Below are 119,645 nucleotides of genomic sequence, written 5' to 3'. Positions count from 1 at the left end.
CAGAGTTCTGCTCTCTCCGGTGTTCCAGTGCGCCAGTAACTACGGTTACAGTAGGGGTTTAACCTGCCACAGTGACTATTGGAGATGTTGGACACTGTTAACAACCCTACTGTATTTTACAAAAGCGTTTCAAAGGGTTACTATGTCGTGATTAGCAAATTAAAGTTGATCAAATTCATGTTGATTCCAATCTTCCTAGGAGTTAGTGTGATCTAATGACAAACTGGGATTGAGGAAATCCCGTAAGGGTTCCTTGTTTCAGAAGTGAGCATAACAGCCTCATGCAGGTGATTGTCCAGTTAGTGTGCCGCTTTTAACATCTGCCTGAGTGCCTAAAAATCCTTTAATTTCAGCTCCCAACAATAACCTGGGCAAGTGAAAACATTATCTTTTTATCTTTGTTTGGCTCACCAGCTCACAAGTCCCTTTAAACCACAGGAGTTTGAGTTCGCTTTCAATGGGGGATAAAAGCCAATGTTGGGGCCTGTACAGCTTCAAGATAAATTTTGCATGTAGAAATGTATTGCAGGTGTTATTTCAATCATGCCATGGTCCTGTTTTCAGTATAAATATGTTAAGGCTTTTGTAAAACTGAACTAAACTTTACCTTGTGTTTTTTGGCTATCAAACTAAAGCAAAGCAGTGAAACTTTATCTACTCTCTTCAGACAGTAACAGGGTCTTTTTGGTTCACACTTTTCACAGAATGTGCCCCCTTCACATCAGAATGTATTCAGAACATTGTACAGATCAACTAGTGGTGTTGGAATGTCACACTAAATGTCAGTCTTTTGGCAGTTAGTTCTACAGTGTAATCACTTCAGACTTCTCTTGCAGTTTTGCCAAACTTTGTTGGCCTGACTCGATGAATACCATGACTGGTTCTCCACAAATAACTGAACAGATCATCGGTGGCTGCTGTTGCATGAATGGAAAGTTGGATGGTATGAATGTGTGGCTGACATTGGTACTTGGGGTCATAGTTCAATCCCATTATGCCACTCAGCAAGAATCAGAACCACCTGTACTATCATCTCACCATCGCTGGATCACAGTGACATCCTGCAGTATTTACAAAGCTATTCTTCTCTAGGCCATTTGGTGTGGAAAGGTGTTTGAGGAGGAGTGGGGATTACAAGTCACATGTTTTCCCCAGTAAAAGAACATCTTATGTGTCCTCCCTGAAGGGGTTTGTAGAAATGTGAGTGAATTAATAAACTAGCACTTGTTTTTAAATGGAAAAGCTTGAAATATATTGCCGGCTTAGCTAAGCTAGCTGAAAATGTGTTGGTATTCAGCCGATATTGTATTTGAATTGAAAAAATGCGACAAGGTGGCATTTCAATGTAATGTGGCTCGAGTGGACTAGAATGATAGTACTGAAAGGTCTTGGAACACACAATACAGGAGGTGAAATCTTCCATCCCTTCACTTCCTGTCATCCAGTCTCTGTGGACTGCTACTAGCTAGTCTTTCCATTGCCTCCTCATCTCTTCAAGTTAAGTCAAAGAGGTTGCTATTAAATGGAACTGCATTTAAAGTCTAGGCTCATGTAGAAATGAAATTCCCTGTCTACTCTAGTCTTTATAGCCATGGCCATAAATAACTGATTGATTTATGAAGCTGGGGGAGAGCCAGGTGAAGTAGTCTCGGCTCGGTCTTGGAGGTCATACCGGTTGAAAATGCTATTTTAATCACACCTGGTCTTGCCTCATTTAGGTTCCGCTAGGTCCAGTTTCTCAGATGGCTGTCTGAAAGTTCCACCTGGGTCAGTGGACTCAGGTCTTTGTAAATCGCTTCTTCAACGGCTCTCTTTTTCGAGCATTTCTTTTTCGTTTTTCCTATTTCTTACACGACTGCACACGATTTCCTTCTTCTTTTCTATCATATCACAGTGTTATTTCAGTTTACTATCATGTATAATAACAGTGGAATTTCTGTGATAGACAGTCAACACAAGGTTAAGGAGGAAATCACTAACTCTTTCAGTATGTGTCGGCAGTGTCATTGCATTTTATGACTTTCCTTTTTAATACGTCTTGGAAATGAAACCTGACAAATAAAACGCTTGAGTTGGCTTTTATTAGATACAGTATGTCAACTACCTGACATACTGTCCCTGTAGATATCTTATTGATCCAATTATAACTTATTTTAATTTCTCAATGGTATTATTGTGTCTGACTTCAAAGTCTAATTTCTCTCCTGGATTCCATGAGTCATATTTAAATATATCTGTTATTATTTGGGAAGTAATATGTGTCGGCCCATCAGTGAAGTCTACTTGAAGATCATTACCGGCTGGAGAGAGATATTGCTCAGGAGAAATATCGGAAAATATCTAAATGAAAGAATAAAGATGAAACCAATCAAACATAGGAGGCCTAGTAATGAATTAAAGAGGTACAATTTAAGTGAGATAGCAAGTATCTGCTTGTCTGCACTGTACAGTGTCACATCAGTATGTCAAAAATAAAATCACATTTGATATCTAGAGATTTCTACATATCCGTCTGTCTCGGTTATTATTATTAAACATCTTGAACTGATTCTGTTTCTCCCTTGTAGTCAGCAGTCTGTCAGGGTCTCAGTGCTCTGTAGTTAACTCAGTCAACACACCAGGCTCTGACAAGCCTCCTGTTCTAATAGGGTGTGGGTGATCACAACTTGAAAAGCTCGTCATTCCTCTTTTCCGAAGAGTAAAGGGATGAAAGTAAGAGACTGCATAGAAATTATGTTTACATCTCCGGGTTTCTGGAGGATTTTTTCGGTAACATTTAGCCAAAATAAATACTTTATAAGATCCTCCACTCTATGGTGTAAAAATGTCCTGGGAACGTAGAGGTGGGGTTCACCTCACCTCACTACTCCAGTGGGAGAGGAAAGCACTCTGTGTGAGGGGGATTTCCAGACTCCAAGAGCTGGTTTCCCAGAAACAGATTTAACCTAGTCCTAAACTCTAATTCTTCATGTTGATGGAGAATCTCCACTGAAAGGGCCTGTGAGTATCAGACTCGGATTATCCAGAGTTTGTAAGACTAACGCCCACTGGATTGATCCCATAGTATCACAGGATAGGGGCTCCTGTAGAATCATGGTCTGAATGGTGTCTTCATCTATTAGACAATGGTGTGTCAGGGTAGTCCCCAATCATATTGGAATGTATGTTGTGGAAATGTTTTGAAATGTGGTGTCTTTGAAGATACATGATCACAAATAAAGAATATTTTAAGAACAAGTTTGTCGCTCTGACTACAAAATAAGAAATGGATGTGCATGTACCGAGATGATCCCTTGTGCTGAATTGTATACAATTACATAGATTGTATGGGGTTATGTATATTCATGTGCTGTAGTGAATGTTTTCCTTTTCTGAAGGAGACAGCCTGCACACACACTGGCTTTCTTTGGCCATGAGACAAGCTGCCCACGCATAATGTTTGCAGCTAAATGTGTGTGAACTATTTACTTCGTTCGACCACACAGATGTATACAGAAAAAGAACATGAACTTCGGTAATGATTATTACTCACAGTTACTCAACTAATTGTTTTGTGATTTATCTTGAGAATCTTTCATTTCATTGCACTTTATTTTATTTTACAAGCTGTATAGCAAAACTGATGCAAAAAGTTGTAATCTTTTTTTCTTGACTCTTAGTGTATCACATGTGGATTCCACTCCAGTCACAATACATTTAGCATTGCCCTCAAACTTAACAGGATAAGAGTGTGGTAAGAACCCCATCTCCCTTCGGGGGGCAGGGAATGTTTTAATTCAGAGGTATAGCTTCTTCTACAGCCAGCCTTCTACTGATTCTTTCCACTCTGACCCACAGTAACCACAGCTGCCAAAACCCACCAGCTTTTTCCCCTGGAGAGAGAGTGTGCAGGCCTGACAATGGTGCAGCTGGGACAGCATGTGCAGCAGGACTTCACAACCTCTCAGGCCATGGACAGTATGGCAGTGTTTGCTGTTGGATGTCTTCCTCCTGCTTGATCTCTGTGCATGGTTGTCGGAAAGTTCTCTAACTGAGTGATGGGTGAATGGCCAGTCAGCACAGATCCACCGGGGGTATGATGTGAGCACCCAGCTACCTGTGTGGTGCTGGGAGAGAGAGAGAGAGAGAGAGAGAAAGAGAGAGAGAGAGAGAGAGAGAGGGAGAGAGAGAGACCACCCACTGATGGCAGGAGCTGAGTGGACACTGCTGTCTGTATGGGTGGCATGCGGTACCTTGAAGAGATGACCTCATGCACAGTCAGACAGCTACAGCCAGGCCATGCCAGGCTAGCACTATGCATCGTGTCTGGTTAGTGCCTGAAAGCCAAGGCCTCAGACTGAAACTTAAAGATCCAGAGGGTTGCTTAACCTCCAAACCTCACCTTATCCAAGGCCAAGAGGTCCGCTTACATGTTGACTGTTTTATTAAACTCGTCTTGGAGAAGTCAACGAACGTTTAAAGACGTGAGACTACACAATTTCCATAATAATTCAGATCTGTCAGACAAGGATAAGTGGTGGTATTAGCTGTCTCCCTGTCTAACTCTCCTGCAGCTTTGAAAGGGCTCACCTCAGATGTGAACCTGTATATCCAGGTTAGGACTCTCCAAAATGTTTACATTAGATTGAATTGCTTCAATTTATGTAATCTGTGCCCTATTCTAGCAGTGGTTTAACTGTGTGATTTATTTTTCTATCAGTTTAACAAGAACACAGTCAAGGATGTCACAAAATCTTTCCAGATATGTATTTCACCGGGAATGTTTTGTTATTCACACCAGTGATGATTTAGCATACTGCCCTTTTGTCCAGCTGAGAACTTTAAAGATTATTTAAAACAATTGGATCTATTAACTTTTGGCTGGGGACTGTGACTGCAAATGTCAACCGATAAGTTATAACTCAGGACTTTTCTGGATGAGCTTTGTGAAATAGGTATGTAGTTTATAGTGGAGAGAGTTGCGCTGAATCCTTCTCGGTCCTCTACTGCACCTTGGAGACAGGACTGGTGCTCTCCCCGTTCCCTGAGAACCTGGCTCCTATGACTGAGGAGAGATTGTCTAACTCTAACCCCAGATGACTACCTACCTTGGAGAAAGAGCTGTTGTGTTGTCATTCTGAACGTGGCATGGTTTAGTATCAGTGGAGGCCATGTTAGAGGAATACCAGAGGGGGGCACACTTTCCCTCCTGTTGAATCAGCTTCCTGTCTGACCTGTCACAGTCTACAATATCCGTCCTATCAAGCCGGTGTTTCTTCAAACAGTCCACTCTGAGCTGCCTGTTGTATTATGGCAAAGTGGTAGTCTTAGTTAAAAAAAAAAAAACATATTTAACGAAATAACAGTTCATTACCACCTCCAGCTTATCAACAGTGTTTTTATCTTTGATGATGAAAGAGCAAAAATAAACTGTCCTTAACTCACCCTGAAAGCTTTAAATACTGAAGTTAGTGTTGGCTGACGAGAGAAGCTGTTGGCAGTCAAGGAAGGTGTGAGTATGAAAATGTCTCTGTGTGTGGCATGTCAGAGCTCATCCAAGAGTTGCTATACAGAGGTAGCTGGAACGACATCCTAGTGCAGATGTGTAGAACATAAACCTCAGTTAATCCGATTTGACAAAACAATACACAGTGGTTTGATCTTGGACTACTGGTCATCCAGACCAGCAAAATAATGTTTTTTTGTTTGCTATCTGGATGGCAACCGTCAGAAACCACCTCGCAGTTTCTGTTAGTCCCAAAATAGATTGTGACAGACTTCTCCTCCAAGCCTTAAATTGTGGACTGATGCTCTGAGATGGGTATAGTACACTGTACTTGTGTATTCAGAATCTAATGTACATCTGAAGGGAATACTGCATAAAGTACTGTACAAACTACATCACAGTGTAGAATACAAATTATTATATTTAATTTTGTTTTATTTGACTTGAAACTGACAATAATGTGAGACCATTTTGACAATTTCCCAGAGACCACTGAGTGATTTCATTGTCCAAGAGGTTAATATTTCAGGTCACCACGGTGCTTCACTCTTTCAGAAGCAGCAGGAACTCCATTTGATTTGGTTGGTTTGTTTGCCAATTTGAATTAGAGGCATTAAACACTATAACTGAGTGAACATAGCACAGTCATCATCTGTGGCCAATTAAATTGACTTGATTTTCCATGCTGGTTCACCTGCTTAGACGACCACTGCTGCCTGGGCTAATGCATCGCTCCACTAAGGCTTTGACTCTGGTCCAGAGAATGAAATGAGGCATTTCAAACATACGTCTTACCTTGAAGTTGTATAAATGAAGTGTGTGTTATGGATGTATTTGGGCAACCAAGGGAAATATGTCAGGCTGTTCACAGTGCACAACCAACTCCCTAGTAATCGTCTTATATACATATATATTTTAATCCATGATGGATGAAATGTTCTTGACCACAATTTCTGTTCCAAGAGTTACATTTAGGGCAGAGATGTGAGCAATATTAATCATGCTGAATGTTACCTCATGGAATGCTGAGGAAATGTCCTCAAACAGGCTCTGGCTTTGGCAGAGGGAACACAAACACTGTGAGAAAATAAATTGCATTTACAGGAGTGAATGCAGCAGGAGTCAGTTTGGACCTGATCAGCAGAAATCCGTTAGTCCTGTATTGTATCTGAACATGACTGTGCCAGAAGGTCAGAACAGCCACTGGGATTCTGCTGGAGCTAAGCGTAATTCTGTATTCCATGTGTCTATTGAACTACCAAGCTTAGTCCGTCTCTGATTCTGCATTCACCTCATCACAGATTTTTCACATTCCTCTGCCATAGATGCACAGTACTACTGGCCAAAACCCCATATTATTCGATTTTTTTGCGAACAGTAACTGGACCAGTCCTTGCTGTATCTCATGTCTGCATCTTTGACTGGTCCAATCACCATTCAAGATGTCTCCATGCTGCCATAGAGAGCAGTTCAAATGTTCACGTCCTCAGGTGGACTTTTGAGGAAAATAGCTGATAATAAGAATGCCTCCCTCCTGGTGAGGTTAAGTCATAGTTTACAACCTTTTGCATTTGTGGCTGCTGGATCCAACCATGGATCTGACACACGGGACTACATGTGATCTCTCTCAGCCTCTCTGTCAGACGCCACGTTCCTGCACTTATGGGTAAGTGTTGCAGTTGGAGAGACCTGAGGCTTTTTATGGTTTGTAGTGGCTGGTGATCTTACCACACCTGTTACTTGACTTTCAATGATCCCCCTTAGACCTGGTGCCCTGTGCTGCCTCACAAAAGTTTCCTCTTTCCTACCTCGTCACCAATCAGATGGCCCAAGGTCAACCAACTGGGCATTTTAGTATTGGTCTTTTTGTCCACAGCCTAATTGTGCTGTTTTGTACATGAAGAAATTGTTTTCCCTCCAGCCTCTCTTTGCCTGCTCCTCACCAAAACAATAGTAATTCAAGTGCTGATTAACTGATGAAAAAGCTGACATTTTATACTGATGTTCTTCATACTAGAACTTGGAAAACCAACGGGGGCCGTTCTGGTGGAGTTCCAGTCCAACATGTGTTTCCAGTCTCTGTTTTTTTCTTCCTTGTTATTTTTTCTATATTTTATATAATGGAAAATGCTCTTGAAAAAGATAAGAGATATCAAGCAGACTGAGACAGCATGAATCAAGTGTCCTCTTGTTCCAGGTGGAAATCTGGGGGCCATCTGCTCCATAAATCCCCCGTACCTGGGTGGAGAAAAGAGGCCTGGAGTGACTTCACCTTCCTGCTGACTCCATCTGCACAGGGAGCTCCTTTTCTCGATAGTTGTTCAAATCAATGCCTTCATACTTCAGAGTCACTGACGTGGATTAGTGTTGTGTGAGTTTTCCAGAAGAACCATTTTGTTGTTCTGCAGCCTGCAGTGTACATTGTGAAGTGTCTGAGTGTGATCTATACAGGTATGCCAAAAATCTGTTTATGTTATGACATAGCTCAAAAACTCCAAACACCTCATTAATGTCTGGCTGCTTTTGAACAGAAAGTCCAGGGACTGTTCATATAATGTTGCCAAGTAATCCAGTAAAGTGACTGAGAAAAGATCTGTAACATACTTCATTTTTGGCTGCCCTTTAGAGACATCACTAGGTTGTCTTTCAGACTACACTTTCAGTTTGTGTGTGTGTGTGTGTGTGTGTATGTGCGTGTAAAGGACACCATTCACCCTACAAAAACCTTCTAACCATCCCAAAAAACTCCTTTTGGTTTTCAGGTCTCCAACATATTGAACCAACCCATCATGCGTTTCACATGTAGGAGTTTAATAAGTGGCCAGATGTGTGCAAATATTTCTTTGTGATTGTGTTTTTATATTCTGCTATCCAGAGACAACCCCCCACTTTGTGTGATTAATCAGGTAGCCAGTCATGTGTGAAAATGTAGATTTTTTTTCAGTACTTCATTTAGTAAACATTTAAGTAAATTCCCCTGTGTAATATCGCATTTACTCATTAAGCTAAGCGCTCTCAGACTACTACAATAACAAAGAATTCCCCTGAGGTACAGAATTGCCATAGCGAAACCCCAATGGATCCTAGCATGTTCCGAATGTATGAATGCAATAAGATCTCTATTTTTGTTATCGTTCCCCTATTTTCGTGAAGTGAGCATTGGGCTGAAACAATGCCAGATTGAACACATCCATCAGCAGAAGTATCAGAGCAGGAATGTGTTTGGCTAACTCTGATTGACCTGTGGAGTGCGGAGCCTTGCTATGCACGACAGCTCTTTGTGCTTCTAAGTATTATAGGGCTGAAGATGTATTTGAAAGGACTCCAGCCAATGTTGATGAATGACCAGCAAAACATACATCAAATGAGAGAGCCCTTGTGTTCTTGTACAGAACTTCTTACCACACCAACGGTTCAACTCCCGGGGCTGAAGTTCTGCTTATTTTGTCTGTGCCAACTGTCCTTAAGGACGTTATTAATGATGAGACTCTTGCTTAAAGAGGAGTTCAATATGAAAATACTACAAGGCTGTCTTTCTCTCCCTCTCCATGGAATACACTAACAACTCCCAACTCAACTTCACACAAGGCAATAACAGTGTCCTTGTGTCTGGGTCACCTGCTGCAGCTGGTAAACCTGGGGTGCCAGCAGTCTCTCGTGGCCAGGATCCGTGGCCGTCAGTTTGAAACAGTACAGCTCATCAGTCTACACATTCTGCCACATGGAGTCAATGCACATGCCAGTGTGCATCCATCTATAGCCCTGTACTTGTGTTTGACTTTGAGTTGTGCTCTTTAAGTGGTGTGTCTAGGACTGGCCTTCGAACAGCAGTTCCTGACAGCAGTACTTACATTTACATTTACATGTATTCATTTAGCAGACGCTTTTATCCAAAGTGACTTCCAAGAGAGAGCTTTACAAAAGTACATTGGTCAATGATCATAAACAACGAACTTGGAGGAACCCAACCCATTTGTTTTTCTGATGCAATATTAGTCTTCATGTCCAAAAGACTTAGAATAAGTCTCCCAGTAATGTGCATGCAGCTGCACACAACTCATTTTTCCCCTCAGTTGTCATCAAGGTGAGAACTTTGCCAAGCTAGTCTGGTCTGACGGATACCTACAGTATGTGTTTAATGGGCCAATGTTTATGATTACAGGTCTGCTGTGCAAACAGCACAGCTGGGAAGGTGTCTGTGTTATATCAGGATGAGCTGCTTGAAAACTAGAGGCACCTTTCTTTTTTCTCTCTTTCTCTCTTTCTCTCTTTCTCTCTTTCTCTCTTTCTCTTTCTCTCTTTCTCTCTCTTCTCTCTTTCTCTCTTTCTATCTTTCTCTCTCTCTTTCTCTCTCTCTCTCTCTCTCTATCGCTCTCTCTCACACCCACACACACCCCGAAAGGATGGAACTATCACTGATCTCTGTACGAATCTAAATTAATGAATGTAATAGAGCTGCTACAATGCCACAACATGTATAGAAATTGTATATTTTTTTAATGTGTGTGATTAATGTGGAGTAATTATGTGGTTACTTGAGATGGATTTAATGCAGTTGCACACACACACACTCACACGATCACAATTAACTAACATCCTTTGATTTTTTGGTCTGAACTGAAAATAAACTAACAAGAGGGAAACTTAGTTATATAAAATAATCAGTGCTATGGATTTGAGCATTACATCATTTAGCTCACTGCCCTTCTTCTTTGAAAACATCATCGGAAAACAGTTTGACACCTTGTTTCCAATATTTCCACCTTATAAAAAAGCCCTGGTGACCAGGCCTAGTTGGAGGTCACCTGGAGGTCACCTGGAGGTCACCTGGCCATTCCTGGTTTATTAAGGCTACATGCATGCATCAGGCAGATAGCAGTAGGCATGTACACCACTGTAATACAGTACATGCTTTCAGATCTTTGACTGTGTGGTGCCTGTCTTCTTCTCACTGCCTCTCCTTCTCACTGCCTCTTCTTCTCACTGCCTCTCCGTCTCACTGCCTCTCCTTCTCACTGCCTCTTTTTCTCACTGCCTCTCCTTCTCACTGCCTCTCCATCTCACTGCCTCTCCTTCTCACTGCCTCTCCATCTCACTGCCTCTCCTTCTCACTGCCTCTCCTTCTCACTGCCTCTCCATCTCACTGCCTCTGCTTCTGACTGCCTCTCCTTTTGTTTTCTTTTGTATCTGCTTACTCTACTCGTCCTCATTCCCTGCACAACATAGCCTGATGTGCTGTAACTACAATCATTTTGCCCTATTTACAGTGTCCGTGGCCTAAATGCTGGCTCAAAGTTTTTCATCACTGCAAGAATTTAAACGTTTTTAGTTCACGAAAGAGTTTCAACAAGCAGCATTATTTGCGTTTGTATTTTGGTTTGTGTGAGTGTGTGTCAGTTAGTGGGTAAATGAGTGAGTTTGTGACAGCAAGACTATGCAGTTGGACTGAATGTACTGAATTTGTTGTAGCTGTATAAATAGAAATAACATTTTAACAGTGGGTTAAGATTTAATTGAAATCAGCTAAATTTTGGGATTGAATGTGTCATGAAAACACAGGTATGGAATATGAGAGGGAAGTCTCTTACTTTAAAGCTTTCTAAATCTTTACTGAACAAAATTGCATTCATTGGTAAGTACCTCCTCTATTTTTTTCCCAGGCCCTACTCAAACTGAACATTGACGTGGTGAAAATCAAGTAAGGAAACTAAATGTCATGTTCTCAAACAACAGTGACACTCAGATGGAGTCATTCAGCCACCAGGACCTGCATTGCAGGCAGCTTCTCAGCTTCAGCACCCTGTCTCAGAGACCACTGTCCCCCACACACATTTGGATTCAATTTACAGAAAGGTTCTGTGTTGTTAGACAATTATATTGAATTCTATGTTCATTTTTGTTCATGGTGGTCATGTTGTCATGGAAAGAGTTAGGAGCTCTCTGGGATCCCATATCTGGGGATTTCTGGGGCAAAGTCGTGGTGGGCTTCATCCCAGCTGCAGCTGACAGGACCAGGGCTGCAGAAGAGGAGACACCAGCTCCTCCCCCAACCCCCTCATCCCCCGGGGCTGCTCCGCTAGACCCACACCCTCTCTCCTGTGGAGGATGGATGGGGGGGCTGGGTCAGTGGGATAGACAACCACATAGATGTATCGTTACCTCCTCTGTGTTCAGGTCGAATGAGATCAGGAGGAGAACACTACTGCTTTGTCTGTCTGGGGTGTCAGACAGTTTGGGAAAGGAGAAATTTGAAGTTGAAGGGAGTGTAGGATTATACCAATACCTATATAGAGTTTTGTACGCGCCAAGACAAAATACAGGGAGGTTGACTGTGTGTGTTGTTTTGGATGAATAATCTTCAGTCTGAATATTACACCATATGTTTGAGGCCCTGGGGGCTTTAGATGTCACATTATTATGGGAGCTTCTTTCTTCAGGGATAGGAACCTGTTAAAGAGACGAGCCGTTGTCTGACAAAGGAGAAAACATATGACATTTTGGTTCCCAAAAGATTGAATTTGAATGCTTCAAAACTTATCATGTTCCATAAAGTACACTGATTGTAAGTCCATGTAAAATATATACCCTATCTACTGTATATATAGGGAGAATACATTTACATTTAGTCATTTAGCAGACGCTCTTATCCAGAGCGACTTACAGTAAGTACAGGGACATTCCCCCGAGGCAAGTAGGGTGAAGTGCCTTGCCCAAGGACACAACGTCATTTGGCACGGCCGGGAATCGAACTGGCAACCTTCAGATTACGAGCCCGATCCCCTAACCCCTCAGCCACCTGATTCCCAGAATAGGCCTACCTTATTATTTTGACGACAGGTATCAAAATATGTGACTTCTTGTTTCCAGATGGAGATGTTGACCGAACCGGTGACATCTTTTGTTTATACATTACAAGGACAAATGAGTCACCTGAGATGGTTTGGTTGGTATGTCAGACATTTTCAGCCATGTAACAGGGAGGTCACATAATGTGAACTTCTGTTGAACTTTATCTAACAGCAGGGAGTTTCTTCTTGTCATGTTTTTAGTTCATAAACACTTGGAACCAGGGAACTGGTTTATTCAAGCCTGCTGGGAGTAAAATAGATCCTCCCCCCCCCCCAGTGCATTAATGGTCATCATATATCCTGTGAGCCTCTTGGAGGAGGGGTGGGGGGGCGAGGTGAGCTCTACAGCATGAAGTACACTAAGATCCAGGGAGACTTGATGCATCCACCAGGACTTTCTCTATCACGTATGTTCCCGCTCAGTGTTTTCACATCAAATAATCACGATACCAGGAAAGTTGAGTCACATCACTTACATGGCCGTGATTGTGGGCTAAGGCTAGCAGCCGAGGGTTACGAGTTAGGGGTTATGGTTGTTAGAAAACATGTTGAAGGTGGAGACCACCATATTCACAGCTTTGAGGTCCGTTTGTGTCTGTCCTTATAGAGCAAATTGCTCTGTACTGATTTTTAGTCTGTGATGCTTTAGCTTTGTGATCATTGTGATAGCATGGGAAATGTTTAGGTAAAGGTTCCTCTATGCAAAAGCTCCTACCAGAAAGACATCACGTTGAACAAGATATATTTCCACGGACCACCTACAGAAGTACGCACACCTGCTATATAGATTTCTGTTGTGTATTTTCCTCAGTTCTCTTCATATATCTTGTTTTAAGTGTGTCCTATGAGTCCTATGAGCACGATGGTAACACGGCATCCAGCTATCCTCTAGCAGTCTAAATTGGGCAGTAAATCAGAATGAGGAGCACCCAGAGTGCAGGCTGAGATGCAGCAGCCTGTGTCCTTACTGGCAAACAGCCCAAGTCCCCTCTCACAGTCCTCTGGCCTGTCTTTAGAATGATCAAGGACAGACAACACTTACATTGCACACACACACACAAAAGTGTTGGATCTGAGTCTGAGGTGGGGTGAGGCTGAGTCCAAGGTTGAGTCACAGTAATTATTCCACACATCAGACCTCTCCAGCGAGGACATCAGCTTATCATTGTCTCCTCTGGATTCCATTGCCATAGCCCCCCCCCCCCCCCCCCCCCCCCCCACAGGGACAGACATGCTCTTCTGCCTGTATTATAATTACATATAATGATAGATCCCATTGTAATTGCTTAATTACACACCGTTCCTCCATCCGAGAGACAGAGGAGACATTTGCTGCCTTCAGTTTAAATGTCATCAGGATGTAGTATCTGTGAGACCAGGCTTTTACCTTGGTTGATGTTAATGGAAAATCACCAGGACTCCAGGTGGGCTCTCATGCACAAAATGAATTCTAATGTCCATATAATTAGACACAAGATGGATGACCTGGACACAACACAATAACCATGAGAGGACATCATCATCATTTCCTATTTATCTCTAATGAGCCTTACTTGATGTGCTGAACTATCTGTAATACTGACACACACATATCATTGAAACAGGATTTTGGTGCAGGATAGCTATCTGTTTAATAATTAAAGCTATGCATTTAACTCATGAGAAACTTGCATTTGAAAAGGCAAGGTAAGAAAAAAGACAAGTGAACTAATTAAAACATTCAGATTGAAGATTCTGTATGTGACACATAAACAAACGGGCTAATTGGTTCAGAGAGTCCGGAAGCCAACACATTTACATTTAGTCATTTAGCAGACACTCTTATCCAGAGCGACTTATACATAACAGACGCATATCAGGGTTTCCTCAAGTGGTACCCGCTACACCGTACACCCTGTCTCTGGGTTGAGGACCCAACACCAAACCATTGAGACTCTTTTGTGGGAATCAGAATGTTCTCTATGCTTCTAAGAAATTTGGACCAGCACCCCGTTTAAAACATTCCAACAAGCTAGCGACGTCATCAAAGCTATTTGTCATTGGAGAAGCCTTCATTATGTCTGTTGGCACACACACACACACACACACACACACAAGGACAGGTGTGAGGTGAAGAAGCCTACTGTAGATCTCACTGGCAGTAACCTGAAAACCCCAACATGTGGTTTATCCTGGTCAGGGGCCAGAATCTGCACCTGTTTGCCTCATTGAAGCAATGAGGAACGATGTTGTAGTCTTTCAAAATGAAACGTATCTGGAGCTTTAAAAACCAAAATAAGCAAAGTCTGGCCTGAAAACAGACATATATATGATGTTCTACTTCTTCTGCCAAATGTGAATAAAGTTTACAGTGCATTACCTCCCACATGTGGTTTAGGACAGGTTCTGGGTGGAGATCATTACAATTCTTTCACCTCGTCAAATATTTATATGTACATTTTTTAAGAAAACTACAAAAACATTAGTTTGGGAAATTAAGGAACTTGGGGAATTAAGGAAGGTTTGAATTTTACATAAGTGGGAAGAGGACTGGTTAAGATGACAGCAACCATGCAGCTACTTCATCGCAGAAGTAGAGAGATGGAAACAGGGAAAAGAGAAGTCTAGGTGTCAGACAGTGGAGATTTGCTCCAGATGATGTTAGTGGGGATAGTGCAGATATATGGCTGAACAGGGGTTTTGTAATGGTAGTGTGAGGGAGGAGAGAACTGGGATCTGAGAGCTTCCTCCTAGCCAGACCTCTGGTCTGATCCACTGACTGGACCCAGGTTCATTACCTGTTCCAAACAAACAGACAGAGAGCAGGAGGGACAGAGAGAAACTGCTGGCAACGATTGGAACCTAATAAAAAAGCATGGTTCCTTTTTTCACGAGCACAGCGCTGGCTGTAATGTGCAGAGCATCTCCTGCCTGGTCTCTGGATGCTCGTGGCCCAGAGTGTTTATGTGTCAGTGTGGAAAACAGCTCCTTCCTGACACCCACCAACACACATGTTCACACTCAGAGCCATCCAGGCTTACCTTCACATGATCATTCCAGTTAATGACAGGGAATCAGTGTGTCCTGTGGGAGGTGCACTTTCACCAGGGAGGAGACCTCAGAACTGGGCAGCCCTGACCGCAGACTAGCCCACAGGCAGGGTGGGGAGAGTGGGGGCACAGGACTGACTCTCACTGCCCGAGACAGGTAGGGAAGTAAAGACGGTAGGAAGGCACACATGCAAGTAGGGAAATCGGTGTTCAGGCAAGCAGAAAGGCAGCCAGATGGAAAAAACGAACTGACATGTAGTCAGAAAGTCAGCCAGGGAAGATAAGAGGCAAATGGACTTGACTGGCAGGATTCAGGCTGAACTTTATGTGTGTGGGTGGGGTGGTTGGACTAAGGATCAGTCAGATTTCCACTTCTGAGAAACTTGCCACATAAATAAAACAGCCTTGATTAGATGAAACACTTCAAGATGTCCACATGTTCTATCCAGGCACAGAAGGGCTACTTGGGGCATTTTGTCTTCACATCCTGTAGTTTTGTCCCGGTGTTAGTGTGCGTGCTTGCGTGTTTGTGTGCAGTGTGTGCAAATGTACATTCATCTCCTCTACACCCACGTACCTGTAGCCTAGAGACCTGTAGCATACCCTCATACTGCCACAGGAATAGAGTGCCACTACACAGAAAACCAACACTGCCACATCCTTATCTTACAGTCAACAGGAAGACCACAGGATGTTGTGAAAGATACCTCGGAAGTTTGCAAGCCCCTGAAACACAGCCCTATTAGGAAACAATGCTTTCACTGACTTCAGCTGCATCTCCTGACATTGAGCAGCTACTGGAAACCTCACCTTGAACATGCAGGAAGAACATGTCTCTGTTGGCTGCCAGAGTTGTTGAAGGTCTCAGACATGTCTAACCTTCTAAAGGTTTTTTTCCCTCTAAACATTTCTTAACTTCTAAAGTTTCCATGATGGAAGCCAAATTGTGACAGGGATCTGGACTTCATTCTGGTTGCAAAATGTTGAGTTATAGACCAAAACAAATTTGGTTTAAAGAGTTGATTCTACAGTGCACACTCAGCCTGTAGGAAGGCCCATGAGGCTGATCCAGCCATGCTTCAGTACCACAACTTTCTCATCTGGTCTCTGCTTCCCTCCGAATATAAATACTGTAAGTTCATGCCCATGTATGACACAAAAAATAGGAAAATGGTATATTGGTATGTGTATATGTATATATCATAAAAGAAACTTCTCCGGAATAATTTATATACTGCTACAGGTCAGTCATTTCTCCAGATGGGGCTGTTGCACACACACACACACTCACAAAAACACACGCACACAGTCGCAAAAACACACACACATACAAGCATACACGATCGTCTTCGGAAACAATGTATTCCAGTACGTTCATGGGTATTTGTCAGTGTTTCTCTCAAGGAGATGCTGCAGTATCTAACTGTTGGTCATAGAAGGGTTTGAACTTTCTCCTTCACCTTTATCGCTCTTAGCGGTTACCGTGGTTTATGTACATGTCGGTATGAGTCTCACAGGGAAATAAGCTGTCTGCTTAATAATGATACTTCATAATGATACTTAACTGATGACCTATTGATGAATGTAACTGGGCCCTTGGGTATGTCTCGCCAGTACCTTGTAATTACTCTGTCATGTCTGCCCTACCGTCTGTTAAAGTGCACATCTCAGGAGAACCATATATATCAGCGGCTGAGAATGGAATCAATCGGCTGCTTGCAGTAGGTGTGCTTGAAGTGTGTCTATGAATAACACATTCACACAGCATTTTTACCTGAGTGAACAGACTGTCTCAGATTAGGTCTATTAGGTTGTGTATTGTCAGGGTTTTCTTTTTGTATTTGTTAAACTTCGTTTGTGTACTTGTAAATGGCATTAGCTGTTGGTTAATGCTTTTTTGTTTCTTGTGGCTCAATTTTTCCAATATAAATATTTTCTGTGCAAATGTTTGATGCTTATCCTGTTTTGCTGCTGTCTTTAACATGAAATCCCCCTAAGGAACAGTACTATAGATCTTATCAAAGGTTCATAACATTATAGGGCTTTGGGAGGTCTCAACAACAATCCATCAGTACCTGTCAAGTTAAATCAGCCCTGTCTGATGGTAAAACTCTTGTGGTGTACTTGAAACATTAAATTCAGTGTCATAATATGTTATGGAAAGTATTATATGCAGTCTTGGTTGTGGTATTGTGGTCTTGTTCAACTCAAGCTTTGTTTAATTCCATTCCTTGTGGCTGGTGACCTCAACAACACCATTCTCCAGTGGGAGAGATTCTGTCAGCTTGTTCCCGATGCTCTAAATTTACACTTGTCAGAGAAGGTTTGGAATTTGGAACTCTCAAAGGCCTTGCAGTACTTAACAGTCAAATGTCATGAAATAAGCTGCTATATAAGCCATATAAACTCAAGTAAATGCCATATAAGCTCTGTATATGTCACTACAGAGAAACATGCTCTACAACAACTAAATAACAATGACTTTTGAAAGCCTTTGAAAACCCTTCTATGGAGAAAGTTTTAAGGATAGCAAAACATGTTACAGACGTGTCCCAGTGTGTTGACATGGGTTGTCATAGAAACCCGTCTAACCAATAAGCCATCATCTAAGGGTTATGGCCAGAAACTGATCTGAGGTTTCACCTCATCCATCACTCCTAGTAAGTCAGACTAATAAACACAGGGGTCACCTTAGGCCCTTTCCAGACCATCAATCCTGACAGTAACTAGACCCCCCTTATACTCCCCACCCAACGTGTCACTTCCTCGACAGACTCTCTCCCGCGCACTAAGCCTTGTTCACAGCACTCTGCGGCAGATTACAGTGCATGTACTGCTGCCACAGAGGATCCAGTGCGGAGTAAAATGCTGGGAGGTATTACGGGCTCATGAGGCTTATGTCCATGTCAATCCTGTCTTGGATTCATAGCAGCACGTGGATGCAGTGCCTCCATGCCTCTCCTTTCGTTACAGCTGGGCAGAGAATGCTGCAGTGAAGGGAGAGGAGAGCAGAGAGAGGGGGCAGACAGGAAGGAAGGGAACGGCAGCCCGCAGGAGATATTTATTCATTTTTTATCTTGACTGCACCGCCTTGACAACCACCCCTACTACCATTCTACCCCCCCCCCCCCCCACCCAATACAGGATTAAGAGTCTCGAGAGCTTGGGTACAGTCGTGCAATTTTCCTTGCTCACTACGTGTGTGTGTGTTTGTTAACCTATGCAACAGTGTGTATCTTTGTCATTCGTGCGAGAGAAAAAAGAAGCCAACTTGGGAGCCATTAGTATGCAAGGGCTCGCTCCAGTGTATTAGCATTCAGTAGCTACAGTGCCTCTCCACTGTTCCCATTCCGCGATAAATCTATTAGCATGTTTTCAGCAGCGGGTCAGTCCCTCTCGGGAGTCATCAATGCTTCACACAACGGCAAGAACCTGCAAACCCACGTATCCCATCAGTTTTAACATCCGTCAGACATTCAAAGTGACCTGTTTTAAAGAGAGCAGTGCTTCATACATGATGAAGGAGGGCAGACTTGAAGGATTTTACATTTCGACTGTAACAGTCACCCCAAAAATAATTCCCTGTCCCATGATTTAATCCGATATCAGGAAGAGTGAGAGGAGATGAGGATACAAGGTCGGAGACAGGAGGAGATGTGAGAGAAGTTTAAAGCATGACTCTCCTTTGAAATCCTTGGAAGTCACATCAGCCAGAATCCTCATCAACTATGTTCAGCCTTATTACCCATCCCTAGCCCACATCATTCCCCAGGCTGGCACACAGCTTGCTTTAATCACTGGGGTGGAGCTGAGAAGTTGGCATCTGCGACATTATGTGTGGGAACAAATGTACTTTGATTTAAGTTTTAATGTTATTTCATCCGCTTCAGTTGTGCTATTACTTTCAAATGATTTGTATTTACAATCTATCACACTCTCTCATAACCAATTCCTCTCAAATATTCATAATTCTCTTCTGTCCTACCGTAAGAGATATAAGCCATCACTTCAAGCCTGCCCGGCAGCCTGCTTTAAAACGAACCACAACACTCTCAGCCAATCATAGGAGCTCATTGACCAATGTAAACAAAGTGGAGAGAGGCTGAGATAATGAACCAACACACCGTTGCCTCTTACATGACTCTGGTGATGCAAACTACCCTATTATCAGGAGTCAGGTGGCTGAGCGGTTAGGGAGTCGGGCTAGTAATCTGAAGGTTACCGGTTCGATTCCCGGCTCTGCCAAATGACGTTGTGTCCTTGGACAAGGCACTTCACCCTACTTGCCTCGGGGGAATGTCCCTGTACTTACTGTAAGTCGCTCTGGATAAGAGCGTCTGCTAAATGACTAAATGTAAATGTATTATCTTCACAGAAGACAACATGGGATAACTGACAAGATATTCAACCATAAGGGTAAAACTAGAAACATCTTCTCACAACATCTGAGAAGAGCCAAGTTGTGTGAAATGGTGTGATGCCCTCAGATAAGGTTTTAAAGGATTACAGTAGAAGCTTTCCAGAGATTGTGCTTATTGTGGGATTGGATGTCGGTCTCCAGTGTGGGATGTGGAGACAGACGTTAGCAAGGACAAAGGTTTACCCTGATTGTCTTGAGCAAGGAGGTTGATTCAACCATGGAGAAACTATACAGTGGTGTAATTTGATTACGTACACAAGTAAGAGCTGAGCTCTCCTAGTTGTGCAAATGCTGGGTGAGGAACAGACGTGTGTTGGAGATGGACCTAGGCCATTGTGACTGTACTGGGGGGTGGGGCTATGTGATTATTGCTTGGGGAACAGGACTGTGTGGCTGTTTGGTTGTGCTGGGAGTAGACAGGGCTGTGTGGAGGGACAGGGTGGTGTGGTTGTGTGGGGGGTGAGGGTGGGGCGACATAGTGGTGTGGCTGGCCTAAAGGAGCACAAGGAGCAAGGCCAGGTTATCCAGACATTTGCGGAAAGTGTGCCTCCACTCTAACCCCCAGACAACTTGCTGTTATCCCCTTTCCTCGGCTTGGTTGAGAGGGAAAATTGCATTTTGAGCAAGCCACAGCATTCCTCTGGGCATGCCTATGTCTACATAGCATAAACAGATGGGAGGTCTTGGCTGGGCTGGAGAAGAGACTAATGCTACCCTTGGTTCAGTAGCTCTAAACTGCTGTTGAGTTATGTGAACTGTGAGAGATTGTACATTTCCTCACCAATCCAAAGTGATACTTTGCAGAATCAGCCATTTCAAGGCATCCTGCATGTTAGTCACAAACCTGGGGAAGAGGGTCCCTTATCTTCTAAAACAGATCAATTTTCTTAATGTCTGTACAGTGCGACGTAGAAAACAATCTCCGGTTTATCAGGTGTATGTATGCGTGGCTCAGCTCTCCTTGTGCTTCACCTCTCCCTGTCTCCTCTCTCCACCTCCTCTCTGTCCCCCGCGTCTCTCTGTGCTGTGGATAATCGTGGTGCTTCATCTTGTCTGCCTACAACCTTGACCTTTCCCGACGTGTTGCAAATGTGTGCAGGTGCAGTTTACTGAAGCAAAAAGATGACTGATTCTAGGAGCTGTACGAACCCGAAAACCAGTGGCCCAGCCTGCAGGATGGAGGCTGACTGTGGTGGATATGGGCCAAACAGACCCCCCCCCACACACACACACACATACACTCACACACTTTACAATATAAGTGCACATACTTTAATGGTCAGGAGGCTGTCAGTTCTGTGAAGATATGACAGTCAGTGCTGCATGCGTGGGTCCAGGAGAGGAAATATTAAAGTTATTTAACCGTGACTCATACAATCCAGCTTCCTCTGATTCTACCCAGGGAATAAAAGCAGAATTCATCCCAGAACTGCTCATAAAACAGAAGCCACCGCTCTTGCCCAGTCAGAGATCAAGACAGACCTATTCCCTTCAGAGCTGTGAAAAAACAACAGTGTACCTAAACCCCTGGAGGCCTTTCCAGTTCACAGGCCCACTGCGAACGTTAGAAACAGAGATGTTGGACTGATTCAACCATCTTGGAATGACTCGTGGTCATCGGAAGAGTATGAAGTTAATTAATTTCCCTTATCAAAACTGACGAGAGAGCTGCCATCTGGAGACAGGGATGTCTATGAGAAGTCCTTATTAGGACCGATGCTCATTGAAGTGAGGACAACTGACAGTTCAGTCATTATGCTTTTGAAATTGGATTGTCTTTCTCGATGCATCATCATCACACTGGTGTGGGTGAGATGAGGTGCGTGTGCCTGTACTGTACGTGTGCACGATCAATTTAGTATTAACCAATGAAGACTTATCTATAACCAACTGCTGTTAATGGCAGTATTCCTGCTTGCAGCTTCAAATTAAGGCACATCATTGCGCTCTCAATCTATCGATCCATCTATCCATCACCTGCTCGACCCCACTGCATCACACCAGCAGCCTTGATTCAGAGCCTGGTAGTCAGAGTCTGATTCACTGCCACCTACTCACTGCTGAGCCAGCCACTAAGTCTGAGGGGGATGCTGTGAGCAGTGGCTATAGCTAATGATCTGATGTTGTGCCTTATGGCCGCCCAATATGGGGCTCAGAATCTGGAGCAGTCGTGTTTGGAGCACAGCTTGCTGAGCATACGGGGACGTCTGATAGACACTGGGGAAGAGGAACACGATACATACAAGCAGGACTGGGGACACATCCCCCCCCAATATTCAAATCTGTTCAAAATGTCTCCCCCAATATATTGATATCAAAATATAAATACAAATATAAATACAAATATAAATGTGCTACGCTACGAACGGCAACCACGCACACTGTCCGAAATAATCATTAAAAATGTAATTGGTCCCCCCCAATGTTGACTCCATGGTTACGGCCTTGCATACAACAGAGGAAAAGCCTAAGAACAGTTCCTGTCATATCAACAAGAAGTAACACTTTTTGGGGCCCAGGAGTTCGGAATTTGACCCCCTGTAAAATCTCTCTTCTCACATAAAGGTTAAGGGTAGACAACATGTGGTGAAAAAGGTCTATCGAGAACAAACCTTGACAACCTAAATATAGTGTTTGCTGAGGGATATTGATTTTCCCTCTAAGCCCCATGCTATGGTGTTTCAACACTTTTAAACCTGAGATGGAAATATAGAGATATGGAATGATAGAGAGAGAGAGACAGAGAGAGAGAGAGAGAGAGAGAGAGAGAGAGAGAGAGAGGAATGAGTGGGAGTTGTACTAAAAATGTTCCATATGGCACTCGAATTCTGTTCAACTGTGATTTAATGACATTCCAATTTGTTTGATGCCTCCGACGCGAGGAAGAGCCCTCTACTGGACACATCAACGGTCCCCTAGAAGTCTTGTGATAGTCAGTCACACTTCAACCCCCCCCCCCCCCCCCAGGTGTAACACATTTAAATAAATGTGTTAAACCTACACTTCATAGCCTGTATAGCCTATATCTGAATAACTACTCTGCATGTGTCAAACTTACTTTAAACTGTAAATCTCTATTATTCAATTTTTGTTAAATGAGGATCATCAGAAATATTTGTATATGACACTGAATGAATACAAGGCAAAGTATACACATTTCTGTAGTGCAGACGGATTTGTGAGAAACCCCAATGCAATGAATAATTTGCGGCGAGTATCTCAGTTCAGTCAGGAGCATTTAAACGGCTTTGACAGAACTGCTCATTTTTATACGCTCTGATAGACTCGTGTCCGTGTAGCTTGGCCAGCCCCCCATCTCTTGAACGAAAGGTGTGCATTGAGCGCGCTGAGTTTAGCATCCTTCATTGTGCGGTCCACAAGGAGGAGGGGCACTGCGCCTGCGCATAGGGTCGCTTACCACACGCGGGTCAATCTCTACGTTTATCCAGCGACCGCTGCTATGCATCAGACGAACAGTTCCGCTAGAAAGGCGTGCGAATGCAGTCAGAGATGGTGGCGTTTTTGCTACTATTCATGTTGCATCAAAACTGTCTCCCTCTAGCTCAAAATGGGTTAGGAGGACGGTGTCTGGACTAGGCAATTCACTTTCAACACTTCGAGGATGGGGAACTGGAATTTCTGTTTTCGCAAAAAACATACTGACAAAGACGGAGATAGAGAATAGAGATCGAGTTTGATTTTCTCTACTGTTCTTTCTTAGAGTTTTTATTTCCTTGCTTTCTGTTTTTGAGAAATGATTGCAGAATTGGTTTGCAGCGCCGTGGCTTTGGTCCTCTACATCAACACCTTGGGTGCCGATTTCTGCTACGATGACAGGTAGGCTAGATCTAATGAATGAAGCACGCACTCCGACATCACAGACACCGCGTCGCCATGTCTGACCTGGTCACACTATCAATACAGTCATATGGAATCCTCGTCGTCATGTCTGGTCTAATCCAGAGAGTATTTCTATAACGGCGTGCTCACAAATCTGTTGGCAACGAGATGTGATCCTATGGCTCTCGTGCTTAGAGATCGCAATGCCAAGGCACAGTCAGTAAACAACATCATGCATGAAGTTTAAATCCTGAGTGCGGTGCAACAGTCCCGCACTGTTGATTAGGCTACATAGGAACGTGGTCGGCTCACTACAGCTAACTAGCAACAGAATGAAATAGCAGTCCCTTTTACAAATTTGTTTACTGTTTCCACAACGCCAACACATTGTGTTGTGTAAACACTGAATACATTGTGCCCACCTTAAAAATGTAAGTTAAAAGTTGTTTCATCATTTGGCTTCTCTAGATTTATTGTAACCTTGCTTTGCTACACAAAATGTAACCTTTGTTTTTTTGTTGTTTAAATAACTACAACTATTTCACCCCAGAATAATATGAAAGAAAATGTAGCAGAAGTCTAGAGGTCTCCATTTGTTGTATGCCTATCAGCAGTCAATACGGGAAACTATTGAGCTGCAAAGACCTATATGCTCTAAGTAATAGCCTAGACTGAGTAGTGTAGATAAAAATATACATTAGTTGTCTTATCTAAGTTAGGCTGTGGATACATACTTAAAGTGGAGAATTATTAACATAACTTTCAATGTTTTGTAGTCTATTGTCTAATATCACCTGAGAATTTTAATATATTGGTATTTTGGTAAGTCAATGGTTTAGTACTATAGTTTACTTCCTGCACCTTCCTGCCACAGTAAATTCTGTGTTTGTGTAACATACATGGCGAATAAACCGAATTCTGATTCTGATTTCTACTGCAGTACTGTATTACTTGCTGTTAACCTTTAGATTTAAGACGGTTAAGTGGCTGTTGTATCCAAATGCATCCTGGTTCCAGCTCACTCATATCAAGTTATTTAAAGAGAACCAACGTGACTCCTGTCAAATATTTAAAGAGAATACATTTCCTCCCCAGACACAAATGAAGTCACGCTGTTCTTAGTACTGTCGCGACCATAAAAGCCTAGGGGATGTTGTTTAGCCTGTGTATGTTAAAAAAAACATCAGCAAGAGGGGTTGTGGAATCTTTCTTTTCCCTCTTAAGTGTTCCCTATAATCTAAATCACCATACGTTGATACAACAGAAGACGTCCTCCTGTCTCGTTGCTCTACTTCACTGTGGCAGGGAGAATGCCGTGGACTGTGTGCTCAGGTCTGATCATCCCTCATGTTTATGGAGGTGTTGGAACTCCATAAAGCTGTCAGGGAGTGGCCGCAGTATGAAGAGGATAGAGAGAGTAGTGCTGACTGGTTGGATGGGTGGTTGGATGGATGACACGCTGGATGGCTGACAGGCAGGCTGACTTAGCGAGGGGTTATGCTGCAGACTGGGTGGCTGCTGCTCCAAGACTGTGATGTGGCAGGGGGCAGACAAGCCTCAAAGGCTTCCATCCTCTCTCTCTTGTCCTCTCTGTCTTGTCCTCTCTCTCTTGTCCTCTCTCTCTTGTCCTCTCTCTCTTGTCCTCTCTGTCTTGATTTTCATGCCTTTATGTTTGTCTTTTTTTCTGTCTCACTTGTCTTCTTTGTCTCGCTGTTTTCCCACTCTCTCAACACAGCCATTTTATTTAACTAGAGAATATTCCAACTAAGCAAAAAAAGATCTTACCAGACAACTTGTGTAGTAGCTGACTTTGACATTAGCGTGATAAAAACATCGTCATGTTACGCTATCGTACAGTTTTAGTATTGTTTATTTTAGACCCGCAGTTAGCAGATGTCAGCACTTTCCTCTTGGACTTTCCACTATTCACGGTGTGTGTGTGTGTGTGTGTATGTTTGTGAATGTCTGGCATGAGAATATTCTTGGTTAGATGCATCGTTCAGCTTATATAGTTGTCGGCCCTCAGGAGTGTCCAGGTCAGTATTCACTGTTTGGCTTTTCAGTTCGACCATATAGTGTAATCGTAGTGGAATAAACAAGGATGACATTATTTCAAATTTGTAGCTTGTGGTGTTTAGACTTGAAATGCTTTCTAAAATACACGATTTCAGAACATGTTTTGTTTTTCCCAGTACAATAACCCCCCCCCCCAAAAAAAAAAAAAAAAGTCTGTTCCCAAAATACTTTTTCAGTTGTGGTGCGTAGGGCCCTGTCAGATGAGATATGTCCCTGGCGTGTGATCAGCTGTAGTGGAGTCCATCTGGGACTGCTCATCATGATCAGACACAGCCTTGACACCCACATGGCAAAATGACGGTAGTACGTCACAAAGGTCATTTGTGTCTGGTTAACAACCTTCGGAACTGCGGAGGCGTAGGAGAGAAGAAAGGAGCTGCTGGAAGGAGAGAGAACAGATAAATGTCAAAGCAGAATTATCACCCAATCTTTGGGACTCTATAAACATGCCCAGACTCTAATTTAGAGTCTGCTGTGATGACCTGGCTAATTCTTTGGTTGTATGGTGACTGTGGTCAGGTTAGAGCCACCTGTATTGTATAGTCAGCACTGTTGGTTTTGTAAGGATGTTTGTTGCCTAAAGTTATAACAAACCTGGTAAAATGATCACTTATATTAGGTAGACAAGGAGTGACATTCCATGATAATTAACTTGTGAGGATACTTGTAGGGTATTAATCTGTCATCACATTGTTTTGCTCACATCACACAACATGCCCACATGTTTGGAAAACGTGGAGTAAAAGGTTGATGTTTCCTTGTGGATGTTTTGACGAATGGTCTGAATGGATTATTTCTCCTCAGGAATGAACAGACGTATCAAACTATAATTAATCTCAATGTTTGATGACACAATTTTCTAAGTAGCTTTAACCAGCGCTAACACCCTTAGCCTCATAACGTGTCTGTGTGTGCGCGTCTTTGAATTCGCTTGCAGCAAATGCATGTAATGGCAATCAATGTAATTATAGTGTCCAGATCTGTAGAATTTGTAATGGTTCTGGTCAGACAGATCATCAAAATAACTTAAGCTGGCTTGACCTGCTGTTCAGTGGCGATTCCTCTCCTGTTGTGCTCTAAGCTAGGCTGGCGTTGTGGTGATGTCAAGAGTCTAGAGCCCAAGGGCGTCACCCCAGTAGTCTGAGCATCTCCCCCATCTCTCCCTGTAATTACCACCCTTCAGTTGGACTCACTGCGCGGCAGCCACCCCCCCCCCCCGCTCTCTCGCTCTCTCTCTATTTGGTCTCACTCTCTGTGTCCCTCTCTCTCCCGTCTTTTTCCAGATGCTATTTGTGGGGCTCTGAGGGTTTGCTGGCCTTAGTAGTGTTAGGTTTTGAGGTGGGCTCTCGTGGGGGAGTGTTGTGTTATGTTGAGTGGGACCAGGACAGAGATGGAGACGTCAGGGTTCCAGATGACATGACACTGAAGTTATGAAGCGATCTCGGAGATCCTCCATGACATGAAACAGAGGGGGGAGAGAGAGAGACAGAGTGAGAGACAGAGAGTGAGAGACAAAGAGAGAGACAGAGTGAGAGACAGAGTGAGAGACAGAGAGAAGACAGAGAGAAGACAGAGAGATGGAAGACTGTATCCATAAATTGCACTGTATGATATAAACAATGTTTTTTTCTTTTTATATATATTTTTTTAAACCTTCATGATTCCCAACACTGGCCAGAAAAGTACATCTCCTGGTTTGACTCATCTCAGATTCAATCTCCTGTATTTATCAATGCAGTCTGATGATATCCTATATTATTTCCTGTTCATATACAAGGATACTGTGTGGTAAGGGAACTGGTCTTATATTGTATCTAGATCCAGGCCAGATCTATCTATAGCTTAGAGAGTTCAGCTTGGATCCAGCCGCAGATACTTGCCTTCACATCTCTACATAATTCTCTTTCCCAGAAGATATGGAAGTAGTTTAAATTGTATGTTATTTTCACCCTCACCACAAAGGCAAGATAACGGAGACTCTCATAGGCATATTTGTTTCTAAAAATACTATTAATGAGAGGTTGTGCAACGCTTTCCCTCCCTGCAAACCCTCCCAAATTACTCGAAGCATTTTAGTGGAGAATCAGTTCAGATTTAGGGGCATGAGAAATGCTTGACGAGATGTGAAGATCATTTTTCTCACTGTCAACAACCCCAAGTATCATTTTCTCTCGCCTCGGTGATTGATTTTAGGTATAATAAAAATAAAAATAAAAGATTTCCTACTTATCTTTATGTCCTCTGCTTAGGGAAGGAAGATGACCTCAGATAAGTGCACACTTAAAAATTAAGTATATCAATTTGGAACATGAAACTGTGTTGTGTCGGTGCTCTGTTGCAACACAGTATCGTCACTCTGGCTTGTGAGTGATGGGGCAGGGAGAAGGTTTACAATGTCTAGCACCGAGCTGTCTAACCAGCCTCTGGAGAGAGCTCTTCTCTTGCCCTTCTACTCTGGGTCACTGGTTTTCACTTTGACTTTCAACACTTTAGAATTAGCTCCCCAGGGAGTGAGAGAGTGTGTGTGTGTGTGTATGTGAACAGTGAGCTACTGTACAACTGTTTGTTCTGCGTGACAGGCAGCTGTGTCCCTGTTGAGGTGAGCTTCCACCTCCATCTGTAGCCTTCCTACCTCTCTACCTGTGGTCCCTCCCTCCCGTCCAGTCATCTGAGATGGCCTTGTCCCTATCACTCAGGGGCTGTGGAGAAGCTAAAGGCAAATCTCCTACAGACTCTGATTGCTGATGCTGACTAGAATGAGCCATTAAAGAGATTGGATAGTGCAGAGCCAACTCTGTCGAGGGGAGTGAGGTTGATGACCTGCTGTATGTGACTGACTGGATGATTGCCATGGGAGTTTGTGGGGTTGTGTGGGACAGACAGACAGGCAGGCAGGCAGGCAGGCAGACAGGCAGACAGATGCAGGCAGGCAGGCAGGCAGACAGACAGACAGGCAGACAGATGCAGGCAGGCAGGCAGGCAGACAGACAGGCAGACAGACAGATGCAGGCAGGCAGGCCGGCCGGCAGGGAGGCCAATCCCCCGCCCTCTTTGCAAGGAGAGGAGGAGTGTGTGGTCAAATGTAGTTGGAGGGTTTACTGCTCTGGGCCTGTGGTGGGCAGCTCGCGGTAGAGATTAACTCAAGCACGCAGCTCCACAGTTTAATCTGTACCCAGTTTGCCATTTCACAATCTCCGTGCAGCCTATTTAATTAAAGTCTAACAGATTATCTCACAGAATGTATCATGTGCTTTGACACACACACTCACACACACACACACACACACACACACACACACAGTCTTAATCACCTTAGACACTAATAATTGAAGATTGAATCATCAGGCCCTTGGAAATCCTGCGCATGGCCAGTATTGCATAGCAAAACCCCTCAACACTCCAACACAGTAATGTGGCATAAGCAGTTAAGCTGACTTGAAGACTTGAGAGGCTGGTCTGGGTTTTAAACAAAAGATAATAGGTAATTAAGCTACTTGTATAGGAACGCTAGGGTCCTTTTGGCACAATTAACGCCGATGTCTGTGATAATGCACCGCTCCCTGTAGGCTCTGCTTTCACACAGCATGTGGGACGTCTTCTCATGGCCAGGAGTGGAGTGGAGCGGCCCGCCCGTCATCCACACAGGCCTCGGATGATGTGATTTCATCAGGGTTACTCTAATGGGTCTCCCTGCTCCCTTCATATTAATGGGATTAACAGGGCTATGGATGAGGGGGGGGGGGGGGGGGGGGGGGGGCGAGCGTAAGCACAGAAACCAATCCGTTAGAGACAAAAACACGCTTGTTGCCAATTTCGAACAAGGATGCTATAGTTTGCCGCTCTCAGTAAAGATGAGGCTTCCACCCCCCCTCCCCCTCCCCCCCCCCACCCCCCCACCCACCATTAGTCCTTTCCATCTCGGTGGCCTTGGTCATCCACACACACAGCACTGGTACTGTGACACGGGCCTGACACATCCTGGCCTGACCAAGGCCTTTGTCCATTGTGGAGGGCTTAGAGGTCTTGTATTCATCCCGGGCTAATGAAGGGCCTTATTGCCCGGGGGTAGGGCAGGGGCAGTAGGGTGCTCTGAATGTGTTGCTCTGTTGTTTTGGGCCAACAAAGAAATAAAACCTCAGAGTGGTATGTGAGTAAAGATGCGGCACCTTCGTTGACCAGCTTGTTCAAACCAATTGGGTCAGGGTATTGTTGGCGTACGTGGCTTGGCTAATGGGCAGGACTGGATCTAGAGCGTCACGGCCCACAGAAGCTTCTGTTTCATGCCAGTTCATCAGCGGGTGGCATGGGTGAAGGGATGGAGGAACAGAGGGGCGCATAAAGAGTTTGGAAACACAAACTTGTAAAAAAAAGGTTAGCTTGAAATATAAGATGTTTATCCAAAGCCCTATACTGTGCTAATGTGTTCTTGTTTGCAGAAGACTTAAAACGGCTCGTCTTAAGCCAATGAAAAGCATGGTTTGGAGCAGAAAGGACAATGCCAGTTTGTTTGCTTTCGCTATGTTTCTGTTTTTATTGTGGTGGAGGTGATTGATCGTAATGACTCCAGTATTTAGTTTCTCCTGACTGTGGTAAGACACATGTAGGACATGGGCCCTTTTTCCTGTCCTACCTCTTTTCTTACATCGTGTCCTACACAGCCCTCTTCACAAGGTCTACATTCTGTCCTACAGTACCTTGTTTTCTACATCCTGTCCTACCTCTTTACTTTACTTCCTGTACAACTGCACTTTCTATTTGCTCCCGTGTCCTTGCTGTAGTCTATCCTTATATGCCACGTTTGGTCAGAAGAGAAAGCAGGAAACGCATCACCTCGACTGAATAGAGACTCTTCCTGATCCCAGAACAGGCTGACTGGTACTGTGCATTTTGTCCTTAAAGACCCCCGGCCCCACTGAAGGAGGAAGCCCATTTTGTGACAAGCTGTCTCTGATTGCAACTGTTGAGTCCACCGGGCCCTGCTCTGTGATTTACCTGCGGTCCGTGCTTGATTCCCCTTTGGGGAGACCAGGGCTTGTTTACACCCACTCAGACAGTACTGTCATGGGGCTAAGCAGAGAAAGACCCATCTGACCGAAAGTGTGATTCCTGTCTTTCATCACATCGAGGGCAAGAGTTGACTCCCCCGCAGTAAGGCCAGTCCTCTGGGGCCTTTCATCAAGCGGCTGTGTGGGTTCTGAGAGAACGAAACCCGAGCTGGTTGGACATTAAGTCATTTCTAAAGCCAGCCTCGTCTCAGAGTCCCCCGACCCCACTACCAGCTGGTTGTTACTTGAATGTTTTCTGGACCTTTTTGAGCTTTTCTGTGTACTGCGCTATACAACATTGTGAATCTAATTTGGTGTAAATTGAATTGTTTCTCATCCAGTTTTTCCTGCCTTTGAGCTACAGACGAGTCTGACATTTCTCCAGATGGAGAATGGCTTATGTTGTAGAATATTACATTTCATCCCCCGCTCTCTCTCTCTTTCTTTTCTTCTTGTTTTGCTCGCTCTCTCAAAAAACACATTTCACTTCTTCTTTCGCGTCTTTTCTTTTTCTTTCTTTCTCGTTCTCCTTCACTCCCTTATCTTCTCTCATACCATGAATAAAGACTGCTAAGTGTTAGTCCCGGTCAGTGTTTTGAATGTGAACACGAGTCCAGGAGTTTATTTTAACTTTGCACTGATCCGTGAGATCTGGAACCATGCTGTTTCTGTTCACCTTTGAACTTTGCCTGGGACTTCCCCCTCCATGGTCCATCCAGACCCGTGAGGTCTTTCTCCCAGGCATGGGGAGGACACCAGGCCAGGTTTATTTTTGGAGTGTGACTGTGAGGAGCAGTGTGTATGAGAGAGGACGTGCTGGTTTTTTTCCTTCTCAGCCCCAGAGTTTGAGAGGGTGAAGTGGAGGGCTGTCAGCCAGTCTGACACACTAATGAGACTTCCTAAATATGCTCTCAAGTAAAATAAATAGGCATCCGATCTGGTGAGAGCGTCCGAGAAAGAGAGGGGGTACGGAGGGAGCGAGAGAGAGGATGGCTTACTGAGTTGGTCGTTGCTGTGCTGTGCACAGGCTCTGTTCTGATGCCTTTAGTAGTGGATTTTACTGATCTGTCTGCACAGGGTGGGCATGCTCACATTGCACCACATACCTATTGGCTACTGTTCATGAGTTTTGAAAAAACATCTGTGCTCTGATTTGGTGTTTTACGCATCTGTATGCACTCAAATGTTTGGACTTTTGACTTTTGAGTCCCCCATTAAGGACAAAAATAATAGGCAACATCCTGGGCCATTCAAGCACACCTGTACACAGGAATTGCATTGAAATCCATTAAAATATACAATATTGAGCTTGATGAGGTCAGAGATCTCACCACCTAATTAACTAACTGCCCCTCACATGACCTGAAATTTCCTTGGCCTCTAGGCTATAGACTACCTCCGTTCCCCATACATCTACCACCTTCCCCATGCCATGGTTGTGGCCCACCTCATCACCACATGGTAGAACCATTAGCCAGGGTGATTGACTGGTTTGAGAAGAGAGGCCAGGGTCCACCGAAATCAGCAGAGGACGCTTCAGTCTAAGCATGATGTTTCTCTTTCTCTCTCCCTACCTCACCATGGTGTCATTCCCAAATACATCCCTGGTGCTCTAATGTGGAGTACCCGTCACTCTGCTTGACTGCTGGGTCGGTAGGCTCTACTGCAGCTGGACCTAGCTGTCGTACACATCAGTATGGCGGCCACGGTATGTGGTTGTCCAGCCCCAGCTCTGAGGCATGTACAGCGGCGTCTCTCTCGCACCCCTTGCTTTGTTCGGACGGACCAGATCGACAGCTATGACGTCAGCTCTCCTGTGAACGCCGGCGTCTCCTCTCGCGTTTCATGACCGCAGTCTTTGATTACCGCTGATCCTGTGTGTATCCCAGTTTCCCAGTGAAGCCTAGATGGCTTGGACTCATAGAGGTAAAGTACTGCATCTCAGTTTAACTCTGGCCCATTGCTGTCACAAAGCCCAGTCTGACAGTAAAGCCAATCCAGAATGGAATATAGAGGGTTGTCCCTCGACTACAATGGCACTATAATGCATTATAAATGCTCTCCAGGACTGGAGAAGGTCCCAAAAAGATGTATGCTCTCATTTATTGATGTTTGGAGCACGGAGGTAGGCTAAATATTTGACTAGCATGAAGCAGTGAAAGTGCACTACCGTAACCCCTCAACACCAGCCCCCTCCCCACCATATCACGTGTGACCCACAGCATGTGTTCTCTGACATGCAAAGATCAGAGAGGTGTGTGTGTGTCTGTGTGTGTGGGGTTGTGGCTTGTCTTCCCCTCCACAGGCCTGATGGGGAGAGACGCAGAGGGGGAGTGATTAATACGCTGTGTCGTGAGGAGCAGATGAGTTGGCAGGGCCTACACTGTTTGTCCGCACAATGGGATTTTAAGTGTTTCTAATTTCCTTAACATTGATGGTGGAGTGGGAGAGGGGGCTGGTGATTAGAGGAAAACATGCTACCAGATTCGGCTCCACGTTCTGCCAGGTTCTGTTGCTGTTCTCCTGGGGTTCTGTTCTGATACGGGGATGCTGGGCCAGACAGATATGAGGCGTTATGGTTCTGAAAGGACTTGAGGAGGGACTTTTGAGGAGGGTTTTTATGACGGGAGGGCTTCAAAAAGACATCTGCCATGAGCCAACCCAGAGCCCTTGTGTTGAAATGTGTTTGTTTGGGTCTCAGCAGTGTGCTTCTATTTTCAGATGGAAGTCCCGCCTTCCGAAGTTCAACTTAACTGTGCTGTCCAATTGACTGAATCCTGTCTCAAAAGTGCCACATTGCACAAGCAACATGCAACACAATATGCCAGAAACCTTGATTTTGGTGCAAACATTTGCAATGTGTTGAAATCCTTCATTCTCTATGCAGGCTCCTGTGGTCAACCAGGAAGGCCTTGTGTCCCATGAGAAACAATAGGACTGGATGAAGAATGACCTTAGTTAGTAGCCAACAGCTGTTTCATTGAACATCTTAGAAATATCTGTTTGACATTTAAGCGTTAGTCATTGAAATAACCCCCATCTTTCTTCTTGGCTTGTTGTCAATGTTGCAGGGAATTCTTGAGCAGTTGGCTGTTGCTTTCATGAAATGTTTATGTATTTCAGTTTTTGGTCTTGGCTATCAACCACCCAGCCCCATGACAACCTCTGAGTTACTTCAGTATTTCGCTGGTCATGGTCTCTGAGACTGGTTAGCTCCAGTTCTTCTAGAATGCTAGCTGCTGTAGTTTATATGATCTAGTGGTTGCAGTGTGGACAATCCTACAAACATGGAGGGCTGGTTTCACTGTTTTTTGTGTGACAGATTCTCCTCAGCTCTGCCAAGATCAGGATACAGGATGTCACATCAGTGGATAGAGCTTCTGTCTTTCCTCAGAACACAAACTATAAACTGCCGTTACTCCCTCTCGCCCTTCATCTGAGCCTGATTTATAAGGAAAGGCCTGTCAGAAGGAACGTGTCCTCCCGGAACATAACGCTCGGTCTTCAGAGGTCATCTGAGATCAGAGGTTTTCACAGTATTACATTTCTTCTCTCGTAAGATGCTTGCCATTGTTTATTGGTTCCGCCCCATTAAAGTCCCTTTAATCATCGTCTCGGGCCAGACGAACCAGGGAGAGGGCTAGCAGGGGTAGACTGGGCTACACCATGCAGTTGCTAACCTGATCAGGTTTGGAGAGGAGAATGAGGTCTGCTAGATGCACCACCCTAGTTAGGTGTTGGTGTCTTCTGGTTGGGACAGAGAATAGAGAACTGGAATTTTAGTGAAGCTTTAATTCTGGGAAGATTCGTCTGCCTTCGGAGAGATGATGGGTGACAGCTGCTGCAGGAGGACTAGGGTCCAGCCAAACCAGATTAGAGGTTTAAACCCCCTGAGAGACCCAGGTCTTGATCCCGGTTTTAACCCTCTCTTGTGGTTAAAACTCTATTACTCTGCTAAGACCCAAAGGGCTTGAAGGAGGCAGAATCCTCGTGTTTTTGTTTGAGGGGAGGGGGGGTATAAGGATCCAAGTTTCAAAATGGAGTCTCTGGAGAAAAGTGTCCTCATGGTCTGAGCTGCAGTATTTCTCATATAGTGACTTTACTGCTTTAAAGCAGGAATGGATACGGATCTTAATTATCATACTCCACGGGGATTTATGGCTTGTATTCTATTCGTCTGCAGAAACATGCCCAGATATGACAGAAGCCATATTTATTTTTGTCGGGGCTTCCAAACCAAAGAATTAATCTTGGGGGGTGGGGGGGATCTTTAACGATGAGATTTACATTTACATTTATTCATTTAGCAGACGCTTTTATCCAAAGCGACTTCCAAGATAAGAACCGTAAGAGCATGCAGTTAAACAAGTTACAATTAAACAACATGAACTGCTATAAGTGCAAGTGTACCTGTGGAAAAACAAGCAACAATAATAAAAACAATATATGAGATGAGGAGGATGTAAAACTGCGTAACCTGGGAAACGTTGTGGCCTACCTCAGGGTATGGATCTCCCCTCCTTTCAAATGCTGGATATCTGGGAAGCTCTGTCGTCGAAAACAAATAAGATAATATCTCTATTTAATCAAAGATAGTGTCACTTGGCAAGTCAAACTGTTTTCCCAACATGTCAGTGAGTTTGACAGTCTGTGCTTGCTTGCATTACCAGGATTGGCCAGCTGTCTCAGCAGCCACTGTCACATAAAGCTCAGTCCTGGCTGTGCTGCGGCAACCTGTGTCAGATCAGGGCCCAAGCACCTGTCAGTGGTGCTGCTGCAGTAGCAGCTACAGTCTGATAGCGGCATGGATCAGATGGGAGGCGGGCCAACTCTGGGGCTCACTGTCAGAACCCAGGCGTCAGCTCTGCTATTTGCACATATTTACATGTGCCATGCATGAAAACAGGCCCCCCCAGGCCTGCCCTCACCTCAGGACTCTCTCTAGGAGTCCATACCACACACTGCATCGCAAGTGCCAGCAGGTAGATTGGGAATCCGTAGCATTCAGATGCAGCGTTCATGGTCAGCATGACCGGCCTGTGTGTACTTGAGTCTGTCAGCAGAAGCTTGAGCCATGCATGGGGGGACTTGGCCACGGGCCACCATCCCACAGTCTGGAAGATGTTTAAAACCAACGGCCCAGAACGCCACAGAACGCACTGGAACGTTTGTGACAACGCAACACAGTTGCATCAGAGGAAGAGCGGAGCATCCGCAGAGATCCTGATTGTTCAGCCTACATCATGCTGTAACACTACCCTCGAGCGGAGACAGTTTGCTTAATGATGTGTGCACTCCTACTGAAACCCAACTGAATGGTTTTGGTGTGACTGATCATGAACTCATCAAAGAAATGAATTGGGTCCCTTCTCACTTTTAGTCTTTTCACTCGTCCATGGTCTTCCTCTTCTCCCTGCTTGGCTGCCCATCAAAGGTCAGTGATGCTGATATTGACATGTTGATGTATGTGTCGCATGCTGGATGTTGGGCTCTGAAGTCAACAAAAGCACGGCTATCTTTCAAGTTTAAACTCCTCTGTTCCACCAGAGTCCTCCCTCCAGTGTGCTCCAAACAAAGCATTCAGCTATTTTATTTTGAAACTGAACAGGCATGCCTCTGTCGCCTAGTGATTGTGTGTGTGTGTGGGGCGGGGTGTGTTAGTAAGCTGTGAATTCAGCTCCATCAAGGTCCTTTTTTTCAGGCAGAAAATGATCTTACCTTCCCACATGAAAGCAGGGCAGAACAGGTCAGGGAAGCATCACAGCACAAAGCTGGTAATTGAGTTGAGCTCAAGTGCAGACTAAGGGGGTGGCCAGGGACTGCAGATCAATTAAGTGGATGTACTGAAGAACAAACCATTTTGTATTTGTCTCTCAGATTGCTTTGGTGTTGTAACATGCAGGCTTTCTCTCCCGTTGTGATATCATAACAGACAGACCATATTCTTGCACAGCCCATTGACTTTTACAGACATGACCATGTGGTTTTCTGTACCACAGAAATAATTATTTTGAACTCCCGTCATTTTAAGAGATATCAAGGTAATGAAACACAATACGTATCTTGAACAGAATGGCATGAGTTTAACACGGAGGAATGACCTGTTAGTAACTTCTCATGTTATTATTCTTTGGAAGATTCTCTCCCTCCTTCCACCACAAATCCTTGAGTCTGGTCTGAGGCTGGACGAAGCTGTCCCAGAGCTCAGGAGAATGTCTAACTGTTTGGTGTGTTAACCTAGTTTGGGTGACTTGAATTTTTAATATCTACTAAGCTCCAGGAATGCTCTCAGTAGCAGTCAAATGGCTGAATGGGGAACTCTCTCTTTCCCCCAAGCGATTCAATTATTCTGCAACAGCTCACCCTCATCACCCTCCAGTGGTGAGCAAAGCTGACAAATCAGTTAGACAGGACCATCCCGACAGTGTTGACTGCCTCAAACTTATGAGCTAAACCTCCCCCCCCCCCCCCCCCCCCCCCACAGCTGTATCCAAATGTGAAAGCAACAAGCTCTGGACCTCCAGGCAGAGGGAGTCCCAGAGTTCTCTTCCTCTGTGTCCGATGTCACAGTAGCGTTACACTGACCCCGCCCCTGTCTGGAGGAGGCAGTGTTGGAGTTACTGTAAATCCCAGATCAAGACGGAATGTGTGTGTCCTGCCCTTGATGTGATTCATCTGTAGTAAGTAGCATTCCTCTCAGGCTGTTACGTTTCTTCCAGAGAGCTCATCCATGGCAGATTAGGTTCTGACTAAGTCCAAATGGGATGGGATATCTGCATCAGTACGGAAGCCCTGCAAAGGTTTATGTGTGGGAAGACCGCACTCTGTGATTTAGGTTTAAGAAGGTTAAGAAATCTGAATCAGGGAATAAAGACCCAGATAAAGAGCAGTGTAGTTTGCGAGCGATGAACTTTGCCATCAGAGATCTGAGTGGCAGCCTGGGTTGAATTGTTCATCATATGGTAAGTTTTTCCCTCTTTGTACACAAGTACCTACTTTACCTGTTCCAGTGTGTTAATCTCTCTCTACTGTCACTTTTGACTCTCCTTTCTTTTGGGTTAAAGAGTTTGTACTCTGTAGTAGGTGTTGCTCATTCCCAAATGAGATCAGGACTGCAGGGTATAAGCTTGGGCCTTGTGCTTGCTCAATCTGGCCAGAAAAGAGCTCAACCCATGTTCTATCCCAGCTTAATGACAGGAATTGTGGGTCATTAAGGGAAACGGGGGGGATTGGATCAGTGAGGCGCTCTAAGGACTCCTCACAGTCAACAATGGCCCCAATAATCAGAGATTTTTGGGGATGGGTGATGAGGAGAGTCTAGTCTGGTGGAGATCCTCTCTATTTCTGGATCGGCATGTTCTTACACAAGAAGGCCTCCTCGACTACACAGCTGGATGACTCTCAGTGCTGCAAACCCATAATCTCTGAGGATTGGCTCAGGGATTGTTGACCAAACTGGTTCTGCTGTGTGATGGGGCTAGTAATCTTTTCGCCCAGTATGAGCAGTCATGTATTCTTGCTTTAAGCTTGTCATACTAAATTCCCAACACTTAAACCCAATTGGCCCAGTGGACTAGTGCTGGAGATGGTGTGTTCCTGAGAAGGTCGTTTATGCTCAGTTTAGCCACGCAGCCTGTGGTTTATGAGCTCGTATCTGTGAGATCCCAGCGAGAGAGATTTTATTGCAGGATTCCTCAGGGATGAGTGAGGCTGTTTCATATGCCTGCTCTAAGACACACAGACCTCCCAGTCGCCAGTAATGAGGGCTATGAACAGGTGGTCCCTGTGGTGTGGAACGGCAAGCATGGGATGTTAGCATTAGCATTGTTTATTAGCTTGTTAGCTTCTTGTCAAACAAAAGCCCCACTGTCTGTCTCTAACCCTGTCAGATGTGGATATGACCATTTTAATCGTTTGTATCCTACTGTTATATCCCACTCCATCCAAATTCTTTTTTGAGGAACCTCGAGATCTTTCTTTTGAAATACGTGAATTAGTACTTTAAAGGAGAGTGATGAAAAGGGCAGGAATCTGTGTGTGTGTGTGTCTACCTGTGGCTCTATTTTCTCGAGAAGCGGGCACTGCATGAAGATAATCCAGCAGACTTGCTCAGGACCCAAGGATGTGCGGGATGGAGTGTGAAGTTCCTTGGATGAGCTGTTCGCAAGAAATAAATATAAACTTGTTTGCCAGCATGTTGAGTTGCCCTAAGCGATGAAGACATGGATCAATCCAATGTGGTATCCTTCCCCGCGGCAGGATACACTCCCCCTTTCCCAGATCATAAAAATATTGCATTCAAACGGGCACTGCACTGGTTGTCATAACTGACATAACTATGAGATATTTGGCATTTTCTTCTCATCTAGCATTCCAGTGAGTGAGCTGTTTGCAATTCTCGAACAAAAGAGGATCCAAGTTACAGCACAGCTGGAAGGAACACATAAAAGAGCTATTAATTGTTTCCAGTAGTTGCATATCCAATTCTCAGGCTAGTACACATCGTGTATTCATTAGATCCTTTCTCAAAACATATCTGTAGTATACAGTAAAGGCCCTGAGTCAGACAGTCTTGCGTTGCCAATGTTGCTAGAAGTTTGCTTCTGTACCGTTTCATTTTTGTAAACCCAACATAAATATAGCACGTATTACAGAGCATTTTCATTGTCCATTATTGGCTGGTTGGGTGTGCCACCATCCAATAAATAGTTGTCTTAAGTTGTACATTTTGCACGTTATTTTAGAAAGGTTTTATGTTTCGATTTAAGCATGGGTGGAGCTCAGTTAACACAGTCTTTGTTTTGATGAAAAACCAAGTCAAATGGGGCATGGAATGTAAATAAATTCTAGTTGGGTCTGGTGTATCATGGACTTGGCATTTTCGGTTGCTTTTCAGATGAAGAGGACACTGTTACCACGGCGATGCCAGTTAATGTGAAAAATGAGCCTTCTCTCTGCTCTCACCGCTCCCAGTCCTGCGTGACTTGTCACTGACTTAGAACGTGTCACGCCCAGCCACACGAAAAGAAGGCCTCGATGGTTCTCTCACTCGTCACCGCCGCCTTGGACAATGCAGGAACGAGCTCTACTGAAAACAACGCTCAAGGCTCCTCATCTCCGGGTTACTTTGAAGAGATTCAGTCCTCACGTGAAATCAAAACGCTCTCATCCCATTGCACCATTATATGCGGGTGTGTGATTTCAGTACAACTAACATGAAATAGCATTACTTTGTGAGTTTTGGATCAGATGGAATGGATGGTACTGTAGTGTGAAGGTCTTTCCTTAGCTGAAAAGCACCGTGGCGTTCCTAGGCCCGAAGTGTCCTTGGCTGGACCGCCTAGCAGCTGGCTTTATACACTCACACCAAGTGATTCCACGAGTAAAAGTACTTCTTCCTGACAGTATACTAAAGGAACAGTGAAAATGGAGCAGTGGTGGACACACTTCACACAAGAAACTCATGATGAATTACATCAAGCTGTGTTTCTTTGTCTTTTCTCCTCGCGGGCTCCATACTGTTCCAGTTTTCCATGCCTGCTCTCACAGCCCTGGCCAGCCCTGGCCAGCTGCGTGTTGGGACCAGGCCTGCCTGTCTTTCAGCCCTGGCACCATGGCACTGAGGGAACTCATTAAACGATGACGGTTTTGGGGAGACACTTTGCACAACTCTACCTTTCCAGACACGAGCCCATCCCTGCTGCTGACTTTATTAGAAACCCACTGTGTGTGCTGGTGGGTGTTTTCCCATGGGTGTGTGGTTAGTAGGTCACTGTGCCAGGGTTTGCTCCTGGTGTGTCTGAGGGGCGGGGTGGGGGAGGGGCCCGCGGCGGGAAGACCACATGGATGTCTTGTTTGCTTGTCTGCCTGGAGTACTGCAGCCTTGCTCGCACTACGCTCTAGGTGGAGGAAAACCCCACCCCCCACCCCAGTTTGACCTAGAATGTAACAAAGGGATTAAAACCCACATCTAATCTACATCCATGAATGTAGTTGTCAAGAGCATTTTGACACAAACGCTGACTTATTCCTAGTCTACCAGTGCGGTGATTTTCATTATGAATGGCAGCCTTCATTAGAACAAAGAAAAAACTCTAATATTGTTTCGATTTAAAAAAAATCTTTGTTTAAGGAGATCATTGAATGAACAAGGGGGTGGAATTGGGCCACCTGCGATAACAAATGACTCTGTAAGAAGAGGATTCCAGCAGGAATGCCGTCTGCGTTTCCTCCAGCTTTGTTATTATTATTATTGTATGTAGGTTGCACATGATATATTACTGTCGGTGCTGTGTGCTGAAAGTGCACCGTGTGTTTACGAGTTTGTCTCGCTGCCAGTTTACTCATATATGTCACTTCATTACTCAGACCAGCGCCTGGAGAAAGTAGGAGTTCACCTCCCTGCCGTATCTGAATCCCAACACTTTGATATCCGCTGCGCTTACATTCGCGTGTCATTTCCTTATCTCTGAACAGAGGCGGCTCAGGGACGTACGAGCTTGAGGATGTGGGGAGAGGTTTATACGTCTGGCCCATCCAGAGAGGTCTGGTTCTGGTTCTCCTGTGTGGATGAGTAGTGTGAGAAACATGTTTTGTTCAGGAACAAACTAGGAGGGGTATTCCACACAGGAAACCAGAAAACAGACTGACAACTTCTCCACAGTGATCTCTTCTCCTCTCTACGTGTTACATAACGTAAAGCAGGATTGCTACCCACTAAACAGAAACATGGCCGAACAATGCAGACCATAGGCGAATGTAGCATTTCTTGTGTTTGATGGTTCACCATGATGGAGTAGGTTTCGGGTGAGTCCCCAACCCCATTCCATCAGCCCCTGGGTGGCCAGTCATCTTCCTGCTCTCTCTGTCGTTAACTTTCTTTGCCGTTTCCCTCTTTACGGGCGAGTACACAGTAAAACTGTTTAGCAACAAGCTTTTTACTACCATATACAGATAGCATGCACACATGTACACACACAGATGGGCTGAAAACATAGTTTATAGTCATAACTATGGTGAAATAGGCTGTGCGTAAGACAGCTATTTCCAGATGTTGCAGTGTTCAGAATCACCACCTCTATTTTTAGACTTGTTGATTTGACTTATTTTCAAAGCTGCAGGGAGACATCAGTGAGTCATATCATGCAACCTTATTGGCAACACTGAGATGACTTGAGGGAGATGTCCGGCTTTTCTGCCAGAGGGTTGGCGTTGACCCTATATGAGGTGCTTATTTGCCTTGACCTGACCCCCTACTATACCAAAGTCTGCGTCCTGTATGTGAATTTCCTGCTCTTCTTTGAAATGAGCGCATTAGTGGCCGTAACAGCATGGTGTGACTGTGTGTACGTGCATGCTTGCGAGAGCGTGCATGCTTAGCTCGCAGGGTGCCGGCATTGGTGGACGTGAGAGCAGAGCAAGCCTGGCCCAGATCCGGACTGCGAGCCTCCCCTGACCCCCATCATCCTCTCTAAGCAGCTCATAATACCACAGGAAGCCTGTTGTGTAAGCGGCGGCCTACAAGGCCAGTCAGGGGAGGGTGACGGGAGCAACGTCAGCTATCCTTCTGCTCTTCCAGTCTCCCCCCCCCCCTGATCTCTGATCCTCAGGCTGGGAAGAGCAGGGCAGCTGACCTTAATTCTTTAAGGCAATGTTTCCTGAGCGAGGCAGCGTTCACTGTCTCGGCGACTGACCTGGAAACAGTGAGGAGCGGGATGACGCAGGCAGGGGCCGGGCGGTGTGTGTGTGCGTGCGTGTGTGTGTGTGTATCTGGGATCTGATGAAGGACAGTGCTCCCCCATCTGTTTCCTTCTGTGTCTGTGTGAAAGCGTCGGATGTCTCATGAGGAAGGGGCGCTGCATGGATTCTTACAGGAGTGGAAACGTGGGCGTCTTTCTGGAATACAGTATACGGTTTGACTATATATGCTTATGTAAAGCACTGCTGCAGCTCATTGAATGTCGGAAGTCCAATTTTTCAGGCAAATACACACCCTTTTCATGCATGGTTATAATTCATAATGAATAACCATTGTGTGCGTTAATGAGCTTGTGATAACTCGTATGGGATCGCGGTGTCTAACAGAGCTAACGAGTTCACTTTGAAACGAAAGACGCCATTCCCGCGGTGCACTCGTCGGAAAGACGCCCGCTCCGTGGGAGGACCTCTGTGTCCTCAGCACACCAGCCACCTCCACCCTCCGACCCTTTGCCCTGTCCCCTCTCCTCCATCTGACCCCTTTGTCTACCCCCCCACCTCTCTACCTCCTACTCCCTTTCTCTGTCGTACCCCTGTCCTCCCTCTGTCCTCCTCTGTCACCTGTCACCGTCATTGTTGCTCCCTGAAGAAGCGGAAGTCCACAAAGATCCCGACCTCCCCCCCCCCCCCCCTAAGATCTCCCTCCTACACGGTGGCTCTCCTTCCCTCGCTCCTCTTCGATGGTCCTCTCTCTTTCTCTGAGGGCCTTTGTCCTTTTCCCCCTTTCTTGCCGGCCAGGAAGGGGCAGCGAGGGGGCATCAGTCTCTCCATGGAGGGGGGCGGGGATGGCGTGCCTGCGGGGTGTGATAATGGACCACACATGGTCCCGCCTCAGTGGTTCTGTAAGGCCGAGCCTCCCCTGCGTGGGCGAGGGACCAGCCCTATCCCTGCCTCTCCCTCCCTCCCCAGGCCTGGCTCTCCCTCCCTCTCCAGTCCAAGCCCCGTGTGTCCCTCCTCATCTTGGGCCCAGACGCAGCGCTCTCTCCCTCCCTTCTCTCAGGGCCTTTGTCTGGGCCATTCACACAGCCAGCCTACGAACACAGCAGCTATGCTTGTTCTTTTGTCCACTTGGCTGAGAGGCTGGTTCCTCTGCATCCCCTCCCTCCCCCTCTGCTCCCTCCACCTACTATATGCTCTCGCATAAACACACAAGTATTTCAGAAATGCCACGAATGCCGTTCTTTCTACTTGCGTGAATGTGCTTAAATAGAGCAATGGAAAAGGAGGTATTTCATTTTCTTGTAGCTTATGGTCTTTTTGTTATGTGCTGACGATTTAAGGCTGTGTATTGAATTGGGTGGACCATGTGGATAAATAACTTGGGATTTTAAGGATTTTTGTCATTCTTTGTACAGGTAGCAGTGGTGGAATACTAATTACTTTGAGTGTAAAGACTTCGGGTTTTTTGAGGCTTGAATTGAATGCGTCTTATTGTGTACTGTACCTTTACCACTGGCTGTGGAAAGAAACACCATACTGCTGTAGTGTAGGTAATGACAGGCTCCTCCATAACACCCCAGCATGAGACTGGCTGGGTCCCTCCGTCCCCGACCACAAGAAGCCAAGCACATGGACCGAAACTGGGAATTAAAGTTTGTGATCTGGAGACTTATGTCCCTGTTCTCTGTTGAATAAAAGAGCCAAAAATGTCCTCAGAAGTCTGGAAATCATAATAAACACGTCTGCAACATAATATATACCCCTCCACCGTCTCTCTCTTCTAACATGGCCGACATAGCTCCCATAAATCCCTATACATGTGAAGGGCTTATTATGGGGCTTGGCTGTATGGAGGAAGCTGTTTGATGTGTCACACACATGTTGGGAGACTTTTTCCCCCCCCTGCTTTCATGATGCCGGGGGCCATGCTAATTTCTAAAACTTCTGTTGAGCCCTTCAGGCCTCCAAGGGTGGCCGCCTGCTCTGTTGAAGTCACACGAGACATGCTGTGGACACATGAAGCAGCCTTAATGACATGCCCATGCTTGATATACTACATATCAAAGTAAACATACTGTAGAGATTGCAAAGAAGGGCATTTCAAATCCCTTGTCAAAGTTGTAATTTCATAAATTGGGTGCTGACATAGATATTTATCCACCAGTGCCAACGGACTGACAGGAAAGAGTCGGTCTTACTAAAAGGAGGTGGAGGATTTCTCTACAATTACCATGATGCACCACAAGTGCCATGGCAGCTAAAGAGGGATGAGCAGAATCAAGTGTTTCCAATTTGGTTGAGGCTTGTTTATGCTAACAGTGTTAGACTGTAAATCACCAGCAATTTAGTCTTAATAATAGCTAGGCCTGTTCATGCTACTGTCTGTAATGTTGAAAATCTTTGCCTAGGCAGTAGTTTAGCACTGTACATGCCAGCCTTATGCCTCACCCTAACCATATGGGCTCCTGCAGTGCTGGTGCTAATTAGGAAATCTACTTTGTCAAGCACGCTGCTTTGATGTTTATACAATGTGTAAGAGCTACATCCTGAGGCTGCTTAGGCATAGCTCCTTGATAAGAAAAGATGTTTGCATTTCGCAAGTAGTTCAGGGTGTACTTGCTTTGGCAAATATTTTATAACAATCCACCAGACTTCCTGAGAAATCAGTGGGAAGAAAACATTCTTTGAGTGATAGTCTTTGATGGTTTACCTGACCTGTGTGAAATTAATTGTCTTCATTTGTATTTTTTTTTATGCTGAATCCAATTTTACTCATGGTAAACTTGTAGCACCCTTGATCAAGGGAATACAAATAGGGAACAATCAGATCAATCCAGCCACTCAATGAACACATGAATACACAATATGTATTCATGTGCCTCTGTCATCTCCAACGTCATTGGCTCAGCAGTCAAAATTTAAAATCTGGATTCCTCTTAAAACTTAAGTAAAAAAAATATGATCTTTTGATTCCTGAACTCCGGGACTATCCTGTGCAGTTACCAAATCCGCTAGCAGATCCACAACTGATTGTAGGTACTCGAGCCAATGAAATCCGTGAATCTGTTTTGCTGATGAATCCTCCATCACAGGATGAGATTCTCAGCTGTGGGATTCCTCTCCATGGTGAGGCTTATCCGTCAGATAAAACACATCGATCTCAGGCTATTGATTCGAGCATAGTATTTTCCAGGATAGCTCAATGCTAATGATGTCACCCAAACAGTATTTAAGCTCTAAGCTCTCTCTGTTCACATTCCATTTAGTCTCTCTGTAACATAATCTATATTACCGTCCTAGCAGAATGTGATCTTTTATGGCCCAACAACCATGAAGAGCCCATTGCACATAATCATTTCCTATAAGGCAGAGATGGCTTATTTAACAGGATTATGCTTGCTGTTGCAGTACATCTTGGCTTGTGAATCGATTGAGCCAAGAAAAATGAACTGAGTAGAATTGCCCAGAATTGACTATTGACTTCAAATGGATTAGAAAGTGAAAATCCAACCCTACAGTATCCTTGTAATGTCAATTAGACACAGGAAAGAGAGCAGGTTTGGGTCAGTGTACATATATGTCATTCAGGCATCCTTTGAATGGGCCCTCATGATGCACTGGAGCAATAACCTTTTCTGTTTGCTTGATTGATAAAAGTGTTTTAATCTGTCTGCTTGAGGGTTTACTTGCCATGTGTGAGGGATGTTGTTGCTTCAGAAGTTCCACATTCGTTCCTTTAGACTAGAGTTTTGCTGCTCATACTAAAATACGTTCTTAAGTTATGTAATTTAACATAGCCTGTCACGCCATTCATTGTCTGACCCCAGTGTTGTTTATTTGTTGTAATTTCTACATGGAAGGATTCACTGCTTATAAATGGAAAAGTAAATAGTGAAATCAAACAACAGTAAAACATGGGAGTGAATGAGGAAGGCCGTGCGGTCTGTGTGATTTGGTGGCTATAAAGTCTGAAATGCTTAAATGAGCTCCTTCACAAAAATGCAAATTGACACCATGTGGAAGACAAAGCATTAAAAACACTTAAGTGGCTAGTTGGGTTCCTCTTAGACATGTTTATAGGATTACCAAGCTCTGCAGTCTCACGCAACAGCAGCAGCAGCAGCAGCTAAGGCTGGATGGGGTCCTAGGTACATGCTGGACTAACCGGGGTAACACTGGAGGGATACAGGACTGGAGAGATCCGCCCGCCCGCGACGCAGGCGAGGCGAGGCTGGCCCAGGCCCTCCTCTGTAGTACGGAGAGCCTTGCCATCCCTCTCATGGCTGTCTGTGGGGGAGATCTCCTTGCACATGTGCCTTCAATTAAGGCCAGCAGCACTAATGGTAGAGGACCAGAGAGTATGGATGGGTGGGAGGCCATGTGAACACAGGCATGCTGTGATAGAATCTAATGAGATCACAAAGAGTACATTGGAAATCCCCCCCCCCCTCCCACCTTTTCATTTACATAATGAATATGTCCACATATGGAACCTCCCATATGCCACCACTCAATTCTGTGGTCTCCTTGGGTTACGGAAAAAAAACATGGCACAGAGACGCGGTGCTCTGTTTACGAAAAAGATTCCATTAAAGAAGGCGAATGTTTATCGTGAATAATTACATGCAATGGCGAGAGTGGTTTTTCTGTAATGGGTTTCAAGATGGTTGAATTTAAATCAGTTACGTTCCCGACGACGGTAACCGAATCATGTTGTGGGTTGCTGGACTCTTTGAGTAAGAGGACAGGCCTGTAGGAAAAGGCACTGATTCATGTGTGAGGCGGTTCCTGAGGAGGTCAGAGTGCTAAACCTGTCTTCTCCTTTCTGCTCGGCTGGCATTCTGTCTCTCTCTCCCTCTATCTCCCGGCACTCACGCTCCAGCCATAAAACATCAGAGGGGCGGAGGGGTCAGTAGTGGCGTGCCATGGCCGGGCCCAGCCTGAGTATTTGCTGTGGCCCATAAAGCCTCCCTGACATCGGGTGGGGCGGGCAGAGGCACGGCCCAGTCTGGGCCTGGTAAGGTGTCGCCTGCCTGGCGACACAGGCTGCTGGGGCTGGCCCAGCGCGGCTCTGACAGGGGGTCTAGGCTGCAGCTCTCGTCCCGTCTGGTGAAAGAGTGGCCCATCTATCCATCCCAGAGTCATCCTCTGGGTCATCAACCCCTCAGCCCAAGTGATGAAACAGACCTGCGGAAGGGACAGGATGGTGCTTGCACGCAACCAGTGGACACACGGGGGGAGAGGAGAGAGAGAGAGAGAAACAGAGAGGGAGAGAGGGAGAGAGAGGAAGAGAGAGAGAGGGAGAGGAAAAGAGAGAGAGAGAGAGAGAGAGGAGGGAGGGAGGGAGAGAGAGAGGAGAAAAGCTCTCTATATTAATATTCCTGTCCATGGGAGAGGGAGAGAGAGGAACTTCCGAAACACAAGGGGAACAAAAGTCAAGACAAATTTATTACAGCGCGTCCAGAAAGGTCTCAGCGTGACAAAGCCACCCCTGTGGAGAAGAGGGCTGCTGCTGGGAGGCCCCCCAGCCAGACCTCTGCTTGTCTGGTGCAGCATTAGGCATGGGTCAACCTGGGGGAGGGAGAAAAAGACCTTGAAACACTTGCCAGAGTAAGCCAACATAGTTTAACTGATAAGTAAAGGATAAGAGTTATCTGATAAAGCTTATTTGTCTGAATCTCCCAGTATTAAGAGTCTTAAGTGCTCTGCAGTCGGTAAATTCTGTCACTAAACAGATTGAGTTGTACAATTGGCCTCTTTGTTAAACTAAGTTAAATTGTTTGTGTATTGGAGTGTTCTTGATCACAATCTAAAAAGCAGGGCCAATGTATCGCCACCAACCTGTCATGGTCTCCGGTGTGTGTGTGTGTGTGTGTGTGTGTGTTTGTGCGAGCGCATGTGTATAATATGTGTGCTAATGAGTATACCAGGCAAAGGGCATCCATCTTATATACCCTCAGGGAACGACCATCCCTCCTCTCCTCCACCTGCCCACAACACTGGTCAGCTCAAGAGCTGCTCCGAGAGGGGCAATATGGAGCCAGAGATTGAAATGGAAAGGGGCTTCATGGTACCATGTTGTCCCAGTCCAGCGGCAGTAACCTGGTGCATGCTGACAGATTTATGAGATGTAATAATCAGGCTGTTTATCACCCAGCCTGCTGTACCTCCCTCACTCTGCTCCTGTAAGTGGCCCTCACACCTGGTAAGGGCCTCTGACCGCCACGCAACTTCAGATGTTCGCCCCGGAAACTGGCACTGCTGAGAAATGATGATTGTAGGATACCTGAACTTGGGAGGCAGGAAAGTTAGACCCTTGTTCAGTCTAACAGCCATGATGAATTCAAATCCCTATACAAAAAAATCCTAACAGTTTTAGAAAACTGTTTTGAGAGCTGTAAACCTGATTATGGTTTCTTGGGAGTCCTGAGTCTATGAATTTGACATTAAAATGTGACATATGTGTCACTGGTAAGTGACTGACTGACCGAACATTTAATTCATTGAATTGGCTAGAAATCTACTCTCTCCTTCACACAACTCAAATCAAACATCGATGTAAGTTATAGGACAAGTAGAAAAGCTTTTTGATGAACGTGTTGAGTACCTCTGCGGAATAGATTTAGTTAAATGTTGGCCAGACTTGCTCATAAGAACACAATTTGTTTTGGAAAGGAAGCTTGTGTTTTTTCCTGATTTGGTTGGAAATTAGATATAATGCTGTTATTTCATGATTTGGCCGATTCACCAACATCCCATTTATATTGGATCTCTAATGGAATAATTAAACACTGGCACATTGATGTCTACCATAGAGATACGCTAAGGGATTCAAAAACGAAGGAAGGTCCAGTAAATTTCCATTGTATCTTTGCCATGAAAGTTCTCTGTATTTTTCCCCAATTACAAAAGTACAGAAAGCATTTTCTCCCCAAATCCCTCCTCCCCTCGTTTGCAGCCCTGGGCATGTGGTTATTGATCTGCTAGAATGCTCATGGGAAGAAACCCGAGACAATGGAGCTGGTGGCACTGCTGGGTGGATGACCCAGAGGCCTCTGTGGGCATTCTGGAAATATGGCTGCTTTCTTTCAGATACTGAAACAGCGTGATGACACATACTTGGCACTGTCCAGATCACTCTTCTCTTATGCCAGTGTTGTTCCTTTTCCCTGTGTTCACATGCTGGCATAAATAGACAACTATTGTAGATTGTTTTGTGGAAGACTACATTGCCTATATTGTCTTTCTTTCTGTGCAAAAGGCTTTCTATGCTTGTGAAATATATTTTCGAAAATATAATAAAATAAAATATAATGTGCTGGATTATAAGAAGGCAATACATGAGCTTTTTTCCTCTCACTCCCTTTTTCACTTACAAAAGGGATTTTTTCACATTTTCTTTCAGATCCATCCCCTCATCTTAAATGCATAGCTGGACTAATCCAGCTCTTCTTTCCAATCTAATATCTCCTCTGCTGTCTGTGGCCTCTGCCGGCCTGCTGACCTCTCCGATTTCCACAGACGCGATGGAAAAGTCAATCAATCTTCAATCTGAGATGATCTTTTAACGTGGCATCCCACAGTCAGAGGGATTGTGTTCTTCACCAAACCCTGCTCATGTATTCATCACACCAGCTCCCCCGGGAACAGTGCGAGGGACTAGCACACCGCTAGCAAGATCAGAACTGTATACAAGAAAGCTTTTCTACATCAATGCCATTTCTTTTAGGACAATACTATTTCCTGCTACATCAACCTTTCCTCTTGAAACTATGCAAAAACACATATTTGTACTGTCAAAGTGGATACCTTTGTTATAGCTCCTTATTGTTTAGCTGATGAGAGTTAGGTGTGATACAGTACAGGCAGTACAGTATATTGCAGTCCCTTGGTTAACTAGTTGTATGGAAACTGAACCTCTTTGAAAAGACTTGGAGTCAGTGAGTATGGTTAGTCATGCCTATGATATGAACACCAGGCGCACATTACAAGGTTTGTTTTTCTGGATGGTGGGATCTCACGTCTTTGTTTGGATGAAGTCATGCAGCACTTGTCTAAAAACATTGAGGTTTACAGACTGCTTTTAACTCCACAGTGATATTGTTTCTGCCTCTACCACAGAAATGCGTAGGTTTATCTATTGTAAGCACTGAATTACACACAGCTCTGTCAACTGTCTGGCATCTGCAAGATCTACAGTTTCTTTCAGAATGTTTCACTAATCTTTTATATTAGCCTAACAACTCGCATGTTTGTTTTGATGCAATATGATCCAGGGGCATTAGAATAACATGAGACACATTTGCAAAGAACCTTCCAAGTGAAGAGAAGGCTAGTGACTTGAAGAATGAAAACCTTTCAAGGGCTTGGCTGGGTGAAAGGAGGTTGGCTGGAGAAGAGGATACTGATTGCCATTTTGTGGAAGGTCAAAGGACAGTTGGGGGGGGGGGGGGGGGGGGGGGATACAATGGCAAGTGGAGGGGTTTGAGATTAGGGGGGAGGGGCATGGGAAAGGAGGCTGGGTTGGATATCTGGTGGAGGATGGAGGTAGAGAAGGGATTGTACGAGGGAATAGGGATTCTGGGAGTGATCACATGATCCAGGCGATCCTCTGAGACCCGACAGGCAGGCGTGCGGTTGGAGCAGGAATGTGCTCCCGGCTGGAAAAGGTTTGCAGTGCGCTGAGAGGTCCTGCCTGTCTTGGCTGCCGCCTGCCTCCTAGCCACAGAGAGAAACCCAATCTTCCTCTTCACTCCAGCAGGCTTCTCAGCAAGGCTGAACCTGCCTGGGATGATGTCCATCCTCGATCACAAGACTTAAGAAGGACCATCTCGCATGAATGACCATGCCCTGGGATGAATGACCATGCACTGGAAGCCTAACTGTCAGGAAAAAGACACGCTAGGCTATATCAATGTGTTAGCCTGACTTCAGAATTCCAGTATATGGTCTTAGTAGTCGCTGTGGCAACGTGGGTTTAAGACTTCTTGCTCTCTCCCTGCTTTCTACATCCCTCCATCTCCATCAGGGAGTCAGATGGCTGAGTGGTGAGGGAGTCGGGCTAGTAATCTGAAGGTTGCCAGTTCGATTCCCGGCCGTGCAAAATTACGTTGTGTCCTTGGGCAAGGCACTTCACCCTACTTGCCTCGGGGGGAATGTCCCTGTACTTACTGTAAGTCGCTCTGGATAAGAGCGTCTGCTAAATGACTAAATGTAAATGTAAATCTCCTCCCGGGACTGACTGGTAACCACAGAGCTCAGGAGTGTTGCCTGCCTGTTGTAAGATGACTATCTGAGAGGTGAGCCTTCGGCTGCGTGACTCAGGAAGCCACAGTGCTTGTAGTGGTTTGACAGGCTGGCTTGGGTCTCCACCTCTGTCTCGGCTCCAGTCGCAGTGGTTGAGATGCAATACACACTGTATCTGGCCTCTTTGGCCCCACCGCAATGGGCAATGAAAAAAAAAACACACACACTTGTCTCCAAAATGGTTCAAAGATGTAATTGAACCCTAATGCTTCTTATGTGAGCATCTTGCGGTAGAGTGAAGATTTTACTTGACAAATGGGCCAGAGAAAATAAACTGGCATATCTGAGTCACAAACCCAGCAGTAGGCCTGCAGCCCTGGGCCCTAAAGTCCGCTGGCATTCTGCAGCCCTGGGCCCTAAAGTCCGCTGGCATTCTGCAGCCCAGCACCACCCTGCTGGCTGAGGACTCAGAGAAACCAGAGTTGCTTCTCCATGACATCCAGCCACGTCCAACAAGACTGCATGTCCTTCGCAAATCTATCTCTGCCTTCCAATAATGCTACATGTACCAAGGACAAAGTTGCATTTATTCGTGTCTCAGACAGAGGATAAGCCATCCCATAATTGTTCTTCAACGAGACCCAATAGGCTTGCTGCTAGTGGCCCAGGATGAGATGTTTTTGATGTATTGGTGACTGTAGTGTATGTAGAAACATATTCGATGAAATAGCCTAAAATAGAATATTATAGATTGCTCCTTTACACTTTTCTCTCTTTCTCTCTCTCTTTCTATCGCTCTCTAAGTCTCTCTCTTTATTTGACTTCCCATCGAGAGCTTTCTTTGTCTGCCTTTTGTTATTGTGTTTGTACGGTTGTCTGTTTGCTTCTCTCCCCCCCCCCCCCCCCCCCCCCTCTCCTCCCTCTCTGTGTCTAATTGCTTGTGCTAATGTGGCCACCATGGGGCTGATTACATCCCGGTGTGTTATCACACGTGTCCTGTCCCATCCATCAGGCATGGTTAATTACACGCCTGTGCTCGAGCTCACACGTTGCTCTCCAAGGACACGCGTCATCTCAATGGCTGTCATCTCCATGGCTATCATCTCCGCTCTCCAGACAAAGGGATGCGAGGTCTGTTTTTGTACCAGGGCAGACAAGCACCGAGGAACTCCTAGTCGACCTACCCCTGTTGGGACGAGGAGGAGCAGGTCTTTCCCTGGTCCCTGTTTCCGTTGGAGCGCGGTCCTCCTCTCCCCGCTGAAGGCTGACGTAGAGCTACCAGGGGGGCCCCTCGGTTCCTCAGCCTGGTCCTGAGAGAGGTCCCTCACATCTGATCAACACTGCCTATTCTGTCTGTGGACCCTGCTGCTCTTAAATCCCCAAATGCAAACATGTTAATCACCCTCCGTCCTCCGCGGGCTTCCCCCATCCCTCGCTCTGCTTCTTTCTCAACCCATTGTGGTGGGTCTGTTTTGGAGATAACCAGCTCTCAGCTGCAGACAAACGCGTGATTGACAGGTCTGGTCCCTCAGTCCCCATGCAGCTTATATGGCGACCCCCCTTCCCTCTCCCTCTGTGTGACTATTTGTGTTGGGGCAAGGGTGTGGTGTGTCCACAGCCGTCAGTGGGAACTAACTATGGCTGTATTCATTTCCCCCGGCTCCATGAGTCTCAGACTTCACTTCACGTCAGTGTTTATGCCCACTCTCAGGACTGGATGTCCCTATTAAAGCTGCATCATTCTTCATATAAAAAAAAAGAAAAAACCTCCATTACGCTCCAACGGTGCGTAATGTATGCTCCTGAACAGCTTGTTCTTCGCCTCAAGATTTTGTGTCCCTCCCCTCTAATCAGGAGAACCAGGAGTTTTGTTAGAGACATGACAGAATGAAAAAAGGTGCGATAAAATGAAAGATCCCTCTAACCCCCCCTCCCCTTCTCTCTTGTTCTCTCCGTCTCTCCACAGCCGCGCAATCAAAACCAACCAGGACCTTCTCCCAGACACCCCGTGGATCAACATCTTCTATGACGACTTCTGGGGCACCCTGCTCACCCACAGCGGCAGCCACAAGTCCTACCGCCCGCTCTGCACCCTCTCCTTCCGCCTCAACCATGCCCTTGGGGGGCTGGAGCCCTGGGGATACCACCTGGTCAACGTGGGTCTGCACGGGGCCGTGACGGCGCTCTTCACCCGGCTGGCCTGCCTGCTCCTGGGGGAGGGCCTCTGGAGCCTGCTGGCCGGGCTACTGTTCGCCTCCCACCCCGTCCACACGGAGGCCGTGGCCGGGATCGTGGGGCGGGCAGACATTGGAGCCGCCCTCTTCTTCCTGCTGTCCCTGTTGTGCTACGTGCGTCACTGCTGCCGGCGAAGCGGGAGCCACGTTGGGGGCAGCGTGGAGGGGCTGTCCTCGGGCTGCCCGGGGGGGGTCTGGCTCCTGGGCTGCCTGGGCTGTGCCGCCTGCAGCATGCTGTGGAAGGAGCAGGGGGTGACGGTGCTAGCGGTGGCCGCCCTCTACGACGTCTGCGTCTTCCACCGGCTCAAGCTGCGGCAGGTCGTCACGCTCCTCTACTGCAAGGTAAACAGTTGGTCCACGCCGTGGTTGTTATGCATGGCTCCCATTTCCTGTTTCCCCTACCCCGGCTGCCCCCAGTGGCAGGCCGCAAACAGAAAGGGGATATTCACATTGTGTGTTTGCCTTTGCGTTGGGATGTGATTTGGAAAACATTTTTCCAATGTATGTACAGCTGTGTGATTCGGATTGAGCTGTTGTTTCCCCCCCGCTATGCTAGTTAAATATACAAGCTGGGAAAAGAAAGAGAATGCATGTCTCCTGTTTGTTTATTTGAGTCAACAGGCCCATACTCTTGTATACACAACGCACACACACACAGCCATAGTCAGTGGGAAGCTATGGTCATACTCTGGTCCTGGTTTTGCTGTGCATTTGACATGAGTGGAGTGTGACAAGGAGCCATGTTAGTGGAGTGAGACTTCCAGTGGTCCTATCTGACTGTCATCTTGAATGTACAAGTGTTTCATCTTGCGTTAACAGTGTCTTTAAGCCCAATTAAGAAACACTTAACTAATAAGCGAGTAATTACATCCAGGCTAGTTGGATGATGATTTGCTAATGACGTGTCTGCCACTAGGGTAAAGTGAATGTTATTGAGATGAATGATGCTACGATGAAAGCAAATGTTCAAGGAGTTTTGTGTTTACATGCAAAACATTAGCCTTGGAATCTATCAGCATCTAAGTGTGTGCGCTTGTGTGTCAAATTAAACTGAAAAGCAAGATCTCTCACAAAGGCTCCCTGGTTCTGGTTTTCTGTTGAAGCACACCAGCCATCAATAATTTGATTTTTTCTCAACTGCGCCCTGTCAGGAGTGCTTAGCGTCTGTTCTCTGGTCATGTGACCGCCCCTGCTCTGTGCCCGTCAGGCCAGATCGAAGCAGACATGTGCACAAATGTAGCGGGAGGGAGTCCAGAGGAGCTGATGGCACTGGAACACCCTGACATACACAGGCTGAGGACACAACGTGTCTTTTAGAAAGACTGGGGTGTGGAGGAGTGCTGCGGAGACCGAGAGAGAGAGAGAGAGAGAGAGTGAGAGAGAGAGTTAGAGGGAGAGTGAGAGAGAGTGAGAGAGAGAGTGAGAGAGAGAGAGAGTGAGAGAGAGAGTGAGAGGGAGAGTTAGAGGGAGAGTGAGAGAGAGAGTGAGAAAGAAAGAGAGAGAGAAAGGGCCATACGGAGAGAGGCTGATGAGGGGAGATGGGTAATATTGCTCAAGGAGAGGATAGCCTATAGCTGACTGTCTCTGTGTTTGCTCGTAATGGACCACAGTAATAGGTCCACCCTGCCAGTGGAGGCCTTCCCTGGGGAAGGAGAGGCAGCTTACACAAGGCTGGCAGGACCTGGGCCTGGGCTCATCTCATGCCCTGGCACATTATGTGTGCACCAGATTTACTACACGTCACCAGTTTCCATTTAGATGTGATTGATTTGGAGCACAGCTGAGGCCTGATTTGTCAGTGGCATGCTTTAGGAGCTGGCAGCACCACCCGAGTTAGCATGAGTCTGGTATGCGTAAACCACTCGTCACGAGTGATAATAATCAATAGGAGGTTTTCCTCAGGGCAAAATGGGAGTGAGGCTGGGTTAGCGCTAGCCTGTACGCTGGAGAATGGATTTTAGGTCAGCAATTAGTATATTCTAGAATGTCAGTTTGGATATCGACACAATTTTTCTGCCTGCTGTCTCTGACGACTGAGCACTCTCGCATTTCCCAGCGCACTGTGAAACAGTCAGTTATATGCTCACTAGGATGAATTTCGGTTTAGGTATGCTAAGTGAGTGGTGCATATTAGAAACACCATTCATTCTAATTGAAGACACTTGCAAGAAAGCATTTTCTCTCGCAAGAAAGCATTTGAAATCTGCTGAAGTATCAGTTTGAGAAGAGAGCAGGTGACAAATGAACATGCTCACCACTATACATTTAGTCATTTAGCAGAAGCTCTCATCCAGAGCTATAATGTTGTGTAGTGTTGTTAAAATTATGTCTCTGTTTCTTTGCCGTGGAATACGCCGACGTTGTGCATTCGGCGTTTTGTTTTAGTCGAGCAGAAAACCGTCTCGAGGAGAAAGAGAAACACAAACGCTGTGGGGAGAGAGAAAGAAGAGTGTGAGAGAGAACCATGGAGGGGAAGAGGGAAGCGAGTCGGACGGAGTGTTCTGTACAGTAAGCGAAGGAGCACATGTAGGTTTGCAGCTCCTGGCAGCCTCGGGTCCCAGGGCACAGGGGAGGTTTTATTGAGAGACCTGAGAGAACTCTTGGAGGGCTTCCTCCTGCCGCTCACCGCCCCTCTGGAAGGAAAAACAACCACCATGGGTCTCCTACAGCCAATGAAAGTCAGCCATCTCGCCGTCACGGAACTTTAAAGAGCTGCCTTCGGTTGACGTTCTGCAACCATGCATGGTTTCTGTCTGTCTAATCAGCTGATTGGGGGCGGCGGCGGGGGGGGGTTGATGGCTAACAACCTGTTATCCTGCCACAAACATTTGCGCAGGCTTATTTCCTTTCACACTCCATTGAGGTGTCTGTATGGATGGGAACATGTCCATAGTTTACACAGGGGAAATCCAACAGCTTTATAGAGTTATGTAGCTACTCTGAAGGTACGGAGCTACAAGACTAGCTACAATGAGGAATCCTTTGAAATCATGCAGCTAAGACTTGTACTGTAGGCTACTAAAAACTCAGAAATCATATTTAAAGTTGTCAGATTTGTTTGTTCAGGCTCCTCTTTTACAACAGTGTATGGCCTTTGAATATAATTGTTGTGTTTTATAAAAGCATGCTAGCTCCTACCAAATACTTTACTAGTATCCCAGTATAAGACATGTTGGCAGCAGCTAAAAGTGTCGTGTAACTGAGCTATCTTTATGTGGAAAAAAATGCTCTTTATGAGCTAATTTTCTGTGTGGAACTGGTTAACAGGCTCATTTTCAATAACAGATACTGAAGCTAGATACGATTAGTACACCTAGTTTGGCATTTGAGTTGTGCTATTCAATATGATCTCACAATGTTGATTCATTAATGTGGTGCAGTAAAACTTCTCCTCGGGACTTGGCATCTGGGCTGTTTTTCCACAACACATTTCTTTGTTGGTTAGCTATTAAAGTAAATGTTTCGACAACTGTGTGACATAGTTCTGTAATTCGAGTGAGTTGGTAAGACAAAAAAACAGACAAAATATTGTTTACCCCATGATTTTTGTGTAAACATACTTTGGGTAAACATTTTATGTGACACTGAAATTAGAATTGTTTTCTTTTGATGAATGGCCCTGATTTAGTTTAAAAGGAGGGTTTTTTCTGTACTTTCAACTTCCGAAAGTTCCAACATAGTGTAACTTTCCCAGTTGAACCATCCAAAACGGACAAACGGAGCAGCTTCTTTGTAATAGCCTGAATAAGGGACTGTGTTCAGTCATGGTCTTCACAGCCTTGTGTGATTTACTGCTCCTGGGTGAGCCTTGTCTTGAAGAGAAGGACGCAAGACAAGACAATACCCACTCAGAAACATGGCGCCCTCCATTTTTGGCTGTCCAAAAAAAGGGCTTAGTCTGTGGTGATGCGATTTCCCCTCCCCTGCCACAGTAAACAGAAATGTCCTGTTATGCCACAAGGACACAAGGCCTCCTGCCTGAGAGATGGCTGGATTGAATTGTCACTGTGGGGCACCAAGATCTGTCACTGTAACGTCATCTTCATTCCTCATACAGTGCTCTCCATTAAAGGTCAGGGGCAGTCTGGAAGCTGTCTGTAGAGCTCATTCATCCATGTTGAACTCCCCTAACCCAGACCAACACTACTCCCAAGTATGACACCAGAATATCTGTCATGTTTTTTTCTTTCTTTCATAAACAAATCATTTCACACCTGTCACATGTAGTGCTCTGTTGCTACCCTGCAAGGACACGGTGTCTGTGCTCTTAATGTGTCCGTGGGGGGGTTGGAGCGTGACCAGTTTAGCCCAGCCAGGCGCTCAGGTGTTCCTGGAGCTGGTGAGGCCACAGGGATCCATCAAAGACAAGGAGGCCGAGCACAGGTGGGAGTGTGTCGTACACCCGGGGATGGGGGCCAAAACACGCGCTGTGTGTGTGTTTGTGTGCACAGTAAAAGATGCATGCCCTTGCAGTGTAACATGTCGAAGTGAAACAGAGCCTTCCCCAGTTTAGCCGCAGCTTCACAGATGGCTCCTCCATGCTCTAATGGCCGTTGTCAGCATGTGATGGAGTGGGCCTGGTGGACGCAGCCCGTCTTCTTCCTCCCACCTGACCCCCCCTCCAGCCTACCCCCACTCACCTACCCTCAGACACCTGCCGCTCGCCCTCGCACCCACCCGTTCGGATGTGGAGGAGTGCCATAGAGCGCCGTGCCAAACAATGTTGAGGTCAGTGCGAGTTCCCAGGACGCCTCCTGTTCTGCCCTGCCGGGCTTCAGGATGCGTGGCGAGGCTCGGAGACCCCCTGAGCATGATGGGAAGCCACTGCGCTGTGGCAGCTCATGGCCGGCTTACACTCGTCAGAGATAAGACAACCTGACACACATGGTGTCCGTGACAACCAAACACTCCTGACCCTGACCCTCCCCATGGCGGAGGGAGAGACACAGACGGAGAGAGGGAGAGACAGAGAGAGGGAGAGAGGGACAAACAGACAGAATGTCAGGAGGAGGGAACACAAAAAGGGACACATCTGTCTAAACTGAATACAGACCTGCTGTTTCACAATGACTCCGATCTTAGCAGACTGTCTGCGTATTCAGGCTGTGTGAAGGCCAGTTCCTTGTGTATTTTGATGGTTAAAAAATAGCATGTCAATATGTCGTCTTTCAAAGTACAGAAAATGCCCTTAGGTTAATGGGTTTTTCAGCGTAACGGCTTGTATTATAGAAAATCACTGTTTGGAACTGAAAGCAATTAATCTTTCTATTCATTATTAAATGCGTATTCCGTCTTGATTCAATTACTTCATCACAATCTCAGTTGTTTAGGGTTCCCTTTGTCCTTTTTCACATCTGAGTGTAAAATCATCCAGCCAAAACTAGCTCCTTTGTGAGCCGCTAGGATGGATGCACTTATTGTGAGGTCTCTCTCTGCCTCTCTGTATCTGTTTGTGTGTGTGTATTTGTGAGATAGAAAGAGAGAAAGAGGGAGAGTGAGAGAGAAGAAAGACAGAGGGAGAGCAAGATGTTGAACTTGACATCCCAGGGTCAGAAGCAGTGTTTTATTTCTCAGTGAACCATGAAGCAGAATCAGAATGGGATTTATTCGCCATGAAAGTTTGCACAGACAAGGAATTTGCTTTGGCAGGAAGGTGCATACAATAAACATATACCTACAATTTTAATATGTGGACTATCTATACTAAGGGTACATAAACTAGCAGTACTAAGTGGGATTAATATAGAATTAAATATACAATAAAATAAAATATAAGTTGCCGTAAATTACAATATAAAAATACAAAAATACAAATATTACAAAAAATACAAATGTACAAGATACCATTATTGTAATGCAGTGCAAAAAGCAGTGTGTTTTAGCAGTTGGTCTATTTTAGGATGCTGCATGTCCACACTGTACAGCACCTCTATCTCTCTCTCTGTTTACCGTACATCGTTATTTACAGCTAGAACTTCCATTGGCATCTAAAATACTTCTAGGTATGACTTATCCTATGAAGTGGGTGACACTTCAATCAGATGTGACGGCATGAGTTAAAAAAAATATATATATATATATAAATGTATATATATTCTGTGATTACTGTGATGATTTCCGATGTCCATGGGGCCCAGGCCATGTAAGGCCTTCTGGGTTCCCAGTCTGTGATCCCAGCCTTTACACCAAACCCAGCCTCAGTCCCACTCCCTACCCCTTCACCAGACCCAGCATCAACCTAGTCATATCTGTCAGTGTCACAGTGCTCATGCTTAGTGTCCCTCCCAGACGACGTACCACGTCATAGCAGGCTGACTGGCCTGTAAGCACAATAATGAATAACTGGGATCTTGGTCTGGTTGACAGCTATGGTATACTCAACTCTGTCATTAGACGTGTAGAGTTGAGCTCTCCATACAGACGTGAAAGATGGAGTGATCTTCCACATCTGCTCTCCATCTGTCTTTTCTCTCTCGCTCTCGCTCTCGCTCTCGCTCTCACTCTCTCTCACTCTCTATCTTTCTCTCTCTCTCTCTCTCTCTCTCTCTCTCTCTCTCTCTCTCTCTCTCTCTCTCTCTCTCTCTCTTTTTTTTTCTCTCTCTCTTTTTTTTCTCTCTCTCTGTTATTTTCACTCAGACACTCATATTTTGTTTGTTGCTGAGTTGCAGTTCTTGTCCCCAAACATTCAGCCGGCAATTTGGGATAAATCGTCTTTGGCCCAGACTCATTTCTCATATTCTCCATAGTGACACACTGGAATGATTATCACAGTGGTGTAGCCAAGCCACAGTGGACAGTCTGCTTGTAAACACCAATACAAATTGTGGAAAATCTTCCCCCAGTAACAAAGACAGCATCCCACCTCTCCAGCAGAATTAGGACCATCTTTGATTCAAATGCTTCACTCTCAGGCTGATCAAAGGTTTGCTTTATAAGCAACACAATGTTTACATCTCACGTAATTACTCTTCATGACACAGGGTGGATATGATCTCTTATTTTTGATACTGTAAACACAGTATTCATCTTACACTGGATTGAAGAGTGTGCTCTCAGTATTATTCTTAGTCGATTAATCTACTAAGCAACTCTTTACTCCTCACTCTTTTTTCTCATATTTTCTGTCTCTCAAATTTGTTATCCCTTTGCCATCGTGGAAACTCTAACATATTTGTCCTTCTGCATGGTGCTTTAGTCTGTCTTAAAGACCACAACTGTATTCTGCCATGGAAAGCCTTCATGTATTGAGGATGCCTGACCTCCCGTTGTACTGAGGAGGGGGGGGGGATCTCCATGCAGAGGGTTGACTCTGCTCAAGACCAAGCAGGTCTTTGTCATTTCATATTCCTTATTCAGAATCTGGTTGAGTTATCATCAGGTACCGAGCCGTTCTCTGTCTCCACATCCCCTGTGACCCCAGCCTTTTGGAATACTGCAGGGCTGCCCAGAGTACATAAACACAGGGAAGGAAAAAGTAAGATTTGGGGGCTGTCAGTTTATATTCTGGACCCTTATTTTGGTTTCACTCAATAAATGTTTTTGGTGAATTGTTTGAAGACTGGTTTTCCCTATCATTTCACTGTTTTCATTTGGTTTCTTTGACCCTTTCCCCTCTTCTCTAAAGGGCCGTGGCGAATATCTGCTACTGATGAAGATATGCAAAGCTGTTTCAGTTGACCTTGTTTTAAGGGACTTTGATGAATTGCGATTGACGTGATCTTGAATTTGCTGCTGATAGATTCTGACCATGCAGTTTGAACATTAGACAGTCAGCGATTCTTCAAGCCAAAATAATGTCAGTACTTGACCTCCTAGATTGTTCCAGTCAACTGTTGTATTAACTTCTCATTTATATCTAGCAATATTGATATTATTACTTTGGAATAAAGTGCTTTATAGCTCTTATAATCTCAAGTTACAGTCTCCCTCAAACTTACCAATGGAATATCTTTTCATTGATTGGCTGTTCATATTCCCAAGACCTGTGCTGGGTGTCATTTCCTCCCTCCCTTAACTTCTCTCCCTCTAACCCTCCTTCGGCACTGGCCTCTAACACAGCTCCAACCCAGACTTTCCAGAGCCCCTTCCTTAGCCCTGTTCCCAGAGAGGGTTTATAGAGTCCCACTTGCCCTAACACAAACCCAGAGAGGGTCTTCAGATTGCTGCGGCTGATTGCGACTGCTGCTGAGGGCACTAATGGGCTCTGATTATAGGAGGAGGTAGAAAGGGAGAGAGAACCCACTGACCCTCCAACCTGGCTCATATGTCTTTGGCAAAGATCAATTTCCACACATTGTGTGCGTGTGTGTGTGGTGCCTGTGCATGTGTGAAATATGTGAAATGGATGATTAGAGGGAACATCAAATGGGACCGTGTGTAATCGTCTCTGTCTGTCCATGTGACAAGGGGTGTATGTAATTAGAGCTAGGAAGAGACAGAGAAAGATAGAGGTTAGTGCTAGAATCCTATGGGTCATGTACAAGGGTTGCTATGGGGATTTTCGTAAATGTGACCTGACCATCTGAACATCTGCTGGGGTCCATTCAGGGTATCCAATATGGAATCTCCTCCGGGAGATCTACCTGAGGTTAGACCTGCTTACAGACTCTCACACAGAGCCTAATCACAGCCAGAGCCTAATCACAGCCAGAAGCAAACATAAAAATTCAGCTTTGCTGCTTAACTTGTCGTGGCGTATCATCTAGATACCATTCATTTGGTCAGGTGGATGCCGAGTTGCTTGAAGAGCTGCCCTCTTTCCTCGTCCCTCCATCAAAGCCCTTCTTTTCTCCTGGAAATCAGTATTTTCATTCCTCTCATCTTTAATGTTTCACAGTCAATACATGTCAGGTTTTATTTCAAGCAGATTCCTGCTCCTCTTTGGCCTGCTCCCTGCCTCTGTCTGGGCTGGTTCCATCATTGACTCCTCCCCCTCCCAGGTGAATGGTGGATTATGGGTTCCAGAGTCAGCTGACTGTGTTCGCTGTGAGATGAGGTCATTCAGGTTAAACGCTTTGAACAAGAGCACTGCTGAGCAGGTTCCTGCTGAGGAGGTTGACCGTTTAAACCCTGAGAACATGTGGTCCTTGACCCCGACAAACATGGTCCACGTGAGGTCAGGTCACGCTTGGCCATGTGTAAAGGGTGATCAATTTCAAGGTTCTGACATCATCCATGTGTCAATTTTACAACTGTCAGTTTTTACATTCTCACAACCTACTTTGATTTCCACCTAACTCCGGGAACAGACACTTACATGTATGTACTCGGTGTCTGTTATTCTACAGAGTAACATGCTCCGTCTTTCTCTCTAATCATGGGGACAACATCATTAAATGCAGAACAATCCTCAAGCTCTGCCCCAATTTCCATAACAAGCCATAAAAGTTGGTGACTTAATTGGAGCATTTAAAGTCTCTTCATTATGTAGTTATATAGTTCCAAGTAGTCAAAGTGGAACAATTGGAGTTATCTTGAATACACTGTGCGAGAGCTGTTCCTAATTCTCAACACATTAAGGAAGCAATATAGCCCCAGTTCTTATCATGTTCTGTCATGTGTTTTACACTATGAGTTGCTGTCCTTGCTGACAGAACCCTTTCAACATGGCTGATAAGGGTTGGGGTTAGGGAGGGTTGGGGGTGCACTGGTTGTGGTTGACCTTCATGCCATGCAGACGTCCACATTGTTATCACGTAACCCGCTGCAGCTGTGAACGTGTCATATTCGTTTGATCGAATGTGGGGGAGGTGTCACTTCCCTCAAACCCTCTGCTGTTGATGCTGTGATCTTTAGCGAGGATCTTTCCCATCGTGTGAAAACGTAGCCTGGGAGTTCTCCTTCAGATGCAGAGTGTGTCTCTACATGAAAAGGGGTTGGATGGTTGTCTCTGGTTTCCATGACGAGTGATGGATATGAGCTCCTTGTCAGTCCTGGAGTACTTGGATTTGCATTTCTATTTGAATGTATTATGTTATTCACAGAGCACCTTGTAAATGTCTAGTAGGTTTGTTTTATCCATACGACCTAGGCTACATCCTTCCTAGTCCTTCTGAGAGGGATTATCTCTGTTGATACTGGGTTTGAGTGAAGGCCAGGATGAATGGATAGGTCAGACCAGGGTACAGTATCTGATCTGATTCACCCCTGCTTCCTATCCCAGTATCTGCTTGGTAGGTGGGCAATCCAAGGTGACACAAAGGACCTTTGCCTCAACTAGTCCGGATTGGTGCTGGGCAAATTAGTATGGGGCCATGTGTCAATGAGTGAAGGAGATGTGTGCTTCAATGTGTGTGTGTGTGTGTGTGCGTGCGTGCGTGTGTGTGAGAAAAAACTTGAGTTGCCACAAATGATTTATTTTTCTTTGAGGGCCCATTCCAGACCCAGGGTCTAATCAATGGCACAGCACGTATCTCTCTCCGCTCACCAGTCGCTCTTGAAACCCTTTCTGATTGAAATGTTTTCCCGCTCATTTTCCACCCCAAGTGTTTGGAAGAAAGGCGTGCAAAGAGAATAAACGGAGTTTCTGTAATTAGTCTATTTTGCACTTCATCTCCAAGGATATTTTCTTCACATGCCTGCCTCATAAAAGAGTCAATTGTTTCAGTTCCGAACTGATTGAGCCTGAAATAAAAAGGAACAGAAAAGAGGGACACAAAGGCTTCCTGCCTCCTACCGGGTTGTGCTAAACCACTTATTTCAAGCTAAACTGGATTATGGACAAAAGGGGACAAAACTGGAATTTCTGGGCCCTCAGCAGAATGGGGCCAGGGCCCTCGGACCTCATGCTGGGCCCCGTAATTGAACTTGTGCTTTTGAAAGGCAGACATTTTTAATGGGAGGCATATTAGGGAGATGCTTGTGTTTGTTTGCTTAAAGAGATCATGGTGACAGCTCCACAGTCAGTGTACAGAGGTCTGCAACATGCTGACGGTACCCCAGCCCACCAGTCTGAATCTACCCTGCACTGTCAGTCTGACTGCTCAGCCTGAAACAGCTCCGGTTTGTTGAGAATATAATGGCAAGGGCCAAGGGCCACACATGTTTTCCATGGAAATGTTAATAAAGGTCTGTTCCATGTTGTTGAAACTGCCTTAAGGCTTGGCTTGCATTTAGCAGAGACTATCTGCCAAACATACTGTATGCAAATACGAAGCAGGCAGTGTGGTTGTGGTTAGCAGGCATGGTGATGTGTGTGTAGTGTACCACAGCAGGGCAAGAGAGGAGTCTGGATGACATAGTCATTTGTCACAGGGCCAGGTAGCGTATATGGCAATCAGTTACTCACAGCCAGATGAGCCTCACCACTGTGTGCCCTGCCTTGCCAGAACAGACCCGCTCCCTGGCTCTCCAGGTGGGTGAGGTCTGGTTCTTGGGTGGACTGCCGTGCAGCTTAGGGTGGGTTCGAGCCAGCTCAATGGGACTCGACCCTAGTCCCATTTCCCATCTCATGGAGCCCCTCTGTGTCCTCTCCAACTGCATCTCCCCCCTGGTGGGGCTGGAGGACAGGGCGTCTTAAGCCCCTAATTAGGGAGAGCCCTGCTGTGGAGCCCCTCGCATGCCAGTCTGGATCTCCAGTGGTGGTGATAGTATTAACACCATGATTCTGACCTTGCTGGTTGACGCCCTGTTTTGAGGCTGCTGCACTGTTCAGTACACACGCTCTTATTTCGAGTAGGTCGTCTGAGTTATTTCTATTGTGAGGCTACAAAGCGGCATTCCGCTAGTAATTGTTTGGAGAGATGAATGTGTTTGAGTTTTAAAGAGGATGTCCAACAGGTTCATGGGAAGTTCAGACGAAAGATGTTAGACAGGCAATCTGTGTGTAATGGTGCTAGAGAGAAGAATCTTTTTGCATTACTCTTCCTGTTGATTTATATCTGTATTAAAGCATAACTGTCCTGTTCATGCGATCCACTTTATACCTGTAATATTTCAGTTCGAAGCTAGAATTTGTCTGTGCTACATCCAACATAGCTCCACAGCAACATATTTTTTGCTTAGTTTACACTCCCCTCAGAACTCATAGCACTAATACAATTGTTAGACCTTGTATTGAACATCTCTCTGTAGGACCAAGTTGCTTCTGTCATGTATGTGACACTACACATACCCTGACATATCTACCCATGCCTGCCCTGTCACAATGGTTGTCCTTTTGGCTGTCCAGCATAGGAAGGATCTTTTCCATAAGCCTCTTATAGTGATAGTGGTGTGTCACTATGAAGGCCATCTTTAAAGGGTAAGATGCAGAGTGTCTGTGTCACAGTGACAGAGAGGGTGAGAGGGCAATGACATTGACCATAATGCTATGTTGGCTGTTTATTCCTGTTATAAGTCAGACATGAGTTAATCCCTTAGCTGTCAGCTCAACTATTCCTGGTGCATTCCTTCCAGTCTCTATCCCAGGAGACTGTCATCCACAGCTCTGGCATTAACCTCAGGACCAGAGGTAGTCTACCTGCCCTCCAAACATCCATCTAGTGATGTTGACCTACTATTTCTGTTGAGAACAGTGTATCTATTGCAGAATCCTGTATAACGCAACTGACTTGTTGATTGTAAAGGCGACTCTACCCTCACCCTAGTCCTCAGAGTTTCCTATGAGGTCCAGAGGCAGACTACACACTATAGTATAGAGTGATAAACGTTGTCCTGTTGCCTTTCAGGACAGTAATTAATTCCCTGCATAGGACAAGTGTATTGTGTTTCCATAGAAGATGGTAGGGAAGTAGACTGAAGGGAAGGTCTTTCCAAAGGGGGTAAGGCTGAGGGGTAGCCTACCGGGTTCTGCAAAGTGATCATCTCTGTTCTAGAGCTGCTCTGTGGCTTCCTGTGTCCTCCCTCCTTCCTGATCACCTCCCCATCCTCTGTGCTTCACCCCGGAGCCGACCTCACACTCCTGACAGCAGTTCTCGCGTCATCGAGGGATCGGGCCATGGATTGAACCGCCGACCTTTCCGTTGCCAGGCAACAGAGGGACCTCTGGAATAGAGAGCGGTTTGTCAGGCTCCTCCCCGTGCCTCTGACAGGGCTGACCTTACACAGGGTTTCAATTGGGAGCCTCTCTACACAACACCGGGCATCAGTGTCAGATGATTCTACCCAGCAGGGACAGATTGAGTTAGCATCGGTGTATTTCTAGGTATAAGAAACATGAAGTAGAACAATAATACATGAAATCATAAAACTGTTTTTTCCCCCAACTGGGGGCACTATTAATGGCTGGTCACTGTTAATGATGGGGCCTCCTCTCTGATCTCCTCTCTGCTCCTCTCCTCTCTTTGTCAGTTCTATTCATTAGTGTGATGAGAGGAAGAGTTGTCCCCTGGTCGGGTTCCCCCTGAGCATACATGCCTCTGCTCTCTGAATCAATCAGTCCGGACAAAAGACAGGACAGGAATCGATAGGCCAGTCCCAGAGCAGTGCACAATCATAGACGTGTCATGTCATTCCCCTAGGCCGCCAGAGATAAAGGACACACTATAATAGACTGATGTCATTTTGTGTCATCGTTGTTTAGAATTGACGGGACTTTCCATGGTGCGTAGGGATATGTGCACAGATCTTAGCAGGAAATTAGTGCTGGGTTGGAAATGTATACAGTATGTGTGAGTTTCTTATGGTGAGATCTCTGGGGAGTGATGGGGACCACTGGAGATGTTCTAGCGCTCCAGGCTCTGGTTGTGAGAGGCTGCCTGACCCTTCTATTGACACCGTCTTGAGCGTTGGTCTATAGTGTGTGTGTGTGTGTGTGTGTGTGTTAATGTGTATTGTGTGACTTCAGTTCCAGTGTAAGTGTGCGGAAAAAAGGGATGTTGACCTGCATGTTCTAGCTAGCGTTATTGTTAAAAGGAAGCTATAAAGATTTTTAGCAGGAGAGACCTTTCCAAAATAAACACCGTAAGAAAGGCTAGTTGATCTTAATGGTGGAACAGTCCTATTGGGAGCTATATAGTCCAAACTCACGATCTCCCCCAGCAAAGTGTAAAAGATTCAAACACTCCATAAATACTTCATGATCATTTCCATGGGGGAATTTCTAAAGTGTTTAATATCTTGCCTGCAATGGAGGTGGAGTCATCTGCAGGGTCGTATTTTACATTTCATTTTGACGTATCCATGTTGGCCAGGTGTGCTGCGTGAAAAGACAACAGAGATTAATTGAAATGTATTAAATAACCTGAGGTCCACTTGTTCACATTCAATTGTAACAGTCAGTTCATTCAACCGTGGTTGTTTTGGCTGCAACAGTCACAATTTCCCTTAACAATGAAACTGACTGTTAACTGATATATTCCTGTACAGAGGTAATTAAAACCAGTTTGAACACCCAGAAATGAAACAGTTACAGCAAAAGCATTGTATTTCTTGTTTCTGGAAACATGCTTTAAAGCTGCTTAAAACTCTTGGCTGGCCAAATGGTGCATGAACAACAGCTTTAGTTCCAGATTGCATTACACAAATGTCCACTGTTTTAGGCTTTAAATAACTGTAGAATGTTCTGTTGTTGTTGCAGTTGACGTGAGGTCAGAAATCAACATTATACTCAGTCTTACGCTCAATTTACGATTTGGCGCGAAATCCAACTCAGACAGTCCGAAAAATCACAAACCAACCAGAAAACGACTTTGGCTGTCCGCTCTCAAAACAGTTTAGCTCCTGTTGCCAGTGTTGCCTGGCGGCTGTGTTTCAGCCGTGTGCTTGTGTTTCGTGTCTTCCAGAGGAGAAACGTCCACCTGCTGCTGAGCGTGCTGCTGTTGGCCGTCTGCGGGGCCGTCCTGCTGGCCTGCAGGCTGTACTGGATGGGCAACAAACCCCCGAACTTCTCCAACTCGGACAACCCTGCGGCTGACTCCCCCTCCCTGCTCACGCGGGCGCTCACCTTCCTCTATCTGCCCGCAGTCAATCTCTGGCTCCTCCTCTGCCCCGACACCCTGAGCTTTGATTGGTCCATGGACGCCGTGCCTCTGATCAGGGGCTTTGGCGATTGGAGGAACCTTCACAGCGTGGCCTTCTATGTGTGCTTGGTCCTCCTGGCCTGGATGGGTCTGCGCACTCGCCAGGCCAAGGGCAAGGAGACCAACGGCAAAGCTCACTGCGTGACTAACGGCAAGTCTGCCACGAACGGACACAGCTACCACCCCCCTGAGCAGGAACACACAAACTCTCACGCGGAACCTCACGCCTGCACACAGAACGGTACCAAAAAGCACCCCGCGCCGCCCAGGACTCCCCTCCCCACCACGGAGAACGTGGTGGTGTTCTCCCTGGGCCTGCTGGCCATCCCCTTCCTCCCTGCCACCAACCTGTTCTTCTACGTGGGCTTCGTGGTGGCCGAGAGGGTGCTGTACATCCCCAGCATGGGCTTCTGCCTGCTGGTGTCGGTGGGGCTGCGGGCGTTGTGTGTGCGCGTGAGGAGGAGGTCGGCGAGGACCCTGCTGCTGTACTGCAGCGCTGCTCTGGTGCTGCTGCTGAGCCTCAAGACTGTCCTGAGGAACCAGGACTGGAAGAACGAGGAGATGCTGTACAAGTCAGGGATTTACGTGAACCCGGCGAAAGGTAACACACGCGCACACTGGACTCACACACACACTGGACTCACACACGCACACACTGGACTCACACACACACTGGACTCACACACGCACACACTGGACGCACACACTGGACTCACACACGCACACACTGGACTCACACATACACACACTGGACTCACACACACACTGGACTCACACACGCACACACTGGACTCACACACACACTGGACTCACACACGCACACACTGGACGCACACACTGGACTCACACACGCACACACTGGACTCACACATACACACACTGGACTCACACACACACTGGACTCACACACGCACACACTGGACTCACACACACACTGGACTCACACACGCACACACTGGACTCACACATACACACACACAGGACGCACACACTGGACTCACACACGCACACAGGACGCACACACTGGACTCATCCACTGGACTCTCACACACACACACACACACTGGACTCACACACACATACACTCTTAAATGCATGCATGTTCACTGACAGACACTCGCTTATTTATATATGCGTAGGCTACATATGCATCCTCACACACATTCACACACACTTAGATACAGACAAATTAGCACACAACCTCTTAGCGATGTTACATTATGGAGTGTACAGAGTAGGGATGGGGCTTTTAAGCATGTGACAGAACGTGTTGCCGTGCCGTTCTCATACAGACTGTCGCTACATCAACACTGAATAATGTAACACACTGCTTCTTCAGAAATATCTCACGCCTGCAGCCCTCTCCCGGTGTAAACATGTTGACCTTGTTAGCCCTGCGGTTGGACACATTCAAATGTGCCTTCTTCTAATGGAGGACGTTTGTAGTAAACTAACCACAGTTCAGAGTTTTGAGGATTTATTTTTTACTACTATGAATCTCATATTTAATTGCACTGGTTAGTAAACCATAATGTATATTTTTTTTGATCTTATCCTATATTCTGACATTGAAATTCAGTATCACAGATTATATTTCTTGTGTTCATCATGCTGGCCTCGGGCTGTGAAGGGACAGAGTTGAGAGGCCACAGCTGCGTCTGCAACTGGAGCTCACTTTCCTTTCCGATTCTGGGGCAGAGCTGAGACACGACAGCTGTTTGTCCGGGGTGAAGAGAGGGAAGCAGAGTGGTGTTTACAGTGAGTGAGGGTGGCAGCAGCGTTGTGACTGACCTTCTCCCTCCTCCGTCAGCATGGGGTAACCTTGGAAATGTCCTGAAGAACCAGGGCAAGATGGAGGAGGCCGAGCAGGCCTACAGGAACGCCCTGTACTACCGCAGGAACATGGCCGACATGCTGTATAACCTGTGAGTATGCTCATGGAGCCCTCTTCTACCTTTTTGTCCGTTCTGTCCTAGAAACTACCCGTGTATGTGCTTCCACACGTGTCGCTGTGTCAGTTGATCCCAGCTCTTCAGACAGAGAAAGTGCACTCCTGTACTCCCCTGGGTGTGCTCTGTGACAATGCTGTGATTAATCATTGTGGGTTGTGTTTTTTTTTTTTTTTTTGGGGGGGGGGGGGGGGGGAACAGACCAGACTCCCAGACAGGAGGGGTTTTAAGTGCATCCTTTGATTCACCAATGTACACCAATGTCTTTTTTGTTGTTGCTCAAGTTCACCTTATCTGAGAAGTTGGACTATAAACTTGTACTCTGTTCGGGTCTACCTTGAAGGGCAGACAGTCACCGACTTTTGCTGCATTTCCACACGTCTCTGTAGTCTTTGTCTTTCAGGTTCAAGGATTGTTTTCTTCTGTTTCAGCGGTTTGCTGCTTCAAGAGAACAACAAGTTCTCTGAGGCGCTGCACTACTATAAGCTGGCCATTGGAAGCCGTCCAACTCTGGCTTGTAAGTACAGCTTCTCTCTTTATGGTCAATCTCAAGCTTTTGAGGTTGTTGCCGTTTCCAGGCAACAGGAAATGGGGTTGAGGGTGAGAGAGGGTGCAAGGGGCTGCGTGTGAGAGAGAGGGTAAGCCAAGGTGAAGAAAGAGCGGGGAGGTGGAAAACACAGACAGCTACATTACTGGATTCAGCAGCCTGCAGACCGTCTTTTGATGGCACCTCATGTCACTGATTAAACTGTGGCAGAATTCCATTACTTATGAATTCAGGTCAGGGCCCCCTTTCATCATTCATCTCTTTCTCTCCCCCCCCCCCCCTCTCTGCCTCTCCCCCTCTCCTCTATTTTAGCGTTTATTTGTCCTGCCTCTCCTCTCTCTCTTGTTGAAATAGCACTGTTCATGCAGCTGTTAACAAACAACGGCAAATTATTTTTTCAGCCCCGTAGTTATCAGAAGTCATGTATTCATATTCAGATGAATCACTCCTCCTATGTTCTGGTCATGTCATCAGCAATGTCCTATTGTTTGTGGTACAGTAACAACCCAAGTCAGATAATCAGATAGCCCTTCCATAGTTCTCTCTTCCTTGTCATGCAAAGAGTAATTACGATCTCAATCAAGATGATGATTAAACTGTAATTTTCACTCAACATTTAATTATCTTTTACTGGTGATAACGCTAATTAATTAACTAAAGTGGTGGAGATTGAAGGAAAGTGAAAAGAAGTAAGGTTTAGATAGAACAAAGAAATTGTTCAAGGTTGTACTATAATGGCTGATTGACAACTGGAACAAAATTGGTTTTACAGTGTAAGGTATTCAAAGCTACCGCTGGAGGGAAGAATGTCCATGTTTCTGCTCTTCTCTTATGTTGTTGGTGCAACCAAAAGCATGATAACTGTCAACAGCCTTTTGAGTAATCTGATCAGCATTGTTCAGACGGTATTATTGACATTAGAAAGCTTCTCTGAGCATGTCACTGGACCTTTAAGACGGATGACTCTGAGGTGCAGTAGAGGAGAAAGCTTTAACAGAACTCATACTGTACATCTTACCATGGCACCCGCTCAGAGACTCTTGACAGAGCCTGTTCCACTCTCCACTCAAGCACAACCAGTCTGGTCCCCTGAGTCTGGAATATATATTAGCATAGAGTGGATGTTCTGGGCAAAAGTTAGTCATGCAGCTCTTTCTCCCTGTCTTGCGTTCTTTCTCTTTCTAACCCTCCGTCTCTCTGTCGGTCTTGCTCCGTCTGTCTCCCTCTCTCCCTCTCTCCCTCTCTCCCTCTCTCCCTCTCTCCCTCTCCATAGCGGCCTACCTAAACACAGGCATCATCCAGATGAACCAGGGCCATCTAGACGAGGCTAGGAGAACCTTCCTGACCTGCGCCGACATCCCCGACGAGAACCTGAAGGATCCGCATGCCCACAAGAGCTCTGTCACCAGCTGCCTGTACAACCTGGGCAAGCTGCTGCACGAGCAGGGCCACCAGGAGGTAGGCTGGAGAAACCACCGAGTACTCTGTGGTGCTGTAGCAAGAGGGACTTTGTCGGAGAGATGTGACAAATGATTCCCAACTGGCCGCTTGTCTCAAACCGGAGGTCTCTCTCTTGTCGTTCACAGGAAGCCCTTTCGGTGTATAAAGAAGCAATACAGAAAATGCCAAGACAGTTTGCACCTCAAAGCCTCTACAACATGATGGGTAAGTCCAGTTTTGTACATTGAACCACGTAAGCTGCAAACACGATAACGAAGGGATTGAAGTGATTGGGGGTTTCACTGGATACTGGGGTCATTTGTAACAGTTAAATCTGCTGTTGGCTGTGTATAATTTCTCTTTGGCAGGGTTAGTCGACCCTCACTCCATCTAAAGTTTGCAGGATTTAGCAGCACTGATTGCACCAGGTCTTAGCCGCTCCGTTCGCTGAAGCATGAGCTCTCTCCTGAGGTGGACTGTGGGTTTGAAAGGAGACTGTGGATTTCTGATAGTAGACTGTTGGTATATCAGGTAGACTGCGGTTTCTAAGACTGTAGGTTTTTGAAGGTACTGCGCCTTCAGGCTGTTAGTTTTGAGGGTGCTCTATTTTTCGGAAGGTCTTTTAAATTGAGCACCGGGATTAGACATTCTCAGAAATACACGGGAAGCAGCTTCAAAGTCTGACTGTGTAGTGGCAGCTCAACGCTCCCATTGAGCCCTGATGTTGGGGTTTCTAAAGTGCATTAACGCTGATAATTCACCTCCCGCTGCAATAATAACCTTTGCACTCGAGTTACAGTCATGTGAAAACAGCTGTAGACTAAGTTGTGACTTTTGATTTGGAAAAAACAATAATATTCTATTTCAGGTGACCTCTGCTTCCACTCACATTCTTGTCAGTCAAAAGCCATTCTGAGCTTTTGCAAAGTCTCTCTCTTTCTGTCTCTCTCTCTCTCTCTCTCTCTCTCTCTCTCTCTCGCTCTCTCTCTCTCTCTCTCTCTCTCTCTCTCTCTCTCTCTCTCTCTCTCTCTCTCTCTCTCTCTCTCTCTCTCTCCCTCTCCCACACGCACCCTCTCACTCTCTCGTTGGAGAAGTGTAATTCCACCCAACATTGGGCTCACCAGTGGAGCCAAATGCATCTTGACAGAGGTGCTGGGATGTGTCACAATGTTGACTAGAAAAGCCCTCACCAGTTTCAAAGCTGCACTGGCTGTGGGAGTCCATCATAGCAAGGCGCTGTGTGGCTGGATTTAGCTCCTTGGATTAATCTCCTTGAGGGAACTTGTGAATACCTGTCATCCATCCTATCTTTTTACGAGGCTAATCAATCTGACGCTTGTAGGGAGACAGCAAGAGGGAGGGAAAGGCGGGTTAACAAAGTTTGATTCCCGTCGAAACTTGGCAGTCAACCGCTCTTTGCTGGTCTCCCAGTCTCTTGTGTGCCATGGAATGTTCTACCCGAAGATGGTGGTTTCCAATTCCGTGGAATTGTCACTTGTGATTCGGCATCAACTATGTGGGCATGCCCCATGTGAAGCTTTATGTTGTAGAGTTTGCAAGACAAATGCATGTCCTATGTTTGCTTTTTTCTTTTGCTGTTGCATATTAAAATGTTACTGATATTAATGATTATGATCTTATTGTAATCCCATTAGTGTTATTCAATTTGGGTAACATCAGGTATTAATGTATGTTCTCTAGTTCTACCCCCTTGACCTGATCATACACATTTGTGCTAATGGATAACAGCTTAAATAATAATTCACTTGAGCTACATACTCGCTTACATCTGTTGAAAGAATCTCTATTCCAATTATTATTATTATATTTTTTAATGTAGCCTTTATTGATGCATATTAGGTCACACTAGTCCCTTAAAGACAGTGGGGTCAGATCATATCAGAGGGCAAAAGTTCATCAGTAATCACCGGCCACCTGCTGCTAATCTCAGTCCATCGTCAGAGAACTGATTACACTCAATCCTCCACTAGTCTAGATTACATGTCCTCTAATTGGCCGTGGGTGTGGATCGAAAAGAGTGTTTCTGTGTTTATATAGAAACCCTAGCAGCTGCTATATCCTCTGGCTCCTCTGGTTTTTACTAAGTCATTACACTTCCAACATTGTTTTGGCTTGTTGTGCCCTGTTACCGGTGTCCTCCGAAAGTGATGGTGGGAAGAAAGGAGAGGGCCATGTTTTGTCAGGTGGAAGGAGGTGACACGTGCTGTGTCATGTCATCAGATCCTTATCTCTACCATCGCCACGGTGAAGTCAGACATGGTGTCAGGCAGCGCTCCTCTCATCGCTGTCCAACACTGAGCCGGAGCATGGCAGATATTTATTTTTACGTGACCCTCACTGATCCTGCACGAACGGTTTATTATTGTGACACGGGACTTTACATAAATAAAGCAACTAATGGTGTTTTGCTCTAAGATGATCTTATTGAGTCGATATTCATCACAGACACTGCAATTAAATCGTTATCTTAACTAAGCTCAGGCCTGACCTCAGCAAAGCTTTTTTTTCCCATCAAATGAAATGGCAGGCTTCTGATTGGGTCTCAGGAACGACCGAAGCGATGGCATGTCTCCCTGCTCGGTCGCCTCCCTTCATGTTGTTTTCCGTTCCAACAATAAGAATATGGTTGGTTCCTCAAACTCTTGACCCCTGACCTCCGCATTTCCTTCTCGCTACAGGAGAGGCCTACATGAGGCTGAACAAGTTGTCTGAAGCAGAACACTGGTACAGGGAGTCTCTGAGATCCAAACCAGACCACATTCCAGCTCACCTCACCTACGGCAAGCTACTAGCCGTCACGGTAAGCCTTGTCATCTTCTTCTCATCTTCCTCCTCTCCTTTCCCTGTTTTCTTTGGCCTGCTCTGCTCACTTTCCCCTGCTGTTCGCTCGTCAGCGGCAGTCTCTCCTACTTTAGGAGCATGTAGCCTGGAGAGGGAAAACCAGCCCATCTCCACACTTAATCAATGGCTCGTGTGTGTGTGCGCGCGTGTCTGTGTGTGCATGTACACGCGTGTGTGTGTGTGTGTGAATCATATTGGGTTTCTGAAGGTACTCCATCCTCCTGAGGGGATAGGCGTCTGATTGAGGTGTCTGATTGGGTGCCAATGTCACAACGTGCCTTTGTTTTCTGTTACCACATCCCCTGCCTAATGCTCAACAACTCCTTTAACAGGCCCTGTGTATTGACATGCAGTCAATGTCTGACACAAAGGTTGCAGATTGCTGTGGAGAGACAGCCCTGGAGCAACTACGTCTACCCCTCCGTCCTCTTCTCTCTTCCTCTCCTGCCTCATCCTACCTGTCCTTTCCTTTCATCCCCCTCCCACTTTGTCTACTGTCCACCTCCTCGCCCTGGGCCAGGTTTGTCTGACTCCTGATCCTTCAGGTTATACGGATGACTTGGAGTTGGAGTAGAGAGGGCTGTTTGTGTGCTGGACTGGCACAAAGGGGACTGAGGAATGGGAGGTGGGAGGAGGAGGAGGAGGGGGAGTGCGGCATGAAGTGTGTGAGCTCACAGTGACAGAGCCGATCCGTCCCAGACAGAGTAGGGCCAGGGTGGAGTGGGCGGGGTCAGCGAGGGGAGGAGGTATGGCAGAGTGTTAGATGGGGATCAACAGGATGGAGGTGTCGCCTCTCTCCCCAGGTTGACGCCACTCTCGGCCAGAGTCTGGCCTCTGATGGCAGGATACACACGTGTTCAAAGGCCCTCGGAGCTCGGATGGGCTCTGAGCACCGCCGACTGACTGGGCCCCTCCTGCACATGTCTCGTCTCATTTCCATCCCTGAATCTGAGCTCTACTTAAGTCCCCTTCTGTTGAGGGGTTAGAGGGATCAGGCTCAGTCGGTAAAATGATATCCTTCCTACCTCCCTATTTGGGGCATGCTGAAAGTAAATGCAGCAATACCAGAAAATATATCCTGATTTATTCGAGATGATTGGACAGTGTGTTTAGTACATACAACTTTGCATTATCAAACCGTAATATTCTACGTTTACTTCAGAATGAATTAAACTTGAATCTACTGTATACGCTAGTACAGTAGTATACTACAGTAAAAAATATTGACATATAATAAAGTTTTTCACTTTCAGTTGTGTAAAGAAAGACAAATATATCAAAATTGTATTTCTCATTTATTTACATTTAAATCATATTTAAGTACTGATTACTCTTTTTCCTCCTAGGAAGTGAGTGAGAAAGAAAGAAAAAAACGCTGTAAATGCACAGTATATGTTAAGTACTAAGCATGCCAGACACACACATATGGCTCCTTACCACACCACGACACACTACACTCCTTCCATCTCCTTTACACACAAAAGATTATCTTCATCAGTCTCTATGATGTTCCTCACAAGGATATAATGGTTACAGATGGATGGTGGATTGTCCTTATTGCTTTGGGATCTTCTCTGTCTCAAAAGATTTAGCAGTCGGTTTAAAGAATGTCTTTAGGTGGTGGCGATGAAAGATGCTTGGTAAGCTGACGTGAATTGGATTCTAACGAAAGCCCCTGGACACGGAGGTATATATATGAAACTGACCTTTGTCCGTGCAGAACTCTGGGGAAGCAACACAATTCAATATATAGAAAAGTGCGATGCTCTTGTGTTGATTCACTTTTTCACTGAGGAGAAAGAGAACTCACCGAGGCGTGAAGGAGTTTGGCCTAAGCAAGAGTTATTGATTCTTAGAAGCAGGCAGGTGAGAACTGAGATGCACATTCTCCTTTCTCTTCTCTCCTCTCCTCCCCTCTCCCCTCCTCCGAGACTAAGAAAAAAAACGAAGGTGTCTCTGCCTTATGAGGGAGGAAAGAGTCTTTCTGACAGGTTTACAGTCTTGTTAGCCTTTACACAGACAGGAGTTGAGCAGAGGCTCTTTTGAGGTCCAGAGTGAAGATAGAAATCCTTAGCTCAAGCTCGGAGGTAGAATGATGGACACAAACTATGAGTGTTTTAAAAGCCACAGAACTATCGACACTCATCAGCCTCCGATTATTCTGTCCTGTCCCCCAACTAATAGTTTTTCCCTATATTGTAAAAACTTGACCTCACTATTTTACCTTGGGATACATGGGAGTTCCGGAATGTTTTGATGAGCTCTACTTCCATCAGTCTCACTGTTCCTTAGAGCCATCCTGCTGGTACCCTTGTGTACTCTCTGACAACCGTGTTTAGTCTTGATCAAACCCAACACAGTCTGAGTGACCCTCCCCCCCCCCCCAGTGAGTGATGGGAAGCCTCCATCCTGTCAGGGGGCGTGGGTTCAGATCGTGGCAGGGCAGCGGCTAGGATCTGAGTCGGGGGGCTGGGGCCGTGGCACGGGGAGGTTAGGGAAAGGGCAGGGGGCACGGTTTTGTGCCGGGGTGAGGCAGCGGGGGATTGAAGGGGGTTCTGAGGGGAAAGCAGATGCTGGGGTGGTGGGAGTAGAGGGGGAGGGGGGAAGAGTATGAGAGGGCAGGGGGGAGTCAGTAACAAGCAGGGGATATTGATGTCATCCCCCCGCTGTGCGGACCCTGCTGCACCTCTGGACACCCTGGCAGTGGTGGGGGTGTGGGTGTGGCGAGGTTTGTGATGAATGACTCCCTGCTGATGTCGGTCGTATTGGACCCAAGTCATTTCCTGGTCTAATCAGAATCAGGATTCATTCATCAAGCCCACAGGAACAGCCTGAGAAGCTCCTGATAGAGGGAGCGTTGACCGCATCTGCTCAGTGGCTGATGGCACCCGCAGATTAGAGGGTCAGCACCAACAGCTCTCCCCGTATGTGAAAACAGGATATTAGAGTCACACAGCGAGCTCAGGTTAGGTGAGGAGGGGATATAGTTATTGGGAGGTTGACATTTACCTATTGACCTTTCGGAGGGCTGGCTGTATTTCAGATATTTTCAGTACGTTGTCCATCTCACCAAATAGCTTCAGAGAGAACAGATTTCAGGCAGACAGCTCATCCAACAGCATTTGTGTCAGAGGTATGTACTTGGTACTTGGTTCCTTTCCAGGCCAGAGCCAGACCTGCATACTAACCACTAACAACTGAGCCGAGGCTGGGTTTGACAGGCAGAACGATTCGATAGGTAGACATGAGAGCAAAGGGGCTCAGAATGATTAATCTTCCAGCCAGGCAGCAGAAGATGACTCGGCAAACACCTAAGTAACAAACAAAGCGAGGAGGAATTAAAAGATGATGAGGACAACATGAACAATGAATGTAAAAAAATCCATCCTTTTAATTTGCATCAGACTATGTTGAGTTCTGCATACCTCTTCGTCTAGAGAACTAGACTGGACCGCTATCTTCCCTTCTGTTTTTCTCTGTGTCAGCTGTAACTATGGATTATTCATGCCGCTTGCCCCCGTGCACTGTTATGTGTTGCTGCGAAAACACTGTCTGAGTTTAGAATGTTGCAGCTGCCCCTTATCAACTAGCTTCATACTTGAGGGTATTTGGAGTGTGAAAACAAACTGTACAAAGATGATTCCCCTCAGAGTGGAGCTCTTACACTCACGTTCATGCCAGAACGTGTGGTAAACATAGACACTATTCTTAGTAGAATGTAATCAATGTTTTACCTCAGGAAGGAAAACTGCAAATATTAAATGTAGAAAATGGTTAAGTTATTGAAGGGTAAACCTACAGCAACCAAGCTGTAATTGCATTTTGGGGGGAGAAATAATTATTCAAAGCATTTGAATTTCGAATTAAGTGTGTTCACTCTACACAGCTTAATCACATTCAATCACATTCAAATGTATTCTGGGATTGGGATGTAATATCTAGTTTGTTTGATCATTTTCCTCACAAAAGGACATAGATGTGTGCTCCAGTGTAGTCTTGTGTTATGATTACTATTTTTTTTATGCAGCGTTCATGATAACTGCTATTAGCTTAGTGAGGCAAACATGCACTGTTGATGGTTGATTGTTGATTTGAGTGCAGCTGACGTCCAGCTGAGTCCAGCACTGTGTGAGAGCAGCTGGCCCGACTCCTGTAAACCTCTTCTACTCCGTCAGGACTGGCTCTCTCACATGTGCCTCTTTCATAACCGATAAATGCTTTAGTAGAAAGTTTTTTTTGTTGTCTTTCTTCTTCAGTGTAAATATAGAAATGGATTTGGTTTCCATGGGTCAATAATCAATATATTTTTTTAAATAACCTGTAACCAAAAGGTTAACTAAAAAAGAACACACTTAAAGTCATACATTCATATTGGTGTCCTGTTCTGTGTGTCTCTCTCTCTTCCCCAGATGATGGTGCGGGGGCCACACACAGTCTCTCTGTGGTCAAGCGAGTGTTATTTGAACAGATATAATTGTGTAATGAATGAGTGCACTACGTCCACTGTGTAGTCGACTGTGCCAAGCGGGACATTGTGTACTCTTGACTGTAAATCTTTCTCAGGAGGACACGCACGTGTTGAAAGAATAACACCAGTGCATGTGTTTTATGTCCGCTTATTAAGATTAAATGTCACAGTAGGTTTGTGGCCGGGAAAGTTTCTCGTTGAAACGAATATGGCAGAACTTGAAGCAAATAATGACAGCGTGTTTAACTGCTCCTCTCAGGGCCAGAAGACTGAAGCAGAGAGGTACTTTCTGAAGGCAATCCAACTGGACCCCATGAAAGGCAATTGCTACATGCATTATGGTGAGTGCCTATGACTGTTGTTTTACATGTCTTCACCATTAAGGTAAACCTATACTATAGGGAATGAGGCTGTTCATCTATCCACTGTTTTGCACCGTCACCCTAGACATGACACTGTGCTCCATTGAAGTTTTTGCATACGGTGCCCACACTATTATGTAAGAAGTGTGTGTGTGCGCACGTGTGTATCTGTGCATGTGTAGGCCTTCCCCAAAAAACTCGACCAGCAGCTTCGCACACAGTGTATCACACACACCCCATTTGATCCCCCTCTCCGGTCACACACATCCTTCTCATTTGAGAGTGACTGCCCAGTGAAATCCTGTTCTTTTCCTGGATGTTTCACGGGGGTTGCTGTCAAATGTTCCTAACCGCTCCAATAACGCATCGCCGATTCGAAGAAATCCATCCGCTTCCATGGCTGCGCTGGCCTGGGTCTGTAGAGCTCCGTCAGGGCCACGGAGAGCTCCCGCACCTCAGGCCTGCAGCGCAGGGTCCAGTTTCCTCCACAGCTATTTAAGAAAGTATGCTTGGTTTCGCCCAGTGGTCTGTGTCTACTGGCTAGCTCCAATGGAGGAGCTCACCAAGATCAACATGGTATTATGCCTGTCTCAACTTGACCCTCTATGGGAGTCCACCTTTGGTTTACGCCCCCATCCAGGGTCTAATATCCAGCCTCCTGAGAGGCCTCCAGACCCTGGCTATGTCCAATCAGCTGCACCTAATATGCATAGAAATGGCCTGGTTGCCAGAACACCTACAGGGAGACTAACTATGGCTTCAAACAGTCTTGATGATAGCTAGGTCTCAGTCTATCTACATCTGCACACATCTACACCACGCCAAATGGGCCTGAGTGAAGGCCAAGCAAAGATGGGCCAATGTGCTTGGATCTCATGTTTCAGCCAATCATTAGGAGTAAGGACACGGCTACCTACCTCCCCAGGCCAAAGGCAACATTTCCAGGCCGAGGCCTTAGCCTTCCTTCTGATGGACTCCCATTGTATTATGATACCGTTTTCTCTCCCTCTCTCTCTCCTCCCCTCCACCAGGTCAGTTTTTACTGGAAGAGTCTCGTCTGCTGGAAGCGGCGGAGATGGCACAGAAGGCAGCCCGCCTGGATAGCGGGGAGTTTGACGTTGTCTTCAGCGCAGCGCACATGCTGAGGTGAGGGTTTTAAAGGAAGGGTTTATAGTCCCAACGGAAATGTCCTGAAAGGAAACTTTGAAACCAAGTAGACGAGGAGGTATGGTGGTGACACCGCCACCTGTTCTGTGCAGTTGGGAGAGCAAGGATTTGCTGGTGTTACGGGTTTACTGTGAGCACTGCCAGGGCCACCCAAACTGGTAGTAGCTTGTCATCCTCCACCACTCAGTCCAGTAGTCACACTCAGACCAGGGAGGTTAGGTTGTTGATGGAGGGGGAGTGTATGGAGGTTTGCGAGTGTGCACTTGATCCCCCAGGATTACACCCTTGAGATCCCCTCCTCAACTGCTGCACCAGCCAGGGAGCTGCTCGTCTGAACGCAAATCGCACAGCTACATGACTTTTCCCCTCGCCCTCGCCCTCCCCCCCTTCACTTTCTTTCTTTCTTTCACTCTGTCCCTTCCTTCCTCTATTTCTCTCACTCCCTCTCTCTCTCCCAAACCCTTTCTCCTCCCGCTGCCTCCGTGTCTGTCCCTCTCCCCTCCCCTCCCTCTCTCTCTCTCTCTCATTCATGAAAGGCAGCCTCCAAACCAGAGCAAGGTTCATCTCGTGAGTCTGAGTCAGAGTGCTCCTGGAGGCCGCAAGCTGTTGGTGTGTTCCAACTCAAGCCGCGAGTGGAAATGTGTAAATAGAGCCATGTGCCAAGTTACAGTGTGCCACACAGGCTGAGGGCGCTTGGCGCCAACAATATTATATTTCCTAGTTTGGAGATTGACTTGCTTGAATCTATCCAGGGAGAATTACAAGGGAAGTTATTACTGTGAAAGCCGTCAGTACAAGTCAACATGTCTAGAATCGTTCCAGTCCTGTAGAGGGACATTGAGCTCTTCAGTCTATTTGACGAAATCCATTAAAAAGACGTCGTCATTCAGCCGTTTGTAACTTCTGTCTGCACTCATCTGGTGCCTCACTCCCACACACTAACTCTGATCCAGGGTGATGTGCTCCTCTGAGGCCTCCCTCTCCGCGGAGAGCCCCTTCCGGGATCCAGACCCCTGGCAGCCGAAGAGAACCAGGGGCTGGGGCTCGTGCTCCCCACCGCCCTGCTGGCATGGGGTCTGGCTCTTCTGGAGCTCATGTTCTTTATGTGTTTTTTTTGGACCCAGACATGGAAGACCCTCAGTTGGTGGCGATGCAAGTGAATGTGTACGGGGGAGGAGTGGAGGGGGAGTAAGGACGGAGTAAAGGTTAGCGGAGGGAAGGCCCCTTAGATGTGCTAGCGTCTCTTATTGCTCTCCGGGGCCTCTGCAGCCTCTGACAAGTTTGCTTCCTCTCTCCGCTTCCCCCAGCCTTCTTTAAACAATCAGCACGTTATTCCAAACGGACCCTCAGAGTGGAAGCCGGTGGAGGAAGTGGAGGCCGGTGTGGGGAGGGAGGGCCGCTCAAGTGCTCAGGCCCTGGGGAATGTGCTAATGCTAGCCTTTCAGGGCCCAAGTCCCTCTGGGAGCCAGACTGTTGACTGTGTGATTCCGTAACGATGCTTGCCAAGTCCAGAACATCCAGACAGAATACAAGGTCATTAGTTTGAGAAGTTGTGCAAAAAAAGTGTCTCGTCGTTGTAGACAGAGACGTCAGCTATAGTTAGATCTACACTCAGATAGCTGTCTGGTGCTGAAAGGGAATGTTTTTCAGACTGACCTTAGTTGTAAGGGATGCAGTCAGATTAATGATTGGTGAGTCGTTGTGTCTGCAGTGAGCCTAATAAAACATCTGTATATTAGTGAGGGTGTATTTTTCCCCCCAAGGGTTAGGGCTGGTCTAGAATGAGGGTTAGTGCTGGTCTAGATGAAGTGTGAGGTTTGGGTCTAGAATGAGGGTCAGTGCTGGTTGAACTGGTTGTTAGCTCTCGTCGTCCTTTGCTCCGGTTAAACACAATCCCACAAAAATTGGGAGGACCAATCACTATGGTGACCACAGAGTGGCCACCTTCTATCAAACATCCAAGAATGTGTTTAGAAATGTGATGATGACATTATAGACTTGGATTACTGTAATTCTTAAGATATTCTTTCTTAAATACTATTATCTAAATGTTATTCTGGCACATGAACACACAATTGTGGTTTGGAGACAAAAACTGGAGAAATGTACGTTTAGCCAACAAATAAAATACACATTGACTCATCAGGGAGGTTCGGAGAGAAGCATATACTTTGAAAAGACATGTAATGTATACCTGCAGTTGTGACAGTCTCCAAATGTTCTTCGTATCGGTTCACCCCAGAGCACCTCTACAGCTCAGTTCGCCGCACCACAGTCTGACTTACCTCATGTGGAAAGCATCCAAATACACGTCTGCTGTCCAGCCACTACTGGACTACTGCTGTGACTTAACTGCAACGGTCCCATGTGGAGCTCCAAGGTTTGGATGCTTTGAACAACCTACAGGAGTATCAAGTGTCGTCTTTTTTTCCGGCCTCATTTGTTTTTCATGCATATATATTTCCACCCGTCCCTCTCAGCCTTCACCTGTCAAAGATGACGATGAACCATTATTTTACCCAGGTAAGGATGTATCCATGGTGCATTCTTGGTCGTCCAATGTCACGGTTCGCCTTCTCCCTGCAGCCCTACGGAGGACAGTCTTTTAATAGGGCCAGACTTCCTAAGCCCAGTTCAAACGGTCTGGCCTCCCTTTTATCATAACGACTCAGGGATCTGGGGCCAGCTCGTGTTGGGCCTGTCCTTGACTCTGTCAAAGTTAAACTGTTTGCAATGAGACAATTGCTACCATCAGTGAAACGCAGCTGTGAGCTGTAAAATTATTTTTGATTTATAGGGGTATTGATAAACGGAAAAGCTTTTTGGCTGAAGGGAAGGGGGAGTCATGCAGCCAGGTAAAAAAGGGCATAGAAGCGGTTGGGTATGGAGCTGTGGAAGACATTCCTGCTTCGACGATGGGTTTTATAGGAGCAACTACAGACATTAAATTCCTCGGGTCCTCGGGGATGAAGTGAGGACTCATAGGTCCTGAGGTGTACCTGTAGTCACTGCCAGTTCTATTATTGGACTTGTGGCAGACCTACTCCCTCATGCTGTGATGCAAGAACTGCGTTCCCTCATTCCGATCTAGACTGTTTACATATTGTCAAAAGTACCACCATCCAAGCATCCTTTCCTCACACTTCTTTCTCATGAATCTTTCATCCATATTGCTAATCATGAAATATTGATCCAACATCTTCGTACCAACCACGAACACTGATGCACCACGAACCACAAGGGGCCATAATAGTCTTTGAAGTTGTTTGTTATGAATAAAAGATCCTTCTCTTTGTACAAACTTAGCTGGTCAAAGATTGTGACCTGGTAATGAAGTGAACGTCATCAGACTGTTAACTACACAGGCCCTGCCGACAGACTTGGGTTTGTTGTCAGCCTGTGGGACTGGCTCCAAGTGTCCCAGCTCTGCCCTGTCCCTGGCCCACAGTGACCAATGAACACTCAGGGGTCACGGTCACCCTCTGAAGTCCGAACAATAAAGATGACTGATGGTTCCTTTCCGTGTTTTTGCTCCGCAGACAGGCCAGTCTGAACGAGGCAGCTGAGAAGTATTACGGACGAGCTGCGAGCCTGAGACCCAACGTGAGTACCGTCCTAATGACCCCGTTATTACTCACCATGATGGACGCTCAGCTGCAATCACAGGCTGGGTGGCTCTCGGAGCAATCAACAGCCCTCGGCTGCCCCGAAGGTTCTCTTACAATGGCCCCCATTGTGAAGGATCAGATCAGAAAGACTCTGGCTTGGTTGGTACCCAGCTTAAAGGTTTGTTAGTGCAACATCAATCAGAGACTTCAAAGAACAGGCGGGGGTAATTTGATGGTGGGAAGAATAATGATAATAACACTTAGTCATGGGGCTTTGGTGACTTGAAAACGAGTAGACTTTCGTTTGACAGGGAATGTATAACTTGTTTGTCTTCCAGTGATTCATGGGCATATAGGTTTTTGGCATTTCTGCTATATTCCTGATTAGAAGAAATTACTTCTTGAGTAGCAAAGGGTATCTGGAAAGTGTCGGACTACTAGACGTTGTGCTGAGCCAGTTTAAAATGTCAATACGTTTAGTACAAAATACACAGTTTGCACATTGTGTTAACCAAGTGGCTCTCTCATCAATCCTATTCATTTGATAATGCTGCTTAGAAGGATCGGTGATAAACATGTACAATATCCAGAGTTCTTCCTATACGAGCCAACCTTGTATTCTGAATTCCTAATCAAGTACCACTCCCCACCTCTCCAAGCAGTAGCACAGCCCTCATTATTGTCTGTGTTGAAAGGAATACATTACCAGAGTCTTGAGCCACCAGAGAGTCAAAGGTGAAACAGAGAGCTCATATCCATAAGTCAGCGACATTAATATGATTAACCCAGATCCCCCTGCTGTGGGGAAGAGGCTTTTACTGTCATTTTGCTGCAGACAGTCTTCAGTTGCTCTGCCTTGTCGTGTAGGCCATGTTGATGCAGGATTTAGAGGTTGTTTCTCTTTGACTCTGAGAGGTGGAAGTGCTTTGTTTTTAACGACCTGTTTATTAGTTGGTAAATCTTAATCTTAGACTTGATTTAGACTTTCCAAATGTCAACGATGACTGAAAGTAAGCAGGGCATCATAGCAGCCAGCTAGATTATATGTTGTCTTCCCAGTATTCATGTTTATTTCTGGAAGATCATCATCCATTGAGCTTTGTATTTGAGCTTTTTGGGCATCCGCAAATCGAAACACTTTTGTCCAAGCTCAAAAACAGAGTTGATTTAAGCCGAATGTCATCACTTTGTTTGGAAGGCAATTCTCCATTAGGGTTGTTTATAAGGTAGGCCATAATATGATTGAGGACAATCTTTCATCTTCCTTACAGTTATCCTTTGTTCTATCAGAAAGGACTTGACTTAAACCATGTTTCTTGTCAATCTGTATTTGTTATTTAACACTATAGTTCAGTATGCTGTTGGCTGACTGCTCATGCTTCCTTAAGACTGGCATTTATTAACGACACTTCAATTCCATTTGAGTGTTCTTTAACTGAAATGCTGTGTAGCTCCATCCCATCAGTGGTTTCCACCAAAGTTACTGGAGCCTGACAGAGGTACTCCCCCAGCAGTGGTCCCCTTAAAACAGCAGCATCTGTGGGATTCATGTCTACTAGACCCTCCCTCCCTTAGATATGCCCCACCTGGTATACTCTGAGGATTAAGTAGGTTTGTTACTGGTCTACCCCCTCCCTCCTAAACTGTACTTCCATGGTTTAAAGCAGCTGTTTTCCCCGATGCCCAACTGATATACTCCACATCTGTCCTATAACTGCATGCCTGAGGAAATGGAATGGGGGAGATGCTGGAGTGTGGAGGGTTTCGGGGGAGGCAGGGTCCAGTAGGGGTCAAGGGTTAGGAGGGAGAGAGGCTGGGGAGGAAGGGTCTGGTGGGGGTCAAGGTCAGGGAGAGAGGCTGCGGGCTGCGGTGTGGGATCTGACGCTTTAACTGAGCTGTACTGAATAAGGAAGCAGGAGGGTCAGCATTCGCACAATGTTGCACATTCATCTATGGAAGTGTGTATTGTGGACCTAACCCCAAATTGTAGCATACTGTATGAAGATATTTATAATATACAATATAAACATATCGAATGTTTATACTGATGAATCGTTTCAGGATCCATTCAAACACAAACACAGGAGTGGACCAGGGAATCTATATGGAATGGTGTTTTTGTTCCTCTTTGCGGCTTGTGGTTTGCTACCTCTGAATGTCGGAGTGTGGAAACCAGAGCCACCACCCAGGGTTCAGATACTCTGTGGTCTGGGTGACTCCTTTACCTCTGAAGGGGTTCAGCCCCAGCCTCACAGGCCATCTCTGTTGGTGTTCCATGGGGGCTTGGACCTCAAAAACAGTAGGAAGCCCTTCTGCTCCACACAGGAACAATAACACACGTGGAGCCCATATATCATAATATGTGCTGGGGCTTGCATGGATGTGTGGCCCTTTCAAATCATATTTGCAATCTTAAAATGGGTCTCTTGCACAGATTACATTTTACAAATTGGTCCGCGTAACTTGATATTCAATTTAAGGGGTTAAATAACGGCTAGTCAATCCTGGTCCTGGTTCAAAGTGCCCTTCTAGCTCAAATCTGGTTGCTCGGGGAGACAGATTGCTATAGCTTGGGGAGCATGTCTATAATTGTGTCGTCCTATATTGTACCCAGGCCAAGGTGACGTTACAAAAGCAGAATTAACTCAGAAATAGTGTACATTTTTATCTGACAATTAAAGGCTCAAACACATTTGAGTCAGCATTAGTGGGAATTTAGGCCATACCAGCCTTTACTTTGGCTAGGAAGTCTGGAGCAAATGTGTGATTTTATGTCTGTCAGGGGGTGAGAGGGGCCGCCTATGGGACGACGGGATCATTCCAGAGGCCGTTTGATTTATTAATCAATTTAATTTCCCCTATGAGAGGAGAAGAACTATTGGACATATTGTTCCCATTGAAATTCTCATGCATGGCACATCACTCATCTACCTTTGACACTGGGAAAACAGAGATGATGAGTGTTGTAGAGCAGGCTAGCCCAGAGCTGATCTCCTACACAGCACAGTGTGGATCACCCAAGGCAAATGCTCTGGAAAATGGAGGGCTGTCTGTGTTTGACTGTCCAAGCCCTCAGGATTACAATGATGGCTACACCATCACCAGGTCAATATAAATCTCACTCTAACAAAGATATGACAGGTATGTTAGTTTAAATGGTTATCTACACAGCTCCTCTACCTCACAGCTTGACAGTTGGCTTGAACATTTTTTTTTAATAATGTTGGCAACCCATGGCATGCATGTACTCATGACATGAACACACAACTTTTCATGAGACCTCGTGAGAAGTCAGAAAAACACCAGGACTTCATAACATGATCTCAAATTGTATACATTTTTTATTAAATAAAACCAAAAACTCGCATTTCATACTATTAACCAACACCCTGCTATAGTATGTACTGTAGCTGTGGACTAGTACAGTAGCGGTAAGTGCAGAGGGGAATATATTTTCCAATCTCAGGGTTGAAATAGAGATCGGATGTGTAGACACTCTTTGGGTCACTGGTGACTCTGTGGGCTTGTTTGGATCATACAGTGAACACTTTTGTGCTCTAGTCCTGGTGACTCACGCTTTGACTGGCACGGTGTCACACAGGGTTTTTTGGTCGTACACAGGGCGGTCTTGAGGCTAGGCCCGTCAAATGTCATGCCAAAACTGTGGAACTTCATAGATGAAAGGATGTCCTGTCAAAGTGGTGACAGCATCATCTAAATTACGGAATACTTTTTACTAATGGCTGACACCTGTCTCTTTGTTTAAACTTCAAACATGGCTTGATCAACATTTACAGTGTTTGATGGCAGACTGTTACGCAATCTCCTTAGAGAAGTACCCCCTGTTCAATTATGCATAGCCTAAAAGTGTAGATGTATTCAAACAGAAAGTAGATATGACACTTATTTGCATTATTTATCTCCTAACATTCACCCATTGGCTTTCAGCCTCATGACTTTCTCATTTCTGAATGTTCCATGCAATGAAATAATCTGTCTACACAGAGCACATGATTGCCAACCTAATAAAGTGTTTATGGCAGCAGCTGAACCAGGATATCTCACCGTGTTGTACTGTAAAATACAATGAATTGTCACTGAATGAATTCATTTCTTTGTTTTTACTTCAGTATCCTGCAGCCTTGATGAACCTGGGAGCGATCCTCCACCTCAACGGTAAACTACAGGAGGCAGAGGCCAACTACCTCCGAGCCCTGCAGCTGAAGCCGGACGACACCATCACCCAGTCCAACCTGCGCAAGTTATGGAACATCATGGAGAAACAGGGCTTGGGGACCATGGGGCCATGAGGCGGCTGTGAACTCAGCAGCCAGCCCACCATCTGTGCACCAAGCCTGGGGAAGGACACAGCCCCATACCCCTACTCATCACTGAGGAGAGATGGAGGGAGGACATAAGGAGAGAGGGACAGCATAGGCTATGACTGGCATACTCACACGCCCCAGCTCTCCCCAGGCCAGAAGGGACTCTCTGAGGGTCTTGTCCTTGTGAAGCACGCAACTCTTGGATGCCTTTCTAGAAACCCCCTTCACAGGATCTGTGATTCTTTATTGGAACACTTAACTTGAAGAGGGCCATAGATACATACTTGAAATCTAGTTCTTTTATAATTGTTTCGTCATTTTTATGAATAAATAGGTCTTTTAGGGCCAAATCTGTCCAGGGGCAGTGCAAGTTTCAAAGCTGAAGAAACAATGAAAGCCCAGAGCGTTCAGAATCGGAAGGAAGATACATTAGTACATTAGATATTATTCCACTTCTACTACCACTTAATGAAGTATTGGTCAAAACTTCTGTGCACATAAGTGGAAGTTAAGGCAAATAATGGGAAGAAACAGGTTTAGTAGCTATGTTTTGTTTTGACCATGAAGTCAAAATGTGATTTCAAGGCAATATTTCTGGAAACTGAAATTAATCCGGTGATATTGCCAAAGGGAAATTGTTTCACAAACTTCCTATGTGAAACAAATCCCCTAACTTCCATATCTGTAAATTTAATAGCAGATTAGGTAGCATGTTGTTGAAAAGTGATAACAGATAAAAGGGAAAAAGACTCTGATTTTGGATACCTTTTTTAACAAATAATAATAATAATCCCATTCATTTGATGAATACATTCCTACAAAACAAGCTCATTTGAAGGAAAGTTAAAAAATAAGTAAATCCATTAATGTACATGTGGTGTTTATTTAAGTAAACATTTTTCAGTTTCAGTTATTCTCTGTTATGCCTTACTATTCGAAGGTGCACAACTAAACAACATTACACTTCTAAATGTAGCAGAGATATGAGATCATACTTTACCATGACTCCATTGAGCTTTGAAACAGACTGGTACAGTATGATAACTTGCTCCTTTGTGTGCAACTAGTGTGTCCTTGGGTACTAAATCCGCTCTTAGAGGCTGGGTACAGGAAGATGTTATGCGCTAGGTACCTGTATTTACCTACTTCAGCTGAACTGCTTTGAGAAAATTCAGACAGTCTAGGAACAGAGAGAATGGGCTGTTCTTTTACAGATACAGACTCATGTGCTGATGTCTTGAACATTACAAGAAAAAGACTCGAGCAATCTCTTGAGTTCTCATAACCAAATAGCAATCTAACCCAAGCACTCCTTTTTATAACAATGCACAGCCATAGTATGTCTGAGGGAATCTTTAACTGTAATACTTTTTTGAAATGTTAATTTTCTTGTATTTGTTTGTATAAATTAATCTTAATATATGATTCAAGAAGCGACAGTTACCGGTGTGCAGTTACTGGTGTGACAGATCTGCAGTCAGACTTGGAAGGGAGGCTGAGGGCTCTGCAAGTCTGGCTTAGGTCAAATTCGAAAGTAATTGGAAGTATTTTGCCCTGATCCCTCCCTCTTCCTGAACTAACATTTCAGTTTTATACATTCTTTCTATTTTGTAGTCAGCATATCAAAACACAGTTAATTAATAGATTATTTGATGTACATTGGACTATCAGAAGTCCTCTTATGGCATTGTGTGGGGGTGTGGTAGGGATATCCATCTGTGCTCAGCTGTATGCCTACCTTGTCTGTGTTTTACTGCATATGAAATATTTATTTGTGATATAAACCAGCTGGAACTGTGTTTCAAATCTGTAATTAAGGAAGATGTTTGGTAAGAGTCCATCACAGACAATATGGTGCAACTACAATTTAATGAAACATCGCACAGTATTCTGAAGTGTAATCTGAACCACAATGTTTGACTTTTTGGCCAATACCTAAATATACATATAAGATTTTTTTCATTTTTTTTTTCTTAAAGGAACATTTGAATATGATTATTTTTATAATAATTTTGAATGGGATTAATGAAGGATGGGATCTTCCTCTGTCTGAATACTTCGTAAGTGGTCAAGTACAGTGCTTTGTAGATGGGATAGTTGTCATGGAAGTCACCTTCTTTCTACACTAACATTACAAGCCCTCCACCTGGTGTGTTTCTGTGTCTCTGTCGGTAGGAATACACTACTAATCTGGTATTTCACATGGTTTGATAGCAGTTTCGGTACAGTTGGCTGTGAGTGTGGCAATTGTGGTGGTTGTGACTGTGTTAACACTGTGATGTACTTGGCTAAGATCACCTCTTTAGATGTAACAGTAAAAGTTTGAGTTTGATAATCACAACTCCTTTACACAAACACACACACACGGATACATGCAAATCTCCCATCACGTTTCTAATTTCTCTTGTATGTAAACTGTTCATGAACAAATTAGTGTGACTGAAATCGGAAGTGTTTCATTCTGTGTCTCTGCTCAGGGATTTCAAAGCAGTGGGTTATTGGAGAATATGGCTCACAGAGCACTCAGAGAGTTTACTAAATTAAAGTTTTATTTTTGGAAAGTTGTTGTATTTGTATAAATGATCACAATTTGTAGCCTTTCCTTTTTTGTAATATAAAAAGAAACCATGTGCCAGAATAGACTTTCCCAATGTTGCTTTTCCACAATAAAATGGTGTTCTGCTTTCATCGGCCTCCTAGGGTTCTTCCTCTCCAGAAAGCATGCATGTCTGTTCTACACAGTGATCCATACAGTCCATACTCTTATCCACCTCTTATGACTAGTGGATCCCAGACTTAATAGGGTGGCCTAGCATGCTGTGGAACAGGTTTTACACAGCATTTAAAGTTCTCCTGCAAATTTGCTAAAATGTGTCATAAACCCAGCTCAAATGGATCTCGTTGACTTTCATCTTTTGTTCAACACCGAGAGGGATGTAAATATTCCCACATGGTAGAGTAGCGCAGTCTCTACATCTGGTTGGTGTGTCTCATTCTTCCTCACCGCTGAAACCCTGCTGACAAGCAGAAGGCCCTAGCCTGAGAATGAAGGAGTTAGCCTTGTGATGGTTCTCACATGTGCAAGAGGGGGCCCAGGGTTACTTATTGATTTGGAATGTGCCAAGGCTGTGGACTGTCCATTCCATTTTGAATTTCCTTCCCAGAACACAGGTGTGCCTCTCTTATCTTGAAGAGAGATCAAACTTTCTAGATAGGAAGGCTATGAAAGCATGCACCAAAATCAATCTGCCTCTTTCTCAGCCTTCACTTTAACAGGCACCACTGTTCCTTTCCCTTAGTATATCTACTGCCTTACATGTCAAATATATCTACTGTACTCAGTTTTCCGGGACCTTAGTACTGTACCTCTTTGTTTGCCTTTACATTGTACCTCTCAACATTACAAATGGTATTGTAGCACTTTAATCCTGTAAGACATTCTTAGCATACATTGAACAAATGAGGAGCGATTAGATCACAAGCGATGTCTACACAGCCTGTTTGATGCATTACCATGTACAGTTAATTGTAGGTTGATCAGTATCAGGTGATTCATGTGCATGATTATTATCAAACTGGTGCACTTCTCATGCTAAAGCAGTGGGATACACAAATTCCCCAACTATTACAAATGACAAATACATATATGTGTTCATTCAGAGAGCCTAAATTCCAATGTGATTACAGTTACAGAGACTTTGAAAAACCATACTAACATTTAATCAATTCACAGAAAGACTCCAAGATCTCTTTGCAGTCTAGGATAAATTATCTGATTAGTTTCTCCAAATAGAATATTTCAGCATGCATACCTCCTCGACAGAGACTCGTACACTCAAGCAAAGCTGGATGACCATCACAAAACTTTACATGTTCTAATCAAAAACCTCTGAACTCACCAAAATATTTTCCGTCACATTGAGATTCACATCTCATGCACTCTGATATCCTGCTACTCTATCAATAAATGCACATTTTTATCAGTGCATTAAGCATTAAGTCATGGATTCCCTGTGTCCAGCACCCTAGGAAATAAATAACATCTGTCTTGCATTTTCATGACCCACTTCATCATGTTACAATATTGCCTTTCGCATCCAGAAGCGCCCACTCAGGAGAAGTGAGAGCTTACGATTTCCTTATGAGGGTATTTTTCCTATTATGTTGTTATATGGCAAATCTGCCAGCTGTTATCAAGCAAATATTTTGTGGAATGTGCCGTAGACCTATCACAGCTTTGATCTGAGCGGCGTGGGCCAGGCGCTCGGAGCAAACATGCAGAGTCTTTGCAGCAGATCGCTGTGCGTGACGCAGCAAAGTCCTCCCCTCTGGACTTGAGAGCCGTTGTTATTGCTTGATAGAAGAAGCATTAAGATGAGGATCATGCACGAGATGCCTGACTCAACAATAGGGCATCTACCTCTCCAAGACACTGTTTCATATTATTGAAGAGGGCTTTTTTTTTTTGTCTCTTGGAAGGAAATTGCCTTTCCTTCTTTTGTAGTTCCTTCCAGTGTGCTATAATGTGCTTCAGGTATCTGTACTCTAACCAGGCTGCTGCTGTAGACTAATTAAAGAAACTGAAGGTTCTTGGTATTAATAGCACTGTAGGTCATAAGTAAAGATGCCCCTCTCTTACAGTACACTTTCCATTTGATCAAAACTAGTCTGTCATGAAAGGTTTGTGAATACCAAACATATGTTTGAAACGTAAACAAACTGTATGGACACATTTTTGTCCTAAATGCTAGTGAATCAAGTGTGATCTGTCTTAGGATGCTTTGTTGCCAGACTGAAAAAGACAGTGTACTGTACTGATGCTGTACATTTCTTTCAAATCCCATACTGTAGGCCTCCATTAAATCATTTAATGATACTACTTCAGTACATGAAAAAGAAAACATTATATTTGAGAGCAGAGCTGTGTCTTAACTTGAAAAGACCTACATCAATATCCATTACCAAAACTTCAAGTCGAGTTCAAACTTAAACTTTTGTGATAAGACAACCATGTCAATTGATGCCCTTTGACCACATTGTTGGACAAATAGTAGACATTCAGCAGGCTCACGGCATAGATTCATTTTTGCATCTATACATTGTTTTTTCCCGGAAATCTTATTAACAAGACTTGCACTCTCTCTTTGTGTTTTTTTTTGCACACACAAACACTTTCCTCTCTCTTTATTCCTTTTTTCCCTCTCAGCCCGTCTGTCTCACACACACACACACAGCAGGAAATCATGCGTGCTTCCCTGTGTGAGAGTGAGTGACAGTGAATCAAACAGAATAATTGCTTTCCTGCTGATATTGTGACCTGCTGAGACGCATAAACAGGCGCTGGGGTACGGACCAACTTCATGAATGCTAAACCTTATTTGAATAACTAATCATTTATTCCAGGTGAGTCCCACTTTTAGATAATTAATTATGAAAGATTTTAGATTTTATTTGACACATAGGACACAGACACAGTACATGTAAAGAAGTCTGTTTTTTAATGTATTTCTTCTAATGATGATACATTAGATGATACACAGTAGATCTGTTTTATAACGGTGCATTAAACAATTTAGTTTAAAGTCATATATGTGGATTTTCATCTAGTTAAATTGACCCTGGTTGATTCCCGGTCAGTGTAACCTGCAGGCAGTCCTCAGCTCACATCTAACACCCTCATCTCTTCATGGCTTACCAAGACTCTGGAGGCTGCAGCCACACTCTGGCTGTACATCACGAGGAGCTTGGGACACAACACAGATCCCCTGTCTCCTCAAAATGTCCGCCTGGTACTGAGGATCCGCAGAGCCCAGATGCAGCCTCACAATGCCCAGGGGCCTCATAAACACTGGGTCAACTAGCAACGTCTGAGACCTTCACGCAGGATATCACACCCCTCACTGCCTGGCACGACGACACACAATCGTGTCTTCGCTGCAGTGGCGGTGTGAGGTTCCCTCCGCTCTGCAGCCCTGTACATTACTGAGATCATGTCTGTTATAAGAAGCAGCAGGTGCGGACGGAGAGGAGAATAAAGTGGGCGTCAGGATTGATTAGTTCCAGCCAGGGAGACGGATGTGTGGATCCTGCAGAGACTGTCAAAACAAGAGGCGCTCCTCCAGGCTCCCAGACAGCTGGCCTTTCATTTGAAGGGGAAGACGGAGAGCCTCATGGAAGGGGAGGGGCTCCAGGGAACAGGGCCTGTTACGGCCCAACAGGAGACCCGACATAATGACTGCATCTGGGCTGCATCTGTCCTGCAGGTGTCCCACCTGTGCTGTGGTCAGCGGGTCCTACAAGTCTGTTCCTTCCGAAGAAGACAGTAGAGATCATGTCTCCCTAACCCTGACGCTCTCCTTAACCTTGCCCTGGACCATGTTGGGAACATGCTGGAAAAGAATATAGAAAACGTTCACTCCAGAGTTGTTTTGTGTACCTGGATAACTCAATAACAGTCGGTGTTATTAGTTTCATTGATTGTTGAGAGTTGCCTCTAGAGTCTGGCATTTTCTGTTGCTATGTCTTCAAGATCTGTAAAACTGTTTTACAGAAAGAAATATCTTCTTCTTTTATCACGAGGTTGTATATACATTTCAAAATAACGATTAAGTGTGTAAATAAGTGTGTAAAGTAGATTTTTATCAAACGGCCTTGTCAGTGTTTAGCACCTCGTGTTTAAAACGAGCCAGTCACATTGTAAAGCCTCTCGCTGCCTACAGTGTTACCTAACTGTCTGGGTCGTGGATGTGTGGTTTGAACAGGAGCCAGCACACCTTACGCTGCCCTTCATCATACATTTAGTTGCCTTGTGAATGCACACAAATTGACGGAGAGGCCACGATGTGGGGAAATGTGGAAGGTATTTTTAGGAGTGTACGTCTCCAGTTCTTTGCCTTCACTCCCCATTACGCTCATTAACTTGCTGAAAGGGGACCTGCTATTTTTGTGAGGGTGCCGCTGGTCCCTCCTGGACCCCCAGAGTGGAACCCTACAGCTCGTTATTTATCCAGAGAGTGGTAGGATGGCTGATTGGACTCCTCAGAGACCCATTAGAGCAGACAGGCTGTCCTAGCCCAACACTGCCGCCATCCATCATGCAAATGTGGAACCCGGACACTTCGAGCAAGTCTACTCCAGCCTGTCACGTTAGCCCTGGGTGTCAGTGCTCAGGCAAAAAACTGCTAATAACTCTGGACACCACAATGCAACAAAAAAAAAAACATCGAAATAGAACACCGGTTGGGGTGAGTGTGAAGGTGTAACAGGCCTCATATCAGAGAGAGCTCTGCTAGCCAGCTTTGACACCCCCTGGCCCTGCCCTGCTCCTCGGCTTTACGCGGTAGCTGACCCAGGTAGTTCTTGGATGGAGAGCAGGCTGCATGTTATTCTATCCCCGTCCCTCTGGTGAAGGAGGTAATTTGCAAATGGGCTTCAGAATGTTGAGCGCCAGGGTTCCGGGGGCCCCTGACAGTTCTGATAGGAATTCCGATGGAAAGTTCTCAAAAACCTGTGGTTTTGGACGAGGACCAGTGGGTCTGGAGAATGATGGAGGCATTTCTGAGTGATATAAACAGTGTTTCCCTTGTATTTCTGCAATTTTTTCTGGTTGACTTAGGGAATAGGCCTTTGCTGATAAATACCACTTTTTCAGAATTATATAGAGTTTGTTACGAGCAGTCACTTTGTTGATATCAAGCAACATGTTTTCACAAATGCTGGAGATGATGTGCTCCACTTCAAATTGACAGCACCCACCCTTTCAAAACTGGACTCAAGCATTCTCTTTCATGTTGCCTTTTAACCAACTCAACATTTCTCCAGTTGGCAGCAGCTCATGTTTCAGACCTTTGATAAGCTTTGGGGTTGCCGTTTTCTTGAGATTGGAGCAAATGTAAACTATCTGGCATTCAAAACACGAGCCGAGTTGAGGAAGTGCAGAGCTGCTACGTGTTCACTGTCTGACAGTGATGCAGAATGTATTTGGATGGCACGGCCTCTAATCTGTCCAAAACATATCGGTTTCATTTTCTTGCCAAGATGTGCCATGTTTTTAATTATACAGGAAACATCTACAGTTGAAACATTAACATGACTGCGAAACACATGTGGAGAAGTCAGGCAAAGTGTCCACATATCATTTCTATTTCAAACATTGCTGATAGTTTCCACACTTGCCTGATTGTAATCAGTGCCTTTCAGTCATTTTGTTTGTATCACGCTTTGATATCTCCATCTCTGCAGCGACGAGCTAAAGAGCTTCCACATACTGCTGGAGAGAGAGTCCCAAACACAGGCCTACACCAAGCACGCCAAGCTGCTGCTGGTCTACATCAGGAGACAGGGGAGGCATTTCAATAAGTCTCCATTGACACTAACTGTGACAGTTCTCATAGTTGTGCAACAGTTGTGGGCCAGTTTAAAAATTATTCATTATTTTGTTAAGGAAGGAAAGAGTTGAGAGCAATAAACAAGATTCCTTCATTTTCCTTAAAAGAAATAGCACACCCACAATGATATTTCTTTCCATTTCTGTTTGGTCAAAAGATATTAGTGTAAGCATTTTTGGAATATGAATCTTGGCATTGCATAAACATAATTAAGCTTAATGGCTGTCACGGTTTTGCTTATGTGGGAAATGTTGGAGTTTTTCTCAATAAGTCTTGGTCTTACTGTACTGTGCAGTAGGTGTCATCAAGTCAGGCATAGAGTGAATCTTTCAGTTAACATGTAAACTGTCATGTAAAAAGGTTTATATTTTTCAATTTATTGGGAGGGAGAGCAACCAAGATCTTAGAGCAATAATTACTTACGTGTATATTTGCTCCAAAAATAATTTATGTTAAGTTTTGAATTAAACTGTGCTGTGGAACTGAATGTGACTGGTGGTTAACTCTCTACTACACCAGCCATAAATCTGTCTGTAAAACCAGCTATATTTCTTCATTAGATTAGAAAAGCCAGAGTGCTGCACTGGGATTGTAAGGAACTGGGTCTTATGATGGCTGTTTTCTCTACACCATCAACCCTTCTTATGGAACATTCAATGAGTTTCTTGAAAACAGATCAAGTTTGTCTTTTAGGGTTCTTTCTTACAAAAAGTCTAATGTGAGAGATAGCTGTTGTTTGTTTATGCTAGCGTGTGATTGGTGTGGCTTTCTGGAATGACCCATTTAACAGGCAGTTATAAAAATGTTTCAGGTTTAAATGTGGAGGAAATCGGAGTTGTCTGTCCTCACTTTTGTCTTCCTCGCAGGACCCTCCGAACCCTAACCGTCATTTTAAGAAGATCCATTTGAACCGCAAGTAATTCATTTATGATCTTGTCTGTGTCGCCCTGTGACTTAATGCACAGTAGAAGTATGAAAAAGTGTGTTTTGTGTATTTGTGGGTTTTATACATTAAGGAATGGGGACCCATAGTGTTAAATCTCCCCTTGGGACAAGAACACCAATCATTTGTGCTTACATGCATAGAGAAGGATTTCCTGTAGATATGCTACATAAACAGAGCTTATTTTATAGTTTTGTTCCTCAAGGCCACAGAACAGGCCAGACACATCTTGACAGCAAGTCTGGGGATAGAGAACGACAAATAACCGACCAACGTGTCAAATGTAGGAACGATCGCTCATAGAAGTCCTTTTAAAAGGTCCACTCTGCTGCAGATGTTCTGAATGTGGTTCCAAATGTGGTTCGTTTTACTAACTGAGCAAACTGTCTCATGTGATACAGTCATCATAAGGATTTGTGTTGGTCCTCAGTTTAAATAATTGTACAAAGGTTATCTTGAAGCTTCTTTTAAAATTATGCAGGATCATCTTACATTTACATTTACATTTAGTCATTTAGCAGACGCTCTTATCCAGAGCGACTTACAGTAATTACAGGGACATTCCCCTGAGGCAAGTAGGGTGAAGTGCCTTGCCCAAGGACACACCATCATTTTGCACGGCCGGGAATCAAACCAGCGACCTTCTGATTACTAGCCCGATTCTTTAACCGCTCAGCCACCTGACTCCCTCATCTTCACGCTGTGGCCTTTCCAAACAGTCCAAGCAGCTGCTCCAGTCCACTCTGTTGAATGTTTGATAAGTGCATATGTATTCTTTTCAGATATAAATTAAATCAGAGCAAACATGAATCCATATCTAACCAATGCACTCTGTTGGTGAGAAACATAACTCTTGTTTTGCCATCTCAGTGGGATCTATTCTACTTGCACACTTCAATGGCCAGACATCAGAAAGGACACACAATGTTTCAATAATGTGCGTTTGTTCCTGAGCTGGATCTTTTTAAAGCTATCTCTCAACATGCACTCTTGCATAATATAGTATACTACAGAATGTCTGACATTCAGAACTGGACAAGGCATAGTAAGTGTACTCACTTATACCAGAGTGACATCACTTTTTTACTGACTTTGGTTAGGTTTGACCATGGCTTACTGTATACTGTCACAGATAATGACATTTCTATTGATGTGCTGTGAGGAGCATTCACTTAACATAAAGTTGAGCTTTTCTTGGTGTTTTTCCACAAACAATGCTATTGTATCCACACCTGCAGGAAACTCTTAGAGGTGCAAACACAAGCCTCCTTCTGTCTCTGCACACACACACACACACACACACACACACACATCCATGGCCAATTACTGAGGTTCAGCAATACATTGAGCATTGTTTATTAGTATTCACAGTTGCGCCTTCATCGAGACTGGGTTCTTTACTTACTTTCACTTTGTATTTCTGCCACTAATAACCAAAGTCAAATGCACGGTAGGACATATGTTAATACATCCAGTGAGCTGTAGATCTGAACTCTAGCAGAGGGTTAGTAATGCGTCTAGATTTAAGCGACCTACCAGTTGTTGAACCCCTGACCTAAAACACATTGTCCAGAGTTTTATCAGCGAAGCAAATGCCAAAAATGCTCTTCGCAATTAAACACGGCCCACGACTTCCTGGACGTCGCAGAGATCATAAATTACAGTTGTTTCAGTTAGCTAAAACACTTGAGTTAATACAAGATCAACAGCAAATGACCCTTCAAATGAACATCTGTGTACCATATACACAATGCTTTCCTAGGGTCGTATACAGCATGGAGGCCACATGTGGAAGGTACCTCTAATGATTCATGACTAGAAAGAGGCCTTATGAATACCAGATATATAAGCAAATTAAGGTCCAGGGTGGTTCAGATAAGTATGCATGTGTGTACAGTATGTGTATGCGCTGTATTTTGTTTGATACAACATGTTTGTTTGACATTTTCATTCAGTGTTGTGGAAGCAAAACATTCTTACAGATGGCGACTGTTCATTTGACCTAGATAGGTCACTGGAACATGGGGCCAGCCTTGTTGCCGGACCGAAACTTCTTTATTCATTTACTCCTTAACTACTTCATATTCTTGACACGATCTTGAAACATTTTCAGAATAAATTATCATGTTTAATTACGTAAAAAAAAAAATCTACAAGGAGAGGAGAGAATGATATCCATCTGCCCCAGCCATTACAGGTCTTCCCCTCTCTTATCCCTAACCACGTGCTTGAGGTTTGGACCAAAAATAAACCAATCACAATGAGATGATCTAACAAGTGAACACTTTGGAAACATTCTGGTACATCTAAGGGCTTTGATTCGGATGGGTGATCCAGCAAGGGTTTGTTTCATGTCTTCTTTAAACCCAGTAAGAAGGTGGTGTGCACACAACACCGATGATTATAGATTTTTTCAGTGTAATCATTGCATCAAATCACAAACTTTTCCACTGTCTAAATCATACGTCTATTATGTGGATGCTTTTGTCATGGGTTGCTTGTTTGTGTGTCAGGAACATGAGCTCAGGTTTGTTTACAGGTTGCAGAAGAGCTTTAAATATTTACATCTACAAGTAGATGCACTGGAGCTCAGTATGGCCAGTATGGCTTGGAGACTGGTCCCTGTTTTGACCAGGACTGCATACACAGAACTGGAGTTATATATTATCCCAGCATGTCCCATGGTGGTGGGGGTGGGTAGGGGCAGGAGCGTTCTGTTCTGTAGAGGGAAATCTAGTCTTCATTTTTGACTAAGAATACTGGTGTTTTGTATTACAGTAGTTTCAGGGATCTTAGCCATGAGTTGTTGCATCACATGGGGATAATTCGGACAAATACTGTAGTTGTCAGATGAGTCACACTCTTGGGTTCCCTGCTCCCCCGATAGACCCATGATCTGAGCACGATTTCAACCCTTATCCACATCTCCATCCATAGCACACAACAATAATTGCATATGCATATAGTACGGAATGTCTAATAAGGCGTCTTTGTGACATTATTGCTTCTCAGACACTGGCCACTAACATGAACTTGATAAAGTTTTTATTTCACGGCTTCAGTCTTGCCAAGATTGCTGTATGTGGACTCCATAAGAAAGAGATCACCGTAGGCAATGTTTTAATGATGTGTCCAAAACAGCAAACTGGGACTCTAGGTCTCTCATTCCAATAATCTCATACCAAGACCACACCCGTGCCAGCATGGCAGGATCTGAGCGGGTGGCTGAGCGGTTAGAGAATTGGGCTAGTAATCAGAAGGTCACTGGTTCGATTCCCGGCTGTGCCAAATGACGTTGTGTCCTTGGGCAAGGCACTTCACCCTACTTGCCTCGGGGGGATGTCCCTGTACTTACTGTAAGTCGCTCTGGATAAGAGCGTCTGCTAAATGACTACATGTAAATGTAAATCTCAGGTCTTGTGTCATTGAATACACTCTGCTCAGTGAGACTCTTCAAGCATACCATTTTTTAGGTGAACAAATGTTTGTTGTTAGGACACAGTGATGATTGCAGATCCTGTACTCAGGTAACGCTACTTTGACAGGGTCTGCATCTTGCAGACTATCTGACCATGATTCACTTGTTCATTAAAATACACTGACTGTAATATTGAGCCTTTGTGGATTCGGAATTGGATCAGAGCACAATATCTTGGCAATATTTGAAACTAAATAAAAGTTTATGGATGTGGCTTTTGGCCTTCCTGTGTACGTTTGCTGTGGTGAAGTAATTGATGCAGCATATAGTAAGGTTTCCCTAGTGGTCCTCATCTATCATCACTTTCCTTATTGGAAAATAGGACTTGGCAGATATAATAGCAAAACTCTGTCACAGCGTCCCAAATTCATTCAGCGATAACAAGCCGAAACGAGAAGCATCCAACTATAACAATGTAACTACCATGTTAGGAGGCGTGGCGTTGTGCGTAACAGTGAGAGTGAGAAATCGAAAGCAAAGACAAATGAATAATTGATTGAGAATAACTTTTAACATTTCACGTTTGATCATTCAAAGACAGTTATACAATGCTGCACCTGGGTGGGTGCATTCCAGCCAACATCATAATTCACTTGTCATTCATCACGGACTCTGCAGTCCAACATAAGCAGCACCCAGACCTTTTAGTGTGTTTGGTTTTCCACAACTTCGAGACGAACATTCCCAAGCGCCTTCCTTCATCATGAACAGTGTTTTGCCGTTGCACTTAAACTTTGGGTCCTCCTGCATGATCCTGAACAGAGGTTCTCTTTATTGCAAAGTCAATTATTTATTTCTTTAAGTCACTGTGATTATGACGTTGATCTCTGAGGAGCTATTTCGTACAGTTCTGTAGAACTTCTGATTAGTAATTGCAGGACAGAAGTCAGTGCAGCAGAGAGATTGCTGTGGTTCACTTAAATGTTCTCAAACAATGGAGGAACAAAAATAACTGGTCTTTCTCATCAAACAAGACATTTGGAAGACAGGCAGATAAGCACACAGATAAACCTCAGAGAATATACAGGTTGAATTCCAACTCTTATCACTGTAGCTTAGTGAGAATGTGCTCCATCATAATTGTTGTCAACTTTCTAAGGAGATTGCTGTGTGGTCCTGTTGTGAGTGAATCTTTTAGATACTGTGTCTTTTTAGGATATTGTCGATGCTGCTGACCGAGCCAATTATAATTCAAACACTCTGAATAGGTTTCACTGTCCCTAAACCAAAGCCCCGGAGACAGCTTGAGTTTGCTCATTCAGAACCAGTCCTGCACTCCTCATTACATCCTTATTCACCCACTTCACAAACTCCCTGCCATTTATTCCAGAACACTGGTAAGTACCAAGAAAGAATTTACAACATGAAAAGATTCCACTCCTTAACAATCTCTTGAATACTTTTGGTTCTTACCTCACAGAGGCCTGTACAATGGAACTATGAGTGTTCCTGTGGACTAAAACTGTGTACCAGAGCTATGCAGCTCAGAGTGTGGGAAGATAAGTGTAATAACTTTCACCTGAATGCCCCCTTCACTGGTAAACATCCAGCTAGTCATTCAGAAGCATCAGCCAGCCATCCCCTCATTGAGAGAAGCAGGCCTACAGGAGTCTCCTAATGAGGCAGCCTGCGCGGCTCCAGCTAGCCCGCCGATGCTAACTGCTGTGTGTGGACCTCCATTCTCATGACTGGAGGCCACAGCCTATACCAGTTGCTATTATTCAAAGTGAAAGGAAGCCACAATTAATGACGCAATTATGCTAATCTTATTGCCGAACAGCTTGCCCGCATCCACTCCTCCAAAGTGTCAGTCCTGTTGAAGAATGTGTTGGAGTGAAAGGAAGGCCCCCTCAGAATCAAACTATTCATCCTCAATACTTCAAGGCGTATGCACTTTCTGATAACAAGAAAGCCAGGACAAGCAGAAGATCCAGATATATTATATATCATGCACAAACCTGATGGAAAAAGAGAATGCCATACTATAAGAAACCACATACTTCTGTGTCTGTCCTTTCACATAAATGCCATGGTGTTCCATTGAGGAGGCAGCCAATTTCATCTCGCTTTAAGAGGCGAAACAGCAGACCGAGAGAGTAGGTCCATTATCTTGTCAGTCAGTGGTGTCAGTGAAGACTGGTTCATGTATTCCTCCAATACCAGCATCCACTGAGCGCAGGAAACCCTCAGGATGGATACAGTGCAGTCTTGAAAAGGGCATATGGTACACATCATTTCCCTCCATGGTGACAAATGGCTATTTAATGGAAGGGAGGGTCCAATTTTGTCCGCAGTTGCCACAACAGTGGCCACACTGTAATACCGAGGAAGAAGGATGTGTTTTTACTGGCTTTGCTACTATCTTGGAAAAGAGGACTATTTTCTTTCGCACAATACATGGTTTCCATTGAGCTCCGTGCCGTGTAGACCTTGTATTTCTTCATCTAGTGAAACAATGACATCAGCGCACCACAAGCCTAAACTAGCTCATTTACATTGTTACACCTTTGCAATCATATTATTTCCCATGAGGAAATCAGTTGTTTTTTCTTCATCTTATCTTTTACAGGGGACCTAGAGAGTTATGTATGGTCCACAAGGTGTATTGAAACCATTTCGAATCTGATGTTTGAATTATGTTTGTTTCATCATGTTTGTGAGAGGAACACAGCCAAGGCAGAACCACTTCACTAACAATCACTGTCACTGAGACAAGCATATGAAGGCCTGTAGGAACTACCCTGAAGAAGTCCAACAATAGCTACCCAGAGCCCGACAGTCTGCCGACAGAAGAAATGAATACTAACTACAGCCAGACAATTCAGCCTGTCTGTGCGAGGGGGGTCACTGTGGGGAAACTCAGCTGATGACTTTAGGGTGATCTATCTCCCCAGACAATGCCAGGGTTGGCTAAATGTCTGCTCTTGTCATTCACCTGCCAGAGTATGACAAGAAGAAAAAAAAAGAGAGTGAGAGAGAAGAGAACTTCCAAATGACTGGGTTCCATTCTCCCATGGAGACGTTGATGCAGGCTAGTGCTGCTAAGGGACAACACTGGAATTACAAATGGGGTAGTGTGGTGTTTGTATAGTGACACAAAGTCTTAGCATATTTACATACTCTTTGCCTAAGATAGAGGAACATTTACATATGTTAATATGATGCTGATTATACGACACTGCTCCTTAGCTTTAAAAATCAATGTTCATTGTCCACAGATTCACAAAATGCTTTGAAAGTTTTCCATCTGTGAAAAGATTTTTAAATAGAATTAAATGACTATGCCTGATGCATTTAGGCATAGTCAGGCATTTATAGTCTGATAAATTACAATATATTGCTTAAATATTGGATTTTGTCACTGCTTAGCATCCATATTAATTCAAGAATCCCTCCAAGAATAACATATTGCATTTATGTGATTTATTGGTGTGGAAAGTGTAATCCACCACATGTACAGACTATTAATCAGTCAGAGATGAAGTAAAATATGATTTGTTAAAATCAGCATCCACACATGGAATAGTTTTAGAGGAATACAAGCTTGATTTACGGCACCCACACATGGCTCATTATTTTTCAATTAATATATCTGGCGCAGTTACACTTTACGCTGATTCCTACCATGTTAGTGTAAATACCCTGATACTACTACTGTAGGACCCCAGATCTCCACACGCACACGTCCCCTGCATCTCCAGCTGTATCCTGCAGCAAACCAGAGATATCCGAAAGCTCGGAAAATAAAACAATGGATCCTAGATTGAACAGATTGCTGTTTGTAGTCTCAAAGACTACTCAAATGTAATTGAGTATATCCAGGAGGTATGATTTGGCAGTGGTATTTTTCCTTGCACCAATACAAATGAGATATATCTGACTTGCTTCATGTGGTCAAAATAAGTACAACTTTAATGTTTAATCTGGTGTAAAGAGTCCCAGATGTTGTCACATTGCTCATCAGTGCATGTTTCCTCCCTCTCTTGTCCACACCGGGGATCAAACTCGGGCTACTCCTCTCCTGAATCACGCAACAACCACCTCTCGTAAACACTGACCTAGCCAGATCCGCCACACGTGGGTGGGTGGTATCTTTTGTTGAGGAGAGAGTTTACCAATTTTAACTCGGTTACATGAGGACCAGCTTGTACATTCATTAGAGGTGGAAAACATGACCTGGATATACACTAACATGAGCTCACATCCTGTCCCAGCATGCCTCAGTGCCACCTCCTCCTCACTCAGTCAAAGCTATGGTTCACAAAAAACCCAACCAAATGATTTTTGTTTTCACGGCACATCAACTGAACGCTACCACATTCATCATTCTATACTCGGAAGAAGGAAATCTAAGCCTAATTAAATGTTACTATTTGTACCTGGTGTACATGTGTTGATTCTTAACTCCAGCCAAGGGTGAGGATGTTAAAGTCTTACAGAGTTTTCGTTTTTACTTTTAGTCCTTTTGTTTATTTTCATAAACAACATCACTGAAATGTAACAGACACTGCATAACCTACTGGAATTTGTACGTGCTGCGTATTCCATTCATCACCCACCAGATTAGTGAGATGTTTTATTGTCCAGCTAAGCTAGAATCATCACTATTTCTCTGCTACCAAAACTCTTTGGTAAAACGACATCTCTCATTTGTTGTTATTATTTTCTAAATTGCACAACTGATCACCAGGTTATCAGCCCTGCAACGCTCAATGATGAGACCACAGTATTTACATCTGGCACTGTAATTGAATGCTTCTTCAAGATCAGAACCCTATCAGAAGAATATTGTCATTCCACCCTGGACGTTTCTTCCTATAGTGATTTTCATGATAGACAGATTAAACAATGGATGATGCCAATTCATTCTCCACTTTTTGAAAGAAAATGTGGGGGTTTGGGTGACTGTTTTGTTGGGTTAGCTTCTTGTCTTCAGGTCTGTTGTGGCTTTACATTGCACCACTATTAGCCACCAGTGTGAGAATAATGACCGTAGGGCAAACTGTGATGAGGTTTCACCCACACACAGTCCTTGTGAGGACAAAGCTGTCAGCCATCCTGTCAACAGAGACAGGAAGCCTCCAGAGATGTCCTACTAGACTAAGGGGGAACAATCTATACTGCAACCCAAGTTAGGTCTGCACATATTCTATTGTAACATTAGTCCAGAAGTTGGAAAAGTTTTACCGATCATGAATAAGGGGTCTATCTTCAGAACGTCCCCTGCAGTGGCTTGTTTTGAGTTCCTCCTTTCCCCTGGAAACGGGCAGTCTGTTTTCTCATAAACGATAACCATGACATTTCAGCTACGTCCACCACAACTAATGTCAACCTGGGGTGTCTTATTGTATCATGGACCATTAATCTCTTTAATTGAATAAAGATGGCGGAACTGCCAGTTTGAGAAAGGACATGTACGTGTGTGTGTATGTGTGTCAGGGTTGTGATTTAATAGCCAGTGTGATTTGTGGAGGGGATAACACTCAAGACTGGGTGGGTGGTGTGTCAGAGGACAGTTTGCAAAGATGCCCTTTTCCCTACCCCGGCAGCATGGGGGGGGGCAAGCACCATCCCATCGCACAGTTCTAAATCACCAAGCAACCAAGAGAAGGCAGGCCAAGTGTGTAAGGAAGAAAGTTTGGCTTTTTTTTGGAGGAACACTTGAATGGCCCGAGCAGAGAATGACGTGTAGCAGACTTCCTGCTCTGGCACAAAAGAGTCTCAGTTGCCTAGGCCAGCGGTGAGAGGTGGAGAGGTGTGTGTGTGTGTGTGTGCGTTTGTCAGAGGGGAAGGCTAAGCTGTGTCCATGCGGGTCCTGCTGAATACAGCATGTATTTGACTAGTTAAAGGCAAAGCGGTGTGGAATGTGGGTCTGATGCTCTTTCAAGATCCATTAGTGCAAAAACAAAAATGTTGCCATACTGTTGCTATACAGCCACTATAATTAGTAGTTTTGAATGAAGACTTCAGTGGAGCTCTCACAGAGAGGAAAAATATTGTTAGCTCACTGGACTGTATCCATGAAGAGGAGGAAGATTACTTTTTCAGTTTTTTTTGCCATTGAATTAATTTTACACTTCAAAAAGAGATGTTCAGAACAGTAGCAGTCATGTAGAAATAAGGAAGCCCCCATACACACCTGTGCTGCGAAGCTACCCCGACCATGTTACGTCCTGGTTGAAGATTTCCCTGGGGCCATTAGGTAATACGTTTTGCAGACTCTTGTGGATGGTGTACCATCATGGTGAGGACAATGTCATACCTCCACTCTGAAAGGAAAATCTATTATCCAGCAGGGGCTGCCCTGACACAGATGTTAGCAAAAGCACCACCATCTGTCTCACCACGGGCAATGCCAGACTATCTCACGCTGCTTAGACCCACGCCTGGCACAGTCACACTCTGCCAACGGCTGTCAAACAGACCCGCTGAGAGGGTTCAACCTGAGTCCATTCACACTGAGGGACACATACAACCTTCCTCAGAGCAGTGATGTAGTTCAGTTACTGTGTATGTGTATATTTACCTGTCAGCTACTGTACATCGTATAGGGGGGGGGCTCCTATGTCCCTCCCTGTCACTTGTAGGATATTGCCACAGCACGCTCCATCAGTACTACAGTCGTTGCCTGCAGTTTGGTGATTGATGAGCATTTCAACACCTTCAACCCCCCCAAACTCCCTTTCACAGCTTGCTCTGCCTGGGGGAACTTTCGAGTTTCAAATAAAGCCTCTGCGTTTCGCAGGCATATTTTTATATCAGCCCCTGGCTGTGTGGGCATGTTTAAATATCTGTACATTTAGTCTTTAATTCATTTATGGCTCCCTCTCTTCCTTCCTCAGCTGAGCCAGCCTGAACCAGGGAGTCGCATTCAAAATGTTATTACGAAAGAAAACTTCTATCCTCTTTCCTCCACTCCATCTACCTTCTCAGTCTCAACAGTAGGTGGCTGTCTCCAGTTCCATGACAAAAGCGGGCCAAGAGCGACTCGGATCCAAGTGCCAGGATACCATGAGGTTTGTGTGTTGCTGGGCTGGACTGGGCAGGCAGACTTGGGCCAGAGGAAATCAGAAGCAGCTGCGACAATAACTAAAGTGGAGGGGGCATTCCTGCATGCCTGGCACTAAACGCCTGGTCAGCTCTGAGAAGGATGTGGCTGGGGTGGCAGAGATGGTTTGGAACCACTCTCTCATGTTGAGTAGTCCCTGCCTGGGAGACTCAAACTGACGTCCTCACGGGCGACTAGTGGGCGCTTTTCCTTGGAGAGCAGGAGAAGAGGCCACGTTGGTAATCCTGCAGGTTGTGAATGGAGAGAGCACAGCAGGGGTGAAGTGAATGGAGGGAAACCATGACGGCTGGATGGAGGTAGATGAGGCAAGCCACCCATGTTGTCATGTGTGCCACATCAGTCACTCTAGGCCTCTCTTTTCTCTGGTCCATTTCTTCTTTCAGGGGGAGGGCCAAGATTGACTATTTCCGGACCATGAGCTCCAATTTATTCTCCATATACCATTTTCTGGGAAATAGAAAAAAAGCAGGACATGGGAAGCAGGAGGAGGAACATAGCAGTCATCCAGACCAACATCACATGAATCTTCACTTCCTTAATCTTTTAATGGACCTTTTTGATGTCTGGGCTAGAGATCTTTGGCGACCCCTCCTCTCTACAGCTGTCGGGCCTTCATGCATACTCAGCATGAATGTAGACCCCTCACTGACCAGGATGAAACAGGTCCAATCTAAAGGGGAACATGGACCCCAAAACTGTCCCACATAGCCACAGCTGGACTAAACTTTCTGGGTAAAGAAAGTTGGCAACATTTAACATGAATAGTACATTAACTCCCATGAAACAACATGGCAATACCTATTTAAATGGAGGTAACAGAGAGAAGCACAGTCTGGTCTATAGCTTCAGAACACCATGTACCCAGCCTCCCTCCTGCATTAGAAATGATAATGAACTGTGTTTGGTGGTGAGGTTTTCTTTCATGTTAGTATAGAGGCACACTGTGAGATGGAGCGGTCTTTCTCATGACTGATTTAAACCAGCTGCCTCAATTAAAAAAACGAAAGGACCACAGGAAGTTGTCCGCTACATTTACGGTCCTAGTCCAACCCCAGAACATGCCCTCTGCTTCTCCATTGATCTCATCTGGTCACAGTGATCATAAAGCTGGACCCTCCAGACTCCATCAAGTCACTGCCATTTACTCCTGACATTACACATGGCACATCTAACACGCACAAGTAAACCTTTCTTTTGCGTCCATAATGGCATTTGTTAACCATTAACATTAGTTTCAAAGAAATCTGGACTTTTTTATGACAATATCCCACAACTGACTTTCTTTAGTCAACAATCTATCAGAACTAGTTGACTAGCAGTGACATGAGGACCTTTTTTACTGACAAAACCTTAGTTGTGTATGGCTTGACATGCTTCAGATGTGGGTGCAGGCTAGGCGCCTGCCTCCTCTGGTGCATGTACAATCAAGGGACATCCATACTGAATCTGATGAATGGTGAACTGCTAGTATGAACAGAACATATACTGTACAAACACATAAACACAAGAACACACAAAGACACACACTCACACAAATACACAAAAAAAGCACAATATCAAATCATATTTCTGCCAGGGGACCTCCTCGTGACTTGTATGTGTGGTTATATCTAAACCAGGGATAAAAAGAGAATATAGAGAATATTAAGCCCAGTCTTCATAAGTACAAGTATATGCACAATGCATTTCTTTTATATTCCTCATCAAATCGTAATTTTCTATTGGCCTGCTGGATATTGAATGCCTGGAGTGGAGTCAAGCTTCAGTTTAAGAGGTGGACTTTATAAAAGTTCAGAGACCTGCTCATTCCAAGGCCCTGTAATTATTTAGTTGACCACATACACTGAGGTGTTCAATACATAATACAGTGCATACATGTGTGGTAGCCAATGGGGACAACTCAGAAACCAGTTATGCATTTCAATCCATTCTGCAATAAATAACTTTGGAAAGCACTAAGACACACACACACACACACTCACACACACACACACACACTGAAGTCACTTCGGTCACAAGACTCGGCCCGGCCCACATTTTAGTGCATAATTATAAATTTGAGCCCACTTTCATGTTACTGAATGATTTTGGACGAATAACTTTAAGTCTTTACAGCCCTATAAAATTGAAATGAAAGAAAGAGAAAAAAAAAGAAAAAAAAGAAAATGTCTTATTTTATCCTGGAGGTTAGTTTGCGATAACGGTAGCCCTCTCTTTATTTCTCCTCTCTAAAACAAGGGTCTTACTCCCTATGAGAGGCCTGCCTGTGTAATTATGTGCAAGGGAGGCCAAAACATGCCGCATTGGGAACCAGTACTGAGAGAACATGCGGAACCTACTGGTGCCCTGCTGTTTATTTCAGCCGAAAAACCTGCAGGTAGATTTTTTATTTCGGATCAACTGAGCAGCTCACATGCCTTACTAGTGGAGAGAATGGAACACCAGCAAGATTTTTGGGATATAATGTTTTACCAGAACATAAAAGCACTATTAGTTCAGCTCAAAAACTGCAGTTCACTCTTTTGAAACCTTGAATGATTTATATATAAGTCAAAAAATGTGATCCCCCTAGCACTTGATTCCCTTTCATGATTTTAATTCTGTTTCAAGAGTAACTGGAGACTGTCAGTCGCCTCACAGGCCAGCCTGCTTTAGCTCTAACATTGCTTCAGACCTGGCACAACCACACTTTCCACAGTTTAGCTAAATGTAGTTGTTATGTGTATGCTGTAGCCATACCCTAATCAAATGATCCTTTGGGGCTGGATAGTTATGAAATATTTGAACATTTTCAATCTTGGAATTGCCCTAAATGTGAGTAACCCAGTCATGCAGACAATACATCTTAAATGCTACTGACGAAATCACTCAACAGGTCTTTATTCTGAAGATAGGGATCCTTCAGCGTCGTAGCTCTTCCTCTCCATCTATGCCCTACAGGAAGTAGGGCCCTCTGACTTCTTGAAAGTCATGTAACTCGCACAGTGCACCAAGCAATACACCCACCGGTGACAGCAGCACAGGGAGAAGGTCTGCTGCTCATGTAGCGCGGGGGGGGGGGGGGGGGTCAGATTGCTGAGCGGTTAGGGAATCGGGCTAATAATTGAAGGTTGCAGGTTCGATTCCCGGCCGCGCTAAATGACGTTGTGTCCTTGGGGAAAGGCACTTCACCCTACTTGCCTCGGGGGGAATGTCCCTGTACTTACTGTAAGTCGCTATGGATAAGAGCATCTGCTAAATGACTAAATGTAAATGTAGCTGAATGCAGCCATTCATGCAATGGCTGCATTCAGTGAGGCGACTGACAATTCATCAGACACATCAAGCTCCTGCACACATCCCTGTCTTATAGGTACTGGGTCCTGTATTGGGCACCACTGGGTTGTACTTCAGATCTGTATCCTGGTGATCTGTGGAATTAGGGAACACTGGAAGAGGATTTATTCCTTCATTAAAGGCATCATAAAATACATGTTTGTCCTCCTTCCGCTCCTCTGTGCACTGCTGATTGTATCTGCCTGTGTTGTCATCGCTCACGATGTGTGTGAACACAATTTAATCCTGGTTAGCTGATAAAAAAAGAAAAGATGCTGGATAGATGAAGACAAATTCTTTTCATATCTCTTTCATAACACATCATCAGAAACACCTCGTTTTTCCGGTCGCATCTCTCAGAAGTATTGGCCAGTCATGTAGGATTATCTTTTTTGGCTGACAAGGGCCCTCTGGGACGGCACACTCAGCAGCAATGATCTCTCCAAGAACATTAAAAACATTTATCACTGGAAATAAAATAAGCCAGGTCCAAAGTGGACATATCTACTGGAGGTGAAAGGTAGCTCATGGCTTATTTGCTCTGGCATATGTATGGTCACACTCCCATTTAATACGATGATTGTGGAGAGAGAGGAGCGCTGCTCTGATTGGTTGTATCTATCTAATTCTATACGATTGCATCAGAGGCTTTTTGATCTGCGCCTGTTAATAGTGCCTCTTGAATACTGAAAATGAACAGAGAAGTTTCAGACCACGCGTGCTCGCTTTTCTCAAATTTAAATGTATTTTATAATGTTAGCTTATTGGACTCTTACTGTAAAAAAACATGTTTTGTAGAAAACCCTTGAACCAAACAGAAAATAGGAACTCTGCAGAACTTTAAGAACAATTTCTCATCATCTAACAAATGTTTAAAACATGCTGATTTTTATGACATTCCAATCTGCTGATGTGGACTGAAATGTCCAAAGGAGCTCCCAGGGTGAAAATAGAAGATGCTAAATCTTATTTCTGGATTGTAATTCAGTTTTGCAAAAGGCAAAATGGGAGAGACAAAACTCTTAAGCCCTGTCTTAGCCACAAGAACGCAAGTGAAATGTGTGTTTCCAATTATATAAAACCAGCTCAGCCATAGAGCCCTTCATTTAGCTGCCTGTTGTGGAGTCTACAGGACACTTATTCTCTACAAATCACTGAGCTGTCACTGTAATGCTCACACAATGTCCAAAGATTTATAGATAGAAAACGTGACAAATCCTGAACCCTCGAACAAAACCCCAAATTAGAAAGGAAAATCACGATTGTATAATTATTAGATTAAACCGGAATGTGGATTACCATAACATAAAAATATAATGAAAATAGCTAACTAATATGGGTTCAAAGAGGAAAAAGTAGAACACTAACCGATTTTAGGAAACCAAGAGTTTAGTAAATATATAGTAAGACTGTATCTCCTATTGGGTAAGGTATTTTCACATGAATGGCAAATAACTACATGAAATTATGCCGATATCAGGAAATGTTCCATTCATTCTGTGTGTTTGAAATGCTAATTTCAAACAGCTGTGATTATGTGGATCATATACCAAATAGTACATTAAGTTAAGGAATCCAGCTTCCTCAACTGTTGGGGGGATACAAGTAAGCGTTAGTCTCTTGGAATTTGAGGCTGTCTGTTTACCAAAACAAGTTTATATGAGAAAGTGTCTGTACTTTAGAATGCCTTAGCCATCGAAGTGTGAGAAAAGCAAAACATGTTTTTCTGCTGTCTGTGAGTTCCTAAAATGACATGAATATATTGCTGTTCTACAAAACGACAACAAGATACGTGTAATTAAAAGGATGAGATGGTTTACCTCTTTTTAAATGACAAAACAATGGATTTGTGAAGCTCTCTGAATTTTAGTATACCACTCAAAGGACAGGCTCCCTCTTGTTGAAATCTTTCCCAGACTGACAAACAAAACGTTTCTTTATTGTTTTACATTATTACTATCTCGTATTTGAAATGCAGAACACTGTGTTTTCACGCTTCTCAGGCCTTGTGATGTGGTTTTCCATCTTTATCCAGCCCTCAGGGTGGCCTCAGGGTCCTAGGGGCCCATCATGTCCCCTGGCTGTCAGTCTGGGAGAGCAGCCATCCTCTCCAGGGTGGACAAAGACCATCAGTACCCACGTGCTTGGTGCCTTGGTGACATGCTTCCAGCTTGCTCTCCAACTTCCTTCTCTCTGCTGGATGGCCCAGCTTTGGTGTTGTGGGACTGAACGAGGAGGGCAGAGGAGGGGTAGAGAAGAGAAGGTAGGGGGATTTGAAGGGATATTTCCTTTCACGACTTCCTCTCTTCTCATTTTCTCTTCATTATCGTGATGTGTGGTGCCCCAGTCCACAGCTTGTCTTCTCCAGTATGACCCTTAGATGAGATACAAAAGAGAGAGGGACTACTGAAGGGGACTAACGGGACTCATACAGTAGCCAAGTAAAATGAAATAAAGTTTCTGCTTGTAAATGTTTACCAAAATCCACTTTTGAAAGTTGTTTTTCAATTACAAAACAACAAATACATTCCTGCTTCCTTTCCTTTCCCTGGCCACTAGCAGCATGTTGTCCACATCTCAACAGCAGTGGCTCGTTGCTCTTCACATCTCAGCGTGTGTCTCCATACCCTTTGGATCTTCCCTGACAGAGACACAGTGAGGCTTTTCCTCTCCCCTTCTTCATCTCTCCCACATTCTCCACACGCAAGAAGAAGCTCTCCATCTCAGATCTACAAGTGCTCTCTGCAGACGTCCAGCCCAAACAGCAGGCTAGCTGTCGCGGCCTGGAACAAACCTGGAGTTATGCTGCCAGCGAATTGCAAGCAGGCTGGGTCCAGTACTATTATATACTGCCAATAAAGACTCTAGCAGAGTCTCCATACCAGAGAGCTACAACGCGCTGGAAAACCCAAAAAGTACTTTCTACCACAGAGACGCTCGGCACAGCGGAGACAGAGTGTGCTCTAAGTCACCAAGCCTGTCCAGAGCTGTGCTCTTTAACGCAGAGTTCAAGTAAACAACATGATCTGAGGCTTCGTCCCTTGTAGCTTCCACCCCCAGTCTGTAGATGCATAATGATTTTGCTCCACTGACCTTGTTTTGTGATTTTCGTTATACTGATCTTGTAAAAATAAATACTTCTATTTAAATACCCTAGCGGAGCCCGAGATAAACATGGTGGTCCTCCCTAGAAATAATTAAGATCTATCAGTTAGTAAATCTAAGGAGACTCCCAGGAAAACAATATAGAAAACTTGCAGACAGCTAATGTATACAACAGTCAAGGCTCAAATGGCTTTCCTCCATTAGGGTTCACGGTATTGCTCTGTCTGGTCTGTTGGTCCGTTCACTCATGGTGACTAATGAGCTGAGCTAGTTTGTTATCCAGAAGTACTGTGGTCACACATAAAGCTGCACTGGATCTCCTTCTTTCTCAAAGTAAAAAAATGATCATTAAACTCTTATGGGACACATGGTGGATTCACTCAAGCAAACCATGGTTCTGCCCCTTCAACCACAAGATAACACACATGTTCTAACAGGAGTTATTGTGGAGAGTTGAACACATTGCTATTGAGGAAGGCTGCTAAACTTTGGATCCTAATCAGTTCTGTGAGTGTGTGTGTGTGTGTGTGTGTGTGTGTGTGTGTGTGTGTGTCACCATCAGAAAGAGAGTGTTACAGCATCTGACTGCTGGCCTCTCTGCACCTTGACAAAGACACTAGTGAAGATTAGACCAAGGTCATATTGACTTACAGTAAGAGGACTGAGTTTAGTAAGTCCATTCTTCAGTGCGGTCCATTAGAGGAGCAGTAGCTGGGCAGCGGTTGAGAGGAATTCTAGAACACACAATCATTATGCAGACTTGACACTAAAGGTCACAGGCAGGAAGGAACCTAAAGGCAGTGCCAGGATAAAAGCCAGCCATCTTCCTGTATCTAGTAACAAGCAGCAAAAAGCACTGCTTGTTTAGCAGTAGGAAAACCAAAAGTGCCTACTCAGGATTACAGCCGATTAAATCAAACATTGAAAATCATCACTGACAGTTTGGCCGTTTAAAAAACGGTTATGTTTTTCAACGACAAAGAAACCTTTTTCATGATCAGAGCTAAGATGAGCACTGTTAGGTGTTAAGTTATAGGATACGGAAGCTTCGCTTTCAGTGTTCTGCACTCTCCATTTGGTGGGACATGTCCAGAGGGTGCGTGTATTCTTAGCCTCATTTCTGAGTGCTGGTTAAGTGGAATCATTGTGCTTTCCGTGGTAACATGGCAGCATGATTACGGCAATTATGGCTACTCTACCATAGGGTTCCTTTGTGTTTTCCAGTTTACTGCTTCCTACAAAACATTAAATATCTTTGCTGCTGGGCACTTTAGAAATGTCATCCCTCCCCTTCTGCTAAAACTTCCAAATAAAACAGTGTGTGTAGAATGGTAAAGAACACTTTTATACCATCACTGCATACGTAATAGTGGTTGTAAACAAGTGCGGCCTGGCAAATCTCATGATCCTTTTCCCTATCAATAAAATGGAGAGAGAAGTTTAATGTCATGGGAGGCCTTCAACCCAGAGAGGCCATGTACTCACACATGATGTCGCTAAGTTACTGATTCAAACAATGCTGTCACATTTAAAATAGCTGCTCTATTCTCCTTAAGAATTTAGTGAAGTTTGACTAATGTGTATAAAAGAAAAGAAATTATGATTATGACAAACTCGAAATATGAATCATTTGACCACATATTGTAATATACAGTGGTTACTATTTGACTATTATTTTTAAATGGTTGTTTTTGTGATCATATCAATGTCAAGGCAACCATGATCCTCTAACCCTCCATATTTTTAGAATCCTACTGTAATAAGAAAGTAAGATTAGACTACAACCACTATTATCTTTGCTTAGATCTTCAAATTCCCTCATGTTGGAAAGGCAAAAAAATGTACAATATTGTTATTAAACATGTGGGAACAGTTATGAAGAAAAGAACACTATAAAGGTTTGCAATTGCAATGGATTTGCAGAACATCACATGATCTACGTTCAGCTGCCTATGCAGCCAACACAAACCAGAATCAAATAGTTTAAAATGTTATTTTCATCTTGTGGGTACAAGAGGTTGTTTCAAAAAATAAAAGAAAATGCATGAAATAGAAATCTTGAAAAACAAACACATGCATTGTGTTTTAATGTATTTTGTTTATATCAGTTCAGTCAAGACACTCACATATTGCTATTTATTGCTATGGAAATAGGCTTGACTTTGGCAGAAAGGTTCTATCTAATGAGAAGAAAAAGAGAAGAAATGTAATGTAATGACCAGTAAAACAGGAGAGCATGAGGATAGGTGTGGTTCAGTTGAGATGCCTTCTCAGGATTTTCCAATGCACCAAGAAGACAGATTTGACTGAGGTATCGGTACTGTGATGGTAGTTGTTCTGGCCAGACATTGTCTCAGAAGTGGGATTTGTGTACGCTTTGAGTGTCAGCTTTGAGTGTCTGTCCAAATCTGATCATCAATCGCTGGATTAATATATCATATATTTGTTTATTTGATCACTGCTAGCTCATATGTTTTTAAACAAAAAATCCGGTAAATAGGTCAGCTTGAATTTGTCACACAGAATAACTGTAACACTTCCCTAATAGACACATACACACACAACTGAACACACACAAATACACACACATCCTTTTGTGACTAATTAACGGTTTTCATTGTTTGCTTTGGCTGGCTCAGTCTTCCTTGTTAATCAAGCTTGGAGAAAGTATCCCTTGGGTATTGAAATGCTTGCATCAAAACATCAAGGCAGTGTGTGAAGAAATGAAAACACAGGTTGTTTTTGACATGATGAGTTGGAACTGAACCACCACGGAGTGACAGATGTTGCATTATTTCAGTCATGGAGATTTATTAGAGAGCTGATTGGCCAGAGTGTTGGCTGTAATACCTAGCCACACTCCTAGGAAGAAGCAGGAAGAGAGGCAGGCTCCAGCGAGACTTGCCCGAGAGAGGCTGGCCCAAGATAAGCTAATGATGTATTGATGTAAGGGTTACTTACAACTGTAATTCACTGGACAGTTGGCAAAGCAACAGCAACATCTCATGGTTCAATGGTTAAAGAGAAGGTCACAGAGTGTGAGGGTGCAGAGTAGGGCATGGACCACTCAAAGGTTTGTGCTGCCTACCACATTTATTAGATCTGAGACTTATAAAATGTCAATAAGCGTTAAAAAAATCTTACTCCCCATAAATAATGTCTTAGCTGTGTTTGACTGATGGGCATGTACTGCAGTGAATGTTTTCTCTGAGTCAGCAGGTTAAGAATCTACAGTGAGTCATTCCAGTAACCCTGAGACAGCAATGAACCTTAGCTGGGAAATAAGGCCAGTCAGATGGCCGGTTCTGGACCAGGCTGGTACTCATTTCCTTGTTGTTTCCCTTAACCAGTCAGGATCTCAAGCTGACCACAGTTTCAATTATTTAACCACTTTCACCATTCACAATTTTTTGTAGTCTGCAATACATTAACTACTCTTATGATCAAATTTCCTACTGTGTGTATGATCCAATCCAAAGCCAAAGAGTTAATCTGAAGCTTTGGATTTACAGTAAACTGTGCTTGCGTGTGACTGTAGAATTCGCCTGGATATGACACAAAACTCTTTACTCAAAACCTTGTTCTTTGATGAAAGTTTGCCATTGCCAGTCAGGAATTAGTCATCTTCTACTGGCACATCGAACTGTTCCCTGGTCTATAAAACACTAACTCGTGCTTTTTCTCGTTTGTTCTGTTCAATGTTTGTATTCAAAATGTAAATGTGTTGACAATGCACAGTT

The 119,645-nt window shown here is 44.7% G+C and overlaps 1 protein-coding gene across 2 annotated transcripts; it reads left to right on the top strand.

The window, feature by feature from the left end:
• Positions 1–23,536: 23,536 nt before the first annotated feature.
• Positions 23,537–90,099, top strand: tmtc2b (transmembrane O-mannosyltransferase targeting cadherins 2b). 2 transcript variants are annotated; one of them, XM_067235196.1, is made up of 13 exons: positions 23,537–23,619; positions 53,653–54,241; positions 60,610–60,629; positions 68,646–69,481; positions 70,691–70,805; positions 71,261–71,346; positions 72,650–72,834; positions 72,963–73,041; positions 75,516–75,637; positions 80,406–80,487; positions 81,540–81,654; positions 85,215–85,278; positions 89,414–90,099. In XM_067235196.1, exons 1-13 carry the CDS (start codon positions 23,537–23,539, stop codon positions 89,591–89,593), a joined length of 2,556 nt encoding a protein of 851 aa, XP_067091297.1. In that variant the 3' UTR covers positions 89,594–90,099. The 2 variants fall into 2 exon arrangements, with proteins under 2 accessions (XP_067091297.1, XP_067091296.1); XM_067235195.1 differs by lacking the exon at positions 60,610–60,629 and having other exon boundaries at positions 53,653–54,262; positions 68,644–69,481.
• The last annotated feature ends 29,546 nt before the right edge of the window (positions 90,100–119,645 follow it).

Source organism: Osmerus mordax, chromosome 4 (genome assembly GCF_038355195.1).
Source record: "Osmerus mordax isolate fOsmMor3 chromosome 4, fOsmMor3.pri, whole genome shotgun sequence".
NCBI classification, from domain to species: domain Eukaryota; kingdom Metazoa; phylum Chordata; class Actinopteri; order Osmeriformes; family Osmeridae; genus Osmerus; species Osmerus mordax.
This window is presented reverse-complemented; position numbering and strand designations above follow the sequence as displayed.

Bases quoted from the DNA above. Each gene is read 5' to 3' on its own strand.
- tmtc2b (XM_067235195.1), top strand. From the start codon at position 23,537: ATGATTGCAGAATTGGTTTGCAGCGCCGTGGCTTTGGTCCTCTACATC. The intron at 80,488-81,539 runs GTGAGTGCCTAT...CCCCTCCACCAG, and splicing joins CAATTGCTACATGCATTATG to GTCAGTTTTTACTGGAAGAG. The intron at 81,655-85,214 runs GTGAGGGTTTTA...TTTGCTCCGCAG, and splicing joins AGCGCAGCGCACATGCTGAG to ACAGGCCAGTCTGAACGAGG.